The sequence below is a fragment of the Acartia tonsa genome, chromosome 2, assembly GCF_053477335.1.
Source record: "Acartia tonsa isolate MP-2025a chromosome 2, ASM5347733v1, whole genome shotgun sequence".
Lineage (NCBI taxonomy): Eukaryota > Metazoa > Arthropoda > Copepoda > Calanoida > Acartiidae > Acartia > Acartia tonsa.
The window spans coordinates 12,326,231-12,448,126 of NC_137261.1; the positions used below are offsets into that span (position 1 = coordinate 12,326,231).

Genomic DNA, 121,896 nt, shown 5'->3' on the forward strand with positions numbered 1-121,896 from the left:
AAAACTATTTTTCTCTGTAATTATTTCTTACCTTGAAAAATAATAAAGAATTATAGATAGATAGATAAATTCAGTTCTTTTAATGGAAAACATTAAACTCTACTTTTATTTTAAATGCAACCAAGTCAATAAAAGATATAGTAGTAATTCATATCAAAAGCAAATTAAAAAACTCATTGTTATAAAAAAAACATTTCTACATTTATATTAGTACCGTAGGGCATTTATAGTATATTTTGGGTAACATTTTATAATTGACGTTCATAGAAATATTGAAAATGATACAACAAACTCTTTAAATTTATAGATCATCATAAGACTATAAGTATTAGAAAACGCCATAACTTATTTATTCGTTGTAATATAGTCGATATTAAAAATAAAATTAAGTTTTTTTGCTGGATGGGGGGGGGGGGGTATCCTACCCCCCCCCCCCCCCATCCCCAAACACATAATACAATATGTTAAACCACACAACTCTAGTAGATATATCATATCTAAAAAGCACAACTTATTGAGATCAGTTAGCAAGATTCTAAGGGACAAACATCGTTTTACTTTGTATTACAATATTTAAACAATATTTAGACAATGTAAATTATGAAATGAAAAAATTAAGATAATTCCTAACTTTGTTTCATCTTTATTACAAATTTCCTCCTCCAAATTTAAAAAAGAATTCAAGCAAAACAACAAAACAAACTTGTGCAGCTACTCTACAATTGTCTTTACATTACCAACACCCTCAATCAAACGGACACACACACACACCTGTAAATATCAGTGAATATGATTAAACACACAGATAATAAGTAGGATTATGACAGTATTATTTGTCTACATAGTGAAAACGTTAAAAGATTATAGCTGTTCTACTGCTTATAAGAATTTTTGGGTATAGTCCCTTTCGTGGCAACGCACCTTAAGGGACGATTCTTCCTATTTTTCACAGTAGCTTTTCCCCTATTTCTAGCACCTGCGGGGGGCTCTAACCCTGCGGGGCCAATTACCTAACCCTGTGGGGCCATCACCTAACCCAATATAACCTAACCTATAAAAAGCTATTTTAAAAATACGACGAATTCACCTTAAGGGACGTTGCCATGAAAGGGACCATTCCCGAACTGTTTTGCTGTAATTGAAAAACACTGAAACAACAATCCTATTAAATTTCATAAACCTGGATTTTTAAATTTGATGGAAAAGCATTTTTGTGGTATCCTTTTATCTCAATAACATAATGTAATATTGGCAGACTCAAGAGGGGAGAGTAGGGCTTCTTCACCCTTTGGAAAGGTTGTATGTTTGTGGCATCGAAAATATAATTTAATCAACCTCCAAATAATATTCTGGTCTAAGATCGTCTTCTATTAATAACTTAAAGTAAACTTTAATTTTAAGATTGTTTACCTTCCCAAAAATTACATTTTTTTTGCAGAGTGAATGGTTTTCAACCTACCCTAAGAAGCATAGAAAAAGCTTGTGCTACCGTGGTAAAGTTGCTGTTTACGCATCTAAAGTATGTATAATAATCGATATATTATTACTTGGATGTTGCACCAGATTTCCATGTACTTGTAAAAAATGATACTCGCTGCTGGATAAAATAAAGATACCCACCCCCTTTTACCCATCCCATACTGGATAAACGAACTCTCCAATAAAAAAGGTCTATATATGCAAGCTAAATTGACAATAAAAGTTCGTCTGTCATTATATACACGTATCCATATAAATAGAATTTGCATTGATTGAAAACATTCAATAGGAGCTGTTCTACAATACAGCTCTACAGATACAACATTAAATGTAATAAAGTTGAGAAGTATGTACTGATTGTAGAAATGCTTCGTTCCGATAAACAAATAATCATTATATATAACTCAATATGAAACTCATAATTTCATACTATTTACCACGCCAGACAAAATCTAAATCAATATCGTCCTTATTTGAAAAATATGTAAAAATAAATCTGTAATAAGATCTAAATTGAAATGTCTGTGACAATTGCCAGCAAACAAGGATCATGTCTTCCATGACGGCGTTTAGAGAATAAAGAAATAGAAAAAGAAAAAAGAATAGAAAATGATAATTTAGAGTACCAGAAATCTTGAAGGATAATACAATAGATGATAATTTTATATTTATTTCCTATACTGACAAACAAAATTGCTTCTTCTAAAGATTACAATTATTGGTTGAAAAGTTTGGATACTACTATTTTGGAACCAACCAATGAAAATTCAATAAATGTTTTTGAGAGCCAATTAGCTCTATTGCCCTTCCTCCGTTGCAAAAAAAAGTATAGTCAAAGGGAGAATTTGAAAGGGAACGAAAAACTTTTTAGTGCGCAACCCTTTTAATTTTCAAATCCCATGACGTTCTATCTCTGCATAATCAATATTAAAAATGAGAAACATATTATCACATGCAACATTTGTTCTACAGTGTACTGTTCAAGTTTTATTTAAAAAAAAAATAATCTTAATAATAGTTAGAGACCATTAAAGTAAAGACTATAACAATCAGAGAAGTTTCTCATTGGTCCAGGTAAGTTTAATTTAAAATGGAGATATGGCCCTTTTAAGCAACGAAGCTACTATATTATTCGAAATGCCCTTCTGTTCGTAAATAACAAAAGTAAATAAAAAGTAGTTACACCAAACCCTAGAGGCGAACCCAAATTTCAAAAAAAATATTATTTTGTTTTTTTTTATGTGTGATTATTGCTTTCTGTGGACAAATATATCCTTGTCTATTTATTTATTTAGTTTGTGATCGTTATCATTTTGTAAAATGTATAAATTTAGTTCCAGACGGCATATGCTTACAAATTTAACAAGGATGACAACTTACTAGAAAAAAAGTAAAACTTACACTATGTTAACTAACAGTAAAACCAAGGAGGAAGGGTAAATAGAACTTTTTTTTTAAACCTGACTTCCAAAATTTTATAAGCACGTTCTTTCTTGCATGATATTTAGATGCTTTCTCAGAGGTGTCTCATTGTTATAAAAAAATATATACAAACATGGATTAAAAAGGTTAAAAATCACCTAGCCCTTAGTTTTATGACCAAATGAATTTGACTGGAAGTTATTGGTCAAAATATGAGACCTCCATGCAGAGAAATATTTTTTTTCGTAAATAATGAGCCATTTGGCAGGTTAAGCCCTGAAAACCCCAATTTTTAAAAACAAATTGTAAATAAAAGTTTTTATTTTTTTCCTATGCCAAAACCCTGCAGGGCTACCCTGTAACCAATATAACCTAACCTATTAAACTTACATACGAAATAACTCCTTCCCCCACTTATTTCCAATTTATTTTAAAATAAGGGGGGAGGGGAGAAGGAATCAGTGCTCAACACAAAGTTATAGAATCGTAGATATATAGAAAACGCAGTGCATTGTAGGGATTTACATTTTATTTTCTGAATAAGTATCCCTTTCCTTGACACTTTAGCGGCCGATATATGCAAACTGTTTATTTTTAATGCAAAGTTATCAATTTCCGCCAACAGAGCACGGTGTTCACACAATTCAACCATTTATTTTGGACCATATATTTTGATTTAAACTTACAGAAAATTGTCTAAACCTGTAATTCAGTGCTTTAGAATTTTCAGTGAATTTTCAAGTAAAACAAGATCTTTTAACAAACATAATTAGTAGATTAAAATTAAAGGTGGAAAAGTTTGAACTCTACGAGGTAGTTTGTACAAAGCAATGAAGATTTAGTAATAAACGCAGAATCATTTTCAGAAAACGAGTCTAACCAAATTTCTTTGCTTCGTACGAACACCAAGTTTGGGACAAGAGCAGATCAAATGTAAATGAAAACCGTAGGGGGTAAATTTGGGCCCTTTTGTCCCAAAATATCCCTAAACATACTCATTTTTCCACCCCATGCTTTTGATCGATTGATTGATTGGAGAGGGGGGGGGGTGGAGTAAATTAAGAGGGGTTAGGATTAAGTTAGGGAAAATACAAGGTGCACAACATCCATAAGTAGCGAAGCACAAAAAAATCATAGATACAAAGTGAGTTTGATTTCCGATGTTCAGTTGCCATAAAAAAAAAGAATCATGAACTCTATCTATCTTTAATAGCATTTTTTCTAGCTGTCTTTAATGGCGTTACGAAATGACAGTTAAAGTGGTTCGCTTTTAAAAAGAGACAGAGAGGAATTGAATATTCATTATTCATTATATTACAGCTTAATCTACAACAACATCTTTATCAATTGTATTTAAGCTACCAAACTAAAAGTTTCACCAATATACATTTAGGATAAAACTATCCTTATAAAAAGCGAAGCTTCTTATAATTAGAGTCTGTACGTACATAACGATTCTCTAATTTCGTTAATTTAGGCATGTTAGAATTAAAGTTTGTATGGTAATTCATATAGCAATTTGGTACAATTTAGAAAGTGTAGTAACTCTATAATTGTTACAAGAAAGTGTTTGCGACCAATTCGACCTGTCTTACGTTTCAAGATGCCTGTATGTATACATATAAATAGAATATACATAACAAATTGCTTCTTTTCACAGACAGAAATTTAAAGACAAATTTAGTCTATTTATTTTCTACTTATATTTATTATGTGTAATAATAAACTTGAAAGTTTGAAAAAACACAGATTTAGAATAAACTAGGATAAATGTTCTAAAAAACAAATGTATTTAAAATTAAGATTTTAATATAATTAGCTGAATAAAATAAAGAAATTTTAAACATTAGCCAAGTCAATTCATAAATATTAACAAGGATGACAACATCAATAAAAGCGAAGCTCTGAAATGGAAGGACAAACGGACATTAACACTTGTATAATGTCAGAACGGAATAATCAGAATGCGAATGTATAAGAGTCAAAGCAAAATTGTAAGTAAATTTGTTGAGAAACTGCTTGATACAGGATAATGATTATGGACATACTTACATTTTTAGGACTTAATTATAGAGTTGCTTCGCTTATAATATTGTACTTTGTTGTTCTAGGATTCAGTATACCAAAAATCAGACCAATCGGATAATTAGGTCACATACAAATTTGTTGTTAAAAATGTAAAAAAAATCAACATGTTTAAAATGGACGTACGAACATTCTGGTAATGATTATAGAGTTGCTACGCTTTCTAACTCGTACCTAACTATTACAGGAATCACCATGCAAAATTTGAAATCGATAGGACAATTCTAACATGCCTAAATTAACGAAAAAAGCTATTTAAAAAAGTAAAAAAATCAACATGTTTAAAATGGACGTAAGGACATTTTGGTAATGATTATAGAGTTGCTACGCTTTCTAACTCGTACCTAACTATTACAGGAATCACCATGCAAAATTTTAAATCGATAGGACAATTCTAACATGCCTAAATAAACGAAAAAAGCTATTTAAAAAAGTAAAAAAATCAACATGTTTAAAATGGACGTACGGACATTTTGGTAATGATTATAGAGTTGCTACGCTTTCTAAATCGTACCTAACTACTAAAGGAATCACCATGCAAAATTTGAAATCGATAGGACAATTCTAACATGTCTAAATTATCGAAAAAAGCTATCCGTGACGGACGTACGGATGGACCTACCCTAATTATAGAAAAGCTTCGCTTTTAAAAAGATATTTTACGTAGGACCTTCTATTTTTTTAGAGGGGGTAGATGAGGGTTTTCAAATGTTTAAGAGGGGGGGGGGGGGTGTAATCTAAAGGATTAAAAAAAATTGAGGAGTTAAACACCCATTAAACTCCCGTTTCCCCTCCCCCATGGACGTATATGATGCTTTCCCTCAAAATTATGCAATCTTATTTATGATAGGGGGAGAGGGCTTTCTGAGACCAAGTAGAAACTTTGAGGGAAACCGCTAAATAAAAACCCACTGCTATTGATTTTAAAAAAATCTTCTGCTATTTCCAAATCATACTTTTTGTTTATATTTACTTATATACAAGGTATTAGAATTGATATCTTCGGATTTTCTTCCCAGTTTGTGGATGTAGAAATTTCTTCAAGAAGTAAAAGTTTTTAAATTGCTCAATTTGATACACTTTATAATTCAAATAAATTCAAAATATTACCTAACCAAATTAAAGTTAGTGGCTACGCCCCTAATTAGGTTCGATTTAAACTTACAAAAAAATCGTCTAAACCTAAAGTCCTATAAAAGTATTTAAGTTGGGTGTGGGGAAGGAATACTATCCCCATCCCATTTTCAATTTTAATTTTAAAAAGAAAAAGAAAACAAATTAAATGCATGGGGTCATTATTTCTAGGGACGATTTATCTTCGGAGGGTGCTGGAACCCTCCCCTTAATCTCCCAGAACCTGTTAGAAGCTAGATTGTAAAGGAGAACCATATCGGTTCCGCTGTTAGCAAGATCATTCAGTGAAGACAGACAAACACCTATTACTTTGATGTAAGGATTACTTATTTTTATTAAAACAAGGCTGACAACATTCATAATTGCGAAGTTTTGAATCAGAGGGAAAGGCAGAATAACAAAGACTCTTGAAGAGTGTCACAACTTTTAAAGACTTATAACATTGAACATTGCAGTCCAGGGAATCATTGTTTCAAAAACTAGACAAAGAAAATCAAATTACTTTTAAGATTGTTGTTAAAATTTAACAATTATATAGTTAAAGCAACTTTCTAAATCATACCTTGTTGTTAAATTAAAATCGATAGGACAATTTATCCGTTTCAGATGAACGTACAAACCGACGGACGGACTGGTCTAATTATAGAAACACGTCGCTTTATAAGTCAAATTACACTGAATTAATTGAATTTAAAAAATTAAATTTACTGATTTAAATTAATTTGTTTATTGTTATACCGTGTTATGTAATTGTAGAGTAGCTTCACTTCTAAAAAATGTCCAATATTTGTAGCATTTTTGTGGGGAAAGTAAATATTTTCAAGCAAATACCTCAACACTTTGGAAAATTTAATCAAAACTTTTTATATGAAAATTGGTAAAAGTTGACTTAATGCTGCCGTATTATACCTAAATTTAGTTGAGAAAATTGCTAGGAGATTCATGCAATACAGTTTATTCTGTCTTCGCCCCTTGCCTTTAGTGCAGATGCGTGCAGAAGAGGGTGTATCCATATCCCTAGCAAAATTAAGTGGGTTGGATACACTCCCCATTGACAAGAGTATAAACCTCACTGATACAACCCCCTAAAACAGCTAGGAGGGTGTCAAAGTAAAAAAGTCAAACATCCCTTAAATTTTTAGTTGGATGTAGAAAGGGCGCGCTACGAGACAAAGGACACTTATTTTATATTTTTATAACATTTTAAGTGACACCAGAGGCCTCTAGGGGCGTAGCTGCTAAAAACAGAAATAGTTTGATAATTGATTTAAAAGAATAAATAAATGTAAAACATATTCAGTTTAGTAAGTTTAAGAATAATCGGGGTGGGTAAGGAAAATAATTATTTTTCAAGGACCCTTCTAGTGACAAAGCAAAGTGGAGTCGCCCCAAACTCCCCTTCCCCCACGTTTACTAACTTATGATTTAAATGTGGGGTCGTATTAACCCACCCAAACAGTAGAAAATTAAAGGACTTTTGAATAAATTGCACTACATAAAACTTTTGTTTACGCTTCTTATTAAAATGCAGTATATTTGTTAATGTTCGTTTGTCCGTTAGTTGAGTGTTGGTTTTATGGATGTTGGTATTCCAAGTTTTACAAAACCGTTTCTTATTCATTGACATAAAAACTAGGGTTACTTTTATAGTATTTTAATTGATTGATCCAACTAGTAGTGCCCAAACTATTCAACCACTAATTTCAAACTAAAGGTGAAATTAATTTATGTATCAACAATGGGGGTGTACATAATTTCTTCATTACTAATAACTCTGTCACTCTGTTACATTACTTAATGTTCGTTTGTTCGTTCGAGTCTTTATTTTATTATTGCCATCTCTGAAAATAATTTTGTTAGAAACTCTACTTTAAGCATGAATTTGTCAATAGTATTCACTATACTTATGTCTTCTTTGCCAAACTTTGTATCAAGTATATTAAATGTTCAATATCCATCATGCAATAATCCATTTTTTCCTTTAAGAACTTGCAAACAGCTGGACCACTTTTCAGGAATTCTTTATGATTATTAGTTTTTCGTTGAGTGTCCAAAAATTTCAACCATTATATGTAATCTACAGAATGGATAATTTTATGTACCACTATTGGGGATCAATTTATTGACCATTATCTTATCCTCTTAGAACTCTGGCTGTATCTGTCCAGCTGCAAGAGTTTTTGATACAGAGAGACATCCTGTTACTTTTATATAATGATTATAAGTATGTCAAAACTTGTATGTTGTATAATTTTTCGCATAACATTCACGAGATTCAACTGCTTGGCTAAATTGTAAAATAAGCAAATGTGGGTAAACGTAAAGATATAGATAGATATGATTAAAAAACAAATTGTTGAACAGTGCAGACACAGATTTTGTAATGTGCAGTTTTCACTCGACGTGACATTTTATAAAAATCAATTTTAGATATGTCGAGCAAATTCGAATAAATATTTTTCTAGAAATTGATGTATTAATACTTGGATTGGCACCAGCAAATTGTCATGTTCTCTGATAAAGCTATGCTTGCAGCTGGCAAAAATAACGATACCCCTGATCCAACCCCTTTACCCCTTCCAACTCCTGCTGGATGAATGAACTGACCAATAAATTAAATCCGTATTAGCAAGCCAAATTGAAGACAAATTTTCCTCTGTCAATAAATCCACCTATATCTTACATCCATTGCTGAAGGCTGTCAAGTTATGAATTTTATTGTTTCTTTGGGTTGTTTAAGATTTAATGTATTTCAAAATTGATGTTAATATTTAATTATTTTTTAATTCCAATATTTATCCCTTTTTCTTTGCGGGTAAGTACTTACACCATGTTATTTACATAAAATTTTGGCACAATTTGGCAGAAAAAAATGTACACATTTATGTAGTAGCAATATTTTTTCCATTTTTGTATCCTAAATTATATAGTTGCGCCTCTAGATTCTTGGGCTTACCTCACCTTTAATATTTATAAACCTGTTCTACAATTCACAAGCTCAAAAGCTTTAGGAATCTAGGTTATGATTGGTAAGTGCAAAGTAAGAGTGACCAAATTTTTCTACGAACATAAATTTGAATCTAAATAATGTGTTTGTCATAATTAGGGAAGATAATACAACTTTATTGTCTATTGTCCTATCACTTCAGGGGTTTATGTAAGAACCTTTTCATCCAATAATGGAAACTATTAAATAATTGAAGTATATTACACGATTAATTCAAGTATTTTTATATTGATTGCCAAATTAAACTCTTTACTATACTTCTTATTTTGATAAGTATTAAATTATATAATCCTAATTATTTTTTAAAATTTGTGAGCTGATGAACTTTATTTATTTAGCTTTGTATTAGTCTTGCTAGAAGTAAAAAAAAATTGGAAAATAAGAGGGAAAAACATAAAAAAAGGCAGTAACAACTTTAAAAGCAGTAAACCAAAATGTTTATAATTTTATAACCATATTTACAGTAAAAGTTAGTGGCCCACCGCAACCTCCCTCTTAGCTCAAACTTCTCAACTTGTTTGTATACCTGTCTTTAGACGTCCAAGTGAGGCATAATCCTTGAATGCCTAAACCCTATTGTACCTCAGCCTGTTAGGGCTCTTCTAGACATTAATTAACAAAACCAAACATATAATAACACAATGGATATATTATTACTTGGTTGTTGCACCAGATTTTCTCTAATAAAGTGAAACTCACAGTGGGCTAAAATATCGATACCCCCAATCCACTCCCTTTATCCCAACCCTACCCTCTCACTGAATGAACGAATGAATGTTAGTAATCTGAATTGACGACAAATTTCCCCTGTCATAATATCCACGTATTCTTTATCTCCATTGGCAGGAGGAGATTTAGATTGAACCCTTTAGTGAAAAAAAGAGTAGTGCCAGCCATATTTGCTAAGTATAGACAACAATAGTATAATATTATATAACATATGAATGTCAACTTTGCCAAAAAGCCTTTCTATGCTAAAAATGTTTCTATTATGCTTCAGAAAACATTAACATTGACAAGTCACTAATGTAGATCAGACATGCTTTGGTTAATAATAAAAAAATGTTTAATAATGGTTCTGGGTTCCTATTATGCTTCAAAAACATTACATAGACAAAATGTACATTGTACAAATATGTAATAACTTTTCACATAATATTAAAGAGAGATAAATTCAATAATGTATATATTAGATATATCCAATACCAATATGAATTTATGCATAATTTATTGTCTATGACATATATATGTTATAAACATAATATATATTTTAAATAAACCAAACCTAGATACAGTTTTCAAGAGAAATTTCATTTATAATTATAATAAAAAATATTTAGTATACTTCAGAACAGTGCAGTGGCGTGCACAGAGATGTACCAGAGGGTTCTGAAACCATAAGAGGGTGAAAAAAGGGAATATAGGCCATTCTTATTTTAATTATAAGGAGGGTTTTAACACCACCCCACACACACTACCGCAATCCTTTGCTTTAGAATAAAGAAAAAAATCTAAAAAGTTTCAAACATATTTCTTGCAGAGCTTAATTACCAGAAAAATTGATTAAATATTTTTAAAATGTATAAAAGTTTCAATCAAATGAATTAACTTATTACATAAGCAAGCAATTTTTTTCAGTACTCACATGTTTATGTGTTTAGGCTTAAACTTAAATTAATCCTTACTCCTGATTTTTGTAATTCTTATGCATACATTTATTACTTTTTATTTCTTGATGTATACCTTATTCCTGAACTATGTTATGCATTTCTAAATGTATAACTAATCCTTGAACCCTGTAATGTAGCCAAAGCAGTTTATCATCCAGTGGCCAAACTTCCTCTTTCCAATGTTTTTGCATTACCATTAATATAAAAGTAAAAAAATTTAAACCAACCCCATTCCAAAAGTTATTAGTTTAAAAGAAGCGATATAGAAAAGAGAGATTAGAAAAATTATCTTCATACACATAGAAATTTCTTTAAAATAAACGAATAATATCATTTAATTTCCACTTTTGTATGAACTCCTTCTTTTCTTCCATCCATTAAACCTTTTTACTGGACTTTTATGTCATTTTACATGACTAAACCCCAACAACAGACATAGACAATTTGTCTAAAAATTGATATTATATTAAAAATGGAGTAGATATCAGAGAATGTATCATTCCTTTAAGGATACAGATATTTAGTTTTAAATAAAATTTAAATCTTTTTATAAAAAGTATTCTAAAAAAAGAAAGAAATAAAGTATAGATAATTATTTTAATTATTACCCATCCCTCTCTGTTATGACATGATTTTAGTATGTAAAAGGGGAAAATGCTATTGTAAGGTCTTTAAAAAGGTATCATCTCTAAAGTTTACAAAATAAATTTTTTTTTGAAAAAACAGAGTTTTGAACTATTTTAATACTTTTTAGTTCACTAGCGGCTTCGCCCCTAGCCTCTAGGGGCTTTGCCCTATATAATTTTGGGAAGTCAACCCTCCTTAATAGAAATATTCAAAAAAATATTCTTTGTTTAATTACTCTGTGATAAAATTAAACCCAGGTTGTGCGCTTTATGCAGAAAAATTTTAATTTGTACAAATTAAACCCAGGTTGTTTGCCGTATACAAAAAAATTTCAATTCGTAAAAATTAGACCTAGGTTGTTCGCATACACAAAAATTAAAATAAAAAAAATATATTTTGATTTTTTTTTGGGGGGGGGATTCATGGGGGCTTTGCCCCATGTTGCAGTGGGGTTCCCCCACCCCAATTACTGGTTTTTGTTTAAAAAAATTTAAAAAAAAAATTTTTGGAAGTGGGGATTTTTTTATTTTTGGGGGGGTTGGAGTGTCCCACCTCCCAAGAAAATAGCTTAAAACCACCAGAGGACCAGTAGGTATATTCCCAGAAGGGTAGAGCCCAATTTGATCAGCAGTTACTGAGATTTTACAAAAAATGTAAAAAAAAAATTTGGGGGGTTGGATTTTTTTTATTTTTTGGGGGTTAGGGGTGTCCCACCCCCCAAGAAAATAGCCTAAAACTACCACAGGACCAGTAGGTATATTCCCTGAAGAGTAGAATCCGATCGGTTCAGTGGTTACCGAGATCTTAAGGGACAGACAGACAGACGGACAGACAGACGGACAGACGGTCAGACGGACAGACGGACAGACATCAAGCTACTTTGTATTATAGATATGTGATACGGTTTTTAAATAATAAGATCTCATCCTGTTTCTTATGATCTGCATAGTCTTATAAACTTACCAGAAATGATTTAGGCTATTTTCCGAGAAGACTAATCTCTAGAAAGAGAATGACCCAAGAAAATAATTGAAAAACAAAACATCAGAACTTCAGGACTTTAAGAATAGTATCCTTGAATTTATTAGAGTAAGGTTTTCCCTGTATGTCATCTTTTTGTAAATAAAAAAGCTACTCCATAATTTACAATAATTTTGAAACAAAATAGGGATCTTAAAAGATAAGACAATGAACAATCAATTGTTTTACATCCCGAATTATAATAAACAAAATTATCAATTCTATAGAATAAAATCACTTGTGGGAAAGTTTTGAACAGTGTTTGTTTGTACCAACCAATCAAGATTTTAATACAAGGAGATTTTAGAACTTTTGGGACCAACAAAATATACATTCCCATATAAACGACCCCTTAAATAGTGGATGTAAATATTCATTTATTTCCCTGGTATCTCATTTATATCCCTGGTATGATTTTAGAAGATTTTAAATTTTTTTTGGAAGATTTTAGAATTTTTATTATTTAATAAAAGAAAGAAAAATTATACCAGGGAAATAAATGAAATTTAAAAACCAAAATTAAACCACATTTTACTAGCATAAAAATGAGTTTTTGTTTAAATGAGAATGATATTCCTGTCCAGTTTTTTGTTTAGGAATGAATACCCCATTCAAATGTCCTCTAAATATTGAAATTTGTAAATAGAATACAGACAACCAACCATTTGATGACTAACCTTTGTCTGAAATTCCTAATTTTACATATAATAATGCATTATTTCTCGTTAATTCAATACAAATTGCTGCTCTACTATTGTATAGAATTCGCCTTGTTTATTAGTTTTTATGTAAAAATTAAATGTGTATACATTAGTCTGTTATTAAAAAGTCTTTTTACCTTATTTTGTACAATAGCAAGACTAAAAAGTAAGCTAAGAAAAACATCATCAACATAGAGAAAAAGCTGTAGGTAAGAAAAAGGTATTAATAGGCTAAGATGGAGAAGACATTGGACTGTAGAAATTACACTGGTGCCCAAAGTTTTATAACCACTATATATTAATAGTTGGGTCAAAAGTTTGGGTACTCTAATTGAATTTTGATTGGTTCGTCCAAACTTTTTAGCCAAACTTTTTAGCCAATACACTTGCCAAAATATATTTCGAAGTTAGAGCAGAAGTGAAGAATAAGAAGGAAGTGAAGGGGTTGAAGGGGGAAATTGTAAGAGAAAAATTAGGAAAGACAGAAAAAGAGCCCTTAAGAAAATCAAAAGTCGGACATAAAGCCAGAAGACAGTGTACACCTTTTTATAAGATAAACTCTCTTTAAAAAAAACATCAAATCAGTATTTTACCTGTAAAATAACCCTAACCTTAAAATAAATGTTTAGAATAAAATAAAGTTCTCAGTTGTAGATTCATTTCTTCACGGAAAGGGATGAAGATAAACTTGAATAAAAAGAACAAAGAATCCCACCCCTAATTTTGAAATAAATTGATATAGGAGGCGGGAACTTTTTAGTTGTGGTAATTGGTAACGGGTTAGGACACCGCAGTTATATACATTGCAGGGTTAGCGCTCCCAGCATGGTTTAAACATAGGAGAATAAAGTAAGCCCCTCCCATATTTATTTTGCAAATCGAGGTGGGGGTTTCAATGCTCGAATAGCAGTTTGTAGAAAAGCAATGTTTGTCTGTTCAACTATTTTTATTTACGAATATTTATCCTGTTTTCTTGTAAATAAAGTGTTGAACAAGTTTCATTGATACTGTCAAATTCAGGATATAGAACTATTCAAACATGCTCCAGAATAAAGGAAACAGTAATGTAGCAACATTTCTATAAAATAAATAAACATTTCTTTTTTTTGTTTTTAAATTCATAGATTCATAGTTTGTTTACTTTGAAATAAATTATCTAAAAAACTTAATCGACATTTAATTTTCGTATCTGTGGTCAACTGTTCATAAATTTTTCTTTATTACAGTAAAAGAATATAGGGAGCACGTGCAATATGTAACTCTATCCACGGGGTGGGGACTCTCTATTGGGTCTTTGAAATTAGCTAATAGCGTCGAAAATATAAACTTAGCCATTCCTAACATAAGAACAGAAATCAGATCAAAAGGGTCTTCACCTCCTAGGCCAGGTAGTTATACCTATGCATTTATTTTTACTTCGACATAGTTTTAAAACAACTGTATTGCTTTTCCTTAAATTCCTGATTCAACGAATCAACAGATCTTAAACATTATATGTAGACTTAGAAATGTTTAGAATGGTTATTTATCACATCGTATTATAGACAGCATTCCGCGGAAAATAAATGTAAAAATTAAAATCAGTTTTATGATTTTTATTTTAATATTCGTACATGACTTTTCAGTAAAGCTGGGAACCGGTTCTAATCCTGCGGATACTAATCGGTTTTGAAGCCATACTGGAAAAAACTTAGTATCTGAAAGGAAAGTATTGGTAGTATTTCTAAAAGCGTGACTTTCCTATACGAGTTTTTAGTAGCGGATCTTCTCTGCGATTCACTTTGACTGTTCGTCTGTCCGTCGAAATGTTATTTTCTCGGCTACTATTTAAAATAAATAGCTGATTTTTCTGAGAAGCTTATAGTATACAAGATACTTTGGCTGTCGGTCCGTCGGTCATGCGACAGGCATATGTCCTTATATCCCAATCTTTTTTTTACTTCTCTTGTAATATTGGAACTGAACATTTTCTCTGTAATTCAGTTTGTCCGCTTGTCAAGCCATGCTACTTTTGTGTTTCGCTACTTGGATGGATGTTGCAATTCTTTTTTTAAAAACTTAGAATTTTAGCATAAAGTAAAAAAAAGGCTAAGTAAAACAAAAATGGAAATGGAAAAAGAAATGAAATAAAAAAATATTATTTAAGTGTGCAGATTTCTTGTTTGTTTTCTGTGTGCAAAACCTAGAATATCTTGGGTATACTTGTCTAGCAGTCTTAAAAAAGGGGGGATACAAAATAAAAGCTTTTAGTATATTTTAGACATAATTTTAATATAATTTCTTTTTGGAGGGGGTATAAGTTAAAGTATCTCAAAAGTAAGGGGGTGTTTTTCAACTTTAAAGGGTAGGATCTATTATATCATCCCTATTTTAGAACACAGTAATAGTGTCTGACTGATTATGACGTAACAAAAAAAAATAGCCAATGAGAGGCCGTTATTGACCAATGGTAAAATTTATAGTGGCCTCTCATTGGCTAATTTTTTTTGTTACGTCATAATCAGTCAGACACTATTACTGTGTTCCTATTTTAGAATTTCTATAATTTATATTGCTGGTGAAGTCAAATTATCTTTTTCATTTTTTTGGTTGTGGTGGTTTAAAACCTAAATCGAGGTGCAGAAAACGACAAATATCCATCCAATTTGCATGAAATTTAAAAACGTCAAAACTGAGTATTGTTTATTTCCTTGCTTTTTTGTGTAACCATGAATACATATACACATACCCAGATATTGATGAAGGTAATGGAATGGAAAGATACTTGGAATCTTCCTTTCCAACTGATAAATGGTCTCTACAAATAGATATACATTCAAATATATGTATATATATACATATTTCTGTGTTTAAAAATATATTGTAAAAAAGAAACATTTTTTAAGGATGGCTTCCAAACTAATTAATATCTGCTGGATTAGAACCGGTTCTCAGCTATACTGAAAAATCATTTACAAATATTAATCTAACAAGGAAGGCAACATCCATAAAATCAAAGCTCTGAAACATTAGGACAAACGAACAAAATTATAGGTATTTGTTTGCCTAAATACTGGTTACAGGGCATACTTTTATTTTTACGACTTGATTATAACATCGCTTATAACATTGTACCTTGTAGTAATAGTAATTAATTATCCAAAAATCAGATGAATAGGATAATTATATAATACAAAATTAGTTCTTCAAGAGGTTGAAAGGTCTACATATTTAAATGGACGTATGGACTTTCTGGTAACGATTACACACTTGCTATGCTTCCTAAATCTTACCTAATTTTTATATGAATCATTATGCAAAGTTTGAAACTGATAGGATAATTCTACAATATTCAAATTAATAAAAGGAACTTAGTAAAAGTGTCTGACTCTGATTATGACAATGAGAGGCCACTATAAATTTTACCATATGTCAATTACAGTGTATACTGGCCTCTCATTGGCTAATTTTTTTTACGTCATAATCAGAGTCAGACACTTTTACTAGGTTCAATAAAAGGAGCTAACCGTTCCGGACGGAGGGGCAGACCCTAATTATAGAAAAGCTTCGCTTTAAAAGTCATAATATTAACACCAGTTTTAATTTTTACGTTAACAGATATTGTAAGTAACTTTTTGTACACACCCTGCCTATTTATAAATGATCTTTAGTTCTACATATATATAAAACTTTGCTATGAATATTTTCTATCAATATTTTAAAGCAGAACTTTTTCTAACAATTCCATTCATTTTTTTTATTTAAAACTCGAAAATTTTAGTACTATTTAAAATGCAAAGTCTGTTCGTCTGTCTGTCTATTGGTTTGTCTGAAGCTTAAGATATTGCCTTCCCCCTCCCCCAAAAAACAAACAAACATTACTTTAATATTTTTGTGCAACTGTTTATGAATGTTGTCATCCTTGTTCTGAATACAATGTATTGTTACATTGCTAATGCATTATTTGTAGAAATACAATGTAATTCATACAAGATTAACAACATGCATAAAACGACGAATTTGAATTTATATAATAAAAATCTAAAAATCTAGAATAAAAAAAATATAATAAAATCAACATGTACTGACATTCTGGTAACGATTATAGGGTTACAACGATTTCAAAATCGTACCTAACAACAACAGGAATGACCATTCCAAGTTTGAATTCGATGGGACAATATTAACATGCCTAAATAAAGATAAAAGCTATCCGTTACGAACCGACCGACCCTAAAAGACATTGGCATTAAAGCTATCCGTACTGGGTGTACTGACTGACCAACCAGAAATTTAGAAAGGATATGCATTTCTTTTTGTAATACAAACTACATATATGTATTATAATGCATTTCAATGGATATAGTATACGTGGATATAATAATTGATAAAAATTATCGTCAAATCAAGTTGCTACAATGTTCCTTACTTATTGGTCAGTTAGTTCATCTAGTAGAAATGGAGGGGTAAAAGGGGTATCTTTATTTTAGCCAGTTGCGAGCATCACTTTATGAGGGTACATGAAAATCTGGTGCAACATCCAAGTAATAACATATCGATTAGCATTTCATTATTATAAGAAAACATTAATTCAAGTTTTTATGAATTTGGCATGCCCAGTTCATCCAAGGATCATCAACATAAAGGTTTTAAAATAACACGTTTAGCTTTTTATTTTTTTATAGAAACAGAGAGCGTAAAGCCTATTATAATATCTTGATTTTTGTTCAGTAAGATATCATTAACGGCTTTACTTTAAGGTTACAAATTTTCAGACAAGCTCATTCTATTTTAAGATTAAAAAAACTTTTAACATATTGCAAATTGATTGTGAACAATTTATATTTAAAAGAAATGATATGATTTTAGAATGTGCTTTATGTTTGTCGATTTCATTTGTCCACCAGATTTGTTTAGCTTTTCTTCTATGATTTTGTAATCCTTGTTGAAATATTTTTGTATACATAGGCGTAGGGCTCAAAATCTACACACCCTGACAAAACCCTGTGCACGACACTGTATGAATATATTTACGAGCACCTACTGGGAGTTGGCAAAATAGAATAGAATTGCTAAAATGTTTTATCTCTTCCTTGCCAAATTTTTATATATTTTCATACTCAGATAAAAACACATATAATAGAAAAATGCTTTTCTAAATGTAGAGTTCGTTCGTCCGTCCATAAAAGATGGCTCTGTTCGTCGCATAGATTTTAAACTTTGTTTTATGATTCCTAAAACAAATAGGTACAATTTAGAAAGCAAAGCAACTCAATATTCAATATCATTTTTCATTTATCCTTTTAACTAGATATTTGGAATGCTGACTCCTAGAACTATTAGATACAATATTTCAAGCACGGCGGAGCATCTATAGAATAAAGTCTTAAAATATAATTACGTCCTTATTAAACTTTAAGCAACATTGCAACATATTTAAACAGACTTTTTTGCAGATATAGTATCATTTTGATGCAATAGTTTATCGGTGTAACTCTCTACTTGATAATGTTCATTTGTCTGACATTCTAATTTGTTGAGATTCGAGATTTCATTTTTTACAAACAGATATCAGGGATCAAAAGGTATAAGACAATGGCCCATAAATTAATGTACATCTCCAATGATGATACTCAAAATTACCCCTTTCTATTACCGTTATTGGTTGAAACGTCTAGACACTCAACTTAATGAGCCAACCAATCAAAATTCAATAAAAGTTTCCAAAAGTGTTAAGCCAACGAATAAGAAAACGTTATTATGAAACTTTAAGGACTAATGTAATAAACAGCCCATTGTCCCGTTCCTCCGAAGGTTGTTTCTTGTCTGAAGATTAGAATTTTAATAACTAGCGAAATAGCCACACATAGGCCCTGGGCCGATAGTTTTAGGCTTTTTTGTTTTAAGATGTTTTTGCTGTTTTCGTTCCCAGTTCTACTCCTTCGAATACAGAGCACCTAGATGCTAGGGGTGCAGTCGCTAGTAATTTAAACAATTAACAAAACTTATTTATCCGAAGGCTTACAAAAATGATGTTAAGTTTATGATCTATATTGTTATATTCGTGCAAATTGTATGTAATACAATGCTATAAACACCGGTTCTAATCTAGCGGATATTAATCGGTTTGGAAGCCATACTGGAAATTACTTTAAAGTAATAGTGTTAGTATGTCATAGGTTTGCTTTCAATCTTAAAAGGATTTTAAAAAGATTTGTCGATGTACAATATTTACATTATGTATTCTAAAAAGCGAAGCTTTCCTGCAATTAAGGTTTGTTTGAATGTTTATATGGGATAGCTATTTGATAGTTTATTTGGGTATGTTGAAATTGTCATTTTGAATTAAAACTTTGTATGTATACATTTAAATAATGTTGATATACTTTGATGGTGATCCCTGGAACGAGCAAGCAATAATGTGATGATGAGCTAAGTTGTAAATGCAATTATGCTGATATAAACATTGAGTATTTAGGCTATTTTATAACATATTTACGATTTTACAGATGCTATCATCCTTGTTATTTATGTCTAGATGGACATATGGTCTAGATATTATATTTAAGGTAATGTTTTTACTTTCTACCTTATTTTTGACTTCTTTCTCAGCTATATTTTTAGAGAACCAGTGACTTTGCCCCTAGCATCTATCTTTCGTTAGGGAGCTCTTAATTTATGAACCAAAAAACCAATATGTACCTTACCTTGCTGTATAGTTATAGTTGATTTATTACTACTAGAATCTTACACCAGATTATCAAACACTCAAAAGAGTGAAACTTGTAGCTGGCTAAAGTAATGATCCCCAACCCTACCATTTACCCCAACCCCTCCACTCCTAAGGGATGAACGAACTGACCAATAGGTGATGTACATGTTAGCAACCTAAATTTTCCCCTGTCATAATATCCATGTATATTCTATATCCATTGTAGTAATTAATCTTAAATCTGGTTGGCTTGTTATTGCTGTGCTAACTACAGACATGATATTGTGTGTTGTGATGCATGGACACTTGTAGTGGCAGAGCATATATATGTAAAGACATCTTATGGAAAGTGCATTTCAATAATCCACTCCACTTGGATAGATAGATAGATATATAGATAGATAGATGGATAGATGAATAGATTTATAGATATATTGAGAGATAGATATAAGGATTGATAGATAGGTGATTCAAATTTCCCCTTTTTAAATTGTTTTATGTTGGAGGAAGGGAAGGAAAGAGAGGAAAGGTAAATGCAATGGTAATTTAATTTTTCCACTTCTAATAAAACCTGACCGCTGCGCTCTAGCATTACAGAAAAACAGCCAGACAAACACAAGCACATATAGAGTAGCTACGCTGCTTAAAATAGATATCTAGAAAAAGGGATAGATAGTTAGATGTATGAATAGATAGGTAGGTAGATATATATTGGTTAAGTAAAGAGATTACAAATGGATTTTAAAATACCATACTTCCAGGAAAGGAAAAGACAATTGAGACAAAGACAAATTAGGCTTCTCCAAATAATTTCGCAATATTCATAAGATATTAAAGGTATATTTTTAAACTTGGAAGGTTAACATATAATTGATAATTCTAACAGTTGAAAATAAGGAAAATAAGTAGAAAAATCCGTCGTAAAAAGGGAAAAACTCATTTTTATGCATTTCTAGAACTTTGAGGCAAAGGTAGTGCAAGTAAAGGTTTAAGTGATAAAATAGAGATAGTGGAAAATATGAAATAGTTAGACCCATTTTTATTTACAGAGAAACACATAGAAATCATATTAGTAGTAAGTTTTTTTTTGTCTGTAGCTTAATATTTTGGTAACTACTGAACTGATTAACGGAAGCTTCGTATAGGTTCCTTTATGGTTTTAGGCTATTTTCCTTATTCCTTCAAATACAAAGCCTGTAGATGCTAGGAACGCAGTCATTACTTTTGAAATATAAAGTGTGAAGCAAAAGGGTAAAAGCCGGTCCATAGTTATATACTAAATTCATTTTGACATTTAAATGTTTCAACAATATTACTAAAAATTCATACTACTTTTTTTTCCAATATAAATCATGAGAAATAATAATAACTTTGACAAAGTAAAAAAAAACAAAGGCTGTTTGTTAAAATTGGATATTATCTGGTTGCTTTTGATAAACACCTGAAATACTAGTGACAACACCATAATCTACTTTTCTCTCCTTTTATGTTATCTAATTTTTTTTTTAAAGCATAGCTTTTCTATAATTATAAGACATAAAAAATTAATTACTTATAGAATTGTTCTATATCTTAAACTAAATATATTTAAAATTCTAAGCCCTTCCACTTATTTCCTATGTCTATCTGTGTGTGTGTCTCTATGTAAGTATGCCTGTCTGTACCGAAAGATCTCGCCAACCGCCAGTGAAGCTCCTTACAGGTCTCGGGAAGTTTTTTAAAATCTATTTCATTGGGTGGTACCTAGGGACTTCCAAGGAGTTGAGGGAATCTCCCTCCCCCCCACTGGCCCTCCTCCCTCCAAACTTTGAGCGGCTACCATTAATGTAACAATAAAAACATATAAATATTTCAGGATTGCAACAGAAACGTTAAAAATTGGATAAAATGGGATTATTAATAAAAGCACTCTGTTTCTACCCATCACTTTTTCATTATCATTTTCTTGCCAGGGATATTTAGACCAGACATTTTTAGACCAACCGAGTCTAGGAGTGAAAGTTGATTTCAGTTCAACTCCTATATTTCATATACCAGGGATCTAAATGGATAAGAAAATTGGCATTAAATTGATGTATATCCCCAATGATGATACACTTAGTTAACCCTTCTGTAAATTACAATTACAGGATAAAACGTTTAGACACTCAACTTAATGAACTAACTAATCAAAATTCAATGAAAGAAAATGTTAAAATAAAACTTTTGGGACTAATCAGCCCAATGTCCACTTCCACCCTGTCCCTTTACACACTATTTAACTTATATTCAAATGGATAATTTTAAAAAAACAAATTTTCGAAATTCTAAGTGATATCTATTGTTAAAATGAAGATTATAATATTTAACTGATAAAGAAAGAGGGCTGTTTAAGATGAAAGAAAAGATTAGCATATTGCGTTGCATCTCTATATAATATACCCTAATACGTTTATCTGTCTTTTAAAAATTGTGTTAGATATTTTGTCTGACTCTTACTTTATGGTGTTTACTTACTTATCTTATCAACATAAGCAATAACAGATTGTCAACAGTTTTGGCAGGATGTATCTCTCTGTTTGTTTATTAACATCTAAAAATTAAACATATTTTTATTATATATGAATGGATATATAATTAATTGGATGTTACACCAGAACTTCATGTTTTCTAATAAAGTGAAACTCGCAGTGGGCTAAAATAATGATACCACCATCCAACCCTTATATCCCATCCCCTCCCTCTCCAACTGGTTTAATTAACTGATCAATAAATGAGTTCCATGTTAGCTACAAAAATTGGCGACAATTTTTTCCTCTAAAAAACTATGAATTATCTCATCCTTGTCTGTGTAACAAAATGATAATTTACAACTATTCAAAATAAAAATTCACGTTATGAAAATTGAAAATTAATACCGCTGCTTTTTAACATTTAAAATATGTAAGTAATAACTACAATTTTATTTTTCAAGTTTTTTTATCAACGAATTTTCTTAACATCATACACTTGGTTTTTGTTTGCAGCTATTCTAAAGAAATCGATATATTATTACTTGGATGTTACATCAGATTTTCATGTACTCTAATAAAGTGATACTCGCAAATGGCAACAAAGACATTCACCCTCCACTCCCCTCCTACTGATTGCACGAAATACATGAAAAATTTTCCCCTGTCAATATATAGACCTATTCTATACTTATTACTTATTTCATAAATATCCAAACATCCAAGGGGGAGGAAGTGGGCAGAAAGATTCTTCATACATCCAAAGACTTAAAAATAGCATAAAACCATCGCGATTCCCTAAAAAGTGGCTAAATCAGTTAAGAGGTTAGCGACATCTAATTAAGGATGCAGTACAGAAAACGAACACTTTAATTGCACAAACTTTGTTTAAAAGTTCGATGAATTTAATTTTCTTGATATTCGTTTTTAATTTAAAACTATCATCATTTCACAAATTCATATCTTGATTCGTATTTTTATTTTGTTGTGCCGCTTCAAATTTTTTGTTCCTTGTTAATTGTTAAATGATTAACCGATTTTTTATCCAGCAATGTTAGACACCTGTTGCTTGCGAACAGGGTACAATAATTTCAGAAAAAAAGTTTTCATAGGTTACCATGTTTACATCCTAAAAACAAAACTGTTCTTTCTTTAAGGTGTAACAATATTCGTTGTCTGATTTTTTTATCTTGAATGTTAAACTTTTTACTTGCTGCAAAATTAAATAATTAATGTAGTAAAGTTATGGAAAACTTTATTTCTTACAACTAAAAAATAAAAAGTTAGGACTTAGAGTAATAAAAGTATTTTAAGTATAAGACAAATACCTGGTTATCTGCTATTTTGTAGTGAGTAACTTGGCTCTGTTAATATTTCAAACTCTATTGGCTGATATTCAAAGCTCCACAAATGTCTGTATAATATTTCTCAACCAATGCATATTCGAACAATATTTAATTAGGATCAAAAGTATCATTAAGATATATGTTGAAAAGCTTCGTTTTAATGTAATTGCCTTCGGCTACCCCGGAATAACAAAAACGGTTTATTATTTTCTTTTAATATCCACAGAAATCTGTCTATAACACGATGCAGTAAATAACTATTTTTAAACAATGTGCACAGCGCTGTTATGTAAATTTGGTTATCTTCACAAAACCTAAAATTTCATGCAGTGATTTAAGCAGTTGGCTGTGGGTTGCTTGTTCAAAGCAAAGCATATCTATATATAGGGTCGGTGCGATCTTCTGAATTGTCCTATAGATGTGTAATATTTAAAACAATTTTGACAACTTTTTGAAAACGTGTTCTATATGATAAACTTATTACATTCATCTGAGTTTCCTGGATAGTAAAGTAGAATGTTATAAGTATTAAGGCATCTCTACAATTAAGTCATAAAAATGTCATTAAACAGGTTCTCGTAACACATTTACATAAAATTTTGTAAATTGATATTCTGTATATCAATTTTTGACTGTATTAATATTTGTTTGTTCTAATTTCTGATTTTACAGCTTCGCTTTATGGATGTTGCTATCAATGTTTTATCTGGCTGTTGGTTAATTGCTTATTTTTTTTAGAAATTTTATCAGTAATGAAAACAGGAGGAAAATAAGTAAAAAAACACTAGTTTAGTTATATTATATGTATGCTTTAATAAGGAAGGTCATTGGTCTGTTTATGACGATAGTCCCCAAAGTTTTACAATAACGTTTTCTTATTCGTTGGCTTAATATCTTTGGGGACTTTTCTTGGATTTCGATTGGTTGGTTCATTAAATTAAGTGTTGAAACGTTTATCTACTAATTATAAGGGGTAATAATATGGATCATCATCGGGGATATACATCAATTTACATTGTATTATGCAATTAGATCTTATCCATTGTTTTTTTCTCCCCCAGCCTTTAACCCATAACAGTCTGGCCCCTTGCCACACCTTTATCGGTCGGGGTAAGGGGGGGGGGAGCGTTTAACGCCTCTTCTATTATCTACATTTTTTGTGCAATTCCTCTGTTCGATAATGAAGTTCTGACTATAAAAGAGTCTAAGTCAATTTTCGCTTTCTGTACCCTTTAATTTAACAACCTTTGTTTTTAGGTACTTTTTTTTACTTAAATAAATACTTTGTTTCAAATATCATCACTGACACTTTTCTTAAAAATGGTAGGAATGTCTGTGTGTGTCTGTACCAAAAGGTAACTAACTTCTAGATCTTCTAGCAGTGAAGCATCTTATAGGTCCACGGAAGGTATTTTATGAAATAATATCTTGAAACCCTCCGTACAAAAATTACCTTTAGTGGCAAGGTTGCTGTCAATGACATAATAATGTCAGTTCCAACATGCATTCAAAGGATAACAGTCCCACCCAACATCAAACTTCCCTTCGATTGTACGACCTTTGACCAGAAGTTCTAATAAGTTCAGAATTGTAATGAATTGCGCATCTTTAAGACACTCTCATACTCATACTGCAAATGTCAACTGCCTGATAAAGCAGTGATGAGTACCATATTTAACGGCTATATATTTTGGATCTGGTTTTGAGTTCTTTGAAGGATGGATTCATTACCCATTTATCCCCCCAAAAATCATCCCCCACCCCTTACATAAAATGTAATTTTCATATCTAAATGGTTTCTTTGTAGATAATCGTAAGTAGAGTAATGTTGGCAAAAAAGTATGACCCTGAGACATTACAACATTTTTACAATACAGCCAATTATTTCGAAAAAAGGATGAACTGGAAGAAATGTAAACTATGGCATTTCTTTTTTTTTGTATTTTGTCTATTTGCAATGTTTTGTACGTACATGCAGGGAGGGGAAATATTTTTGTGAATCATACAGGTCCCCAAAGTTTTATAAACTTGATTAGAGATCTCCTTAATTGGCTCAATAACTTTTGCGACTTTTAATAATTGTTGATTAATTGGTTGGTTGAGAGTATTTTTTTATTAAAAGTTATACATCAGTGCATTGTCTTTTTTCTCGCGATCCCTGATTTTCTAATTTCTATACTTATCCCCAATCTATCCCTCTTCTACAACAAAAGTATGAGAACAAGTAAAGGCCAATAATGAGCTTTCCAAAAATTGTCAACCCATCAATTTAGTCAGTTCTGATATATTTATGGATGAATAATTTGTAGCTGTTTTTGATGGACAACCACATTACCATTGATGCAATAAAATAGATGAAAAGATTTTAATCTAAAAATCTTGTTTTAGATATTACATTCAACAAACTTTTCTGACCATAGCCAACAAATTTATGTTTTGTTTAACCATCATCACGGCTTAGTATATGTATCATTTAAAATAATTTTTATTTTATTTTAGAGATAATTGTCCAAACCTATACGATAATTGAATTTTCATATTTTTTTTTCTGAAGCATAAGATTTACAAAATGCTGAACATATTGAGTTTTCTATTTAGAGGAGCTTCACATATGTCCGGTGATGGTTTTGGGCTATTTCAATTTTAGATTGAAGAAGTGTTTAACTGTTTTTATGCTCCTTTCTTAGTTATATGATAGGGGAACAGCTGGTAGTTCTAAATTAAGGATTATAATATATGTTAATAAGGTAAATAAGATATATCAGGTGTGATATCCATAATAAGGTCATCTTTATCTAATTTGAAGCACTGTGTAAAAAAAAATATATACGTAAAATGTGTTCTATTCAATGTATGTTAAGATCAGATAAAAAATATCTAAAAAGCTGCTAGACGGCGCTAGTTAATTTTTTGGGGTATTTTTGGCGACTTCTCTCTCTTCCAAAATAGTTATAAAATTGCCTAGGACCTATGAAAAGCAACATTGTCAAAGAGAACCATATCGGTTCAGCGGTTAGTGAGATCCTTCTTTACACACAGACGGACACAGATCCTGTTACTGTATCATAAGGATTAGAGGTAAAAATGAAGAGCATTACATTTAACATTTTATTCAAATTTAGCGTGGTTAATCAGTGGTCTATAATAGTTGGAAATGTATGAATTATAAACTTTTATTGACCTATTCATGCATTCCTGGAATGATAGTGTATACTGAGCATAATTGCATTAAATGCAATTACTAATTTTGTCTTAATGATAGAAAAGGGTTAAATATAAATTAGAATAATTCAAATCTTCACAAGTTCACACATTGAAAAAAAATGCTTCAGCAACAAGTTTATTCTTTCTGTATAAAACAAGCGGCTGAGCCCTTAGAGGCCTCTTGGGTACCTTAGGTGCCCTCCCCCAAAATAATAAACCTTACTAGGTCCTATAAAAAGTTTTCCTATAGTATTAGAACCATATCACCAGTCCAGTGAAGTCCTTTTTGTATTTAATTAGTATTTTAAGTGGCAATAAATAACAAAAAGGCAATGTGACTAAAGTCTTATGTTGATATATTTACAACAAAATGGCCCGTCGGGGCTAACAAAACTGGTGTTGATTTCATGATTCTTTTTTTTGAAAATTGTCTGTAATACATGATATTGTACATGATTTTTCAGCATGGCCTATAACCGGTTCTTATCCAGCGAATATTAACGGATTCGATGCCAAACTGAAATATTTTTTTCATAATACATGATCCCACCCCAAGATCTTGTTATCAAATAAATTTATAATTATAGAATACTATGCAGCTGATGTAAGGATAACTCTTCTAATAACAAGGATATATATTATACAAAACAAATAGAGTAACAACATATAATAAATTTTATAATTAGAAGGCTATGCAGCTGATGTAAGGATAACCCTTTTATAACATGGATACATATTACAAAAAAAATAGTATAAAACGATCACTTGCTAAAGAAAACATGAATTTATATAAACAAGGATGACAACATCCATAAAAGCGAAGCTCTGTATAATGTTTAAGGACATACTTACATCTTTATGACTTATTTATAGAGAAGCTCCTCTATAACATTGTACTTTGTTGTCCTAGGAATCAGTGTGCTAAAACTCAGATCAGTCGAAAAATTATTTCACATAAAAATTTGGTGCTAAAAAAGTTAAAAATCAACATGTTTAAAATGGACGTACGGACATTCTGGTAACGATTATAGAGTTGCTATGCTTTTAAAATCCTATCTAAGTACTGCAGGAATCACCATGCAAAGTATTAAATCGATGAATAATACTAACATGTCTAAATTAACGAAAATAGCTAGCCGTTACGGACTGACGGATGGATGGACGGCCTGCCCGTAATTATAGAAATACTTAGTTTTTAAAGTTCATCCAAACATGCATTGGTTTAAAGGATTAAGACAGTTTCCGATAAATTGATGAACATCCCCAATGATTATACACCAAATGACCCATTATGTAGATTTCAATTAAAATGTTTGGATACTCAACTTCAAGAACCAACCAATGAAAAGTGTAAGTGGGACTAGTATAATAAACAGCGCAATGTCTCCTTCCTCCCTTCGAATATGTCCGGTGATAATTTCTCAATATATTTGTATCTGTCTTAACCATTGTCAAGTTAGAGAATGTGTGGGTGTGTGTGTGTGTAAGTATGTGTGTGTGTGTGAGTGTGTGTGTGTGTGTGTGTGTGTGTGAGTATTGCATTACAATCTTACAAATTGCCTACAATTGTGTCAAAATAAACTTGCCAAATTTATATTTTAGCAAGTATGAACAGAAAGAATATTCATTTTTGTGCTAATGTAATAGGTTTGCAAGTTTTGAAAATATACGGACACAAAAGTCACTAAAATACTGATACATAAAGTTGAATGAATATTTGTTTTTAAAATGTCTTATAGTAAATATACCCCTTTGAAATATTTGTAAGACCCAAGACAAAAAAATGTGTACAAAATTTGAGATGCTGTGAGAATTGGTGCAAAAAATATGACGTAACAAAAAAAAATTAGCCAGAGGCCGTTATTGACCAATGGCGGCAATGGTAGTGGCCGCCATTGGTCAATAACGGCCTCTCATTGGCTAATTTTTTTTGTTACGTCATATTTTTTGCACCAATTCTCACAGCATCAAAATTTGAATTTAGATAAGCCTATTATAGTTTTATCTATTGCTTTCGCTATTATTTAAAATATATTTAAAGAAACACTTTTACATTTAGATATTAATACATTATACAATATACATGGTCAAGCAAGAAATAATGCAACAAACTTTAAATCTATTTATTTCATTTATATATACATTAAACTTTCTTATAGATATTAGTAACCAAGGATAAGAATCAGAATGACATCATTCATTCAAAGGAGAAAAAAAAACAAGGAACGATAATTGCCAATTTTTAACCATTACCAAAAAGTCTGTATGTCCACTTTAGACACGATAATTTTGCTTTTTAAGAAAATATTTCATATTATATGCTCACTAAGCTATAAAAAATTGAAAGAATCTTAATGAATATAATAGATTTGAAATCTGCATAAAATTTTAAGGATTTTTTTTATAAAATTCGTTTTTTATATAATTCATTATTTAAAAGCGCAAATCCAATTTAAGTTAATAAATTTTGACCAATAGGATAGCTGGATTGGAAACTACCTGCGCTCTTTTTGGTTGAATGATGTACGTCATCTAAGCTTCTCCAATCAGGCGCAGATAGTTTTCAATCCACCAATCACAGATCTCAAAATTATTTAACTTAATTTGTATTTGCGCTTATAGATAAAGAATTATACAAAAAACGAATTTTAAAAAAATTCCTTAAAATTTTATGCAGATTTCAAATCTATTATATTCATTAAAATTCTTTCCAATTTTTATAGCTTAATGCTCATCTATTCACTTGCTTTTTAGAATATGGATTCCTAGAACCATTCGGCATAATTTTTATAAGAAAAGCATCTCTATAAGTCCATATTATTCATTCTATATAAAGTTACCTTGGGAAAGATTTGTACGAAATTTTTGTTTAGGAATCTAAATAATGTTGGATGTTAATTTCTTCGCTCTCATAAATGTTCTTATCCTTGTTTATCATAAAATAATGGTAAGGATAATTAGGTAATTCAACTTTGACCCTGTCAAGATAAAAACAAACAAATGCTTGTATGTAAGAAAAAGATACTATACAGGGTGCGCCACATAAAACCGGACCTTTTTAAAACGGCCATAGCGTCAAAACTACTTGACCAATCAGGACGTTTGACCCCACTATAAAAAGCTTAAGTAGTGACCTTTTAGCACAAAAAAATCTTTGGACGAAGATTGGTTCGTACTCCAAGCTGGCCGCGCTTATGTTCAACAAGGCAGATTCGAAATGCGCTGGTGGTATAATATTGATTCTCGACTAAGGCACACTAAATCGGACATCAGCCCATTTGTAGATGAGGTAGAGTTATGCAACTTGCTGGGAATACTGTTAGATACATAATTAAGACACTAGAAAAGACTAGAGCTCTTTATCTAAAATGGCTTGGCTGTAATACTACGGCAAAGTGAAACGTGGCAGATTTAGAGATGTCAAAAACGTCAAAAATCGTGAAAATTTCTCGATTTTCGACGTTAGAGACCCATATGGAACATAAAAACTAATTTTTGACTATGTATTGCGCTTACAACCCTAGCTGAATCTTCATGCAATTTCCAAAAAGGTATAGAACGTCATTCTAGCTCAACTGTAGCCCAAATCAAAGCCGTCGTGTTGAAGGGCATCTTGATAGTTAGGTGAATTTGGATCCTACGGATACTCACTTTCCTAAGGAAATGGGGCCTCCCAGCAGCCCGATCTTAATTCTATGGACTTTTGGGCCTGGTGCTACTTTGAAGCATGCACCAATAGACGTGCCCATACCATAAATACCTCAATTATTGCCACTATCAAGGAGAACTACGCCAGCTTGCACAGGTACATTTTGACCCGGGCCTGCTAGCGGTTGAGGAGGCGGGTGGAGGCGGTGATTGATCCTGGTGGCGATTTTATTGAATGATCTAATAGTCATATACCAAGTTAGCTTCCCAGTTTTTAAAATTTAATAAAATCTTTAAAACTGACGATTTTATGTTCATTTGTTCACAAATTAGAAAAAGTCCGGTTTTATGTGGCGCACCCTGTACAAATTCATTGTTCTTGAGTTATTTGTTTGTCAAATTGTCAAAAAAAAGTAAATTTTAGTCCAAAAAAGACAAAAAGACAAAATTAAGTTAAATATAAGAAAAAAAATACATTAGATATTTTTAAATATGTGATGACTCATCAAAAAAACCATAAAACAAGGGGAGTGTCAAGGTATAAGAGTGTCAACCCCTCCCTTCCCCTCCTACTGGATGAACGAACTGAGGTCTATATTTGCAACCTAAATTGACGACAAACTTTTACATCTCAATATATTTACGTATATTCTATATCAGTTATTTTAGAATATCCGTTGTTGGCTTTTTCATGCATTTTTTTCAAGATTTCGTGGTAAGATTTTAGAATAAGTTTGCATGATTTCTTTTAATCAGTTTCTAAATGCAAAATATGGAAATATTCAAGAATTAGTTCATAGGTAAATATTTAGTAATTTTAATCTTCTTGATTTAGATACACTCTTAAAGATATTGTTTCCCTACCAAAGCAAGTTAAGAAGAAAGATTAATTTCTCATCTAATGTCATTTTTTTATTTTCATTTCTCGATTACAAAATCAACTTATTCTAACTGGTATTTGGCAAGTTAAATAGTTTTGTTCAAATTTTGGGAGAGGGGTATAACCTAACCTTATCAAAAGATATATGTATGTATAAAAATTCTTTGCTCGAGGCACTTTAAGCCTAAGGATTTTTTTCCAAGGTTGGATGGATTTTGAAAAAAACCGTTTATGACCAATAACCTATACCTTTATCCCTATGAAAAAAAAGTTTATTTAAAATGCAATTCTTACCTCTCTTTCCAATTTTAGAAAGAAAAAAAGTTTCATATGCTTAAAAATAAATTTTACAGTTTGTGTGATTTCATTTTGTGCAATTTAAAAAAATTGGAAATAAAAAGTACATTCTTATACTTGATAATAGCTATTTATCGCATCGTATTATGGACAAATTTTCGCGGATATTAAAAAAGAAAAATTTTGAGATTAAAACCAGTTTTGTTAGCACAGAGGGGGCGAAGGCACATGCTAACAAAACTGATACTAATTTTATGTGATTATTTTAAAATTCGTCGAAAATTATTTTTAATACGATGCTTTACATAAGGTTTTAGTATGGCGTACAGCCGGTTCTAGTCCAGCAGATATTAATCGGTTTCGAAGCCATACTCAAAATAGAATTGGGATTTAAAGGCTTTAAATTTAAATAGGGTAATTATTCTAAAACTATTCTTAAACTTGAAATAAAAAATAAAACAGCTTAAAACCATACCATGATCTATGTGAACCATCTGAAGGCTTGAATTTGAAAATAAAATAGAATAAAAACAAACCGGGAACCTTGTGAAATGGAAAAGTCATCCGGTTCAGTGAGATCTTAGCACACAAACAAAAGACGTTTACTTAATATCATAGAATCGATTTTCTGCCCTGTTCTAACTAATCGTCTAAGAAACGCCTTCACAATTTTAAAAATCAGATGAAAGTTTAAACATGCCACAAATATGGCAATCCCTCTTTTTAAAAACATGGAAGATGGGTTTAAATTTGAGGCTTAGCTGTGGCTGACACCCGGCTGCCGAGCCCATCTTAAAATACAACTACCTAAATCCTTAACAAACTAACCATAGCAATTTAAAGAGTATCTTAACTGCAAAAAATAAAATTTGCATAAGACCCAAGAATTTAATTTGTCGCTCTACCATAAATAGAAAAGAAATTTACGTAGAGAAAGTCTTATCTTATCCCAAATTAAAACTTCTTACATTTTCCTTTTAAAATCATTTTGGTTTTTTCCTTCCCCTCCTCCTTTTGTTCACTCTTGTTAGGGGCCGTGTTTGGTCCCTTGTCCCCGACTTATGTAATAAAATTTGTTTCTTTTTACCCAATAAGGTCTAAAAAACGACAGTAATGATTTGGGAAGCTTCTTATTAGTTTCAGTAAACATAAGCGCAACCGAACATTTGAAAGTGGTATTTTAAGGGTTCAAAAATAGTTTTTATATGGAAATTGCCTAAAGATTAAAAAAATTTTATTGCATGTAAATTTAAGTTACATACATTCATTCTTCCAAGAAGCTTCTTTTAGGTACCGGGTTTTTAAGAATATGTACTCAAAGGTTTTTTTATCATATGTTAATATATTATATATTGCAATCATAACTTTTCTACTCTACATATTAAAATTGTCCTATGAATCTAAAACCTATATGGTTTAATGGTTTATATATAAATGTATGTAATATTGCAATAGTTTAGGGTTTAATAAAATTAACAGTAAACTATAAAGAAAAGATTAATAAAAAGTAAATAATAATTTAAAACTGGACCGTAAAAATTTTATTTATATTGATATAATCCAAATTTTACACATGCAAAAAGTCGCGTCTATTTTTGTCATACGATACGTTTTTTGTTGGATGCATAGCATCTTTTTAATTATCTTCTGTGGATGTAGCTCAAATAGGGATAAACAATTTGATAAAAAAAGATGTTTAAGCCACCGAATGGGATAATGTACGTTTATACAACTTTGAGGACCATCCTAACTGAGCAAACATATAGCATAAAACCATCACATGACTTGTATCTAAAATCAACATAGCCTAAATCCATCCTCATTAAAAACTCAATTAGTAAAGTGGTTTGTGGGATTTTAACGGACAAGCAAAAGTTCTAACAAATTCATATTATATGTAAATTGAATGATCCCAAAAAAAAACAAAAATCCTAGATCTAGCTTCAACAATATTCGCACACTTTAATACATATAAATTCAATTAAAAGATTATAATCTTGAGTTTGTGAAGTTAAAGTTAAAATGGTTCCAAATTCTTTGTCCAAAAAAGGATTCAGTGAAAGAGAAAGGGTTTTATTCAGGACTCGTCAGCCGCATCCGCTAGTTACGTTTTCAAATCCAAATGCAAATTATTAACCGCCCTTAATTTGTTTCAAGCCGCAGCAGATGAATATGGTGTTTTTTACTGCTATAGCCTATTATTAAATACAACCCCGATCTTCAATAAAGGTGGCAGATGCCGAGCCCTGTTTTTTTTTAATGAATAGGAATATGGCCGCCTGGAAATAACAATTTTGCATTACAATTTTTTAGTACGATCTACTCCTTATAGTTATTGTTAAGTTTTCTTTGTTAATGACAATAATCATATATTTATCGCCTCGTTTTATAGACAGCTTTCCGTGGATATTGAAATGAACAATTTAAAGATTAAAACTGTTATCAATTTCATGATTTTTTATATAATATTCGTTTAAAATTGTCTAATATACGATGCTATACATGATTTTTCAGTATGGCTAAGAACTGGTTCGAATCCATCGGATATCAATCGGTTTCGAAGTCATACTGAAAATGATTTTATTAATTTATCCAATAAGAAAGTTTATAAAAAATGTCTAGAATTTTTAAAGAACTCACATAAGCCATAATTTAGAATGCTTGTAAGAAGTAACTTTAGGACACTAATTATACATTATGTAAGCAAGGATGAAAACATTCATAATAGGGTTTATAATATAGCATAAAGATCCGTGTATCAATTTGGCATGATCTCAATATTTTGTAATTATAAAATTAATCTGTTATTTATTTTTAATAGAGATTTCTAGGACCATATTTTAATTTTTATCAGCCGTGTAATTAGACCATCAAAAGTTTTTTTTTCAAGGATATTTAGATATGGATTTATTTGTTCAATAACATACATAAAATTTAGAAGAACTTGGTGATTCATAGAGTAGCTTTGGAATGTATTACAAATATCAAGATTTTAGGGAGATAGTACAATAAAAGTTAAATAAATTTTGAATTATTATTTGTCATATTTCGCATTTAGCCGTCTATCATTAAGGGGGAGAGGAAAGGATTGTAGATTAATTTAATAAATTTTTCCTCCCTTAATATGTCAGAAAACACTCTCTTCCATCTATTTATTGTAGACAATTTCAAATCCATTATTTACTCTGATTCTAACAGATTTTCAAATCTACAAAAAGTCCACTAGAATTAGTATGATAAATGGATAATACGTGAATATATTTTCAGGGGAATATTTGTCGTCAATTTAGGTTGCTGATATGGACCTCATTTATTTAGCAGTTCGTTCATACAGTAGTAGGGGAGGGTATGGGGAAGAGGGGTTGGATGTGGGGTTTCGTTAGCCAGCTGCGAGCTTCACTGTCTCAAAGTACATAGAAATCTGGTACAACATCCCAGTGCGATTCTGACATGCCTAAATTAACCAGTTTAGACTTCCAATACAAACTTACTGACTTACTCTCAATGTAGACAAGCTTTTGCCTTTAAAGTCGTATACAAAAACGTCGAGAATTTGAATTATAATGTATGAGAACAATTTTAATATAAAAATTGTTTTATCTCCTACAGATCAAATCAAATAGAGACATGTATAAGAAACTAAATTGAACAAGGATAATAGCTTCCATAAAAGGGAATCTTACCTTGATAATATAGGATTCATGACTAACATTTTAAATTGATAGGACAATTCATACATGTCGACGAATACAGCTAACCGTTCATATGGACGGACCTTAATTATAGAAAAGTTACGTTTTTTTTAAAATAGTCATATGGGCATCCTCATACCGACAAAGTGAATTATCGATTACACCAAGAAATATACTTTGTAGTCCGTCAAGTATGATTCTGCACTGGGCATCCCGAGCAGGAATTATTTATTTTATTGTTGATCCCTGTACCTCTCCCCAGGACCCCCTTCAGCAATTACTCCAACTTTTTGCGATGCTAAATTTGGCAGCTAAGTCTAAAAAGGAGAAATTGTAGGTGTTCCTGTAATCTTGAACTTCCTACGTACTATAGTAGCTGAATATATGTACTGTTATTTAAATGTTTATAGACGGGTGGGGGGGGGGGGGGGCAAAGGGGCGTTTTAAAACTCCTCATTTTACCCCCCCCCCCTCCTCCCTAAATTTTTTAGAAATAAATTTAATAACCCCACAGAAAACTATTGAAACTCCTCATTTGAATAAAAAGCTTAGGCGTCCTTGTAAATGTTTCTAGTAAGATCTCAAAAACTAAAAGGCTAAATAATCCCTTTTTCGTTTGCTTTAAATCTTAAATCTTTATTGTACGGTACAATCTAGTAAACTTTTCCATCAATGTTTTTATACTACGGAAGGGGTCTTATCCCTAAAGATCCCTGATATAACTGATTTGCAATTATTAAGTTGTTGCTTTTTATATCAAAAAAACTACAACATTACTTTAAAATATAATTTAAGAAAAGAAAAATCTTATTTTAGTTGAAATGATAAAACACCATGATTTTGGGAGCCTGTGAAGCGAATACCCTGTTGACATTTCTACAAAACTACACAATAAATATCAAAAATAATTGTTAAAATTCCAATAGATAAAATCCTAAAAAGTTCTATAATCCTTAATATTATTAGAGGCATAAGTAAAGTTTTCATAATCCTATAAAACGCAGCATGTTCCTATTTATTAGCTGAATTAAAGAAACATATATGATGAGAGAGTATCTAAAAAGGTGAATCAAATTATGCCGTGTTTTTATCATATTTTGTCTCAGAAAGGGGACATTTTTATTTAGTTACATTAGGACAAATCCTAAAAAATTCTTTGGCTAGCCTAGGATTTCCTTACACAGATGCAATGGGAAGAAAGACTTAGGAAACCCTAATTCATAAGCCTAAGAAATTTTATTGGATATAGCCTATTATTTGTTGTTAAATTAATAAATTCGATTTTAGAAGTTTTATTTATTCATGTTCTTTTAGCTTTATTTAACTAAACTATGTAAAACTAAAGATAAACATTAAAATTATATTTAAAGGATTTTTCAAAGAAGATAAAGTATAGAATAGAATCCAGGTAGAAGATTCTGCCTGGCTAGCCTGAAATAGAATTGGAACATTTGAAAGACAAAAATGGCTATAAGGCTGTTAGTAAATAACATGATTTCAGTAATTATTCAGAAAAAATATTCAAAATAAATTCCTTTTGCAATAATTTACTAAAAGCCTTGTAGCCAAGAATCCACCTTTCTCTTCCCTATTCACAATGGATTAAAAATGAATTTGATGTGCATTTTAAGCCTTAAAAAATATAATTATGTAAGAAAATTTACAAAAAATATTGGTCTCAGTATTTATATTATAAAACTAGGTTGCGCTCTTATGTATGTTTTTAAACAGCTGATTTATACATGATAGCAACTACATCCATACATTAACTTGTGGTAGGGGGGAGGGGGGAGGAAGGAGGAAGGTGCTGTACCCATTTAACTGACCCTTGAAAATTATAAATGTGGTCAATCAAACTTACCAAAATTAAAACAACATAATGTTAAGTGACTTTTCATCTTTGTCTGAAATGACCAAGCAGCTCTTGCTGTCTTCACTTCAATAAGAGGTGTGTATCAGAGGCAATAGTCTCAATCAGATATATATATTTATGGGTTATTAATTACCTTCTGATTACATAGAGTTATTGTAAAATGTTCCAAAGTCAAGTGTGTTACACTAAAATACACAATTATAAATCTTGAAGATCAAAATAATTTTAATAGTATATATTAGATTTTGATACAAATTAAATTTTTCTAATTTTGTCCAACTAGTCAGTGTGATTTGTACTTTAGCCTAATTGTCTTTACTGCGCAAGTCAAAGATTCCTTCAAATTTCCCAGAAATTTTTAGGGTTTTCACTTCTATTCCTCCTTATTCTATGGGATTTTTACAAATATTTTGGAAGATTTTTTTACACAATGATTTTTTTAAATTCTAGATTTAATTCTCTGTCCAAAGTTCTGGAGGGTTTGTTTTTGCGACAAGATTTTATCAATTTAATTCATGTGGAAAGATAAAATGGCTTGCAAGCATGAGTACAGTGATAGGTCTATACAAGACAACATGTTCCTAAAATTAAGCAGTTAATTTTTTATTATAGCGCGTCCAAACTACCTTCATGTAATCAACCATTTTCTGATAGTTCTACCTGTGCATGAATAATGTTAACAAATAATGTCATGCACCTGAATAGTAGAAGTATGTTTAACTTCTTTAGTTGTGACGTGGCCCCAGATTCCATACTTGCATCTACCCGACAAGGAGGGGGTGCGCTATGAGTTGTGCCACATTCGCAGTTTAATATTGGCTTGTTGAAAAGATAAAAGATACATTTTTTTCTACAATGGATTTTTCATTACTTGGATCTTACACCAGTTTATCATGTACTCTAATAAAGTAAAACTTGTAGCTAGCTAAAATAACGATCACCCATTTAACCCAATCCCCTCCCCCCCCCCCCTACTAAACGTACTTACCAATAAATGAGGCCCATATTAGCAATATCCCCCTGTCATAATTCTATATCCATTAATAAAGTACACGAAGAAAAAAACATGTTTCTTATAACTAATATACTTTATGACCGTCTTGTCATATTTAATTAACGCAGATGAAATTTTTTCATTTGTAAGATTAATGTAATGCATGCAAGTAGGGTGTGTAGAAATGCATCAAATTTGTCCCGCTGCAGTAAAAATTTAAATATCACATAAAGATGTTCCTATAGTCTTATTCATATTGTATTGTCACAACTGGTTTTAATATTTCTGGAACTGCAACTGAACAGTAATAGTGACGATACTCGAAGTTCTTAGAATTAGCCAAAAGATGTGTCTCTGTGACATAATTGAGTACTGCGCAATAATTTAAATGACGCTAATTCGTTTTAGCAAAAGTTAAATAGCAAAAGTAGTGCAATTAACCCAATGAATGTATAAGTAGTATAGATATATAACCCAGACAACTATCGGGCCCAAGAGATGAAGACCTTTTTCTTCTGCTAGCAAATTGCTTTCTGCTCTTTTGTAGCGAACTAGCTCGCAGTGTTAATATTTCCGACACTATAGGCTGATATTCAAAGAACAAATTGGCGGTCTACACAGGGTCCCCAAACCGTTGGTAGAGTTACATAACATATTCTTTTACTTTAATATCAACCCTATAAAAAAAACGTCATTTGTCATTAATGTGAAAATATAAGCTACAGTCGCTTAGAAGTTGGCTTAATTGAATGGACGCTATTTCTTAAAGTGAGTTTCTGTAATAATTTAGAATTATGATGATTGATATGGGACTAGACACTCAATGCAAAAATATAAATCAGTGATATATCAATTCAAGATTTTTTTGTCTAGAATTATAATCATTGAAAAGAATATTCGCTAATATGTTTTTTAGTTTATGATACAGACAGGCAGACAGACAAATAGGCAGACATACACCAGACAGACAGACACCCACACAGACTTACAAATTAATGTTCTGACAACTACAAGAGTTTTTTTCGTTTTTCCATTCTTATGATTTTAGAGCTTCACCTTTATAGATGTTGTCATCCTTGTTTTTCCATGAAATGTAACACTTTTATCTTTTATTTGTCACCCAAAATTTAAAATTTGTTATAGTTTTGGGATTTTGTATTTTTGGTCATAGGTAGTAAATGTCAATTAATGCCTTATTCAGTTTACTTTTTAGTTTTTTTAATTTATTTCTAAATCTTTTCATTCAAGAGTTTCAACAAGAATGGGAACACTTATTAGTATCGTAGCTTGAAAGAGGTTGTAAAAATAAAAATAAAGTAGCTTCTTATAAAAATCAGTGGTAGTCGAGTACAGATCCCCACGCTTTTTATGAAATACATTTAAAATAAGGTGGGGAGGTTAGTTTTTTATTTGTTTGTTTACTACTTTCACCCCCACCCCAAAAAAAAAAAATTAAAACGCTCATATACAATAATCCCCGCCCCCCCCCCCCCCAAAAAAAAAAAATGTATATATATTTAATTATCCCCCTTCCTCTCTCAAACCTGAAAAACCCCTCATTTACCCCCCTCAAAATAAAAAGCTTGGACGTCCCTGGGTGGGTCAACAACAACAACCTTGCTAAATTCGAAATATATCTTCGTGTCTTAGAATAGTGTATTTTTTTAAAAATAGGTTGAAAAACATACTATTTTTAAAATAAATTAATAATCTTAAAAAAAATGTACATTTAAATTATAAGAGTTTTAATAACAATATAAAGTTAAAAATAATCAAAAAAAAATCTTTTATTGTTCTTTTTCAGAGTAGCTTTAAATATGGTATGACAAGCTCTTATTTACTATAGTCCTAAATCCTTTCTTTATACAGCAGCAAAGTCCTTGAAGGATAGAGGCGAAACTGATATTAACAAGCAGAGCCACATTTAGAAAATCTTTCATTAAAATTATAAAGAATCTTTTGTTTAAAGTTAATTAGAAACACAAGACAATAAAAGGAAAAATTAGAATATTTAAATTAAAATCTTTGACAGAGGTAGCTCTGTTTTCTTTTCATACTTGACAGTAGTTAATTTTCTTAAAAGGGATAAGACAATGGACGATAAATTGATTAACATCCCCAATGATGATAAACAAAAGTTTCCTGTCGGTTGATTGAATAATTTGCTGAAAAGTTTTCCACCAACCAATCAAAAGAGTTCCCAAAGTTTTTTAGACAACGTTGTTATAAAACTTTGGGTAATTGTGTAATTTACAGTACATTGTCCCCTCCCTTCTTGTATTTCTTTTCTTTATTTCTTAATATTTGGATGAATAGCATCTCTAAAATAAATTTTATTCTTAATCTCATGTCTAATTTTAGACAGTAAGTTTTTACAAGGTTTATAATATTTTTTCTGCAATCCTCCCACCCCCCCCCCCTAGCTGTTTGGTTTTCAGAGCCCCTATATGCTAGGGGGAACCCAGTAAAAGTGTCGGACTGATTATGACGTAAAAAAATAATTAGCCAATGAGAGGCCACTATAAATTTTACCATTGGTCAATAATGGCCTCTCATTGGCTAATTTTTTTTGACGTCATAATCAGTCAGACTCTATTACTGGGTTCTGCTAGGGGCGCATCTATTAGTTTGTCTTTAAATCTATATTTCACAAAGTGAGTAATCTCCTTGTTTTCAAATCTCTCACTTTAAATCTTAAAACTTTTCAAAGATAATTTATTTTAAATGTTCTCTCTATCTTTCTCTCGTTCTCTGTCTCTCTTTTTTTCTCTCGCTATCTCCTCTCTCTGTATATCTCTTTCTTTTTCTCTTTTTTTTTCTTATTTTTGGCCAAAAATTTTCCCCACAAAATTGTATTGTTCATCTTTGTATGGATATTACAGAAATTTGAATGTGTAGTCATAGTTAAGAAAAATCTAAAACCTCTTTTAAGGAATAAAATATTTCTAGTAATATTTGTTGTGATAGAAATAAACCTAATATTTAATGTTAGTTATAAATTTTTGTTAGTCAAATATAAATAAAGATACTTGTATTAATACGACGACCCATCCCATTTTTCATATAAGTTTTAATAAGATATAGTAATTTTCTGAAGAGGGGAAGACCACCGCGCATTTTTAATTTTAGTTTTTAAAGAGAAAAATTTAAATTTTTTGGAGTGGGCAGGGGCAATTTTTCTTAGAAGGGTGGTGTTACTCTCCCCCGAAATAACTTCTCAGGACCTAGGAGAAGAATTTCCTTACCCTTATTCATCATTAAAAGGATTTAAACCCACCAATTTAATCTTTGTGTAATTGTATGCCAGTGCAAATTAATGCAAAACTTTTATTCGTAATAATTTCATTTGAAGCCTAATCTGCTTGAGAAAATGATAAAATGATGCCTCTCTATGTGTGTTATCATACATTTAACAAGTATAAATATGTTTATCAATAGCGTAGCAGTGATAAGCTATGAATAACAACATTGTACTATAATACAGTAATAAATTTAAAAAATCTAATATCTAATATTAAGTAATATTTAACAGTCAACGGTCTGACATAGATAAGTTAAAGAATAGCTATGAATATTAAATCTATCTATTTAAATATAAATCTATCTATTTACTTGTTTTGACATATTCGTGAAAAGGGAGATTTTCACAACATGAAAAATTGTCTTTTTACTGATTTAATATTGTGGCCTTGTTATACAATAGTTGTTATAAATATAAACTAGTGGCTGCGTTCCTGGCCTCTAAGGGTCTCGTTACAAGATGGGGTGGAGAGTAGTCCGTCAAAAAAAAATTGTCAATTAGTCAAATCTCACAGAAAAATCAACTTTTAACGATCAAAGGACCAACAAATATAATTTCTGAAAATCACAATCTAATCTGTACAGCGAGATCTTAAGGGACAGGCAGTGATACAAATAAAATAATACCGTTCTGTTTTGTATTATAGTCTGGTTGCTGCGCCCCTGGGTTATATTGTCTTTAAATTGAAGCGAGGGAGGTGCAAAAATGTTAAAATAGCCTAAAACCAGTCTAGGTTTAAAATCGTTGTTGTTGTTTAAATGATTTATTCGTCTTATAGAAAAAAATCATACACAATATAAGAAAATAAGGATGGGAGGGGGGATTTTTTGGAAGTTTGCTACCTTTTCTGAAGGGAAGTCCAGTAAGTCATAAACTTGCGGCACTCCAAAATATTTTTGGGTATATCTTTAATAGGGGCAGTTTCTCTTGGGAGGCTGGGGTCTACCCATTTCTAACCTTTCCAGGACCTATGAGAAGCTAAACTGTAAAGCAGAACTATATTAGTTCAGTAGTTAGCGAGATCCTACAGTACTTACAGACACAGGAAGTTACTTTTAAGAATCATAGTATACATATGTAGATAGATATATATGTATACATATTGCTCCCCCTACAAAACTAAATAGGGCAACCACCACCCTAATACCAATAGTGTATTGTTTTGAATTTTAAAATACCTGAAAATACAAAACCTTTTACATAACAAGAATGAAAACTTTTAGAGAAGAAAACTCTTTTCAAAAATAGTAAGATGATTATAATTTAGCAAAGCTTTGCAGCAGCGACTAAGTCTTAAAATGAAACCTGTTTAGGTGTTTAAAATTTTTTTATAAGTAGAATTGCGAAATTTTGGTTAAGTTCGACTTCCAGCTGATTTTTAAAATTGTAAAGGCTTAACTACTCTGATGTTTAAAGAGGCTGACGAGCGGCTAACGAGCCATGGAAATTAGACTAGATTTTAGTAATTTCAACCCAAAACTACTCTTTTATTTCCCGATCATTAAAAAGATATTTACTGAGCATTATTGAAGAAAAACTTTGCTTAACTTATGTATTTCCGAAAGAAACCACGTAATATGTATTTTATATTTGTTTTCAGCTCTTATCCTATGAATAAAATATAAAATCACGGGTAGGCTTAACAAATTCCAGGTTTTTGAAAATACCCATTTAAGCGGTTTGCACAGCCTTAAAGTCACATGTCTTGACATAGTGGAAAAAGAAAAAATTTATTTTATAATTGGCCCTTTTTGAGAAAAAAAAATTACCCGGATCTTACTTTATTTCTTTACCGCTTAATAGGCATTTTCAAAAACCTAAAATTTTTTTAGCCTACCCGTGAAAAATAATACTTTGGGCCATATATCATTGCAAACATATTAATTTTTCTTTTTCTATAAGCGAATATTGCTAAACTTTTATCAATTAGAGTATTTCAAGTTTTTCACGTTTCTTGAAAATGTTTATTTTGTTCATCAAAGTAAATACTGGCAGTGAACAGACGGATAGAAAGACAGGCACATACACTCCTAGAGTAGCTTCGCTACTAAAATTGTATTTAATTGTATCACATAATCAACGAAAAGCAATCTGTTATAATTTGAATTTTAGTAATAATATTATTATATTTTTTTTTCAAATGCCGCTTTTTTGTTATAAAAGTATTTTATCTTATTTTGTAAGTATATTCATCCTTGTTATTTATGTAAACAACAAGCAGTAAAAGTTGGTTATTTTGTTGCAATAATTACAATATTTATTCATCTCTTATTGCCAAGGCTCGGCAACCGTAGCTGACATGTTATAAGTTACCTCTCACAATTTAAAATTGTAAGCAGTTTCTTGTCGACTTTCCTATAAGCAACTTCAGAAATTGTTCAGCTGCGAGCAGCTAGAGCTTTTATTTTGGTGTTTTCCCTCTTAATGCCTAACTAACACAGAACTATTCCATTTACTGTTCTGTTTTTTTTAAATAAATTAAAATACTGTTGTAATAGTTCTGTTTACGCCTTACCAAGGTTGGGAGTCTAACATGCAGAGCCTAACCCTGACTAAATATAACCTTACCTAACCTGAACTATATTACATAGTAAAAAAAGGATCTACTGCAGTTCACGGTAAAATATTGCTGGTAACGAATATTGCTATAAATTTATGAATTTTAAAGGCTGCTAGCGGCCAAACGGCTGAACGTACAGATCATACCCGCACACCATTTTAGGCGGCATAAGAAGGCCTACAAATAATCTGGAATAGCCAAGATCCAATGATGCACAGGGAAAGCTTCACTGAAGAAAAACCGCGTAAAATTGGTCTTTTTCGCGCATTTCTGTGCACTGCGAGATAATTATGCATTTTTGATTTATAGCTATTCCAGATTATTTGAAGGCCTTCTTATGCCGCTTTAAACAATGTGCAAGCATGATCTGTACATTCAGCCGTTTTGCAGCTAGCAGCCTTTAAAATTCATAAATTTTTAGCAATATTCGTTACCAGCAATATTTTACCGTGAACTGCAGTAGATCCTAAAAAAATGCCTACATCCCCTATTTTTTTTTTTTTTTTACGGGGAGGTGTATTGTATATGTACTTGACTACTCTGAAATTGTACGGCTAACGTGTATTCCTTACTGTAACCAAAATGTTTGCGAATTATACAATGAATTGGATTAATGGCACAAAATTTGACTAGAAAAAAAAGGGAAAAATATCCATGTACACTGATTTATTTTGAAAAATGACAGTCGACAAAAAGTTAAATTAGTCAGAGATTGTTATTAGATAGAGAGACAGATGTAATTTAAGAATTGCTTAACAAAAAAAAACTGGGGGTTTGAACAATCTAGATGTAATTCTATAATAATGCATATACAATAGTTGTAAAACTCTACAATACAATTTGGTTTAACATATTGTAAACTATAGTGAAAATGCTCTAAATTATCAAGCTGTTTTAGTTGACACTAGCGGCTAATCCCCTATAGGCAACTAGGGACCCTTGAGGGTTGGGGGGGGGGGGGAAGTCGACCCCCCCCCCAAAAAAAAATCTTTATATTTCTCTTGGGAGAGTAATGGTAATCTCCCTCAAAACCTATGAGAAGCTACCCTGTAAAGGAGAACCATATCATTTCAGTGGTTAGCGAGATCCTTCGTTACACACGCACACACACACACAGACGCAAAGAGATCCTAATACTTTATTAAAAGGATTATGATTTGAGAAGATTAAATATGTTTTTAGATTTTAAACACCAAACATTAATTAAAACTTTTAGAAGCAAATTATTTTAATAGTTAAATGTATTTTGTAAACTTTTGAACATTCTGGGTCTAATATTTCAATAATTTTGTTTTATATTCCTCTATAATATTTAAAGCTATTCTAATTTATGATAAATGAAATTAGTGTCAATATACAATGTGGGTTTTTATGAAATCTGCAAAAATTCGGGGAGGGAGGGTGGGCACATTTGGCTGTATATATATAATTTAGTATTTTTTTAATCCGAAGCTTAAAATCTCAATAACTATTAAAACCGATAACTACTCTTTTTTAGGTAAGCTTTGCATAGCTGCTCTGATGGTTTTAGGCTATTCTATGTTCAGATTAGAGTCTTGGTTTTAATCTATTTTTCTGCCATAACCGCTACTTAAATATTATAAAGAAGACCAACTAAATACTTTTATATTCGCTGTTTTGTCAACCAAACTGGTGTATAATAATAAATACTAGAGGCCTAATTTGCCTGAAGTTCATAAAATATTTATAATTAGGTTATGATAATTTGCTTTAATTTCATCAATAATTCATATAGTTATGATATATGATTTTCACATTTACAATATTTAAATCAAACAGTATATGATATTTGTAATAGAGTGCACAGGTTTTTATTAATGGGGTAGGAAAAGAAAAAAGAAAAATTTGTACACCCCTTTTTAATTTTTGACACCCCCAAAATTGAGAGGGTTTTTATGAGGATGTGAGCTTTTTGGGGATGAAATAAAGACATAAAGTGGGGTTTTATACTATGTTCAAGGAAATGTGTAGGGGGTGTGAGCCTTAGGGTGTAAGAAAAACATTCAGTGGGGTCTTCACGCACACCAATGGCTTTTTAGGAGGTTGTATGAGGTGTTTATCCCTATCAAGAGTGGTATGATATTAGGGGGTTGATAATTTCTCAATATTGTTGTATTCACCCCCCTAACATACACCTTTCAAAAGCCACTAAATAAATAGATATAAACTGCAATGCTAAAAAGAAAAATGTGGTGCACATTTACTTTTAACTTTTAAATTACAAAACTTTTTATTTCAAAATACTTTTCGTCCTAGAATTCAACCTATTTTGACAATAAACTATTTTTGAAGTGAATCTCGAAGAAAAGAATTTCTGCATTATTTAATCACATTTCTAACTTCTGATATTAGTATCTTGTAACAATATAAAAAGGGATATTATAATATGGCACTACATTTTGTAAAAAGGAAACCAAAGTTCATCTCAAATTGAGATCTTTAAAGTCAATTGATCAGGATAACATAACAGATTTGTGCATCCTATGTTGCTAATGTTGTTGAAGATTTCCTGTTTTATGTTGTAATTAACCTTAATTTTTTCTTAGTTTTCTTTAATTTCTTCTTATAAAAAATTATATGTATATAACTTTTTTAGAATTTGTAGCAAAGATACTCTAAATCTCTACTCAACTCTTCATCTAAATAATTACGTTATGAAAAGTTATGGTAATAGACAAAGGTCTCTTAGTATTATGTAATAAATTTCATTTACGCAAATAAATTTGTACAAACTTTTTGTTGAATCGTAACTTTACATAATCGTACTTGCAGAAAGATTTTTTTGCTAAATTTCCTGGATTTGCCACTTTTCATTTAACTCTAATTTCTGAAGAGATACAAGTATAGTACTATGAAAACAAATTTTTCTTCCATCTTCTGAAATTCTGCTCTTGGTAGCATAAAAATTGGAGAGGACCAGGTTGTGTATTATTTCAACGGCGTTGTTTCTTTCTTCCCTGAAATTTTAGGTTTCTTTTGATGCACATTTATCAGAGATCTTAAGGGATTAGACAATTAACGATAAATTGATACACATCCTCATTGACGATCATAAAAATTACCACTTTTGTAGATTGCAATTATTGGTCGAGAAGTTTGAACACTGCTAGTTTTAAACCAACCAATCAAATACACCAAACATACCAATATTTTTTAAGTCTACAAATAAGTTAATGTGGTTATGTAAATTTGGGTACCAGTGTAAAAACAATCCAATGTCACCTCCCTCCCTGATTTATAGTAACTGCAAAATACACTCCACTAATTAGTATCTCCTTATACTTATACTCAAAGTTCAAATCAACAACTAGATTTTAGTGCATCTTTTTTAAAGGCTTGGCTACTTTATGGTATAAACTTCCTTTACCCCATCCTCTTCCCTCATTCTGGATGAACGAACTAACCAATAAATGAGGTCTATATTAGCAACCTAAATTGACAACAAATTTTCCCTTTGGTAATATCGACACATTCTATATACATTCCTATAACCATAAAATATAAAAATATATATGGTATCAAAATGTAAAGCATAAGAATGCTATTTTAAAAGATTCTTAAGTTTATATTGAATAGCAGAAATAAGAAAGAACTATTGCTAAAATATCAATTTCTAAGTTTTTGTTTTATATTGAATAGATCAGACATTTCTTATAATGTAAAATTTTTTTGTGAGAAAAAGGGCCCCCCCTATCATTGATTTTGTAGATTTGCTAAATTTGATGAATTGGCGTAGCAGGCTAAGAGGTGAAAATATACATGGAACGTGGGGACATTGGATTGTTTATTTAAATAGTCCTGAAGTGTATAATAACGTTTTCTTATTCGTTGGCTTGATAACTCTTAGGATTTTTAATTGGTTGGTTCATTAAGTTAAGTGTTTAAGCGTTTCAACCACTAACTGTAATCAACAGAAGAGGTAATTTTGTGTATCATTAAATGTCATCCTTGTCTTATCCCTTTAGTACACTGTAACATCGACCATTTATCATTGATGGATCAATGCATACATGTTGTAATGATGTTTAATAAGTCCAGTTTGCTGGATTTTTTTTGAAAAGGAAAAGGATAAAATGACCGATCAATAATGTAGGACACTGCTTTTATGTCGTCTAATGTCTATATAATTGAGTTTCAAGGATAATAAGTTGTCTTGTGGATAAGCTTAGGTTTTATCAATCCAGCCAAAATATTTTCACAGATTATCCAGTTCATGTTTTTGTAATGGGAAATAAATTTGTAATGTACTACCGAATAGAACATACTTTTTCAAAAAACTAAAAAAATACGTGCATAACAATTGCTAAAATATCAATGGGTCATTTATGAGATATTACTTGACACAATCATATCGAACTCACTAAGGCATAAATTTTGGAATTTTTCCAATATTTTTTAGGCTGTTTTGAAAAACCATTGTCTTGTCTTATAGAACTGTCAGCGACCAAAACTTTTTATCCAATGAAAATATATTTTTTTTAAAAGAAGGAAAGACAATATAGTTCGTCTTAAGTCTAGTAAAATAGATTTATATTGTTTTTTTTTACATATCATCCTCTGCTACAGTCTGTCTGCAGCCAATTCACATACACAATTCACTGAAGCAGTTTACTGTAGCTTTTAACAACACAATTAATAAAACTTTATAGATTTTAAACTACATATATTTATTTTTAAGAAAAAAAAACTTCACCCTCTAGAACAAAGTAATCCTATAAAACTTATCTAAAATCCTGTTGTTACAATCCAGCAAAAACAAATGAAAAATAAACACTGCACCTACTGTTTACTTAATTGTTTCTGTCTTTCAATCCATACTACTGTAATGCAAACTTATTTCTTAATGTCTTATAATAAGATGATGTTTTGCTATCTAATTCTTTTAAATCTTTCTCTTTTTCTCTCTCTCATTATCTCTCCTTCTTTCTCTCTATTTTCTATATATAAACTCCTCTCTTTATCTTTTATGATAAGTCTAACACTTCAACAAAAATTCGCTATTTCTTGAAATTATTATGTTTTACAGGAAAATCGAACACCAGTAATCCAAATGTTTTTCAAAAGGATTTTCTTCAATTACCAGAAAACAAGACAGAAGACACTAAGAGAAAAGAAAAGCTTATTACTCCATTTTTCTTATTTTTCCCTTTTATCTTTTCATTTCTACAAATTACACTTTTCAAGTAAAAATCTCATTTGAAATAGCAATTCTTCTCAGAGATCTAAAGGGATAAGACTATAGTTGATAAATCAATTTACATCCAAAAAGTTTGGACAATTAACCCAATTAACCAACCAATCAAAATTTAAAAAGTCCCCAAAGTTGTTCAGATAACGAATAAGAAAACGTTATCATAAATCTTTGATGACTAGTGTAATGAACAGCCCAATGTCCCCTCCCTCCTAGAACTCTTCTACTTTAAATCATCATATTTCAATGACTTGTCAAATAATATCAAAGCTTTTCCGCGGATAGGAAAATACAGAGCTCCTTTATGCTAGGGGTTACGTCAGCTTTTGGTTACAAAGGATTGAATTAACTTACTAGGATATTATACTCATTGTTTCTACTTTGCTTTTATTCATAATTTTGACAATCTTATTTTAAGTAATAACGGGAAATATAAGTGAGAGAGAGGACATTGGATTGTAAAGTAAAATATAATATTAACTTCAAACGTTTTGTAACCACAATCTACCATTCGTTGAGAGTCCTTAAATCTTGATAGGATTGTACAAACTAACAGTTCACGGGCTTTTTTCACCAATAGTTTTAATCTGAAGGAGGGGAAATTTTGTTTAACCCTTACAGATCGGGCCCCAATTCCCACCTTGTCATTGATATCTAAGTATTCACCAAAAAAATTTTAGGTTTCTACCTTATACACAAAAGTCATAATGTAGAAATTATAATTTATTTAAAATTTTTTCTAATTTTTTTTGCTACCCAACCGACTTTGACCGGACACCACGACCGACACAGACCAGATATCCTAATAAAATCAACTCTTGCCGACGTATAATTACTAAACTTAAAAAGTCATGAAGTTACAGCTCTCCATCTTACCTACAAAAAAAATAAGATTGAAAAAACTAGAGGGGGGGGGGGCTCTTTGAGCCCCCCCCCCCCCCGATCTGTAAGGGTTAACGATGTCTTTCCAATTAGATGTTTTTATTTGTTGGCATAACAACTTTGGGGCCTTTTATTGAATTTTGATAAGTTATTTTATTAAGTTGTGTGTCCTAACCATTCAACCACTAATTGTAATCTAAGGGGGGGGTAGTAATTTTCTGTATCATTAATCATTATTAGGAATGTATGTCAATTTATTGGCTATTGTCTTATACCTTTAGACCCTTGCATTGGATTGAATTAACTAACTAGGGTATTATACCGATTGTTTCTAGTTTCCTTTTATCCATTATTTTTCCATTTTACTTTCTGAGAATAACGGGAGCAACCCTTCCACTGCACACTGCGAATTTTAAAAGAAAAAAAGTTGACCCTTAAAATTCCACCTTGAAGTGATACTTTTCTAATAGTTTATAGTCCACTAAGTCGTAAGCAGTAAAAATTAAAATCCATTAAGTCCCTTCTAACGAGATATTGGCAACTTTTTGCACACATTTTCGCAAACGGCAATTATTTCCTTTATTTGGAGTTTTGGTTAATAACATTTTCATAAAAGTTTTCAGTAATAATCATTTAAGATCCATTGTTGAGAAGAAATGACTGAAAAAGTGTGTTTCCATGCAAAATAAGCTTAAAATCTAATGATTTTAAAAATTAGCGATTTAATAGTAAAAAAAAAATATTTTTAACTTTTTGATAGCCTGAATATGTTTAATTTAGTTTTTTTATATAATCTATTCTTTAAAAAGACAGGCATATTCTTTCAGATTTGAAAAAAATTTAAAAAAATTAAAAATCGGAATTAATCAAAATTAATCTATAGCCTTTAAAAAATACTTTTGATATTTTTAACCTATATAATCAATAAAATCAATGGAAAATAAAATATTTTTATAAAACAAACTTTTGGAAAAGGTTTAAGATAACTTCATAAATGTAGCATTTAAGTAGAATATTTTTCTTGTCTTTTAAAAAAATGCAAATTAAACATAGTTAACGACTATTTAATTAGCAAGAATGGTAATAAAATATTTCAATAACTGCTTAAACCTTTTTGTGGCCATGTTATTTACTTAAACAGAAATTCTATTTTGTCAGAATTATAAAAATAATGAAGTATTTTCAAAAAAGCTTGCAAAATAAACGTAATTTTATCAAACTTCCTCACAGTTTATAGAGGGTATTGTTGTAAAATGTTAATTATCAAAATAAAATCTTCAATTTACAACGTTTAAAACACCTAAAAGTAAATTCTAAGCAAAATTAGATTTATTTCCTAGATTTAGAGTAGCTGCGCTACTTAAACAAACATTTAGTATTAAAACCAATCAGCTGATCAAATTGCTATAGACATTATTTGTTGGGTTGTTATTAACTGAAACATTTATTTTCTTTTTAATTCTAAAACGATGCTTGCCATGCTAAAAACGCTACGCCCCCAGCAATCATTATGGGCACTAGAATTTAATCCCCTCTATTTTTTAATTTAAGTTTTACAAAAAAAAACAAGGACCACATCTGTTTAGCGGATAATGAGTTCCTTTGCTAGAGACAGATATACATACATCCCGTTATTTCCATATAAGGACTAGCGGCTACGTACCCTTAAATCCTCTAGGGACAGGAAGGGGAGGGAGGGGGGGGGGGGTGGAGAGTCGCAACTACACTTAAGATCATAGTTTTTCAAAAATTTTAGAGGGTTATTTTTTGTTAGGAGCAATTTTTATATTGTGGAGGTACCCTTTCCCAAAATAGTTATAAACATGGCCAGGACATATGTATATAAAGCTTTAATGTAAAGAAAAACCATATCTGTCTAGCAGTTAGCGAGATCCTTTGAGACAAATAGATAAATAGACATCATGTTACTGTTATATAAGGATAAAAATCAAAGACACCCAAGCTTTTTTGGGATTTAAATTAAAAAAAGAGTTATGCGACAGGTTTGTGGGTAAAATGATGCACGGAGTATCAAAATGCAGTTTCACACTAACTTGACAAACTAAATTTGTGATATATTTTTATTCATGAAAGTACCCCCTTGCAAAAATTTCAGAACAAACTAACATGCTAAAATTTATTGGGTTATACTTTGATCATTGTCAAAATAAAACATTTATGACAACAACCATTAGTAGCAAAGCACAAAAAATCTTGTAATGGTCAAATGCACAAAGTGAGAGCAGATGTTAAGTTTTCTTAACAAATACAAATGAGAGGAGAGAATATGTAATATGTCTTTTGAAGCATGACCAACAGACAGACAAAAAGGCATTGTAAAGAATAAATGTCAAAAGAATCTTCACTGAATATTTCAGCTGTCTCCAATAAGACCTAAGAAAATTACATTTTCCCCTTAGTGTTACGGACTAACTAACACACAGAAAAAGTGAATTATAGAGTAGCTTCACCACTAAAGATTTGATTCTGAATAGTATTAGCTCAAACACCCCCTCACTCCTAAACAAAGCAGCTTCACATTGCTGAAATCTAATATGAATTATCATAAACATTAACAGTCCTTTTAAAGAAGATTGTAATTATAGAGTACCAGCACTTAACTACTTAACTATAATTAAAGAAGAAAGTTATTTGTAGATACAAATTTATTTAAATATGCTCTGATGAAAATTCAATTGTAGCTCTCAGTAGAAAATAAAATATTAATAAAAAATAAAATAAAGGCAGCCGTTAGTAATATTTAAGTAGAAAAGGACCTAAAAACAAAGGTTGTTAAACTGTTTTTAACCTATTTTTGAATGGGGGTCAAAAATATACTAGGACACCTATAGAATCAGACTGCAGAGCCCAAATTTGAATTAAGTCCCCAATAAACTTTTTTTGGGGGATTTAAAAATTAATTTTTAGTGTTGCTGTAATCATTTTATCCGGAGCAAAAGCTCTTTTTTTACTTCGGGTAATATTGTGGCCAACAGAACATTTTTATATAATTCACTTTATATTGATACAATAAAAAAACATTACTCTGTTCATTGGAAATAATTTTTTTTCCAAAACAATTAATTTCATTGAAAAATCTAACATTTACAATAAAACAAATAATTCTGAAATCTAACCAATAAAAAGTCTTGTTTTATATAATTCTTTACAATTCAAAAAAAGAGTGTTTTCACAAAGTGACTTGTTTCCAATGTAGTTAAATATTTTTTATTTAATTAAAATGAAAAGAATGAAAACCATACACATAAAAGATACATACTTTTTAAAATTATTTTAAAAGATAAGTTTGAATAATCTTATTTTATAACACATTTGTATATATAACAAAAATAAATTTGTTGTATTGCATGAACATTTGTTGTCATTTAACCCTTTACAGCCATTTTTTATGTTTTTAAAATAAGTGAGAGAACACAAACATGTTAATGTTAATTCGTTGATATATTATAAAGAATTAACTTTTTAGTGAATTTTTATAGTAAAATCATAAGGCCTAATTTTACTCTATACCAGAATACAATATTTATGAAGCAAAACACTCTAAAAGCTACGAATTTTACCCAAATAAAAAAAAACCTTTTGCTTCGGTCAAAATGATCACGGCAACAGTAAAAATTAATATTTAAATCCCCCCAAAAAAGTTTATTGGGGACTTAATTCAAATTTAGGCTCTGCAGTCTCATTCTACTGGTGTCATAGTATATTTTTTATATACGTTTTAAAAATAGGTTAAAAACAGTTTAAATAAAAGGATGAAGAAAGCAAAAATTTACTTTGACTCACTTATAGTCGGAAATTTATTATCAAACAGGGGACATACACAGAAATTTTAAGACCTCTAGCTCTAATAGTGGCTCAGATAATAGGGGAGGGGGCGTCGAACACCACCCCCTCACCCCCAACCGATAAAGATGCGGCAAGGGGCCCGACTGTTAAGAATTAAGTAAATTATACAATTCAAATTTCAAACAAATATTTTTTCATTAATTCATTTATAAAAATCGATATTATAAATATGAACTCACAAAGAGACGTTGTATGTTATCATAATACATTTAGTCTGCTATGTAAAACAAAACAAATTTTTTTCTTCTTTCATTGCAGGGATGATTCTGGTACAAAAAAAAACAAAAAAAAATAAATTATTTTTAATTTAATTTGATATTACCGTACAATATTTTTCTATATACATAATTTAAGAAATATATTCATAACATCTTCACCTGTCATAAAGACGACATATAAAATCAACATCCTGATAAGGATATTAAAGTTTATGTTAAAAATTTTCAAATTCATTTTATGCTTAAGAAGGAACGAGAAGGAATTGAATCTCAACATTAACTTGTTATTTTGCTTGTATATTTATCATATTTGTCTACAGTTTATTGGTAAAGTTTGGTAATACTTTATTTCGAGTCTATCATGCAGTGTGCACTGTATGTTCTTACAAACAAGGAGGACAACATCCATAACAGCAAAGATGAGAAAGTAGTAAAGTAGGTATTAAGAGAAATAGAGGTAATGGTTTGGACCTAAGAGATTTTTTAGAGCGAAAAAGTTTTTTTTGTCTTATTAATTCTCAAAATAGCAAATAGCCTAAATTTTCCTGAAATTTCAGTGAACCAGCTTTTAAACTTCTATGACATACACGAAGAACTTCTTAATCATAATATAAATAAGGAGACGATAATTTGATGTACATCCCTAATAACAATAAACTAAATTACTCCTTCTGTAAATAAAAAATTTTGTTGTAAAAGTTTGGAAAGGAGGTTTGTGTATCCCAATCCAAAACTTTGGGGGTCAGTCTGATTTATGGACACCTATCTTTCCTATTACCACCCTAAAAACTGAAGCACATTACAAAAATTTGCGCTAAGTTGTCTTTTTGTTGGAATTGAAGAACAGCTATTTGTTTATCCCCCTATGTTTGTATTTAAAACAATTATAATTAAATTTATATTACACAGAGCTTTCAACATAATAACAATTTATTTTCAATTTCTCTTTGATATTTATACACATGTGTATGGAAAAATATTTCGCATTCGTACTTGACATAAGAACCCCCTACTATATATTTTAAGAAAAAGATAGTTCTCTAATGTTTCTGTTATAATAAAAACGGAACAGTATCTAAAGTGGTTTAAAGTTACTAAAATTACAAGGATCTAAAGTGATAAGACAATGGTCGATAAGTTGATGTATATCCCCAATTAGTATACGCAACATTGCCAATAAAAGATTAAAAATAAAGTTGTAATTAAATGATTAAAAGGGGCTCAGGGGGAGTGGTTGTACATTGGCTAAATAAGTTATTCTTCCATGTATACTTTTCTTTTAAACAGATTTCTTTCTGGAATTAATTTACATGCTTCCGAAAGGTCTTTTACAACTTACACAATCAAAATTATCCTTTATTCTTATTTATTAATAAAAGTTATTAAAACCATTAAAGCTTTAACTGCAACTTTTAAATTTTTGACTAGAAAAGTGGAATATTTGTAAATTTTGTAGCTTATCTTTTTTTTTAATTAACAATGGTAGTTAAAGTGTTTGGTAAAAAATGTCATAGCAATGCAGTCAATTCTGTATTTGTTAATTGTATTGTTTAGGTCAAAGACACAAATATTCGTACTAAAATCTTAACAAAATCATCCTTGACACACCACAACAAACCAAAAAATAGCTAAAAACCTGACTAGAACTAACAAATGTTGTAATTTTGATATCTTTCTGGAAGATAAGAAACTCCTCCATTGTATGGGAACCTATCTATTGAAAAGATTTAATGTCTTTACTGAATATGTCTATATACCTGGAGGCAAGACCTGTGAGGTATTACCAGTTTGCCTGCCAGCAATTGTCATACTCTTCAACACAGCTAAAAATTATATTAAAGATTGTTGATAGAAATAAAGTTAGATTTTGCTTATGAATATATATATTATTACTTGGATCTTACACCAGATTTTCTTGTTCTAAATAAACTCGCAGCGGGCTAAAATGACGATATCTAATATTCACCCCCTTTACCTCATCCCCTTCCCTTACACAAGATGAACGAACTGACCAATAAATGAGTTTCATGGTTACCCGGGCAGAACTGATTAGGATTTAGGTTGTTTTATTGTTATAGTAATTTGAATTGTGTTTTATATTTTGTTTTTTATTTTATGACTATGTTTAATTTTTATGCCCAAATAAATATGTTTATGTTTATGTTTTATGTTTCATGTTAGCAACCTAACTTGACGACAATTTTTCCCCTGGCATAATATCCACAGATATTAAACATCCATTTGCCTACAATACATAGCCTAACATTCTAAGCCTCTGAAGATCATCTCTTGAAATAATTTGTTTCGAATTAACACATTTTATATAATATACTCCAAAATATAAAATATAATGTTTTGTAAGAACATGTGAAAACTTTAATTCCCATTCAATCATATTTTCATGTAAGTAAATCTTACCCAAAGTAACAAAATTCTTTTTCTTACGTAATACTGCTATAGGCTGCACCCTTAGTCTACTATCATATTATGAAACAAATCTTTTATCTTATGTAAATAAAGATGCCATAAAATTACTTTAAATTACTTGGTATTTGGCATATTTGATATTGTTATAACAAAAGGAAGTAAAATCTTTTTGGGTCTATTCAAGATTATACCTTAAAATTACAGGAATTTTTTAAGGAAGGATGGTTTGAAATCAATAGTACTATCATCTACGATATTGGACGGATAGACGGACACACTAAAACTGGTTAATAGCATAGCATTTAAGAATGGAAAATTGTTGCAGTAAAAAAAACTGCAGTTTCAGCAGATACAAGCTAAAAGTTTTTACTGCTTTAGTAGGACTGCCCTTGATGCATTTATTTTTGGATATAAAGATATAACCTGAACTTATTGTTGTACTCTGTTTGTACTTTAAAATATATTTAGAGAATCACAAAAGAAAGTTTTGATCGATAACATTTCTGTTATCCCATCCAGTAGAACATAATCCTTGAGTGCCTTGTGTATTTCTTATTTGACCTCACCTCAAGATGCTTTAAATTAAACAAAGAACAATATTTTCAACCTTTTTTTAACCTTTTTAACATAAATTTAACAAAGATAGTCTTTTTAAGATAAGTAATACCTCTATAAATACTATTATCCAGAGGTGGATTCTTAAAAAAAATTTGCCCCACTAATCGCTTAGTGGGGCAAAATTGTTTTCGTGAAAAATCACATAAAAAATCTACAAAAATTAAATAAAATCTTATGTTCATAACCCTTCTATGAATCCACCTCAGCACTTTACATGGATTTTGGGTCGTAGTCACATCCATAGCGCTAATAAAGGATATATTCATACTTGGATGTTACACCATATTTTCATATCATATTATAAAGTGAAACTCGCAGCAGGCTAAAATAGTGATGCACCCCATCCACCCCATTTAGCCCATCGAACGAACTGATCAAAAAATGAGTTCTATGTTAGCAACCTAAATTGACGACAATCATTACCCTGTCATAATATCCACGCATATTCTATGTTCATTCTGCGGTATTAGTCAGAGCAATACCTGTTTTACCTGGTTAATACCTCTGGTAATAGTTAATAACATCGTAGAGTTATACCCTTATAGTAGATCTCAATATACCCTTATATTAGATCTCAAGGCACTAACATCCCAAGTATGCAGACCACCAACCATCTAATTAAACCAGGGCTGAGCAGCTGCCCGTAACCCTCAATGAAATCATTCTGTTAGAATTCTAAAAATCAGCTGGAAGTCTAAACTTAGTGCGAATATGATCATCTCTCATCCAAAAGGGTAAACAAGTGAGGCTTAGTTCCAGCTGACGCATTGCTGCCGAGCCATGAATTAAACGATCTAGAAGTCTTACATATATATGCTTGCTTTGGGCCAACCATTCCCTCTACTCTTAGTAGAAATCTTGCTTATCTGACAATGCAGCAATGGGTACACCGTTTAACATGCTCTTACTTTTCAGAAACAGGTCGACCATCTAACGACATATTTGTCTGAAGATTATTTTCTGTTTTTTTTAGAATTGACTTTCAATTTTACAATGTTAAAATCTATGAAAGATTTCGATCTTGCTGTATTTATTTTCTTTCTTCTTTAATTGGTATCTGAGTATCTGCAGTATACAAAGATCTAATACCAATAGTAGTTGGGTTCTGAAGGGGATTTTTATTTTTATTTGTATTATGGAATCCTAATGGACAGACAAATACAAATTGCTTATTTATAAAATTCAATTTCAGTTAAATAATTAAAATAAGAAAATTAGTTATGTTTATATAGCTAGAATAAATCAAAATATTACAAGATTATTTCTAAATTGTTAGTTATAATTCCCTGTATGTCTTATTGATTCTATTTCTATACATGTATCACAGTTAGGGAGTTGATTCCATTTTTATAGAAGCAGAAATATAATCTATGATTATGGTTTGGACCCTCTAAAACTGTAATTTACCTTTCCACTTTCCCCTCTCTTGGTGAAGATATCATCAACGCCGATACGATTTTTAAAATATAAGATTCTACTTTCCCTTCTCTTGGTGAAGATATCTTCAACGCCGATACGGATTCAACTCCCTAACTGTATCAATTGATGGATGGGATGAATCGTTATTTTAGCCAGCTGCATGCATCACCTAACCAGAGTACATGCAAATCTTATGCAATATCGATTCATGTATCACAAAAGTCAATCACCAGAACTGCATATTATTACATCAGTACAAATGGCTCCTTCTCCTTTTCTATACTCTTAAAATTAAACATACCTGCTTGTTTATTTGCCATTTTGTATTTTTGCGATATCATACAATATGTCATTGTCCATGTGATAATGTGCCAAATTAATTTCAGAGAATAATGGGAGATTGAAGTGTAAATTGCACCAGTATCCAAAATGTTGTAACAATCTAAAACTTTGGGTACTTTCATTAAGTATTGATCGGTTGTCTCTAACTACTTTTTAATTTGCATAAATGGTGACTTTGTTTAACCATCATTGTGGATGTATATCAATATGTCGACCATTTGCTTATCCCCTAATTTCCCTGGTTTATTTACTCATCCAATTCTAGGGGCGCGACCTTGAAAGTTTTGAAAGGGTGCATTTGGCTAGCTTCAACATTTAATCTTTTAGTTCTTTTATTTTTCTTTGCTTCGCATATATGTGACATGTATTTTTAGTCAGAGATAAGACAATGGACGATTAGTTTAAGTAAACCCACAATTATCATGAACAAAATTACCCCTTCTTTAGATGATAGTAATTTAAGTAATGGTTTAGACTGTAATTTGTACAACCGAAAACTTTGTTAGCCCCGAGGGGCAAAAGGACCGGCTAACAAAACTAGTATAAATTTCCTTATTTATTTTATTATTCGTGAAAGGTTGTCTGTAATACGATGCTTTACGTGATGGCTAATCTAATCCAGCGGATTTTAATTGGTTTCGAAGCCAAACTGGAAAATAATTTCTTTGGTTTGAAATCTATTGGGTTGTTCTAATAATAGAAAATTATTATTTTTTTTAATTATAGACCACCGAGATTAAAAAATGTAAATTTCTTAATTGATTGAATTAATGGATATTTGAATTTTATTTGGCAACTAGTAATAGTTCTTCCAAGTAGGGGGTATCATGACTTTTTATCTATTAAGAAGTAGCGCAGCTACTCTATAACTAGGGTTTGTCTGTAGGTAAACGTTACTCTGTTCAAGTAAGTGAAGTTAGAGTTATCAAAAAGGGCCTTCATTGTTTTTAGACGAACCTTTATAAAATAAAGAGACAGACAAACTTCTGGTTACTTCTTTTTTATCAGAAAACATCTATTTGGAATATACATCCATCTATGTAAATCTAGTTAGGCCTTTATAAACATTCAATTATTAAAGTCACGGCCCATTCAATTCCATTCCAGTAAAGACATAGATTAGACGGTATATTCTAAAAAAATTATTAAAATAGCTTAGATAATTAATATCCACATTGTTGCAAAGTTGATCTTGCTGCGCTGGATATGTAAATAATTGTCCTTTCTTAGATATTTTTTCAAGAATATATATCCTTAACTCATAAACTGTATAGTACAAGACATTTATATTCAAATCAACAATGTGTAGTCTGACACAATGAAGCTTGAATTCTAAAAATAACAGCTTTAATATGCCTTACATTATAAAATTAAGCCATAATATAAAATTAACACTATGATGTCTGTGTTTACCGGATCTCGTTTACAATACAGCATATCAATGTACCACCACACCCCAAGAGAAATAGCCTCTAGAAAATTATGATATTATTAATTTGGTTGGTTTAGTTGGACACTAAAATTCGCTACTTTAGTTTTATGCTTTTACAAGCAATTCATTCTAAACTTATGGTTCGATCTTGATTTAATTATTCAATATTTGTGCCATTTTCTTTTTCATACTTTTTGGACCCCTCTCAACATCCATGAAATGGGGGGTAGAGAGGTGAACCCCTCTCCCTAAAAGAGGATTATCCATGACCTTCTGAACAATAAAATTGTTACTTGAAAAATGTCGACACTGCTAGTTTAAAACAACTAATAAGTCCCCTTTCAACAACGAATGAGGTATTCATAAAATTTCAGGTACCAGTATAATTTACATATCCCACTCCCCCAAATCATTAAATTCAATATTATGATGAAGCTTTCTCATATCTATTTTAAAATCTTTAAAGATTTTTTAAGAATACAAATTGAGAGAAATTTTGTTGAATTTCATGTTTGTGCATTTTTTTTTTGTTTTTATCCGGTAAAAACTTTTATTTTGATAGTAGACCAACAACTTAAAAATATACTATATATGGATATTTTCCTGTTGAATTACAATACATACCACACACACACAAAATTATTTTATTTACAGAAATCTTTACAAGAAGTTCCAGGCATTTATCTTAAATAGCAGTCGTTAAAGTAATTAAGATGGTACAAAATAATTTTAATGAACACAAGAATAAACAGTCAGACAATAAGAATTACAGAATAGACACCCATTGGTCTTAGGATTGTTTATGTAAAATTTCAAACATTTAATAGCATCTTTATCGAGTATATTATTTTTATTTACACATTGAACTGCATTGAATCATTGGGGAAGTATTATAAACATCAATTTATTTTCGTATCCCGTAAGATCCCCGAAAAAAAAGGACATGGGGAGATAAAACAAAACTTTTTTAAATATGGGATTCTTTTAAGTGATTGATCTGCTCTTCATGAAAAGATAATTACACCAATAAAACTTCTAAATTTCATCAAATTGTTACCAAATAATTTACCATTTTAGGCCATTTTTTTTCTGCAAAAAAAGTTATTAAATTTCTTGTTCATGACATCATATTGATCTTATCTATAGATATACCGGCGACTGTGGCTAAACACGTTGCACATCCCGCTCCTCATCGGGAAGGTAATGAGTTCGAATAACAACTAGCCACCGCGTCATAACCAAAGACATTAAAAATAGTTCCTACTGATCCTATCACAAGTGCGCGACATTATTAGATAGGTACCTTGCCCAAAAATAGTTATAAACCTTCCCAGAACCAATGAACAGCCACACTGTAGAGGAGAATTATGTTTGTTCATATGATAAGAATATTTTTCGCCTAACGTTTTTTTGTGGATGACCATTATCTGAAAAGAGACCTATATCAAGAATTTCTAAAGTTTTTAGAGAGGTCTTATCTGACAAACCAAAAAAAATACTATAGGATTCGTAAGAGAAAGAAAGCATTATAGAACATTACATTTGTGTCAAGAATAAATAGTTTGCGTGCTTTCATCAAATTTTCAAGTACATTTTGTTTTATGGGAATTTGCACATATTTTCATTATAAAAACAAGGACAGTCGTGTATCTTGATAGCGTAATTCACAACATTAAATGTATAAGATAACTACCTGGCCCAAGCAAATTTATTTCTGTTCTTTTGTAAGGACTCGGCTGTGTTTATATTTCCGACGCTATTAGCTGATTTTAAAGACCCAATAAAAAATCGAGACATGGTTTCCGCTCTATGAGCAGAGTTATATATACCTCATGCCCCTTTTTTTCTTTTACTTTAATTTTAAAACGAAAACAAGGAGTGTTATTTTTAAGTAGTGAGGAAGTAGTAAGCAAATTTAATTTACAAAATTGGAAATGTGCGAATTACAGAGTAGCTACGACATAGTTACAAAAATAAAGGAATTAAAATAGCATGGGGTAAAAAGACGAAATTGAATTTTAAACTTTAATGGCCTGCCCTATATAAATTCAGTAATGTCCATATCATATATGCCAAATGGGCCTAAATTCCCCCCCCCCCCCCCTCTTTGACAAATTTGGAATTTTGCTCAGATTATTTTATTTAAAATAACTATTTAAATTTTGTTATTTGGAAGAAACATACTTTGATTCCTCACCCTTTATTTATAAGTTTTTAAAGTGCATTGTAACGAGTTATTGCTTATGAGCCAGAACATTTCGACTTCTTCTCAAATTGTTTCATCACAAATAATGTTTAATGTCTTAAAATATGTCAGGGTTTACAGGATTGGGGGGGGGGGGGGGGGGGGGGTAAATTGACAGAAAAGGATATTGTTGGTAAATTCTAATATATATTGGTTTTGTGCTTCATGTTATGATTTGCAAATATATATCAAACTATCTATCTATCTACATCATGTTATTACAAATGATCATGGTAAATTAATTTATCTTTAAATTTCTACTAAATTTCAATCGCATAAAATATTTATAAAAGAGTTATTACTTTTTATGTTGATTTAGATATCTAAACAAAATTATACATTTTAATACAAAAAATCTCCCCTGTCTACGTTATTTCTTAAACTTGAGTAATCAATAAAAACAATATTCAAATAAAATTTATAACAAGAACGTTAACTTTAATACTAACGAAGCCCTTTTATGAAATACAGGAAAAATGTATACCTCAAGGTATAATTTTGATGTAAACCAACAACCCTTTGGATTGCAAGACCTTGTCTTAGATTTGTTCAAGAAAGATAGAAAATGCTGCTATACTAGGCATAAAACATTAATAGTAAAAGTAAGGTTAATGTTTTTGCACTTAACCCTTACAGATCGGGGGGGGGGGGGGGCTCCAAGAGCCCCCCCCCCTCTAGTTTTTTCAATCTCATTTTTTTTGTAGGTAAGATGGAGAGCTGTAACTTCATGACTTTTTAAGTTTAGTAATTATACGTCGACAAGAGTTGATTTTTTTAGGATATCTGGTCTGTGTCGGTCGTGGTGTCCGGTCAAAGTCGGTTGGGTAGCAAAAAAAATTAGAAAAAATTCTAAATAAAACTTAATTTCTACATCATGACTTTTGTGTATAAGGTAGAAACCTATTTTTTTTTTTGGTGAATACTTAGATGTCAATGACCTTCTGAGAAAAGTGGTGTTATGACCGTTTGACCGCTCCCTGACCGACTTTATGACCGATTTTTGTCCGACTTTTACTACAGACATATATCATGAATATCGTGGCTTCTATTACAGCTAGAGACCTATATTTTTTTTTGGTAAATCCTTGAGCAATAATAAACAGATAAAAATATTAATTATGAAAAATAAAAGTTCGTCCTAAAATTTGGTCATCCTAGCTGCAAAATTGGCCGCTCTACAGCTGTTTTAAAATTTAGCGGCTGGCCGCTAAAAAGCGGCTAAAGAGAAGTCTGACTGCTATGACTAGAAAAAGTAATTTTCTCTAAAAAAAAAACATGAACCACCAGAAAAAAATTTTACGTCTTTATCTGTACCAGGAGCCGAGATAGAGGGGGGGGCTCTTGGAGCCCCCCCCCCCCCCCCGATCTATTAAGGTGGGAATTGGGGCCCGATCTGTAAGGGTTAAACAGGCGAAAACGAATATTGTGCAAAGTGACGTGTTATTAAAAGTTGTTGGCGTTATTTTACCTAACGCACAGTTGTTTGGACAGAAATCTTTATTGTTTACCAAGGTAAAAAAGTTAATGGTAGGTTATGGCTTATAGAGTATCTCCGCTTCTAAAACAATATTCAAATAATATTTAAATTAGAAGAAAAAGAGCAAGAATTGTTTTCCCTTACTATAGACCAGTTTTTAAATATACTGCAATGACTGTAATTACTTCTCCTCTAAAATGTTTCACAAACGTTAAATAGTACCTGTAAGAATTGGAAGAAATTTACCTACTGTCAATAAGAACTGGAATTTTGACAAATTTATTCTATTAACATACATTATTTTTTAACCTGTATTGGTATTGTGATTTGGAATTAATAACTGCCCTTTTTATAAAAGACTTGGGAAGATGTCGGCTGCGCCTTTAAATAGCTTGACTCAATCTGTCTAAATTAACAAAAAAAATTTAAAACCGGACATGTAAGAAAATGGATATAGAATTTACGTGGATATTATGATAAGGAAAAAAATCCTTAATTTAGGTTGCTAACGTGGAATTCATTTATTGGTCAGTTCGTATATCCCATAGGAGGGGAGGGGATTGGGTAAAGGGGGTTAATGGGTGGAATCGTTATTTTAGCCCGCTTCGAGGTTCACTTTTTAGAGAACATGAAAAGCTGGTTTTACATCCAAGTAATAATAACTCCATTTGTAAGAACCAACCAGGTTTTGTTGACACATACAATTCACATTTCATCTTTCAATAACAGATCAGCAATTTTTTCACACATAAATGATTGCGTCTACATGTTTTTTAATGGCTAGGTATGTGTTTAAAAATGACATCAATAATATAAATGACATAAACAAGAATGCCAACATTCAGAACATTCTAAAAAATAAGAGACAAACAGATGGACGTATCCTAAAATAACATTCAAAGCTATCTTTCACAGACGGACAGACTCTAAAGATAAAAATGCTTTGATTTTAAGAATTTAAACTGGATTTATATAGAAAATGTTATCCAGAGCTGGATCTTTAAATCGTTTTTATAGTGCGCTGAATCGGGGCGATTCAGAGGTGAACCGTAGGTGCGCTGGTGGTTAGCCACAGCGCGCCTATAAAACATGGATTTTTATAAGAATTTCGGCGCGGTGATGTTAAATCGCCTGCGCACTCACTAAAATATCGATACGTGCCGATACAATTTTTTAACTTAAACTGGGTCAGTACGGTGTTTTATATAAAAAAAATATAAAATTTATTTTAAAAATAACTATAAAATGTTTTCACGATAGTTTAGCAATAAAATATTAAACTAATTTTTAAAAAATATTTATTTATTAAATATGAATTACCCCGATTTAGCGGGGCAATGCCACTAGTTGAGTACCATTGCTGCGCCGGTTCGGTGCAACTGACCGCGCTGAATCGCCCATGCCATTTCAATTTAAAGATTGGTATTTAATAATTTGATGGCGCGCTGAATGAATCGCCCTGGTTTAAATCACCTATAAACGATTTAAAGATCCAGCTCTGGGAGTAAGGGAGGGGACAATGGATCGAATATTCAAATTTTCAGGAGTCTCAGACTTTGCAGTTTCTGTCTGAGTTTGGGTACTTGCGCATGAAATGCCGCTACTCGTTGTGTATGTTTTGAATATTGCAGACGGGAAGAAGGGATAAGGGAAGTGGGGGCAAGGGAAATAACTACTCGTTGTGTTAGTTTGGAATGTAGCAGACGGGGAGAAGGGAGAAGGGAGGTGGGGGCAAGGGGCAAGAGAAATAAACAGAATAAAAAGGGGCAGTCATATTCTTGCTAGCAGCTGGCCGGGTCCAATAATCTTGTAATTTAAATCACACCATAAAACCTCAATATATTTCATCAAAAACAAGTTGTGATTTCACTTTACATGACGCTATGGAAATCTATTATTCAATTAACAATCCGTTTATAATTTCCTACAAATTTATTGGATTAAACTGGATTTCATGCCCTTTCTTTGATAACTCTTATATTGAATTAATTACCCATTGTCCCCTCCCTTACTCCCTGATGTTATCACTCTAAATGTTTGAGGAATTGAATATTTTGGTTTATTTAAACAGGGGAATAGGAAAAAATATCCTTTTTGATAAAAAATTAATTCATTTCTACCCTCTCTAAGATATCAAAATTAAACATAGCATATAAAAAGTTTAGAAAATCTTGGAAACATTGATACATAGTAAAGTAAAGGAAATGCCCTGTTCCATGGAATGGCACAACTCAATAGTATGCTCACTGTTAGGACTTCCAAAAAAAGCCAGTTCAATTAAAAGGACTCTCCACAGCAAAATCAACTTTGGATTTTTGAAAATCTAACCTGAAACTATTATTCTCTGTTCAATTTTAGGCATTTTTTGTTTTTGTGGCATCGCGATCGAAGCCCTTTGAAAATTTTGTCCGCCGCCTATTTGTACTGCCGCTATAACAATATGTACTACACTTTACTCCACTCAAATATGTTCGCCGCTAAAGAACATTTGCTCCATTGCAACCGGCCGCTCTACGATTTATCCTCTTCCTTGACTGGACAATCCTGCCGCCTCCATTTTGTGTTCGCCTCCGCCAAATATAACCATCTTTTGCCGCATTCATCGCCCTTCTCCGCCGCTACTATGTCGCTATACACAACACCCCCAGCCTCCATTTAATTTCAGAACAAGGGAGAGGGGAGCATGTATTAAAAAGCGACGTACAGTGATGAACAGCGGAGTAGCGGCGGAGAAGGGCAATGAATGCGGCAACGGCGGCAAAAATAGAAGCTAAAAATCACTAAAGCAGCACAAGTTAAATGGCGGGAGGATTCACTGAAAGGAGGTCAAAAATTTCAAAGGGCTTCGATCGCGATGCCACAAAAACAAAAAATGCCTAAAATTGAACAGAGAATAATAGTTTCAGGTTAGATTTTCAAAAATCCAATGTTGATTTTTCTGTGGAGAGTCCTTTTAAAGGGTTTTTGACGTTTGGAAGTTACTTTACAATATAAAATTTATTACTGCTTTTTTTTCTTGGCAAAAAGTTAAACAATTTTGAGGGAAAGAGTAAACTAGCAGCTTACATCCGCAAAATTCAGGTTTTTACACGGTTTTTAATTTTGGAAACTATGTCTATAATATGAAATTGAATAGATATTGGCTTCTGGGATAGACTTCATAATTACTTAAGTAAACTACACATTTATAAGAATTGTTACAAAAAAAACTTCTGAAAAAGGACAAGTAGTTTTTAGGGTGTTATTAAAGCCCCATTTTAACTGTAAAAGATATTATTAAAAGTTCAGCTGAAACGTACACAAATACCATCAGTTTTTTATACAATTCTTCTCATGATGTAGAGACATCTTTCTTTTAAATTTTCCCTTTCATACATTTATTTAATTAATTTAATTAAACGTTTTACTATGTATAATCTTGCAGCATAAGGTTAATTTTAGACAATGCACAGAGGTGGGTTTTTATGAAAAGAATGCCACGTTAATGCAAAGAAGGAAAAGGGAGGTGGTAGCAAGAGGAACAAATAGTTCGGCTGGGGGGGGGGGGGGTATTTCTCAATTTTTTGTCTCAAAAACCCGTCTAAGTTCATTACAAAAATTTTGTTTGAAATTGAAATAGTGAATTGTTATGAACTTATAGCTGGGGACTTAATTGCTGTTAATTTTTTCAAGTCTATAAGCAAAAAAATAATAAATTACTGTTCCTGCAAATTACGATAGTGCAAAAAAATCAGACAACACAAATTCCTACCCTAATCTTTTTTTTGTATTGTAGAAAATATCTATTTTAAGCTTGTCATGATTACATGAATGTTGTAATTCTTGTTTATTGCAAAGAATTGAATTTTGCAGGTATAATTTTTATGAAAAGGAAAAAAGGGGAATTGACAATATTTTTCTACAGAATTTTTAACACTTGTATGTTTAAAACACACTATGGTATCAAACATAGTTTTAAGCATTATATAGTTTATCAAATTTAGCAAGAGTTCTAGAACTTTGCATTGTAGACGGTAAAAAAATATGATTAAAATTATCATTTAGTTAAATGAATAAAAACAAAAATTAAAGTGTGATATTTTTTATACAAATAAACAAATTTTAGGTGCTTCCACTTAAAACTATTTTTTCACGTACCACCAAAAGAATATATATTTTTAGCAGATGAAGAGGACCCAAACTCTGCGGTGCTCCATAACTACAGGGTAATATCTTTCCTGAACCTAACCTACCTGGAATAAAATATTTAGGTTTTGTTTACTTTTTAGCAAAATAGGCTCAGTGTGAAATTTAGGGGAAAATCCCAAACTTTTAGGAATAAAAGAAAAGGCAATTAAGCGCTAAAAAGTTATATATATTTTCTAAAATTTGAAGTTTAGAATCCAGTTTGAAAGTTTAGCTTGAGATTCGCAAAAATATGAAATACAGTATTACGCGGATATTAAATGAAAAGAATTATAAGATCAAAATTAGTTATGTAAATTTTATGATTTTTATTTTAATATTTTTGGAAAATTGCCTGTAATAAAATGCAAAATAAGATTTTTCAGTTTGGCTGAAAAGTGGTTCTAATCCAGCGGATATCAATTGGTTTCGAATCCATACTTGAAAAATTTATGAATATTATTTAAAAGTTCCCCTTTATTCCTGAAGTTACATCGCATTATCAATTTTGAATGACAATAAAATCAATATAACTTATTCAATTCCAAAATATAATGATTCACTCAACCCCTAGCAAACATGGTAGGGAGGGGAAATGGAGAGGGACTAACAGACGGATAAAGTCTTAAGAAGTGAAGAATTTACTGAATGTTAATTTATAGTTATTTATTTTGGTTAACCTATAATTGCACCCACATGGGATTTAAAGTCTGGGGTGTTTAAATGCATTCCTATCACAGAGTTAAGGCTTCGAAGAAAAAAATTGATTTAAATTTTTTGCTGTTTAAGATAATAATTATCTAAATTTTTGCTGTTTTCGATAATAATTATTTAACTAGGAATATTTCTTTACAAACCGATTAATATCCGCTGGATTATAACAGTTTCTCTGAAAAACAAATCATCTATAGTAACGTGTTACAGACAATTTTCCACGAATATTAAAATAAAAATCATAAAATTTATACCAGTTTTGTTAGCCCCGATTGTTAATTTTGATCTTTTTAATTTTAAATTTTTAATTACAATGTATACTGACCTATCATTTGTCATTTGTATTGTATGACGTCATTTTTTATTAGGAACCATAAGCTGATTCTTCAAAATCAAGCCATTGAGATCATTTAGGCAATATAAAGATAATTTTTTCAATACATTGTTGATAATGGGTGGGATTACACTCCACTATGGGTTGAGATACACTACCTGCAAGTTTAAACTTATCCATCTCTCATTCCTTAACAAAGAAAAACTTTTTAATTTTAATTCTAAATTTAATTCATAACAGGGGACGTGGACGTGTGTTCTTAAAAATAATCAAAATAAAAAATGTATGTTCTGTTTTATATTGTTCTTGTTCTTATACATTAATATCATAACTTTTAAAAACGACATTAAGCCAAATTATATCTTAGGTTGCCTAGAAGTTAGGATTTCTCAAGTAAAATTAAAATAAAAGAATATAGGGGGCATGAGCTATACGTAACTTTGCCCACATTTTTTTTATTGGGTATTTGAAATCAGTTAGGAGCGTCAGAAAATAATATAAACACAGCCGAGTCCCTACGAAAGAACAAAAAGTAATTTGATAGCAGAAAAAAAATTAAATAAAGATGTTTCTATAGTATTTTGATTTTTGGTTATTTTGTCCATTAGTTGGATAAATGTTTGAAATTTTATTAAATAGTTAGATTAGTTTCTTTTATTGCAAGAATTCCATATTTCTACATGTTGTTCCATGAATTCCTCACAAGAACTTATTTTCTCCAGCAACTAAATATTCTAAAAACGTGATGTACTAAATAAAACTAAACTACATAAGAAGGCTTACTAATAATCAGGAATAGCAATTACTCAATACTAGCGGCTTCGCCCCTAGCCTCTAGCGGCTTTTTCCCCAAGAGGTGATCAAAAAAAATTAAGGCGACATTCGTAAAAGGCCCAAATAAATCCAAAAAAATGGGGGGGGGGATTTTTTTGTTTTTTTTGGGGGGGGGGGGGGGTTCGAGGTGTCCAACCTCCCAAGAAAATAGCCTAAAACCACCACAGGACCAGTAGGTATATTCCCTGAAGAGTAGAATCCGATCGGATAGACGGACAGACATCAAGCTACTTTGTATTATAGATTGCTTCCAATATTCGATGGATTTTATAGAACCGGTTCACAGCCATACTGAAAATCATTAAAAGCATCGAATTACAGACAATTTTTACTATTATCAAAATTAAAATTATAATATAAACACAAGTTTTGTCATAGTAGGCCTTTGGCCTCTTGGGGCTAACAAATCTTCAAATTTTTTCTTTAAATATCGACGGAAAGCTGACTATTATACAAAGCGATAAATAACTATTAGTAGACACTAATTACAGCAACAGGGTTCATAAGATGTTGAAAAATCTGCGAAAGTGTTAGAACACCTTTTCATATAACTTTAGATGTACCTTTGTCAAGTTTAATGTAATTGTGGGGATAGGAATAAACCAGGGATCTAAAGGGATAAGACAATCGCCGATAAATTGATCTACATTTCCATTGATGATACACAAAATAACCCGTTCTGTAGATTACAATTAGTAGTTAAAACGATTAGAAAATCAACCTAATGAACCAACCAATCAAAATTCAATGGTTAAGTCTCCAAAGTTGTTTAGGTAAAGAATAAGAAAACGTTATTACAAAACTTTGGGGACTAGTGGAATAAACACTACAATGAAATCTTCAGTTTTTAGGTTCTTATTGGAGAGTAATTTATACACACGTTATCTCATTTGTTAGTTAAAACTTTAAAATCGTGGGGACTTCATCAATTATTAGATTGGTTTGCACAAACCAATAGTATCCATATTCTTCCACAAATAATGTTTAATCTACAGTAAGGGTAGATAGATTTTTATGAACTACTAGAGGCCTTTAGGGGGGAGTCTACCTCACCCTTCCACTATCCACACCCACAATTGCTAATTATTGTGAACGCCAGTACTTGTGTGTGTGTGTAAATTACTGCCCAGTGTCCAGTAATATCTAAGTAAGGCAGCTAGTTATTTTTTCAAAATTAAGATAAATTAATTAAACCTGTCTTATGTAGCTTAAATATTGAAAGGAAAATTACCAAAACTTGGGTTAAGATCTTTAAAAATTGTATTAAGAAGACACATATAACCTACGAAATTTTTGTAAAAAATAATCGGATATCCAAATAATCATTATCAATATTATTTTTAATGTACCTTTCACAAAATTAAAATAAAAGGCAAAAATCTTAGCGGGGGGTCTTTAATGCCCCGGCGGAATAGAGTTAAGAATCAACCATCTGTGCGCAGTTATTTGGTAGCTGTGTGTGATGAAAATGGATATAGTATATACGTGGATATATTGACAGGGGAAAATTTGTCGTTAATTTAGCTTGCTAGTATAAACCTCATTTATTTGTCAGTTCGTAAATCTAGTAGGAGGGGAGGGGATTTTTATCGATATTCTAGCCAGCTGCAAGCATCACTTTCTCTGAGTAAATGCGAAGCTGGTGCAACATCCAAGTAATAATATATCGATTGTGATGACGTAAACTTGCATTGGTTTAATTTATATTAGTTGTAAATCCCCGCGTTTGCTTAGCAGTAGAATGTCATCAGATCAACCATATCCGCAAAAGAACCTGTTTTTTTTCTTCACATTGTTCGTCCGTATGTTTCGTTTTTCTATCGTATGTTTAGGTATGTTAGAATTGTCCTATCGATTTCAAACTGGAAATGATGATTTTTGCAACGGTTGGGTACAATTTAGAAAGCGTAGCAAATCTTAACAAATTTATTAGTTTGTATGTTCTCAAAAACTATTGAACCGATATGTCTGGTGTGATTAAGTTGTGCTTTATAGAGAAACTTTACTTAAGTCTTCAAATGGTTTTAAGTTATTTCCCTACCATCAAGTAATGTCCCTGATGCTAGCCACTAGTGTAAATTGCTATTTGTGGTAAGATTTATTTGCAGTTGTGTAAAATTTGTAGTATTTACAAAACTCCCAAGAAACCAGTTCCAAGCCATTGTGTTTGTAGGCAGTGTAGTCAGTTGCTCCTTGCAACATAGTTACTTGTCAGACATATAAACTAAGACATATATTAAAATGGAATTCCAACATAAAAAAAGTTTTTGGTTGTCTATGTTTGCACTGTTAGTAGTTTCAGCTACTTTAGTTAGTATAGCAACTGATATTTTGATAAACAGAAATCAAATAAATGATAAAAGACATTTAGTTAAGGTGCTCTTCATATGGGCTGGAATTAGTGGAGGCGCAATAGCGGTTGTGCCCGCAATTTTTGCTATTGTAGAAAAGTGTAAAAAACGCGGAAAATGTGAAAGTGATACCAAAACCAGAAATGTTCAAGGTGACGACATGGCTCAAAAAGGAAACCTCATAGATTTACCTTTGATGATTCACGAATAGTTATATATCTCTTATTAGGTCAGCTGAATCTTAGTTTCCGATTGTGTACATAGCACCCTCATCCTATCTCCATATTTACTGCTAGCTAAAAAAGCTTCAAACTTCCGAAAAAAATCTAAATTTGAAAAATTAAAATTTTAAATGTTTTATGTATAAATCGTTTATACATTATATCGCTTTTCCCTTTGACTGGAGTAGCTGAAAATAGGTTTTGCAATAGTTGGGTTATCTGCTGTACAGCTTCGGAAATTAGGGAAGAAATGGGCAATCAATTTTCAGTTGATCTGTTTTAAGAATTTTTATTATAGTAGCCAAGCTACTCTATAATTTGATATTTCCGCCCGTCAGTAAAAAATCAGTATGCATAAAACTTGAATTTCTAGGCTGCTATTCAAAGTAGACGGCTGAAAAATTTGAGAATCCAGTATACATCTAATTTTCTTGGTCCGTAAATATGTAAGTAATGCTTTGGCTGTCATTTAAATTACATTGAAAAAGTTTTATTTGCTCAGCTAATGTTCGAAATACACGACTGATTTTTTAGAGTAAAGACTATTCTGATCGATGAGCTTCTACTCTATAATATACTTGGTTCGTCAGTTTCTTTGCAATGCTCTGATGGTCATTTAAATAGGAAAAAATGATTCACTCTGTTAAATGACATCAAATTGATGTTTTCTTTCTCTTCTGCTATTTATGATCAAAGACGGGATCAATGCTCTATAAATATAATTGTCCATTGGTCTATCGGCTCTTAAATACAATTTTTCTCATCTGTAAATAATAGACTTCATAATTTTTGTGTAAAGATTTATAAGACCACTAAGAATGATTACTTACTACGCCGTCTGTCCTTCTGTTATGCACCATGTTTCCTTTCTATTTTTCCATGGGTTTACGGGGATAATATTTTGAGTGGGTGGAGATACTCTCCTTAAATTAAAAATATATAAATATCCCCGGATTCTATATTAAGCTTTACTGCTCTGTTTTTTTGCGGGATGATTTGGTGCAAACAGACTTACAGTCAAACATCATGATCTAACTTTTTAAAATGTACAATATTAAAAAATCTATGTTAAATGCTACTACAGAGTTATCAAGAACATATTTGGATGATTGGAGAGCTGATCAGTTATCAAGTGTGGCATACCACCCAAGGAAATCTGAAGCACATCCTGCAAAAGTTGAGGCAATCATCCTGGCAAGAAAGGAAAAACAGGGTCACTACCTGCCACATCTGCAGCTACCCTCACACACCAATAGAACACTTCCAGGTACAGTAATAAAATAATAGAATAATTTTTAGCATTATAGCAAGGTTTTAAGGCTATGGAATTAACCTTTTAGATTTTTTTTCAATTTTGGTAACTCTCCCCCCCCCCCCCCATTAGAACTATGGTTCTGACAGAGATCAATAATTGGAAGGGATGGGGGTAGTACCAAAATTTTCCAAGTTGAAAAAATATCCTGAGAGGACAATACCAAGGATATTTTCAGTGAAATAGATCACCACCATTTATCTCTTCTGTTTTTGAAAAAAAAAGTTCTTGTATTCCATAACAAATTTTTTTTTCTAATGAGTAAAACTAGCTAACTGTCCTCTAATGTTTTTCTCAGAGGAGATGGGTATTGGAGGAATTGAAATTCCCTAATTAGAATATAAGTATATGAAATATATAAAACTTAAATATACCCCTTACTCCCCCCTGCCATAAACATGTACCCTTCAGTTAGAGACAAAAATTAAACAACCTGTCTTTCTTTATATTTTACCCCTGGGGTAAAATTTTGGCTGGTTGAATAACATAATTTTCGCAAAATTTTATCCAAAACGACCGAACCCCCGCCCCCCTTATATTAAAATATTAGCCAAATCTCACCTACCCCCTCAACAAAATCTTTGTCTTTCTTGATGGAAAACACAACTAGTTAGACAGACATATAAGGCATGAACACAGTAATAGTGTCTGACTAATTATGACGTAACGAAAAAAATTAGCCAATGAGAGGCCGTTATTGACCAATGGTAAAATTTATAGTGGCCTCTCATTGGCTAATTTTTTTTGTTACGTCATAATCAGTCAGACACTATTACTGTTTTCATAAGGCATTATACCTCTTGAAACAAAGATTTTTAATTATCAGGTTCTAGACCCGGTTCATCGTTATCTCGAGTGCCATCTATATCAAGCTACACGTCAAGCGTGAACTCACTCCCCTCGTATGACCGTGTGATGGGACAACAAAGTCAAACTATCTACACTCCACCACCAACCTATAGAGAAGCTGTGCATTACTAAGATTATTTTTTCATCTAAAATATGAAACGTGAAGGAAAACCATGTCTTACCAAATTATATCTGCCAATCTCTTATTTGAAGAATTATTAAAATTTATATATTTTCATTATGTTAATGTTTTTTTGTATATTGCAATTAGCTAAATCTCAATCTCTCATTTAATTTGCATTCTGATAAATATATGAATGTTTTAAACATTTTTAAAAGCAAAGCTTTTCTATAATTAGAATCGGTCCGTCCGTACGTCCGTCCGTCCGTCCGTCACGGATAGCTTTTTTCGTTAATTAAGACATGTTAGAATTGTCCTATCGATTTCAAATTTTGCATGGTGATTCCTTTAGTAGTTAGGTACAATTTAGAAAGCGTAGCAACACTATAATCATTACCAAAATGTCCGTACGTCCATTTTAAACATGTTGATTTTTTTACTTTTTTAAATAGCTATTTTCGTTAATTTAGGCATGTTAGAATTGTCCTATCGATTTCAAATTTTGCATGGTGATTCCTGTAATAGTTAGGTACGAGTTAGGAAGCGTAACAACTCTATAATCATTACCAGAATGTCTGTACGTCCATTTTAAACATGTTGATTTTTTTTTACATTTTTAACAACAAATTTGTATGTGATCTAATTATCCGATTGGTCTGATTTTTTGTATACTGATTCCTGGGACAACAAAGTACAATATTATAAGCGAAGCAACTCTATAATCGAGTCCTAAAAATGTAAGTATGTCCATAATCATTATCCTGTATCAAGCAGTTTTTCAACTTATTTACTTACAATTTTGCTTTGACTCTTATACATTCGCATTCTGATTATTCAGTTCTGACATTATACAAGTGTTAATGTCCGTTTGTCCTACCGTTTCAGAGCTTCGCTTTTATGGATGTTGTCATCCTTGTTGTTTGTAGCACAGCTCTTTTTTTTACTAGGGTATAGTTCTGTTCATACGTTACTATACTTGTATTTACGGTAATAACCTCTTAAGTGCAAGATTCTCCTTCGATTTTAAGTGATCATCTAGAGAATCCAGATCATCATCCGCATGTAATGGATGCGTTACCCAGGGATATTAGTAACATACAACCTTTCATTGCACGACGTTTGTCTGAGAAATCCTCACTGTGCATGGTAATGAGTTTCGCCTGTTTATGTCACAAACAGTACGAATAATTTTATCGTGTATGGTTATGACCCGGTGTCGGGCCGAGATCCGAACCTATCACCTGGGTAGGTACTCAGCCGATCAGTAATAATATTTTTTGTGTGTAGATTTGCATAACTGTATGCATACAATAACATTTACAATTTGAACGTCATATCTTTTAATTTACGAACTGACCAATAAATTAGCTACTTTTTAGCTACATAAATTGCCGTCAAACTTTCCACTGTCATTATATCCACATAAAATGCAATTCCATTATCTCAAGCCAAAACTTCCTACACCCACATCCAATATAAGCAACCACTAGTAGTACTGTAATTTACAAAAAAAAATTGTCTCAATACTTATTACATCAATTTTGAAAAGCAGCTTATATTATATATTAAAAAATTATATCATACAATACATATGTTCAATGATAGGCCACTTTTTTACTATTGGTTAATTAAAATGTATGCTTGCCTATCATTGGTCATTTGTATTGTATGACGTCGGATTTATTATTTCCTTTAAAACATGCTAAGCTTGTTATTGCAGCGCTTCTTATGCAAGTTTTATATTTTATTAATAAAAAAATTTATAATTTTCATATTTATTAAGCAATTTTATCTTATATATAAATGTTTACATATAATTATAATTGAAATAATATTAATTTATTTTCTATACATAAAGACAATATAAGCTGGATTCAAATATGATAGGTATACTTATCTTTGACGGTGTCTTATTTTTATAATATTTGGAAAATATGGGGTTGTATTATTTTTCTTTATGCCTAACCCTGCTGTTCCTTGAACCTGCGGGGCTACCTTGTACCCAACCTAAAGTAAAATACACAAAAAAAACTAGCCTCTCCCCACCTAATTTTTAATTTATTTTAAAATAAGGAATGATTATGGTTTTTTGTGCTCGAATAGGCTCTTTGAGAGAAACCGCCCTTATGACGATAGGTATACCTACATATTTCTATTTCAGCTGATTATAATTATCAAATTATCCAAATTGGATTATCACGGTTATTTAAGACTTTTTTAGGAGTATAGCTACTCTTTAAATATTTCTTGTTGGTCAGTTAAGAACTTATTTATGTATGTTATGTAGTAATCCTTTTATAAAAGTAACAGGATCTCTGTTTGTCTGTGTGTACCGAAGGATTTTACTCACCGCAAGACAGATGTGGTTGTCCTTTAGAGTGTAGGTCCTTGGAGGGTATATTTATATTTTATTCTATAAAAACTATAATTATAAGTAAGGGAGGGGGTTGGACTTTTCCCCACCCTAAAGAACCCCAGATGCATCTTGGGGCGTAGCCGCTAGAGCGTAGCTTCAATGAAGACAACGAATGAAGGGGGGGGGGGCAGGGTCAATGAATGGAATGTTGTTATGTCCACTTAAAATCAAAATATTGACAATGCAATGAGCTTCGCTACTTATGGCTGTAATCGTTCTTGAAAGAAGATAAATGATATTAGTTCAATTACAAACCCAAATTTATAAAAACTTCAAAGGCATCCATTAAAAATATTTGATTGAAATAACCATTAATTTAATTTGAGTTAAAAGCTTAGTTTAAATGCTAAAAAATATTCAATATATATTAATTAAATACTCTCTAGCAGTTTATAAAAATAATTATAAATATAATTAGTCTTTTTTTTAAATTAGGCAGTGTTATATATTCAAAGATTATTATTGTTAGTTAAAAAAAGGTTAAAATGTTTAAAATCACATTTTCATGGTTATATCTTTACATATATTTAGGGTACATTTTTTTTACATTTATATCAATGTATTTTTTTCAAAAATGAAAATATGGCACATCAGAGCGAAAAAAGGGAACATTCATAAAATGTTGCTTTAAAAAACATATAGAATTTTAAATATTGATTTTATTTGACCTATTTTTGTAAAAAAAAAGATAAAAATTACCACATTTGGAAGAAAAAACAAATAAAAAAAATTAGATTTTTCTATCTAGTAAAATTGCGGTTTACTAAATAATCCTTATTTATTTAAGTATAAAATTATTTCCCTATTAGAGCACCTTATTAATGACTATTTTAATATATTAAAATTAATTTTTCCAGTATGGCTTCAAAACCGAGTAATATCCGCTGGATTAGAACCGTTTCTCATCCATATTGAAAAATCATGTTTAGCATCGTATTACAGACAATTTCCTCTAAGTTTAAAATAAAAATCTGAAAATCATTCCTTATTTTTCTTTTCATTTTAATATCTACGGAAGGCTGTCTATAATACAATGCGATAAATAACCACTATTGACTTTATTATTGAACACTTTATTAGTATTTGTTATCACTATTGCTTTTTAACTAATTTTTATCACTTTATATTTAGAAAACTATTCTGATTTACAAATAGTAGAATAAGATATATAAAAGATTGAATATTTATTGACTATTCTTTAATTTATATCATTGGTGAAAGGTTAGTAAATCCCTTCCTGACTTCATGAGTATGTTGATATATATTAATTATCAAGACTTATTTTTCCTTTCTTTTTCTACTAAATGTTTCTTAGGAATTCTTCCCTTTTTAGGTTTTTATAGAGTCTTAAAATCACTTTTTTAGCAGCACATCTAATCTTTAATCACTTTGTTGAACTAATATCAGACAAGGACCGACTTATTAGCCTCAGTTCCGTATTTATAATACTGTGGTAGTACATGCTTGTACAGCTCAGAGCTCACACTGTACGGGGAAGCCTCCCCAGGGGTCGTGTACTCGTAATCCGGATAACTATTATTAGCGGCCGAATTATACTGCGGCCGGATGCCGGCAATTGCCCCGCCGCCACTAAAGCCACCGCGGGCGTCTAGCAAATGTGAATGATGGTGTTGCGGAATATTGGCGGCCACGGGATCGTAACCGCCGTTGCCGGCTATTCGGTGCAGCGAACGATTGTTATTGCGGTGGATTGGCGTAAAGTGTGTGGCCACCCGCGACTTGGCCGTGTCATACACAAGACTTGTGGAGTGTAGACTGCTACCGCTGCTTGTCCCGCTGGACGCGCTGCGCGGCGTGAAAATTGGCGGTTGCGCCAACAAACCGCCGTGATGACTGTTGCTCGACCGGGCACTGGTCAGCGGCGAGGGCCGTGGCAGGGGAGGCGGAGATTTAGTGATGGGGTTGGAATAGTCCGCCACGCTGGGGCTGGAATACCTTGCCCACCCAGGGGTCTCTGCACGATTTATTGGCACCTGAAATATTAAAATGATTATAAATAGGTAGGGTAGATATTGGAACAGATAAATAGATAAAAAGGTTGATGGACGGATGGATAGATAGATGGATGAATGGCTGGGTGGATGGATGGATAAATGGATAGATGGATAGATTTATATATGGATATATAGATATATTTATGGATCGATAAAGAGATAGATAGATGGATGGCAAATAGATATATAGAAGATAGATATATAGTAGATAGATAAAGGTTAATATAATGTATAACAAGGTAAAGTTATGTCTTGGTCTGATTGATGAGATATAAGGGTGCTACACAGTTGGAAAAAACACTATCATATCAGAATTTCAAGTAATTTTTTAAGATAGACAATTGTAGACAAAAAATGATGATGTAAATTAAAAATTTTGAAGAAATTTATCCCTATTTTATTTTTAAATGATATATTTAAATTTAACTTATTAAAAAGTATTTAAATATAAACAAGTAAATTATAATTATTTTTGTGTGCATCCCCAATTTTGGTTGTTCAAAAAATGAAATGCAACGCTATGTTTCTTATGGATATACTTGTTCTTGTTGTATTTAAAATACCATATAATAACCATATTAAAGTTATTTCTAAGTATTTGTAAGGGGAATATATTACTATTATCTATTATATTTTTATTTCTTATTACATTAAATATATTACTATATATCTATGCATCAGAGGACCTCAGATGTAGGTCATGTTCCAATAGAAAAACTGGCATTGCATCGTATTAAAGACAACTTTCCGCGGATATTAAAATGTAAAATAAAATTGATTTTAGGATTTTTATTATAATATTCGTTTAAAATTGTCTGTTATACGATGCTATACATGATTTTCATTATATAAATCATGGGAAGATCATTGTCTTCATAAAGAGTAACAGTATGTCTGTTTGCTTGTGTGTCTGTCTGAACTTCTGAAGCTGAAGATCTCGCTATTATCTAGGACGACATTGTTCTCCTATACAGTGATGTTTCCTATATGTCATTGAAGATCTTTTTGTTGGTGGGTACCTCAACCCTCAAAAGAGAAATCATACATATAAAAAATAAAACTCCCGAAAAAATTAACCTTTCTTTTCAAATCAAAAATAGAAAGTGAAAGCTGACTTTTCCACTTCCCCCACCTCTCCCTCGAGTGCCCAGAAAGACCTAAAGGGGCGTATACATTTTCTATGCTAAAACATGACCAAATTCTAAGGCTCTCTACTATGCATTTGCATATACTTTCTTTATTTATTCATTCTTACAGTTTCCTATACCTAATTTTAGATCTTACAGGTGAAGTTATTATACAAATGCTTCGATAATGGTTGTTGAAGTATCCTGAATAAAACAAACCATAAAATAGCATAAAAACTATCTACGACCAAAACTTGAAGGCTAATGAAAACCTCCCCATTAAAAGATCATTAGTTCTTTTTTTGCGTCTATAATCTTCAGGCAGTCCTGACTTAAAACTTGTTTTTTTTCATTTAGGCCAATTTACTTTAATTAATTTCTTAAGTTATAAAACAATGGATGATAAATTGATGTACAATTATTTAATTATTATTATTTCCAGTCCAATATCCCCTTCCTCCCTGGTTATATTACAATCAAAGCACTTAAATAATGAAAACACTCAAAAGTTGTAGATCATATAAATATAGATTACAAAAGAAAAGTCCTTAGCTTTGAGAGGGTTTTACCATATATGATTGTCTTAAATAAATACAGTATAGAAAGGATTTAAAGATGGGATGGATATTCTATACAATACATTAAACTTATCCACCAGTCAAAATGCCTTTCATTTTCTTTTTTAACAATTATATCATTGTGATAGAACGTAAAAAAACAAAGCGTAAATTTAATCATTTTAATATCGTTCCATCGTTATAAAACGTTAAATAAAGATTCTTTCAAAAATTAGAGTATAATTTAAAGTCGTTTTTGTGGTATGATTAAGTGAACACTAAGATTGTGCTATATGATAAGCGATTTCTTAACACATAAACACTTCAAATTTCAATACTTGTGCTTTCGCGTGCGCAAAATAGATATATCTTAGATCTTACACCAGATTTTCATGTTCACTAATAATGTGAAACTTGCAGCGGACTAAAATAACGATTCCCCCTACACTCCTTACTACACCTCTTCTACTGATGAAAGAACTGACCAATAAATGAGTTCCAAGCTTAATTGACGACAAATTCCCTCTATCATAATATCCACGTATATTCTACATCAATGTCTAAAAAAATTGTTTCATATTCCCCAAAAGACACAATTGCAAATATAAAATATGGAATGGGAAGGGCAAATTCGCGCAGATTTGCAGATTTCACTACTTGTGCGGAATTGATTGCACACTACTATTTAAGATGTTGTTTTTCATTCATATAAAGGGTGGCCACATATAAAGTGATAAATCATCTGTTAAAAATCTATTTTGCTTTAGAAATTTAGCTCTTCTCTCTATTAGCAACGATAATAGCAATTTTTTTCTTCATTTTTGGCATACATTTAAAAGGGTTGAAATTTGCGGGGCTATCTAGAACCCAACCTAAAGTTTTCTAAGGTAAAAAAAGAGACAAAATTACCCCCCCCCCCCTCCTCTTTATTTCAAATTCATTTTAGAATAATAGAGAGGGGGGGGTCTGTAATTGACTAGGCACTTTGCCTTTGAAATCGCTTGTTCTTGTTTTCCTGTTATGTTATTGCTGCGCTACTTATTGACATAATTGTCTTTGTTTTCAATTTATTTTATCCTTCTCCAATGATTGTTATTGAACAACTTCAAAAATGTTCTTGAGCTAACAATACATGGAATTTGATCCAATTCTTATTTCATTTGAACCAGGGATATAGGGATAAGTAATGACAAAGAAGTAGGGGAAATTGGACTGTAACCAAAGTTTTATCAACACATTTTCTCATTCGTTGGCTAAAAACTCTAAGGCCTTTAATAAATATTTATAAAATGGTTTGTTTTTGTTTAAACCAGCAGTGTCTAAACCTATCAACCAATAATTTTAACCAACAGTGGGGTAATCATAATTAGGTTGCTTGTTTATGGTATAATGTCTTATACCCTTAGATATCTTAGTAAATGGAGAAGAAATGGTACAACACACATCCCCTTGATTAACCAATTATTTGCTTTCTGTTCTTTTGAAAGGGCCGTGGCTGCGTTTATATTTCTGACGCTATGGGTTGATATTCAAAGACCCAATTGAAAGTCGGCACAGGGTCACGTGGGTAGAGTTACATATAGCTCGTGCCCCCCCCCCCCCTATTTTTTACTTTAATGTTTGACTAATACTAAATATTGTTTATCTTTGGTGTAAAAAGGATATAAAAAAAAATTCTTTTTCTATTCTTATACATGAGTGATTATTAATATAAACATTATAATATTTATATAAGGTTATCATTCTTAACAGCGGAAAAAGGAGTTCTACAGTAAATGAATTTTTATAAGGGGAATCTTTACAATAACTTATTTAGTAGTCAAATACATTTTATGAATCACAAAGCTTAACATAATTAAATTATGACAGACGGACGGTTATAATGACTTATAGAGTAGATATGTATTGGAAAAGATAATCTTCACAAAAAAAAGCAGATGTTTTACTCCTCGGTATGTAGGATTCAACAAACAAACAATGTGATATGCAGTGCAAAAAACATAATTTTTAAATTGGTATGTATTTTTTTCGCTAAAAAAATATCTCATTTTTGAACTAAACGAACGCCTCTTCTTATAATGATATGCCAATATTTGGCCTCTTTAATGTTTTTCATTTATAGAATATGCTCTTTTTATGTTAGTTATTTAAAAATATAAAATTTATATAAAAAAGAATGATTTACATTAAAAAAAAATACCCCTTCCAAAGGTTAGAATTACTGGCTGAATAGTAAAGACGCTGCTAGTTTAATCAAAACCGATTCAAAGTTAAAAGTCAACGAATATGGGAACGTGTTTATTAAATTTAATTTAAATTTTGGTTCATAGTCCAATGTCCTTGTCCATGACATCTGTCTCTAAAACATATATACATATATATTCGATTTAAAACAGTAAATTTATAAGTCAACAAATAGTTCCAGGTTTTACTAGGGTAAGCTAGCCAGCCTCAATTTCGGAGAACACCCCCCCCCCCCCCCCCCCCCAATCCTCCAACGACAAACCAGGACATGTAATGTTGTGATTAAACATGCATATATATCATGGGGAAACTATAATATGTACATACAGGAGAATAAGTGGGAATATAAAACAACCGATTTCCATACAGAAATTAAACGTTATAATTATTAGAGATACGTAAAGAAAAAAAATTACTCGTCTTTTTTTCCATAATAGGCTTATTTATAACTCTTTCAGACGCTATGGGAAAACTATTATATTCCAACTTTACGCTTATTTTTTGCCTGTCAAAAAGTTCCCAGCGAACACCGAAAACTTCACATAATCTGTCTTTGATCCAAAAAACGCTTTAAAGAATTATACTCCCCACCCTTTTTTTTTATAAAAATAGTGGTGTGGGGGAAGTAGGTGTTCTGTGCTTAACTAAAAAAACTATGAATACGCTGCCAGTAATAATACTAGATAATTGTTTGGTAATATCGAATAAACTTTATTGCCTTTTCTCTAGTCAGGTTATGACGAAAGATAATATATGGAGAAAAAAAAAATTACAGTAAAACAGACTATTCAAGTAATTTTGTCAAGTCTTGATAAGATCAGATATTTCAAAAATCTTGATCAGTATGTGTTAAAAATCAGTGAAATTCAGACAATTTTTGATACAAAACTGTATTTTTTTTTACATGATGACTACATCTCCCTCCTTACAAGGTCTTTGAAATCAGAATGTTTACCTTTACAACTATTTATAATTCAGAATAACTATCCCTGACAAAATTTCTGGTAAGGTTATATGGCTGAGGGAATTCTAATGTTGATATAGCATATAATTATCATTATTATAATAAACCAGGGTTAAAGTGATCATAAACTATTTTTCTGAGGTTGGGTCATAATGCAGTATTTAAGTCATATTTTTATATTATTAGTTAGTAAAAGTGTACAATTGTACATGACATGACCTTTCCTTCAATTAACAATATACAATCTTTTACAATGTTGGTTTTAAGTCATGTGTTAATTATGATATTGTATAAAAAATAAAAAAAATTTCTAAATAATTTGTTAAAGGGTACATGAACCTTTTTTAAAAATTAAAATATACCCTCTTTAGCCTTTTTGGATCATAGATTAATCAAAAATTGCAAGAAAAAAAATCAAATATTTGTCTCTTTTTACTTACTACTTTACTACTGTAATAACCTTTGCTATTATTACATTGATATGATAATACATTATTGGAGACCTTCCAAAACATTACTTACAGTAGGTAAACGTCTTATTAATCAACTTTTTTTGCTTTTTTCATACATTATATAAGAATAAAGTTCAATGTTTATGCGCACATGTTATGCAAAAGGACCCTCAAAATCAGCCACTTGAAGCATTCTCATTTAATTAAATAATTTAGATTTTTCAAATTTTCTTTTTGTAAAATTACTTTGTAGCTATTGTCTGCGCAGCTACTCTAAAATTATTCCTTATTAAAGAAAACTTTGGGTGCCATAAACTTCTCAAACTAAATTATTCCTATCAACAAACTAGCCTCACAAACAAAAATATTAATTTATGAAAGATACAAAAGTTGTAATAAAAGACACTTTAGATGCATTTAGAAAGTATTTACAGCTGTGCCCCTAGCATCTAGGGACTATGTCTTTAAATAGGTAGGATAGGGGTAGAATACTAGTCTAAAACCATTCCTGGACCTATGCAAAGCTTCCCTAAAGGAAAAACTCAATGATTTCGAAATCTTAAGCTTCAGACAAAAAAAAACTTTCTACTTTATATAATAGGATACCTAAAATGAATGCGAGTGTTAGCAATTCAGCCAGCAGCATATGTGAGTGATAAGGTCACTTATAGAGATGCTACACACACTCAAATATTTTAAAAGTGCTTTATAAACGTGCCATGAATTGAACTTTGAAGTGCGTATTGTGTCGAGTTTTTATTTGTAAGAAAACAACTTAATAATATTTCAATGAGTTGAATACAAGTCAGGGAGAGAGGGAGGGGACATTGAGCTATAAATTATCCATGTAATTTAGGAAAATTTTATTTTATGTCTTGGCTCAAGACTTAATTCTTTATTGGTTTGTTCCAATCATTTCAACCATTAATTTTATCTACAGAAGGGGTATTTATCATCATTATTGGGATGTATGTCAATTGTTCATTGTCTTATCTATTAAGATCCCTAAATTCATGTACTTAGCAAATAAACAAGGATAAGGATCATGAAAAACAATTTAATTAAAAATAAAAAATAAGTATGTCCATCACTAACGCAGCATAATTATGGATAATAGAATAGGTAGAATATTATACCTTGTATAAATGGATATTGGACATACGTGGTTATCTTGACAGGGGTAAATTTGTCGATGATTTAGCTTGCTAATATGGACATCATTCATTTGTCATTTCATCTATTTAGTAGGAGGGGAGGGGATTTAGTAGGGGAGTATAGTAATTTTAGCCAGCTGCGAGCATCACTTTATTAGAGTACATGATAATTTGCTGCAACTTCCTATTAATAATATATCTATTCATGTATGATAGTTATTTAATAAAAATATAAGAAGAATTTTTATAATAATAATACTTCATGTTTTTTCCAGACTCTGTATCTCTGCCTCTCACAATAACATTCAGCTTAAGTCTCTTTGATTTGTGTTCCTTTTATATTGAAAAAAAATTCTATTTTGAAAATGAGCTTTTGAAATTATTATAAAACTTATCTGTATAACTTTTCCGTCAGCCAAATATATTGGCTTATTTGGCCACTGCATTGGTTCTATACTAAATTTTCAGAAATGTATTTTGACTACAGAAAAAGTTCTTTTCTTTTTTGTGACTTTGAAGAAACACTTCTTTTGAATAAATGCTTTGTTAATAAAGCAAAGTTTGAGTAAAAAGTTGAAACTCCCTTTCTTTCACCTTTCTCTTTATCATTTTTCTTTTCAACTTTTTTTTGTTTGGTTCAAGAAGAGATGGGGGCGAGAATTGTTAGTTGTTGAGGTGATAAGTAGTTTCAGCAGTCATATTAAGGGATAAGACAATAGTAATCAATTGATGTGCACTTTCAATAATAAAATAAATACTCCTTTAGCTGATTATTATCATATTGGTTGAAAAGTTTTGACACTGCTAGTTTGAAATAACTAATCAAGATTTTAAAAGAACCTAAAGTTTTAAGTCAACAAATGAGAGTACGTGTTCAATACAATGTCCCCTCCCTCCATAAATCGAACTTCAATTGTGTCCAAATTGTATGAAAATTCTGGGACTTTTAATAGCCGTACTTGCCTTTAGGTTTAACTTTTGAAGTAGCTTTGCCATTTTCAAAGTTTTAATAAGATTTGACAAATCTATCATGATAAAAATGACCGTTCTGACATTTTTATGTACAAACCATAAATAAAGAAAAGCTTTGCTTCTAAAGAGGGAAAAGTGCTTTTTAAATGAGAAATATGATATTGCTGTTAAGTATTTTTAAACAGGTGAGACTCAGATTAAACTTAATACTTGAAAACGCATAAAAACATTCAAAGATTATATTTATACTTATGTAAAAAAAAAGGTGTGTTTATACATTGTAAATAAGGAAAATCATGTAACAAGTTTTCAAAAATTGAAATTAACAGTAAACCAATATATTACTACATAATATTCATTGTCGTAAATTTAAGCTGCTAACAGAAAACTCGTTTATTAGTTAGTTCATTCATCCAGTAGGAGGGGAGGGGATGGAGTAAGGGGGGTGGATCGTAGTTATCGTTATTTTAACCTGCTGCAATTTTAACTTTATTAAAGAACATGAAAATGTTGTGTAACATCCAAGTAATAATAAATCCATTAATAATCATGAACGTGGGTTTGTAGATGTATTGGTCTATAGAATAGTGGTTTAAAAGACAGATTGTGTAACTTATGAACTTTTTTCGACCGGAGAAAACCTAAAGGTAATTTTAATTGCTTTGTAAGAACACCTAAATTATATTTGTAAAAAAGATTTCACACAAACATCACCTGTCCGTCAAACTTTTTACTTACAACAAACATTAAGGAATAATAGTTTCTCGTATTCATTTGAATCCGGTGGATAGGAACCGGTTCTCATGAATACGAAAAAACTATGTCTAGCATCGTATTATATCCAGTTTTCTACGAATATAGAAATGTACAATCATAAATTAAAACTAGTTTTCTTAGCCGGTGCCTTCGGCACCACGGGGCTAAAAAAACTAGTTTTAATCCTATAATTGTACGTTCTATATCCGCGGAAAGCCGTTTATAATACGATACGAGAAATAACTATTTTAATCATCCTATCCTGTTATATATGTCTGAAGCTAAAGATCTTGAAAATGGCTGGTCTGAATAAATTTGAACAGGGAATATGCATAAATGCTTTAGACTACTTTCCTTACATCCCCTAGAGGCTAGGTGCGAAGCAACAATTAATATAACATAAGGAGAGTGGGATTTTGTGCATAGGTACCCCCAAAAAAGACCACCTATACCCTCTCAAATCTCAAAACGTAGAAAGGACATTCTTTTTCTCAAAATGTAAAATTCTAGAGAAAGAGAGGACAATGAGAGAAGAACAACATGAATCCTCAACCTTACCTTCAATTGTCTTTTCAAGGGTAAAATGTAGCAAAAGAATTGGATGAAATGAAAAGATTATTTCATTCATTTTAACATATAAGAGAAATTTCTATTCCTTAATAACACTCCATGAATTATAATTCTACATCCCTCAGATCTTTTTATCTCTACTTTATTTCAGTCAAGAGAACAAGAACGTGTTTAGTTCTCAGCAGTTGATGTTGAAAGCCTTTTATTTTAAGGGTTTATAAAAAGCAGCTTCTATTCTCTAGGTTAATAAAAGAAGCGGGAAAACCCAAAATCAGAAGTTTCAGATTTTTGTGTGCGGGGTGGGGAGTGTGTGGTTGACAAAATCCCCCCTGAAAATGAAAACTGGTTACAGAGTTAACGATATATTTATGTAAAGACAGACAAATATACATTTCAACTATTAACTTTCAATCTAGCATAACAGGATAATTTTTTCTTTAATCTATACATAGATAAATCTACAGAAAAGCTTTAAACCATATCAATTTCCAACCGTAATGAAAAGAAAAGTTTCAACAAATAAACTTTTCCACTCTGTACAATTTTTGCTTACTTAGTGGCCAAAAAAAATTACTCTACACACTTATTATAAGCTCAGAATTTACTATCTTTAATCATGGACGCACGAGAGGGGAGTGCAACCCACCCACCCCTCCCTCTCAATGATATCTCTGTACATACACGAGCCTGACGTTAATCTATTAATCAAATAAATTTAATTGTACATTTTTGTGAAGTCTTTTTAAGACAACTAAAATATATGAAAAACGCACAGCGGGCTAAAATCTGATTATTTGAGATTAAGTGTAAAAATAGAGGTGTTTCAGTAGATCTAGATCTGTAAAAATAGTTGGATGTTTGTTTGTCTGTGAATATCTAAAATATTTAGAAAGCGTTGTGTTTGTTTTAAGCTATTTTAGAAAATTCTAATCCCAGTCAACAAAAAACTCTAAAATGACCTTTTGGCTAAGCTGTCATATCAAAGAAGGTTCTAGTATACTTTATGTCTAATATTTTTTTCAATATTATCATCGAAATTAATTAATAAAGAATACTTAAATAAAAACCAGGATTTATTAAATTTAAATTTTTCTTTCATTAGAAATATAAAAATAATCAATTCTACTTTTGAAAAGTTTTTTTAATTAGAAAATATAGGTATAGAGATTTAAGAAAAAATTTAAAACATGGATATAAAATGATTGTTAGATAGTTAAAGAAATAGAATAAATATATAACCAAGATAAGAATGCAAGAACATGAAAATAACAACAAAAGGTATTTTTTTTAACATACATAGCTATATAACCAATACCAATCGATATATTATGTTGAAACTCGATTCTGGCTAAAAGTACGTTACCCCCATCTCCCCCTTTACCCCATTCCCTCACATCCTAGTGGATAAACGAACTGACCAATAAATGAAGTCCATATTAGCAACCTAAATAAACAATAATTTCTCTGTCTAAATATCCAAGTATATCCATTTAGACAGACGCCGAGAAGTTTATTTTTTACACACTTTAATAATGTAGATATAATGTACGTAGATAGATAGATAGATAAAAAGCAAGATAGCAAATAAACGTACCTGAGTGAAGCTAGCCAGGGTAGCAAATGAATCACAATTAGTTATATTCACATTGTTTGGTCCAAGGTTTCTAGTATCAATACATAAATAGATTTTTGTCAGGAGGGAAGGGCTCATTTGGCTGTGTATTACACTAATCCCCAAAGTTTTATAATAAAGTTTCCTTATTCGTTGGTCTAACATCTTTGGAGACTTTTATTAAAATATGATTGGTTGGTTAATTAATTTGAGTGTCGAAACGTTTCAACAAGTAATTATAAATTACAGAAAGGATAATATTGTATATCATTATTTATCGCATCTTATTATAAAAATCTTTCCGCGGATATCAATATGAAAAATTATGAGGTCAAAACCAGTTTTGTTAGCTAAATATGATTTTTTCCAGCGGATATTAATCAGTTTCGATGCCGTACTGGAAACATAATTATCCTTGTTTTTCATTATTGTGAAAAAGTTGGGTTTAAATGCTTATATCATCATAATAAAGTAACAGGATGTCTGTCATTGTGTCTGTCAGTGTGTTGAACAACTATTAGTCTGTCCGTTCATATCTAAAACAGGGAAGGGTGCTTAGGGTTGCAGGCCCTGGCCAATAATAAAAAAAAGTATTTAAGTATTGATCCCTTGATTTAGCGGCTTCCATAAGCAGTTCAGCGGTTGGGGGAAGCTTCTCTGTATACTCAAATTCTAAAGTAAAATATCTTTAAAGAATACATTCATATATTTTGATATATTGGTCAGTCTTTCAGTGGGAATATTATCTGTCTATATAGATTATAGATGTATGTTTAATTACCAGTCTGTCCTTTATGATGTATGTTTACCTAAATTTATGTCTACTTGTCTTTCTAAATATTTTCATCAGTCTATCTGTATGTCAGAGTCTACCTGATTGTATGTCTATATGTTTGTCTGTATAACTGACTGTACATATGTCTATCTGTATGTCTGTATATCTGACAGTATGCCTATGTGTCTGTCTGTATATCTGAATGTATGTCTATCTGTATAACTGACTGTATGTCTATCTGCATATATCTAATAATCTGTATGAATATCAATCTGTGTAGTCTTGGTCAGTTGGACTGTCAGGAACACAGTAATAGTGTCTGACTGATTATGACGTAACAAAAAAAAATTAGCTAATGAGAGGCCGTTATTGACCAATGGTAAAATTTATAATGGCCTCTCATTAGCTAATTTTTTTGTTACGTCATAATCAGTCAGACACTATTACTGTGTTCGACTGTCAGTCAGTCGACCGTACCTGAATGAAGATGCATAGAGCTGCGAAGACTGCCCTCATTCTCGAGCTGATGGCCGCGCTTCCGAATACGCTTGACGTAGAGGACAGCTAGCAACACTGCCAACAACAGGATGCTTGCGGAGGCGGCTCCCATTCCTTTAAATAGATATATGGTTAGTTAGATGCATAGATATATAGACAATTAGATCTATGAATAATTGGATATATGGATGGATAGATAGATAAAAGGATATATGAATGGATAGATGGACAAATGGACAGATGGATAAATGAATATGCAGACGAATGGATAAATGGATGAATAGAAGGATAGATGAGTGAATATATGGATGAGTGGATAGATAGATAGATTAATGGATAGATTCATCATTATCTTAGGGATAGATAGATAGATGAATGATGGATTTATAAAGAAAAACATGGTATAGCATATTCTATGTAGTGTTTACTTAAATTTTTTTAGCTTTTAGATAGATAGATTAATGGATAGAAAGAAAAATAGGCATACATATTTTATGAAGCGTATTCTCTTTTACACATGCGATTCTTAATTGCTTTTGTAAATGAGAAAGAGCCAATTAAAACAGTATCCATACATTGCTTACAATATTCAAAATCAGAAATTTATTTCTTTTTTGTATTTTTTTACTTTATGAATTTAAAAATTCTATATCAAACATGGATTACAACATCCATACGTAGTGAGTTAATTTTCCCCTAACTTCCCCATTAGCATTAATCAAACAAAAATCTTTTAGATAGATAAGGGCACTTTTTAAATTTCCTTTTACAACATATTAAGAACAATAAAAATTGAAGTTAACCCCTAATTACAACAATATGTGTTATGAAATATGTTACCTAAATTAAAATACAAAATTTTAATAAAAACAAGGACAGAAATGTACATAAGTATTCCAATAGTAACATGTTAACTAAATGTTTGATATAAATAACACAATAAACTATTATACTGAATTATTGCATAAAAACTGCATAAGTAAAAAACATTCGTATTAATTAAAGGACTTCTTATGATAGGCCTCCTTAACTTACTTCCAACAGCCACGTACATACGCACTTACATATCCTTGTTCAATGGTAGCTGCGCTACTTACATAATTTTCCCTTTCTTTTACAATTCAAGGTCAATCCTAATATATTTCCATTTTAATTAAATACATTACATACTTTAAGCTTTTTAAATTAAAATTTGAAGAAAATCTTGGACAAATATCCCCAAAAGTAGCGCAGTCATTACATTTTATTTAATTAATAACAGTAAGCGTTATTAGACGCGCAAGCATGAACATAAAACTATCTGCTTCGTCCTCAGCCTCTAGGAGGAGAGATCAGGAAAACAAATTCTAACCATCCCTAGGCATTTTCTGAAAAGTACAATTAATTCGGACCAGCATTTTCCGAGATCTATGACTTTGGGAAAAAAATACTACTTTATTTATAGGATAATCAAAATAATCTTAATTGTCATATTAATGATTACTAGTCGGACAAACAGTCGGACATACCCTAGATGTAGAGTAGCTGCACTACAAAAATGAACTCACCTATAAAAACTGTCGGTGAAACAGAAGCCAGTAGTATAGAAGAACTGTGTGCATTTTCGGCGGGTGGCACTGCTTCAGTAACGGGATCAGAGACTAGACCTTCCGCCGGCAGATCACGGAGCTTGCAGATCTTCCGCCGTTTGAAGTTCAACACCTTGGGGTCGCCGTTTCCTTCCAGATCAAGGCTAACCTATAAAAAAAAAGATAAAATAAATAAACACTAGACAAAGTAGCTAGAGACTTGGTTGTGTTTATATTTTTGACGCTATTGGCTAAAACATTGAAAGTCGGCAAAGGGTCCCACTCCCCACCCGCGGGTAGTGTAACATATAGCTCGTGACCCCTCTATTGTTTTACTTTATTCAACTGTTTATAAATGCCCAAATTCAAATCAAGCTAGAAAGTCATAGTCATACGTATTGTATATTTGTATATTATATAAATTTTGAATATAAATGTAATTTCCTAAATTATGTATAGATGTAGATTATTACAAGGAATACAATTCTCATCTATTATTTACACTCAACATTTGAATTGGGTCAACTTTCAATACAGCTAATTTTAATGGAAATATGATATATTGACAGGGGAAAATTTGTCGTCAATTTAGCTTCAATTATTGGTCAGTTTGTTCATCCAATAAGAGGGTAGGGGATTCCGTAAAGAGGGTGGAGGTATCAGAGTATATGAAAATCTAGTGCAAAATCCAAATAATAATATAACGATTAAAATTTAGGTTAACATTACAATAATGTCCACTAGGAGTATAACAAAGAAAATTTTTATATTGCTGTTTCAATGAAGGATTTTTAGGTAACATGAAATAAACACTTTAAAATGTATCAGATAGGTCAGATTTATCATTACTTATGTATGGAATATTTTATCAAGTTTATTCAACATTTCTTTACATTTTTATTTAGTGTTATTTTTTATGTTTAAAATATCTTAGAAATAAAAAGATAGGTTGATAGATAAATAGAAAGATAAATAGATGGGTGGATACATATGTAAATGGATAGACAGACAGATAAATCTACTAGATGAATAGATAGATAGATAAATAATTAGATATGTATAATCCAATTATGCTTAACAGCTCTCAGTTGGAAACATTCTTCCATATGGTCTCACATTTCAGCAAATTAAAACCATTTTAAAATTATTAAAATATGCTATTTTAGGTGTTTAACATTATATTTACTTAAGAAATGATAGGATTTTTCAAGCTAGGTTTCACTGTTCGTTTTGAAAATGCTGTTAGATGTTTGCTTATGTGGATATATTTGTCCTTGTTAAATTATCAGCATTGGATAAAAATACATCATATTTTTGTTGTTTTGAAAGAACGTTAATTTTAAAAACTTTGGTTCATACATCATTTATACATTAGTAACAATGCAATAAGTTATATACCAGGTTATCCAAGGACATACATAAATATACTGACGAAAATGATAGTTATAGAGTAGATACAGAGGAATTCACAAAGATCTTTAAATATTGGTCACGCGAGAATCTTCACACAGAAAATTTGTAAGGCCTTTTTGTATGAAGCTTAAGATTTGCGTTAACTAATGAACTGATTGAGTTCTCCTTTTTAAGTAAGCTTTACATAGGTCACAAGGGGGGTTTTAGGCTATTTAGATATTAGATTTAACTCTTAGGATAGCTTTAGGTTATTGTTCTGCTTTCCCTACCCTTCGTATACAGATCTAGATGCTAATGGCGCAACAGATAGTATCTGTAAAACGGGCCGCCGAGTTTTTAACTATCCAGCAATTTTTGAGATCTTATAGGATACAATTTAGCATATTTAATGTTTTAATTATTTTCAAGAATCCATATACGTATCCCTGGACAATACACTCGATGTTATGTTGATAAGAATTTTAATTAATGCATTAACCTGCCCTTAATATGCTGCGGTATGTAAACTTGAATAGCAAGGATAGATTATTACAAGATAAATATCATACCACTTAACAGAAACCACTTTGCCCAATAAGGTCCTCTGGTTGTGAGGGGGGGGGGGTGAGTTAAGCATTTAATTTTGATGATAGTTCTTTTTTAAGTAAAAAATAATATAAGGGGATGAAATAAATAAAAAAATAATTACAGACTATTTCTAAAGAAAGTATTTTTTTCAATATATTAAAAGACCTTTATTTTTCTCTTTGAAAATTATTACTTTTCAATTTTTTCATTCTATCTATCTATCTATATCCATCTCTCCATTCATCATTTTATCTATCTATCTTGCTCTCCATCTCAAATTTGTGTTGACATAGCAATCTGTTTTTTGTTCGACAACAAAATTTAAACCAAAAATCCAGGAATATTGGGATAATGGATATTGAATATAACGAGGAGAATCGTTAATTTAGCCAGCTGCAAGTTTTACTTTATTAGAGTACATGATTATATGGTGTAAGATTCAATTCATAATACATCCATTCTTGGGATAGGACAACGGACAATAATTTAATTGTCGTCCATATTATCATTAATTAACCTCTAGCTGGGATATTAAAGGATAAGACAATGGGCGATGAATTAATGGACAGCTAACCCCAAATTATTATAAAATGAAGAAAATTAAAGGTGAAAATATTTTGACACTGTACTATCAAAACAAGATTTCATTAATATTCCAAAAAGTTTTTAAGCCAACGAAACTTGTTTATAAAGGGGACCATTACAATTTACAGTTCACGTCCTCTCCTCCCTGGCCATTTGGGGAGGGAAAGCAATGTAGATTATTTCAACCCCTATTGTCCTCTCCATCCCTGATAAAATTTGAATATTTTAAATTATCTTTTTCTAGGTTTAACATTTGAAATATTGTGGAAATATGAAAATAACTATTCATATAAAACAAGGACAAATATGTCGATTAGATCTTTTCATACACTTTTCGAATTTTAGTCTTCTGCTAACCTAAAAAGTTACTTTAGGAGCCTAGTAATACATGTACAAAATTTCAGCTCTCTATCTCTACTGGCGACCTAGCGCCAGGCATGTAAAATATCAACAGATAACGGTAGCACGGCGGTTTTAACAATATCTCAGCAATGTGCAGGTTTTAAGCTCTTCTGCATATTTCAATTTAAACACATAAGGACAAAGATATATTATCCCAAAAATCTTTTGTCAAAGTCTACTCTACACCTAGCGCCAGTCAGTTTTCTAAAACCATGCATTTTATACCTGTGAAAATAGAAATCGCCAGCGCTAGGTGTAGAGTAGACTTTGACAACAGATTTTTGGGATATTATATTTTTGGCCTTATGTGTTTAAGTTAAAATATGCAGAACACCTGAATTCATCTTCCAAGCCATTCTCTAGGCATTTTAATTTTTTTTATGAAATAACGGGATTTCAAAACTGCCCTTTGAAAAGGCCTAAAAAATATCTTTTTTTGTCACTTTTTTCACTGCTTATAGTTACAACTTATTAAGATATTATGCTCAGTTAAAAAAAATCGGCGCCTCCAGCACCAAAACCGGCAAAAACTGGCAGTTAAACTTCTGTGCCCCTACTTGCCCCCCTCTTCGGTAAACAGTAGTTATCTCAAGAAGTAAAAGAGATATCAACACAGAGAAAGAAAGCTTTTTAAATAAAACTGAACTAAGTAACCATTACACATTTTATTTTGGGACTTTCCTTCTAGGAGCTTGTGGAGCAAAAGACCCACCAAAACACTAATAATATGAGTTCTGAGCCTATTTTTAAAGATATCAACCGGATTTTTTTAAAAAATCTTTTGTTACCATAATGGAACTCAGTAACATTTACAGATTTCATTTTGGGACTTTCCTTCTAGGGGCTTGTTTGGCAAAAGACCCCCAAAAACTAAAAATGTGAGTTCTGGACTTATTTTTAAAGATATCAACCTAATTTTTTTGAGAAAACTGTTTTCACATAACCAAACTCAGCAACCTATACAGATTTCATTTTGGGACTTTCCTTCCAGGTGCTAGTGGAGCAAAAGACCCCTTAAAACACAAAAAAAAATGAGTTCTGAGCTTATTTTTAAAGATATCAAACTGATTTTTTTAAAGAAAACTTTTTTTTGTTGGGGGGAAATTACCCCCCCTGAAACCTGTTGGCCGGGGCAAATTTTGTTTACCTTTCCAAAATTTACCCCCAAATTTTTAAAGAAAATTTTTTAAATAAAACTGAACTAAGTAACCATTACACATTTTATTTTGGGACTTTCCTTCTAGAGGCTTGTGGAGCAAAAGACCCACCAAAACACTAATAATATGAGTTCTGAGCCTATTTTTAAAGATATCAACCGGATTTTTTAAAAAAATCTTTTGTTACCATAATGGAACTCAGAAACATTTACAGATTTCATTTTGGGACTTTCCTTCTAGGGGCTTGTTTGGCAAAAGACCCCCAAAAACTAAAAATGTGAGTTCTGGACTTATTTTTAATGATATCAACCTAATTGTTTTTGAGAAAACTTTTTTCACATAACCAAACTCAGCAACCTATACAGATTTCATTTTGGGACTTTCCTTCCAGGTGCTAGTGGAGCAAAAGGCGTCCAAGTTTTTTTTTTTTTTTGGGGGGGGGGTAATTTGCTTGGAGGGGGGGGGGTAATTACCCCCCCTGAAATCTGTTGGTATACAAAATTTGCCCCTAGGGTAAAATTTTTTTTTTGGGGGGGGGTAATTTAAATTTTATTAATTTTTTATTTTGGGGGGGTATTCAAAATTGTTTACTCCTCCTAAATGGTTAATATCTTTAAAAATAAGTCCAGAACTTATATTTTTAGTTTTTGGGGGTCTTTTGTCAAACAAGCCTCTAGAAGGAAAGTCCCAAAATGAAATCTGTAAATGTTACTTAGTTTGGTTATGTTAACAAAGTTTTCAAAAAAAATCAGGTTGATATCTTTAAAAAAAAGCTCAGAACTCATATTTTTAGTTTTTGGGGTCTTTTGCCCAACTAGCCCCTAGAAAGTCCTAAAATGAAATCTGTAAACATTACTGAGTTTCATAGACGTCCAAGAGGGGGGGTAAAGTGGGGATTACCCCCCCCCCCAAACAAATTGGGGGATGCCCCCCCCCCAAAAAAAAAGCTTGGACGCCCCTGCTGAGTTAGGTTGCGTTAAAAAAGTTTCCTTTAAAAAAATCAGGTTGATATCTTTAAATATCAGCTCAGAACTCATATTTTTTGTGTTTTGGGGGTCTTTTGCTCCACAAGCTACTCAAAGGAAAGTCCCAAAATGAAATGTGTAATCATTACTGAGTTCAGTTTTATTAGAAAAAATTTCTTTAAAAAAATCAGGTTGATATCTTTAAAAATAAGCTCAGAACTCATTTTTTTTGTAATCATTACTGAGTTCAGTTTTATTTTTAAAATTTTCTTTAAAAATTTCGGGGTAAATTTTGGAAAGGTAAACAAAATTTGCACCGGCCAACAGGTTTCAGGGGGGGTAATTTCCCCCCCCCCCCCCAAAAAAAAAAAAGCTTGGACGCCCCTGCTGAGTTTGGTTATGTTAAAAAAGTTTTCTTTACAAAAATCAGTTTGATATCTTTAAATATCAGCTCAGAACTCATATTTTTTGTGTTTTGGGGGGTCTTTTGCTCCACAAGCCCCTCAAAAAAAGTACCAAAATGAAATGTGTAATCATTACTGAGTTCAGTTTTATTAAAAAAATTTTCTTTAAAAAAATCAGGTTGATATCTTTAAAAATAAGCTCAGAACTCATTTTTTTTGTGTTTTAATGGGTCTTTTGCTCCACTAGCACCTGGAAAAAAATGAAATCTGTATAGGTTGCTGAGTTTGGTTATGTGAAAAAAGTTTTCTCAAAAAAAATTAGGTTGATATCTTTAAAAATAAGTCCAGAACTCACATTTTTAGTTTTTGGGGGTCTTTTGCCAAACAAGCCCCTAGAAGGAAAGTCCCAAAATGAAATCTGTAAATGTTACTGAGTTCCATTATGGTAACAAAAGATTTTTTTTAAAAAATCCGGTTGATATCTTTAACCCTTACAGATCGGGGGGGGGGGTCATATTGACCCCCCCCTCTGTTTTTTCAATGTCATTTTTTTTGTAGGTAAGATAGAGAGTTGTGACTTCATGACTTTTTAAGTTTAGTAATTATACGTCGGCAAGAGTTGATCTTATAAGGATATCTGGTCTGTGTCGGTCGTGGCGTCCGGTCAAAGTCGGTTAGGTTGAAAAAAATTTAGAAAAAATTCTAAATAAATCTTAATTTCTTTTGTTTATAAGGTAGAAACCTAAAATTTTTTTGGTGAATACTTAGATATCAATGACCTTCTGAGAAAAGTTGTTTTATGACCGTTTGACCGCTCCCTGACCGACTTTATGACCGATTTTTGTCCGGCTTTTACTACAGACATATACCATGAATATCGTGGCTTCTATTACAGCTAGAGGCCTAAAATTTTTTTTGGTAAATCCTTGAGCAACAGTAAACAGATAAAAATATTAATTGGCGCCGCCAACCGCCGTTTTACCGCCGTAACCGCCGAAAATGGCGGTTTCCGTTATTTGCCGTTTTTCGGCGATGATCTGAAAAAGTAATTTTTTTGTTATGAAAAATAAAAGTTCGTCCTAAAATTTGGTCATCCTAGCTGCAAAATTGGCCGCTCTACAGCTGTTTTAATATTTAGCAGCTGGCCGCTAAAAAGCGGCTAAGGAGCGGTCTGCCCGCTATGACTAGAAAAAGTAATTTTCTCTAAAAATACACATGAACCACCAGAAAAAAAAATTATGTCTCTAACTGTAACAGGAGGATAGAGGGGGGGGGTCAATATGACCCCCCCCCCCCCGATCTATTAAGGTGGGAATAGGGGCCCGATCTGTAAGGGTTAAAAATAGGCTCAGAACTCATATTATTAGTGTTTTGGTGGGTCTTTTGCTCCACAAGCCCCTAGAAGGAAAGTCCCAAAATAAAATGTGTAATGGTTACTTAGTTCAGTTTTATTTAAAAAGCTTTCTTTCTCTGAGTTGATATCTCTTTTACTTCTTGAGATAACTACTGTTTACCGAAGAGGGGGGCAAGTAGGGGCACAGAAGTTTAACTGCCAGTTTTTGCCGGTTTTGGTGCTGGAGGCGCCGATTTTTTTTAACTGAGCATAATATCTTAATAAGTTGTAACTATAAGCAGTGAAAAAAGTGACAAAAAAAGATATTTTTTAGGCCTTTTCAAAGGGCAGTTTTGAAATCCCATTATTTCATAAAAAAAAAATTAAAATGCCTAGAGAGTGGCTTGGAAGATGAATAGGTGTTCTGCATATTTTAACTTAAACACATAAGGCCAAAGATATAATATCCTAAAAATCTTTTGTCAAAGTCTACTCTACACCTAGCGCTGGCGATTTCTATTTTCACAGGTATAAATTGCATGATTTTAGAAAACTGACTGGCGCTAGGTGTAGAGTAGACTTTGACAAAAGATTTTTGGGATATTATATCTTTGTCCTTATGTGTTTAAATTGAAATATGCAGAAGAGCTTAAAACCTGCACATTGCTGAGATATTGTTAAAACCGCCGTGCTACCGTTATTTGTTGATATTTTACATGCCTGGCGCTAGGTCGCCAGTAGAGATAGAGAGCTGAAATATTGTACATGTATTTCTAGGCTCCTAAAGTAACTTTTTAGGTTAGCAGAAGACTAAAATTCGAAAAAGAGTATTTTAATGAAAAGATCTAATGTCGATAATAGGGCAGCTATGACAACTTTATTACATTTTCTTTATAGAAATTAATAACAGCTAACTGTTGTTCACTAAGTGTTAAATATCTCTATGCATATTTAGCTATTATTTAAAAGACAAAAATTACATAACAATTAAATGTTTACCAATTTTCACTGACGACCAGTCTGATACAAACGTAAAAGTTTAAAAGTTTAAAAGGTACTACAGCTGAAAAATCTATGGGATTTTTTTTAAAACTTTGGTTCGGGAATCTTAACGGATAAGAAATGGTTCATAAAAATAATGTATTACCCCAATTACCTTAAACAAAATTAACTCTCTGTAGATTAAAAGTATTAGAGGGGAAGTTTGGACACTGCTAGTTTGTGCACTAATCAATAAAGATTTCATAAAAGTCCTCAACGTTTTTTGGACAATGAACGAGATAGTTTTAAAAATTTTGGGACCAAGTACAATTTACAGTACAATATATATGTTCCCTTCCTTCCTGCAAAAATACACTAGGGCTTAGCTATACATATCATTTTGATTAGACACATTGTGACATACAGACCCTAATTGTAGAACAGCCGTACACATATGAGATACTGACTTACAAAGGACAAGTGTAGAACAGCGCCTACATCTTTCATGCTATAAACATATGATTTCAATTAGTTCTCCCAGTGGAAGCTAATCATATACAAATATTTCTAACCACCGACAAAATACATTTTCAATATTTGTACAGTATATTACTTTTTAGCTTAAAAAATCATTAAGACAAACATATGTTTTTTATTTAAAACGTATGTTTCTTCTTTAGGTAGCTTAAAATGCTAAAATGTCTAGCATATTATACTATTGTTAAAAGTAGATGTTTTTTTTAATGTACAAAAATATCAAATAAATCTTGGTTACCTTTCTAAACATATAACCTTTCTTTAGGGGAAGGTATCTTTTTTAAAAACGTAAAAATAAGTATTTTACAGCTAAAATCTATTTTCATTGCAACAGAAAGTTGAATTTGAATTTGATTATTAGTACGCACTATTTAAAGAAAGGAATTCCTGTTTTTAAATTATTTCTTCTTTTAAAAACTGAGACCCCCTATATGTTAAACCCTTGCATGAAATATGTAGTAAACAAGTACTATTGCTTCCATTACAAGTGCAGCCTTCCAATTAGGTGTTAAAGAGATCTAATCTCTTTACGTCCCTTCAGATCCTCTAGACGACTACACTGATAAAACCATTCTATTCCTAAAACCTATAAATTGACAAGGGCATGTTTTTTGCTATTCTTTGGATGTTAGTTCGCCCTTGTTAGGAGTTAATGCTATATGGCAATGACCTTACATCCTCCTAAATATTAAGGAATAAAGCCAGAGGTATAGGGTAGCGGCGCTACAAGAAAAAAGGGGTATATATTTCATACAGTAATTGCTTTTAAAATTGTAAACATGACATATACAGATAGGCAAATTTGTTACAAGCTTCAACAAAGACTTGTTTTCTAAAAAACAAAGTAGAATCATATAAATAAATCAACATTTCTAAACTCCTTTGGGGGTGCCTAGCCCTATCTAGCCTTAAACCAACTGAGAAAGCCTCACAAATAAGTTTCTTTCTATACAAATAGATTTTTACATAAAATGTTGATTTGATAAAGGTAATAAATGTAGCCATATATTTTATTTACTCAGATAATGTTAATGTTAATATTGTTTGAAATATAATTAAAGGTGAAAAACAACCAGTAAAACAAAGTATTTTTTTAAATTTTATCCAACAATCCTTGTTTTTTTTTATCTCTTTCTCTGGAGTAAATTGAAACAGTATGTAGGAACAATTATTATTTAACGGTTATTCATAAAAACAAGGATAGCTTAAACAAGTGGCGTGTACAGGGTTTTGATGGGGGGAGGGAGGAATTTTAGTAGGTATGACTTTTTTTACCTTTACATAGACCCCTCAGCTGTATCAATAGGGTTTAGACCCTTGTCAAGGGGTAAATAGAGGGGTGGACATCATAGGCGTCCAAGGGGGGGGGTAATGGGCCATTTGGCACCCCCAAACGATTTTGGGGGTGCCGTAGGCACCCCCAAAATTTTGTGAACAATACCCCCCCCAAAAAAAAATTACCCCTACCTTGGGGGTGCCGTAGGCACCCCCAACGATTTTGGGGGGGGTATTTACCCCCCCAAACCATTTTGGGGGGGGTAATTACCCCCCCCAAAATAAATGTTCTTTAAAAATTTTTTTTTTGGGGGGGTATTTACCCCCCCAAAATTGAATGTTCTTAAAAAAAAAATTTTACTGAAAATTTTTTTTTGGGGGGGGAGGGAGTAATCCCCGCCCCCCCCCCCCCCTAAAAAAAGTCATAGAGTGACAACCCCAATATAGTCCAACCAGTTAAAACAGTTCTTAACCATGATAACAAAAAAATTAATAGTTTGATCATGTTTTATTTGAATGGGCCTTTATAAGGGCTAAAACCATCCCGGGGATCTATGTTGTAATTGTAAAGCACTGAAGATTCCATAAAATAGATACCTAACTAAATTAAATATTTCATTAAATAATGAAAAAGAATTTCTATAGGCGATTTCTTTTGGGAGGATGTCAGGGTGTCTCAAAACTAGTTATAAAACTTACCAGGACCTATAAGACGCTTCACTTTAAAGTATAATCATATTAATTCATTGGTTAGTGAGTTAATTATTGTATTTCATGTTCTAAAGAATGAGATACTACTATATATTTGAATAGTAGTGGCGCCCTTAGCATCTAAGAACTCGTGTTTTCTAAAGGGTAAAAAGGGAGGAGAAAAATAGCCTAAAACCACTCAAAGGATTGACCTATAATATTGTGGAACCATCATGGGATCTATGTGAAGCTTTCCTAAAAAGGAGAACTCAGTATTAAAAGTAATGAAATCTGAAGCTATAGTCAAATAAACCTTACTTACTACTTTATGTTATAGGATAGTACTTATTAACTTAATAGATTAGGTAGGTGCTTTTTTTACATAATTAAATTACCCCCCCCAAAAATTTTACCCCCGGGGTAAATTAGTTTGGGGGGGGTAATTACCCCCCCCAACAGATTTGGGGGGAGTATTTACCCCCCCCAACAGACTTTAGGGGGGGGTAATTACCCCCCCCAATCAAATTTTACCCCCGGGGTAAAAATTTTGGGGGGGTAAAAAAAAATTTCGGCGCGCTTCGCGCGCCATTTTACCCCCCCCAAACACGAATTACCCCCCCCCCTAAAATTGTTTACCCCCCCCAAAAAAAAAAGCTTGGACGCCCCTGGTGGACATCTTATGGGTAGGGATAACTTGCCTTAAACTTTTTAACCAATAAAAGACAATCACGTTCAGAAAACTATTTTCATCGCCTCTCACCCACAGAGCTTCGTCAAATAGCCTAAACCCTGCCTGTTCCAGCTTTTTATGAGATCTTACTAAACATTCTTAAAAGCATACAAACAGATACCCTATTATTTCTAAAAATATCGGATATATGTAATTAAAATATGGTGCAAAATATCCCAACTAAGCTAGAACGTTAATTAAATTAAGCTAATGACAAAATGAAAATGCTAAAACTAATTTTTGCAAACTTTTCAAATGTAAACAAATTGTTAGCAATTTGTGTTGGGTGTGTGTGTGAGTGTGTGTGTGAGTGCATGTGTATGTGTGTGAGTGTGTTTGTTTGATGGTCAAATTTGTACACTAGTGTAATGTACACTTAATTAAAAAAAAACACTTTTTGTAAGCATAGCTTTTAAAAGCGTCTTTTTATGTTGATTAATTCTTAGAGTTCTCTTGATTTTGTAGTACTAAAAATGAATATTTATTTTTAGAACCTGTGTTAAATTCTGCACTTGATAGCTTTTGGAATCTGTTTTTTGCTGTAATTAAAGTGGAAAGTGGAAAGAGGGGGGGGGGGGCAATTAAGTGGTTGTCGGGAAATTTTTACTTGTTTGTCAGAATTCTGAGGTGGATTCTTAAAAAAAGTTTCGTGACAAATCCACCAAAATCACATTAAAAATCTACAAAAAAAAAATAATCAAAATCATAGAAGGGTTATAAACATAAGATTTTATTTGATTTTTGTAGATTTTTTTATGTGATTTTGGAGGATTTTTCACGAAAACAATTTTGCCCCACTAAGCAATTAGTTTAAAAGAATCTACCTTTGGTCTCTTGTCCCTGTCTAAAATAGACATAAAGTTAAACTTTGCATGGTATGGAATTTCTGACAAATGTTGTGCAATTAAAGTTATATTGAATAACACACAAAAAAAAATACAGTAGATAAATAGAAAATGAAAGAAAATATTAATATTAAGTATTGGTCATTATGTGTTTTATTTGAGCTAGTGTGTGTGTGTGTGTGGGTGTGTGTGTGTGTGTGGGTGTAGGTTCAGAAATATCACATCCGTATAATGTACATATCCGCTGAACCGATATGGTTCCCCTTTACAGTAATGCTTCTTATGTCCAGGGAAGGTTTATAACTATTTTAGGGGAGGGTTTCTCTATCCTCTCAAAAGAAGAAATGGCCCTAAGAAAACAAATTGAAAATGAGGGGGCGGGTTGACTTCCCCCAACCCCGCACCTCAAGGGCCCCTAGTGGCATCTAGTTGAAATAAGAAAATAAAAAATTAATAAAAAGGTAAATAAATAAGGGAAGAGAGGGTTAATAGTGAGAGCAAAAAAGAGGTGAATAATCAGTTTGTGCTGTTAATAATATTTAGTCCTGATACATTTGTGCAGAAGTGAATACACACCATGTGTTTAAATGAGAATGTGAGAAAAGGTTTTGCCTTTATTTGTAGTCATTAAGGCACTATGGCAAAAACTTTTAACTTGCTTTTCCTCACGAACACGGACAGACATTTAGCATTAAGCTAATACATAAATTGTTTGTACAATCAGGGAGGGAGGGGAAATTGTATTATAAAGTATGGTTGGTGACCCCAAAGGTTTGTTGTTTTTATATAATTTATTTCGAGTTAAACATGAAACAAACTATGAATTTATGTATTTTTAAATGTTTATAATCGATATATTACGAATTAAGGAATATAAATCATGTACATTTGAAGTATGAGATATTATTTTTTTGTTTTAATAGAAACTCAAGAAAATCATTTAGAAAATCAGAATTTAGACCCATATTATTTAAAATTGTTAAAGCAGATTTTACAACGAACAATGATTGAGAGATTAACACGCTTTTCTTATTCATTATTTCAAAACTTGATTGTGTTATGCAAAATAGCAGTAACTACAAACAACTCTAATCTACAGAAGGGATTGTTTTCTTTATCATTATTGGTGGTTTACATCAATTTATCTTTCATGGTCTTATCAATTGCGATCCTTGATTATAATTGTCCGTAGCTGGCATATTTTTAACTTGCTGTCATTGTGCCAGGAGCTAATTTGGCGTAAACATACAGGGATTTAAAGGGATAAGAAAATGCCCAATAAATTGATATACATTTCTAATGATTATACACTAATAACCTCTTCTGTAGATTACAATTAGTGGTTGAAATGTTTCGACACTCAAAATCAAAATTCATTAATGTCCATAAAGTTTTTAAGCCAACAAATAAGAAAACATTATAATAAAACTTTGGGGACTATTGTATATCCAATGTCCGCTCTCTCCCTGAAAAAATAAGCAAAATTTGTAAATATATGTCTCTATTCACTGGCTGCAGAGTAAATATACTTTTACTTTTAATATTTGTTTTATGTTCTATTTATTTATTATTTATTTGTATTACATGGTTAGTGGAAAAGAGGACACACCAAAATTCTGAATTCTTAATGGGGGCACGATCTATATTTAACTCTACCCAAGGGATAGGGGCCTTATGCCTTAACTTTCAATTGGGTTATATAAACACGTGGGATATATAAACACAGCCAAGTCGCTATAATGGAGCAGGTAGCAATTTGCTAGCAGACGAAAAAGGACGCCACCACTTGGGCTAGGTAGTTGTGTGGGTTACACATCTATACTTATACATTTATTGTTATAACATGAGAATTAGATTTCTCTAGGTCGACAATATGGTATTTTAAAAAGCTGCATACTGACTATGGTCAACTTTACTTTGACAATGACATCATCACTATATTCGTATGCTGATAAAATATTAAAATTTAAAAGTCTAATTTTCTTTTTTCCAATAATATTAAAAATACATCTTTTTATGAAAAATACTCTTTATGAAATATTAATGAAGAATTTCCCAAAGTTGAAAATTCTTTAGATAAGTTTAAAGTAAAAAGAATCATTAAATTGATATGGTAAAACTTTTTATCAAAAATTGTTAGGTTAAAGGAAAGTTAAATTATGTTTATTTAAACTGTTATTGTGCAAATAACTGTACAATATCATGCATTAATTTGCATCCTTTGATATATATAAAGTAGTAAGGTTTGTTTTGTTTAAAACTTTATATCTCGGAAATTGTTGGTTCGAATTGGTTGTAGTTTTTAGAAATGTTTTAATATTTCTTGGGGATGTTTTTTAGCTATTTTCTTTACCTCAACCCGTCCCCCCTTATCTATAATACAAAGTAGCTTGATGTCTGTCCGTCTGTCCGTCTGTCCGTCTGTCTGTCCGTCTGTCTGTCTGTCCCTTAAGATCTCGGTAACCACTGAACCGATTGGATTCTACTCTTCAGGGAATATACCTACTGGTCCTGTGGTGGTTTTAGGCTATTTTCTTGGGGGGTGGGACACCCCCAACCCCCCCAAAAATAAAAAAAATCCAACCCCCCCAATTTTTTTTTTACATTTTTTGTAAAATCTCAGTAACTGCTGATCAAATTGGGCTCTACCCTTCTGGGAATATACCTACTGGTCCTCTGGTGGTTTTAAGCTATTTTCTTGGGGGGTGGGACACCCCAACCCCCCCAAAAATAAAAAAAATCCCCACTTCCAAAATTTTTTATTTTTTATTTTTTTAAAACAAAAACCAGTAATTGGGGTGGGGGAACCCCACTACAACATGGGGCGAAGACCCCATGAATCCACCCCCCCCCCCCCAAAAAAAAATAAAAATATTTTTTTTTAAATTTTAATTTTTGTGTATGCGAACAACCTAGGTCTAATTTTTACGAATTGAAATTTTTGTGTATACGGCAAACAACATGGGTTTAATTTGTACAAATTAAAATTTTTTTGCTTAAAGCGCACAACCTGGGTTTAATTTTACCACAGAGTAATTAAACAAAGAATATTTTTTTGAATATTTCTATTAAGGAGGGTTGACTTCCCAAAACTATATAGGGCGAAGCCCCTAGAGGCTAGGGGCGAAGCCGCTAGTTAATAAAAAAGAGAGAGGATATTTGTCTGCCTGTTGGTCCAAGGAGACTTCATTTAAACTGTTCATGATGAGTCTTGCTGCAATAAGGTACAATTTGGAATGAACTAAATTCTATGTATGTGTTGTTCCAAAAACAGAAAGTTAATAGTACTTTTCTCCATGCTCTTAAAGGAAAAAAGGCTTAAAAGCTACCCAGACATTTATATTGTATATACGTTTATTTATAATAGTGTGTCGCAGAAAAACAGTAAGTATTCAGAATAATCAATAGCAAAGTATTAGGATAAGTGTTTTTAATCTAATATAATTTATTGGGGTCTAAGTTTTGTTTCATTTCTAGATTTAATAGCAATTAAAATCTACGATCTTGAACTATAGGACAAAGAATAATAAGTTAACCTCCCCCAATTATGATAAACAAACTTCCTCATCAAATTAAAATTATTTGGGTTAAGATTATTTTTTGATTTATTGATTCTTAAAGTTTCAGGTAGCAAGTAAAGTTTTATCATTTGCAATGACATAGTAACCGTAGCAACTGTACATGTAATCTATATGTAATGTATAAACATAAATATATTTATATTTATTGATGGTTAATACAGTATTATCTAACCATTAATCAAGATTATGGCCACATTTAGATGCTATATGGGGACCTCTACATAATACCATGGACCAGATTCTTTAAATTATCAGGATGTATGTTTGTATAACTATTCTTCTGTCTGTTATAAATCTTTTCGTTTTTTGCGGTCTACCTGTTTTTATTTTTGTCTGTCTGTCTGTCTTTCTGTATGTATCTTTGTACCATTCTCTGTACAGCTATTTGTCTGTTTGTCTGTCTGTATCTGTCTTTGTATATCTGAGCTGGATCTTTAAATCATTTTAGTGGTGAGCCAGATTGTGGTGCGCCGAATTTCAGCCAATCACAGCGCGGCATTTCATAAAATGCTGTGCTCTCATTGGTGGAAAGTTGGCACACCCCGATCTGGCTCACCACTAAAATAATTTGAAGATCCAGCTCTGTCTAAATTTCTGTCCATCTTTTTGTCTGTTTGTATCTTTTGTATATACAGTTAGCTTATAGTTGTGTCCACCTGTTTATCTATTAGACTTTCGCTCTTTGTCAGTGTTCCTCTATGTTTGTCTGCCTATCTGTCATTATTATTTTCTTATGTACATATATTATGTACGTCTGTCTAAAATTCCTTTCGTATCGATTGTTTTTCTTACTTTATATGAGGGCTTTTAATGTTATTATCATTGATTGAAGTATTATAATTTGTATAAAATGTTAGTTAGTTAGGGTCCCCCTATAATAATTATATTTGTATATCAAAATATAAATAATATTCACATATGGCTTATTGATAATATTTAATTGTAGATTAATATTAATAGATTTTTAGAGATATTGATGATTTTAATCCTTTATTGTTATGACAAGGATATTTCACATTGGGAGAAAGAATTTACCTGAAATTTTTCCAAAAATACTCAATACTATAATGTAAAATTTTGCGACCTCTTTCTTTGAGACATGTAAGCGAGTTGTATACTTCTTAAATATACTCTAAATTTGTAGGCCTATGTTCTTAGTAAAGATATTTTATCTATGAGAAATACCTAAAAATTTTGTCCACATTAAAATTATGTATATTGACAAATGAATTTTTTCTTTAGATTAAATACTCATTTTAGGGTAAAAGAAGAACCCCTTCTTTGTTTTTTTTTTACTGCAGACGAAGTTTGAAAAAGTTTTAAAGAGTAAAACCAGGGATGAGGGTTAAAGCACTTGTGGAAAAAACGATGTACCATGCCGAAATAAATAAATTGTCCAATTATAAAAAAAATATATTAATAGTATTATTTATGGACAGTTGACTGCTGATACGGAAATTTTGACCGACGTAAAAGATTTTTCTCTGATGGTGCCCTATCCGTGGGTAAAGTTTGATTACTGCTCCCTGCCAAATAATTACTAAATTAGAACAGAGTGCATAATGTTTTATACACAGACTCAAAAAAGGTCATAGACTTCATTAACCATAAAGGATTTTTTAATAAACAAGGATGACAACATCCATAAAAGCGAAGCACTGAAAAGGTAGGACAAACGGACATTAATACTTGTATAGTGTCTGAACTGAATAATCAGAATATAAAAGTATAAGATTCGAAGCAAAATTGTAAGTAAATTTGTTGAAAAACTGCTTGATACAGGATAATGTTTATGGACATACTTACATCTTTAGGGCTTGATTATAGAGTTACTTCGCTTAAAATATTGTTCTTTGTTGTCCCAGGAATCAATATACCAAATATCAGATCAAACGGATAATTAGATCATATAAAAATTCGTTGTTAAAAAAGTAGAAAAATCAACATGTTTAAAATGGACGTACGGACATTCTGGTAATGATTATAGAGTTGCTACGCTTTCTAAATCGTACCTAACTATTACAGGAATTACCATGCAAAATTTGAAATCGATAGGACAATTCTAACATGCTTAAATTAACGAATAAAAGCTATTTAAAAAAGTAAAAAAATCAACATGTTTAAAATGGACGTACGGACATTTGGGTAATGATTATAGAGTTGCTACGCTATCTAAATCGTACCTAACTACTACAGAAATCACCATGCAAAGTTTGAAATCGATAGGACAATTCTAACATGCTTAAATTAACGAATAAAAGCTAACTATCTCGGACGGACGTACGGACGGACGGACGGACCGACGTACGGACGGACGGACGGACCGACCCTAATTATAGAAAAGCTTCGCTTTTAAAAAGTATATAATAAACTATCACGCCCTTTAGAAGAATTTGAGAGAGGGGGACAGGGGTTAAGCCGACCATTCACTTGGTTTCAAAAAGAAAAGTTTTGAAAAAATTGAGGTTGATTTATATCACAGCATGTTTAACATGGATAACGGGCTTGCGTACAGACGGATGTACAGACCCTAATTAACATAATCTAGTTTAACATAATCTAAAAGTTTGGCAGACTAAAGATGTTGAACAAAACTACATACTGAAGCTCCAGAGGTATGACATTAACAAGACTAGATGAAATGCATTGACACATGAATAGGTATAATAAAAAGATTTACCTGTAATAATGTATCTACTTCAGCTGCAACTTTGCCTGTACAGGGAAACATCAACCTAAATAAAATATTTGGTAAAATAGGTTCCAATGTAGAAGGAATAAATATTCCTGAAACAGTTTGGTACAATTGTTAAAGCGTAGCAACTCTACAATCTTAACGAAACAGTCTATTTTTATCTTATTTCAACATTTTTTCATTGATATTTTCAAAGAAGTTGTATCAACTTTTTTTTTTATAGCTAGCCGGTTCTTTTAGTAAGTAGTAGATGTAAAATTTTTCATAGAATTCAAATATGCAATCGGTTTTTTTGTAGACCTCTTATTTTTTAAGTAATTTAAGTTTTTAAAAAAAATAATTAAGTCGGTTTTAAGGTACTAAAACGCAACAAAATAAAAGAAGAAAATGGTCAGTAAGAACAAAAATAGTAAGATCTTTAATTTGACACCTTACTTTTAAAATTCTGTTGAGTAATTATTGAAAAAATCTATTTTTTTAACCTCGGTATAATAAAAACTTTAGACCTAAATATTTTCTCAAACAGACATAAAAAACATGGGTTCATATATACCATTAGAATCAGAAAAATATTACGAATCCATTGTAAGCAAAATTGAAAAAAATTAAAAAATTAAAAAATTACAGAAATGGCCAATTATTTTTTTTGTTCAGACAACACTATTGTCTTCCCTTTTTTACCCCCTCTTTACCCCCTTCCCATTTTTATACTCAATTGAAGAATTAAGACGTTGCCTGTACAACATAATATGATATTTTCATATAATTCCTTTTATTGTAGTTTATATACTATATTGTAAACTTTTTTTTCAATTTTGCTTACAATGGATTCGTAATATTTTTCTGATTCTAATGGTATATATGAACCCATATTTTTTTATTTGTGAAATAATAAAATTAAGTTCAAAGTTTTTATTCTCGTGGGTTTAAAAAAATCGATTTTTTCAATAATTACCTGACAGAATTGAAAAAGTAAGGTGTCAAATTAAAGATCTTACTATTTTTGTTCATAATGACCATTTTCTTTCTTTTTTTTGTTGCATTTTAGTACCTTAAAATCGACTTAATTTTTTTTTTTTTAAACTTAAATTACTTAAAAAATAAGAGGTCTACAAAAAAACCGATTGCATATCTGAATTCTATGAAAAATTTTACATCTACTACTTACTAAAAGAACCGGCTAGCTATAAAAAAAATAGTTGATACACCTTCTTTTGACATTTTTATAATTCCATGAATTTTAAATAGTAATTCAAAAAAAGGTATGATATAAAGTAGATAGCAAATGAGAAAAATTTTTCCTTAAAACATATGCCATACAAAAATGAACCTTATTAGTTCTAAATATCATTTTCCTTCATCAAGTTTGGTAATTTTAAAAATATTTTTTTAGTTGGATTGTAACTCATCAGGTTTCTATTAAATAATTCGCATTAGCGGATGCGCCCCTAGCATCTTAGGCTCTGTATTCAAAGGGTGAACAATAAGGTGTCATTACAATTTTTATAATCAAACCCGGGGGTTGAATCTATAAACAAAATAGGCTAAACCCATCCAGTGACCTATGTGAAGCTTCGATAAAATAGAGATAAATCTTAAACTACAGACTAAACAAAACCTACTTTTTTTTAACAGAAGAATGCCTACCTGAATTTGTCCACATAGGTGGGGACCAAGCCCGCCATGGACACGTTAACACTGGGCGCCTCCATGGCCGGGCCTGGGGTGTGGATGAATGTCATCTTGTAGGGTATGGCCTCCCCAGTCTGAGCCTGCCAGGTAAAGTCTATGTGGTCAACCTCAGCAGGTATCACCTACAAATGAACAGAGAATATATGTGGATACATTATCAGGGGGAAGTTATTCGTCAATTTAGCTTGCTAAACTCATTCGTTAGTAAGTTCGTTCATCCAGTTTGAGGGGGTGGGGTAAAGGGGTGGAGGGGGAATATCATTATTATAGTCAGCTGCAAGCATCATTTTATCAGAGTACATCAAAATCTGGTGCAATATCTTATTTTTGAAACGTACATTATTTCAGAATTCCCCTTTTTTATACTGTAAACTTAACTAGACTTTACTGTTATTTTCTCCTAATATATCCTTGTTTCTTACTATCGATTTAAGTGAAAATGTCACAAAACATTTAAATTATCCAATTACAATACAAAATTAATTTTTAATGAAATGAATTACCATTCCTATCTATATATATCTAAAAGAAGCAGCTTAATGTGCCAAATGAAAAATTACGTCATACAATACAATATTGACATATGGTAAAATGTATACAGGCCTATCATTGGTCATTTATATTTTATGACGTCATTTTTTATTAGGCACTATAAGCTGCTTCATCAAACAGTAAAAACTTCTAAATAATAAAGAGATTCAAGTGTATATTATACAGTAACAGGACATCACCCTTCTGTCTGCCTTACTATAAGTCAGCATAATATATGTATGTCTGCTAAGATCTCATAGACCGACACTCAACAATTTTAGAAGTATCATATTATTTTAAATAACATTTAGGTATTGTTTATGAAAATAATTATCCCAAAATTCTAAAACAATTATCAATTATTCAACTATTTTTCTTAAATGTTAATTGTTCTCTTGTTATCTTAACGTCCAGGGTTCTGAAAGGAAGGGATAAGACAATTTACGGTAAATTTATATACAACTACAATTAAGGTAAACAAAATTACCCCTTTATTAGATCAAAATTAGAAGTTTATAAGTCAACGAATGAGAGATCGTGTTTAAAAATATTAATAGTCCAAAGATAGAAAATAGAAAAGATAATAGAAAAGTAATATTTTTATTTTAAATCTAAAAATAAAATAAGTAAAGTTGAGAGGTTTCGTGAAGAAAAAAAAATTGTCTGATTCTTCAATTCCCTCACTCTGTCGTTTCGCGTACGTGTCTGTAACTCTGTCTATTATGTCGTGTCTAATCTTCCTTAGATGTTTTTGAATGTAAAAATAGTTTTTTGTTGTTGCTATAGTAGAATTGTAAAGACTAAGATTAAATCAAAAAATAAAGTATATGTAGTTTTAACATTTCCTAGCTCTATACATATGTTTTTCAGTTTTTCTCTTAGTGCCGTATATAGAGATAAATCAGAGGGTGTGAAAAATTTTTGAGAAAAAAATAGAAGCAGTTCTTTCTAATATCTTGTTTTAAAGGGGGTGTTGTAAACCCGCCCACATATCTCTCTTTACACCCCTCTTACGCATGCTACCTTTTAAATTTTCAACAGAAAAACAGTGGTGGAAATTATTTATTACAGTACCTGGTGCTGAAAGGTCATGGCATACTGGTTGACCTTCCCCTCCTTGACATAGTAGAGTCCCTCTGTCTTGATACCATACAAGGCCTCTGTCTGTTCTGAGCTCAGGTACAGATCCACCTAGAAAGAGAAGGGACAATCCAGAAAAATTCAAACATTTTTTAGAGATAGATATTGTTTTTTTTTCAAAGTACTGACCCATGCGTGGGGGACTAACCCTGCGGGGCTTAAACGTTCCTTAATATAACTTAATCTAACCTGACCTAAAAACAAATGAAAAACAACCCAACCCCTTATTTTAAAATGATTTTTTCGTTTGTTGTTTATTTTGCGTCTTAGGGATGGGTTAAGTCTATTTTGACTAAAAAATCAAGAAAAATTAATTATTTTTTTCATTGTACAACATTATATGCTGTAATAGTTACTAATAATAAATAATGGCGAGAAACAATTTTTTTAAATTGGGGGGGGGGGAGATGAATTAATATATTTTTTACTAAAAGATGATTGTCCCCAAACCTTAGCCTGGCATATGCCAATTAAAACCGTCACCAACAGGACATTAAGAATACTGCTGCAAAACGGGTGGTACGTCATATTTTTATATTCTTGATAACTTGCTGTTTAATTATATTATGTCACTATTAAAATATGCTGCAATTTTTCTAACTTTTTGTTTTTCCAGACTTCATTATATTTCTATTTTTATGCCCTTGTCGCATTAATATCAGCTTTTTTATTTTATTTGTTTTTCTTTTTTATAACACTTTTTATACTATTTTTAACACTATAATCACAATATTTCACTCTTAATAAAACTATAATAGTGTAAAAACACAATTTTTTATTTTATATCTATTTAAATCTATTAAAGTGTTAAAGAGAATAATATTTAATAAAATTTCACATATATGCTCTGAGCACATTGATTCTCTTTAATAAACTACCCTTATAACTTCCCTTTTTCTTTTAACCTCCCCTTCCCTCTTTTACATCCTTTCACATAATGCGATACTCCCTACCCCATACCCTTTATGCTCAATTCCCTTCTCTCACTTCACCGTACCGCTCGCTCTAGACGGAGCGATCTCTCTCTCTCTCTCTGTATTTCTCGCTCTCTCCTCGAGGTCGGAGATTTCAGAGGGGAAATAATGGGTCAATCACAATAGGAGGACATTACGGGGGATACAGGTAAAGGGGAAAGAAAAGACATCAAAAAGGGAGGTGAGATGGAGGGGTAGTTTCGCACATTTCTTCTCTTCCGTCTAAAATTTTTAGTTGGAAAGGTTTCGTGATTTTTTAAATCAAAAAATATTATTTTTTAAAAACTACGTCAAGATTTCCATATGAAGACAACTGCGTTATAATAACTACGTTAAAAAATGTACCTTTATTTGCTACAGTAGGGGCTCATAACAAATAATAAAAATAGAAAAATAAAAAGGCACAACTGATTGAAACGCGCCAATTAGAAACAGCATAGCTTCTCTACAACTTAACAATGTTCCTTCCTACCTCCGTCAGATATTTTTCTTCTAAACAAGGATGACAACATCCATAAAAGCGAAGCGCTGGAACGGTAGGACAAACAGACATTAACACTTGTATAGTGTCAAAACTGAATAATCAGAATATAAATGTTTAAGAGTCGATGCAAAATTGTAAGTAAATTTGTTGAAAAACTGCTTGATACAGAATAATGTTTATGGACATACTTTCATTTTAGGACTTAATTATAGAGTTGCTTCGCTTATAATATTGTACTTTATTGTCCCAGGAATCAGTATACTAAAAATCAGATCAATCGGATAATTAGATTACATAAAAATTTGTTGTTAAAAAAGTAAAAAAATCAACATGTTTTAAATGGACGTACGGACATTTTGGTGATGATTATAGAGTTGCTACGCTTTTAAATCGTACCTAACTACTAGAGGAATCACCATGCAAAGTTTGAAATCGATAGGACAATTCTAACATGCCTAAATTAACGAAAAAAGCTATCCGTTACGGACAAACGGACGAACCGACCCTAATTATAGAAAAACTTCGCTTTTAAAAAACATACTACCCTAATTATTCAGTAAGCGAGGGTACATTGGACTGTAACTTACACTGGTACCTAAAGTATTATAACCAAGTTTTATTATTCAAAGCTTACAAACTTTGGGTACTTTTATCTAATCAAACTAGAAGTGTCAAAACCTTTCAACCAATAACTATGTTTACAATGAGGGTAATATTGGTTATTATAATTGGGGATGTATACCAATTTACCGTCAATTGATAGATTCAGATAGATTTAAGAAATATTCGTACATTTTCCATTTTAATATAATATTTAAAAAATTGGGGAGGGTTAGTTTTACCCTTATTGACATATATCTGTATCCATGATATGAGCATAGAAAGCGAGACAATGGATATAGAATATATACGTGGACATTATGACAGGGAAAAAGTTGTCATTAATTTAGGTTGCTAACATGGACATCGCTTATTGGTCAGTTCGTTCATCCAGTAGAAGAAAAGGGGGTAGAGTATAGTGGGTGGATGGGGGGGTATTTATTTTAGCCACCTACAAGTTTCACTTTATCATATTATATGATAATCTGGTGTTAGATCCAAGTAATAATAAATCCATTGTGAGACAGGACATAGCATATTGTACGACCCACTTCTAAAACTTTAGGCAGAGAAGGAGACAACTATTCTATCTGCAAATAAAGTAATCGATATATCATTACTTGAATGTTGTACCAGATTTGCATGTACTCTGATAGTGATGCTCGCAGCTGGCTAAAATATCGATACTTCCAATCACCCCCTATATCCTATACCCTCCTCTCTACTGGATAAAAGAACTGACCAATAAATGATGTTAATGCAAGCTTAATTAACGACAGAACTTCCCATGTCAATATATCCACGTATATCATAAATATATCCATTAATAAATCATTTGAAATAAAATTTTTGTCTAAATCTAAAGATCTCAAAAAAAGCTGACTTGAGTTGATTGTACTTTGCAGGGTAGTGCTATGAATGTCTTAGGGGGGTGTTTTTTTTTCCTGACCTCTCACGTTCTCCCCTAGTTATTAGGTGCAAAGCATTAGTCTAAACAAAATTGTACATAAATATGTTGCAAAATTGAGTATATACAGGATACTGTAAAAGGTCATACTTTAATTTTTTGGATATAATTATAGTGAAGCTTAGCTTAAAATATTGTAAATTGTTGTCCTATGAATCATTATTAAAAAAAGCAGATTACAAAAAATTTATGTCAATCCTATGAAACCCCCAAACATTTTGTTTATCAATATTAGGGATTTAGTCCAATTTATCGTCCATTCTCTAATCCCTTATTGCCCCTTTTATATATTATAATCTAATTCCAAAAGTATCAAGGCACCTTCTTTTATTCGTTGGCCTAAAAAATCCTGGACCTTTTTTAATCTTGATTTGCGTGCACAAACTTTTCCACCAGTATCTATTTACATACAGAAGAGACAATTAGCATATTGTAATTTTGGGTTTTATATTTTTCTTGATATTATTTGTTTCTGTTTTGGAAAACTTATGTAAAATTTATTTTGTTGCATTTCTGCTATAGTATGTATACACGGTTTTACAAATATCTTTGTAAATAGGAAGATTGGTCACAATGATTTCGAAGGTGCTTTGACTTTTGTGTCAGAACCTAAATTGGGACATAGTGCATTTCATTACCCTAGGTTAGGTACCTTCATTTCACTTTTCAATAAAATCTAAAATGCAGCGGTTTTTGAGAAAATTAGATTTGAAAATTTCAAGTTAAATTTTCATCCCCTAGGAGTTATCGCATAATCATGACAAGAAAAGCAAAGATTATTTATTTAAAATTTTGAACAAGTTTGCTTTTATAAAGTTCTTCATAAAACCACTCCCGAAGGGAGTTAATTAATGGCCATTTTTATCAGTTGCTTTGCTAAGGTCACGGAAATTCAGCCTTAAATAAATCATATAAAGAGATGTTTTATGAAAGACTTTATAAAAGCAAAGTTGTTCAAAATGTTAAATAAATAATCTATGCTTTTCTTGTCATGATTATGCGATAACTCCTAGAGGATACAAATTTAACTTGAAATTTTCAAATCTAGGGGTAGGGGTAAATTTTAAATGGGGGGGTAAAATGGAAAAATTTTTGGGGGTGCCTACGGCACTTCCAAAATCGTTTGAGGGGGGGGGGGTAATCGCCCCATTACCCCCCCCCCTTGGACGTCTATGCCAAGGGGCATACCAAAAATCGCAAAGAGGGAGTCAAAATCCTCTGCACGCCACTGAACTAAACCTATGGTTATAAGCTCCCAAAACAGCATTGATATAGATATGACAAATCTACTATGACTAAAAATACGTTTATTCTATCGTACATTTTAAAAACAAGGATATTGATGAATTCGGGACTTTATTTGAGACTTTGTAAAACTTTTTTCCTCGCTATCCTTTCATTCAAAACTCTGGTGCACTTTTGAGACCAGAATTTCAATCAGTATAATGGTTATAATAACAGGATGAATAAAGCATAAAAATAACAACGATGATAATATCCAAAAATCTGCTTTACTTTTGAGACTAAGATTTTAATCAGTATAATTGTTATGATAATAGGATGGATAGTATAAAAAACAAGGGTGACAACATCCACAAACCTGGGACTAGAAATTCAATCAGTATAATGGTTGTATGAAAAGAAGGATCAGTAATATTTGACATAATATCACTTCACATAAATTCATTTCACATAAAACATTTGACATAAAGTATCATTTCACATAAACTCATTTCACATAAAGGTACACTTCACATAAAAACGTTTCACATAAACTCATTTCACATAAAGATACACTTCACATAAAGGTACATTTGGCATAAAGGTACATTTGGCATAAAGGTACATTTGACATAAAGGTACATTTCTCATAAAGGTACATTTGACATAAAGGTACATTTAACATAAAGGTACATTTGGCATAAAGGTACACTTCACATAAAAACGTTTCGCATAAAGATACATTTCACATAAAAAATTTTCTCATTAAAGAAATTTTCACATAAAAACGTTTCTATAAAGATACATTTCACATAAATTTGTCATAAATTATATTTGTCATAAAAACATTTGTCATGGGTACCATTATAAAACTTTGGGTACTAAAACAAAATTTTGGGTACCAGTATAAAACTTTGGGTACCAGTTTAAAATTTTGGGTACAAGAATAAAATTTTGGGTACCAGTATAAAACTTGGGTACCAGTATAAAACTTTGGGTACAAGTATAAAACTTTGTGTACAAGTATAAAACTTTGGGTACCAGTATAAAATTTTGGGTACCAGTATAAAATTTTGGGTACCAGTTTAAAACTTTGGTTACTTTGGATTTTATGCGAAGTGTAGTTTTAAATGAAATGTACCTTTATGTCAAGTTTACTTTCATTTGAAGAGTACCTTTATGATAAAGGTATATTTATGTCAAGTGTACCTTTATTTTAAATGTACCTTTATGTTAAATATACCTTTATGTGAAATGTTTTTTATGGGAAATGTACCTTTATGTAAAATGTACCTTTATGTTAAATATACCTTTATATGAAACGTTTTTTTTTGTAAAATATATGTCAAATGTTTTTATGGGAAATGTACCTTTATGTCAAATGTACCTTTATGGCAAATGTACCTATATGTCAAATGTACCTTTATGCCAAATGTACCTTTATGCAAATGTACCTTTATGTGAAATGTACCTTTATGTGAAATGTACCTTTATGTGAAATGTACCTTTGTGTGAAAAGTTTTTTTTTGTGTAGTTTACCCATATGTAAAATATACATTTTTGTTAAAAATTTTTTTTTGTGTAGTGATATCTTTATGCCAAATATACCTTTATGTGAAATGTTATTATGTGAAATGTATCTTGTGTGAAATGTATCTTTATGTGAAGGGTACATTTATGTGAAATGTACCTTTATGCCAAGTGTACCTTTATGTGAAATGTACCTTTATGTCAAACGTACCTTTATGTGAAATGTAACTTTATGTAAAGTGTACCTTTATGCCAAGTGTACCTTTATGCCAAATGTACCTTTATGTCAAATGTACCTTTATGAGAAATGTACCTTTATGTCAAATGTACCTTTATGCCAAATGTACCTTTATGCCAAATGTACCTTTATGTGAAGTGTATCTTTATGTGAAATGAGTTTATGTGAAACGTTTTTATGTGAAGTGTACCTTTATGTGAAATGAGTTTATGTGAAATGATACTTTATGTCAAATGTTTTATGTGAAATGAATTTATGTGAAGTGATATTATGTCAAATATTACTGATCCTGAAAAGAATGGATAAAGCATACAAATAATAAGGATGACAACATTTTTAACATATGTAATGATAACAAGTTGAATAAAGTGTAAAAATAATAAGGACGATAACTTTAATGCACTTTAGAACGCCAATTTTTATCATTATTATGAATTACATTGATTTTAGATGGATTCAGTACTTGTATAATTTGATATTTTAAAACATATTTATCCCAAATTTGTAAATCTAATGTCGATTGCTTTTGGTCAAAAAAAAAAGTTGAGAAAAAAAAGGGGGACAGACAAAATTTGTAAGAGGAAAAAGGGACATTGGTGCAAAATATGTTTTTTGCATAACCAGATGTTTTTATCAAATTGCTAATTTTTTTAAAGGGACAAACTTACTAAAGGACAAAGGTACTAAAGGAAAAAGGTCCTTAATGAAAAATTTATAAGGGACCTACCAACCACTTATTTTAATCTAAATAAATATATAAATATAATAAATTAATCTCATATATCCCATTTCACATAGGAAAACTGAATTTATATTGCTGTGTCGTAGCAACATTTTGTATACGATTTGCCTAGTTTGACCATAAGGATACAGAATTTATATTGTTGTGTCGTAGCAACACCTTTCATACGATTTGCCTAGTTTGACCATAAGGATACAGAATTTATATTGGTGTGTCGTAGCAACACCTTATATACGATTTGCCTAATTTAGCCATAGAGATACAGAATTTATATTGTTGTGTCGTAGCAACACCTTTCATGCGATTTGCCTATTTTGACCAAAAGGATAATAAATTTGTATTGTTGTGTCGTAGCAACAGGTTGCATACGATTGGCCTAGTTTGACTATAAGGATGCTGAATTTATATTGTTGTGTCGTAGCAACACCTTGCATACAATTTGCCTAGTTTGACCGTAGAGATACTAGATTTATATTGTTGTGTCGTAGCAACACCTTGCATAACATTTGCCTAGTTTGACCGTAGGGATACTGAATCGAATATTGAATACAATTAAATAGCATGGCTCAAATTTGTAATCATCATTACAGAAACATTAAATTCAATCATTATCAAATAAATTTACTTGGATATAATTTGAGTTATTTATAATAGAAGAAAGCTCAGTTAATCCTATTCTCACCATAAGAAATTTCGTTCAATATTGTGACTATAGGCAGGTTTGAGGCTATATATTCAGAATTGGATAATACTCCAAAAAGATTTATAGCTCCAAGAA

At 31.3% G+C, this 121,896-nt stretch overlaps 2 protein-coding genes across 2 annotated transcripts; one reads left to right on the forward strand and one right to left on the reverse strand.

The window, feature by feature from the left end:
* The first annotated feature begins 72,486 nt into the window (after positions 1 to 72,486).
* Positions 72,487 to 75,365, forward strand: LOC145312710 (uncharacterized). Its single transcript, XM_080151967.1, has 3 exons — positions 72,487 to 72,827; positions 73,960 to 74,144; positions 75,016 to 75,365. Exons 1-3 carry the CDS (start codon positions 72,547 to 72,549, stop codon positions 75,168 to 75,170), a joined length of 621 nt encoding a protein of 206 aa, XP_080008093.1. The 5' UTR covers positions 72,487 to 72,546; the 3' UTR covers positions 75,171 to 75,365.
* Positions 75,366 to 76,924: 1,559 nt separating this feature from the next.
* LOC145304582 (uncharacterized) lies at positions 76,925 to 115,232 on the reverse strand. The gene is made up of 9 exons (XM_080146502.1): positions 114,813 to 115,232; positions 114,297 to 114,413; positions 112,647 to 112,813; positions 110,985 to 111,039; positions 92,819 to 93,008; positions 91,251 to 91,385; positions 90,607 to 90,670; positions 89,981 to 90,050; positions 76,925 to 79,569 (listed from the first exon to the last, which is right to left on the reverse strand). Exons 1-9 carry the CDS (start codon positions 114,888 to 114,890, stop codon positions 78,979 to 78,981), a joined length of 1,467 nt encoding a protein of 488 aa, XP_080002628.1. The 5' UTR covers positions 114,891 to 115,232; the 3' UTR covers positions 76,925 to 78,978.
* Between the last annotated feature and the right edge of the window lie 6,664 nt (positions 115,233 to 121,896).

Bases quoted from the DNA above. Each gene is read 5' to 3' on its own strand.
- LOC145312710 (XM_080151967.1), top strand. From the start codon at position 72,547: ATGGAATTCCAACATAAAAAAAGTTTTTGGTTGTCTATGTTTGCACTG. The intron at 72,828-73,959 runs AGGAAACCTCAT...AAATGCTACTAC, and splicing joins GGTGACGACATGGCTCAAAA to AGAGTTATCAAGAACATATT. The intron at 74,145-75,015 runs GTACAGTAATAA...TTTAATTATCAG, and splicing joins CACCAATAGAACACTTCCAG to GTTCTAGACCCGGTTCATCG.
- LOC145304582 (XM_080146502.1), bottom strand. From the start codon at position 114,890: ATGACGTACCACCCGTTTTGCAGCAGTATTCTTAATGTCCTGTTGGTG. The intron at 114,414-114,812 runs GTTTGGGGACAA...TTCTCTTTCTAG, and splicing joins TTGGCATATGCCAGGCTAAG to GTGGATCTGTACCTGAGCTC. The intron at 91,386-92,818 runs GTGAGTTCATTT...ATCTATTTAAAG, and splicing joins TTCACCGACAGTTTTTATAG to GAATGGGAGCCGCCTCCGCA.